General features: G+C 45.4%; 3 protein-coding genes and 1 long non-coding RNA gene across 12 annotated transcripts; 2 read left to right on the plus strand and 2 right to left on the minus strand.

Moving 5' to 3' along the window:
* Positions 1–37,185: 37,185 nt before the first annotated feature.
* FAM43A (family with sequence similarity 43 member A) lies at positions 37,186–40,326 on the minus strand. Its single transcript, XM_010959286.3, has one exon. The coding sequence runs from the start codon at positions 39,384–39,386 to the stop codon at positions 38,106–38,108; it is 1,281 nt and encodes a 426-aa protein (XP_010957588.1). The 5' UTR covers positions 39,387–40,326; the 3' UTR covers positions 37,186–38,105.
* A 10,797-nt stretch (positions 40,327–51,123) lies between these two features.
* On the plus strand, positions 51,124–73,963 carry LSG1 (large 60S subunit nuclear export GTPase 1). Its single transcript, XM_010959282.3, has 15 exons — positions 51,124–51,302; positions 53,196–53,322; positions 56,731–56,851; positions 57,025–57,111; positions 57,982–58,068; positions 60,795–60,855; positions 61,984–62,160; positions 65,815–66,228; positions 66,632–66,733; positions 66,878–67,021; positions 67,440–67,563; positions 69,181–69,260; positions 70,607–70,780; positions 72,255–72,455; positions 72,757–73,963. Exons 1-14 carry the CDS (start codon positions 51,204–51,206, stop codon positions 72,432–72,434), a joined length of 1,977 nt encoding a protein of 658 aa, XP_010957584.1. The 5' UTR covers positions 51,124–51,203; the 3' UTR covers positions 72,435–72,455; positions 72,757–73,963.
* LOC123618116 (uncharacterized) lies at positions 59,238–82,107 on the minus strand. Of its 3 annotated transcripts, none has more exons than XR_006726502.2 (6): positions 81,551–82,107; positions 77,695–77,868; positions 67,615–70,678; positions 66,541–67,077; positions 63,496–66,108; positions 59,238–60,031 (listed from the first exon to the last, which is right to left on the minus strand). It is a non-coding gene; the product is annotated as an uncharacterized LOC123618116 (long non-coding RNA). The 3 variants fall into 3 exon arrangements; XR_006726503.2 differs by lacking the exon at positions 59,238–60,031 and having other exon boundaries at positions 63,368–65,338; positions 65,472–66,108; XR_006726504.2 differs by lacking the exons at positions 59,238–60,031; positions 77,695–77,868 and having other exon boundaries at positions 65,971–66,108.
* Positions 80,889–115,764, plus strand: TMEM44 (transmembrane protein 44). 7 transcript variants are annotated; one of them, XM_074365662.1, is made up of 11 exons: positions 80,913–81,639; positions 84,097–84,223; positions 86,407–86,500; positions 87,620–87,786; positions 87,978–88,064; positions 89,866–90,036; positions 91,479–91,619; positions 92,561–92,665; positions 96,937–97,095; positions 114,562–114,659; positions 115,152–115,764. In XM_074365662.1, exons 1-11 carry the CDS (start codon positions 81,497–81,499, stop codon positions 115,153–115,155), a joined length of 1,296 nt encoding a protein of 431 aa, XP_074221763.1. In that variant the 5' UTR covers positions 80,913–81,496; the 3' UTR covers positions 115,156–115,764. The 7 variants fall into 7 exon arrangements, with proteins under 7 accessions (XP_074221785.1, XP_074221763.1, XP_010957587.1 ...); XM_074365684.1 differs by lacking the exons at positions 114,562–114,659; positions 115,152–115,764 and adding an exon at positions 106,378–108,652 and having other exon boundaries at positions 80,889–81,639; positions 91,479–91,607; positions 96,941–97,095; XM_010959285.3 differs by lacking the exons at positions 114,562–114,659; positions 115,152–115,764 and adding an exon at positions 108,684–109,903 and having other exon boundaries at positions 80,917–81,639; positions 91,479–91,607.
* Positions 115,765–136,041: the final 20,277 nt, after the last annotated feature.

A 136,041-nucleotide genomic window follows, 5' to 3' on the forward strand; every position in this document is an offset into this window, starting at 1 on the left:
CCTTCAGACACTGGAGGGTGAGGTTGAGGGGAGGAGAGAGAGCGCAGCTCGCCAGTATCCCTCCAATGGCCTCCATCCTCTGCAGGGATTGCTCCTTCCAGGAAGGAGGTAGAGAAAGGGTCTCTCACCTGCGCCTTTGCATGTGTGCGTGTGTGTGCGTGTGTGTGTGTGTGTGTGTGTGTGAGAGAGAGAGAGAGAGAGAGAGCTGGGATGGGGAAAGTTGGAGAATGGAATCTGTCACAAGGGGAAATTCAAATGATACCAAGAGTTGGGGGAAAATGGAAAATAGGAGGTGATAATGAAAGGACAGAAAGGAAATTCTTTGGACTTGTCAGTGCAAGGAAGCTTCCTAGGTCTGGTGAATTGGAAAATGGTCTGGTGACTTGGTGATGCATTTCTCTCTGTAGTATCCAACAAGGTGCTGGGCATGGAGGAAAGGGATTCGCAGGCAGCACACTGTGATGCTTGGAGCCCTGGCTTAGCAACCAGCCTGCCTCTCCGAGCATCAGTCTCAGCATTTGTAAGAAGGTCCCTCCCTCCCCTCAGAGTCACTATAAGTAAATGGCTTAGAGCAGTACCTGGCAGATATAATGTGCTCAGTAACTCCTAGTTATTATGTTATTAAAGCAAGCATATAATAAATGCCGACTAATTGACTGATTAGAAATTATATTAAAAACTGGGCAATACTAACTACTACATGTAAAATGGATAAACAAGGTCCTACTGTGTAGTACAGGGAATTATATTCAATATCTTGTAATAGCCTATAATGAACAAGGATACGAAAAGGAATATACTAATATATGTATAAGTGAATCGCTATGTTGTACACCAGAAACTAACACAACATTGTAAAACAACTATACTTCAATAAAAAATTTTTTTAAATTTTTAATTAAGAAAAAACCCTGAATGGGCAGCAAAAATTCTCTGGAGCAGGTCAAAGTATTTCAGGAGTGAGGGGCCATCCTCCTTCAGCACGATGGAAATGAGGGACTGTGACCATTTTCTCAAACCAGTCTTGTCTTTGAGTCCTATTTACTTCGGGTGGAATGACCACCACCAGTGACCTTGTATCCACTTGAGTTGCCTCCAAGTTTGAAATTACACTCAAAATCAACGACTTTTCAAGTCACTTAATGGCAGGCCAAGTTGTCCGGCCCGCCCCTTCCCATGCTGGAGCATCTTTGCAAAATGCTTTAAGAACTACAGATAAAAGAAATTGTTACGGGGTACGAGGATCAAGGTTCTGGGGCTTCTCTGAGTGAGAAAGGAAGGAGGCCTGACTTCCGTGCGTTGATGCCACTGTGATTCACAAGATCCCTCCACTCCCCTTCCCTGGCCTGGCCAGGTTTCCAAATCAACTTTTCTTTCATATGTTGAAATATCCGTTAGCCATGATGGTCAGCCAGGGAGACACCTTCTCTCAAATCTGTCCTTTCCTCTCCATGTCCACCCCTACCACCCTGGCCCAAGCTTACTGCTATGGCTCTTCTAGAACCCAGTGATCTTGAGAGTCTCAGACCCACAGTCACCAGAGAGTATTTTTTTTTTTTGAGATATAGTTGATTCATAATACTATATTAACTTCAGATGTACAACATAGTGATTCTATATTTTTATAGATTATACTCCATTTAAAGTTATTATAAAATATTGGCTACATTCCTTGTGCCGAACAATATATCTTTATAGCTTATTTTTCTATACATACTAGTTTCTTTTAATCCCTTATCCATCTCTTACCCCCCCCCCCATTTTTCCTTTCTCCACTGGTGACTACTGGTTTGATCTCTTTATCTGTGAGTCTGTTTTGTTATATACAGTTGTTTGTTTAATTTTTTAGATTCCTTGTGTAAGTGATAACATAATTTGTCTTTCACTATCTGACTTCACTAAGCATAATATACTCCACATCCATCCATCCTGTTGCAAATGGCAGAATTTCATTCTCTTTCATGGCTGAGTAATATTCCATTGTGTTTGTATGCATCACATCTTCTTTATCCATTCGTCTGTTGAGCACTTAGATTGCCTCCATATCTTGACCATTTCAAAAATTGCTGCTCTGAACATTGGGGTGCACGTGTGTTTTCAAGTTGGCATTTTTATCTTTTGCTGATGTATGGTGCAGCCACTATGGAAAACAGTACAGAGGTTCTGCAAAAAACTAACAATAGACCTACCATATGATACAACACTCCCACTCTTGGGTATATATCCAGAGAGATCTTTTTTAAATGCAAATATGATGGCATTTTAACCCCGCTCCTTTCCAATCAACTTATGACTTTGGGCAAATCCCTTCCTGCCTTGGGACGAGAAGTCCTTAGAATAATAATGAGGAGGCGGGGCTATTTAGTTTCCCAAGAGCCTCCCCGTAGACCCTCGGTCTATGGTTTTCTGTTGCTAAGGGTACTGATTTCAGACCCCTCCTCCCTCAAACAGACTTTGGAACTAGGAGGGATGTGGTAAAAGAGAAGGTGAGGATAAATATCCCTAAAGAGACAAATTTCTCCTGCTCCCTCTGTGGTTGGAGCATTTGTACTTCAAAGTAACTTTCACAACCAGAGCCAAAGGAGTGCTTTGTCATCTGCAGTTTAATTCTGGGCTCCGTTACTTAAACCAGTGACTTAAACTTTCCATTTCCTCTCAGGATAGCCAGAAGGTGGGCATGACCCACCACAGCAGGTTCCCACGGCATGCTGTGTAGTCTGTAGGTTAACAGTTTAACATAGGCAGGTCTTTCAAATAAAATCATTTATGATTGTTGATGTGGTGTTAAAGAATAAATGAAGACACCTTGGACACATCAACTTTGGGGATCCCCTTTCTGCCCTAGGATATATTTCTTCTCCATTTAATTTTCATTCCTTCTAACTTCCATTCTTAGACCTCTAGAATTAGAATATGTAACCTTCTTTTGCTTAGAACACAAAGTAATAATTATTCCCACTTTGTTTCCACAGCGGCAGCCTGTGTCTCATATTTGCATACTTTATCCCCAAACATCATTTAAATGCAGTCAAGAGAAAATAGAGCAATTCAAGAGGATCAGATAGGAACCTGATTCCAGTTGCTCCCTGAACGAGACATTTTCTCTCAACAATTCGGAGGCTCTTGAAATTTGCACTTTGCCGCACAACACGTTGCACATACCAACAGAATGGGCTCTTGTTGGGAATTAATGCATAGGCACTGACTCTTGAATCTACCCTCCAAGAAGCCTGGCAGACTGCTTGGGACCTCAGCTTCTGGGGCTGACCCTCAGAGTCAAGGGCTTCTTAGTGACACAGAATCTGAGAACCTGACATTGAAATTTCTCTTTGCTGCGAGAACAACATGAGAATCCATTGCAGTACAGACCAAGTTACATGTGGATGACAGTCTTCTAGTGATGTCACCCCATTGTCATTTCAAAGGCATATTCTTTTTTTTTTTTTTTTTTTTTTTGGTGGAGGTGGTAATTAGGTTTATTTATTTATTTACTTACTTACTTACTTAATGGAAGTATTGAGATGGAACCCAGGACCTTGTGCATGCTAAGCACACGCTCTACCACTGAGCTATACCTACCCCCCACCCCCGCGACAAGGGCACATTCTTAGCATTGGTGCACATCAAATAAGCTTGAGAGTAGGATCACAGCCCCCCAGCTAAATTGTGAGCACCCTTGAAGGCCTGAATTGAACATAGCTCCTGTCTTGTAATAATCTATACTTCAAAGAATCACCCCCCACCTCATCTAGAGATCCTCGGGCATTTTGAGATGAGTCCCATCTTATTAGGCTCATAAAAGCTCTTCTAACTGAATTAATTTGCTCCAGGTAACTTGGGTAGAAAGCCTGAACACAAAAGAAAATTAAAACAGCCCCAAAGCGGTGGTGATCTCCATATTATCGCGAAAGTGATAGCCATTTAGATTCTAATCAGAGGAATAACTGAAATTCTCAACATCTCCACTGTGCACCAGGGAAAACTGAGAATAGTTTCTCATCTGAACAGATTGGAAATCTCTGTTGCAAAATTTCTATAGGATCACTGTGGGGATGACAATAAACCTGTGATGTTGCAAAACCTAGTCTCCTCCCAGCACAGCCCAAACACTGACAACCTTCATCTCTCAAGTCTGAATAGTCCCTGACGCATACAAATGGCTTTGACATATGCAGACACTAAGATACAGCCGGGTTAAGTAACATAGGCCAGGTCATGCCTTTAATTAGTGTGTTGGCTCTTGGCTGCCATCTGAGGTTACTCCATTACCAACTTGATTGATATTCATGCCCCAGTGGTAAAATGAGATTTTCAGAGGGAAAAGAAGCACAAAACAATTTGAAAGAAAGAAAGAAAGAAAGAAAGAAAGAAAGAAAGAAAGAAAGAAAGAAAGAAAGAAAGAAAGAAAGAAAGAAAGAAAGAAAGAAAGAAAGAAAGAAAGAAAGAAAGAAAGGGCTTAAGTGTTTGTTCCCAGGCTTATCTCTTTGGACGTGGCTTTGGGAAATGGCTTAGTCAGTAGTTTTCCTTCCAAAAGATTTTTTTTTCCCTACCACTACCATGTCAGGTGTTGGCAAGAATCAGAGGGAATTTTAAAAGACTGGAAGTTCTTTGCTGTGTGTTATAGCCTACCTTGGAACAGAAAGCCCCAGTATAGTCTTGTTTTCCCTCCCTCTCCCCTCCCCTCCCTCTCTCTCCCCTCTCCCTCCTACTTTCCCTTTTCTTCTTCTTCTTTTTCCTTCTTCTCATTCTTCCTCTTTTTGTTCTCTCTCTCTCTCCCTCTCTCCCTCTACATACATGCACAAGATCATTAGTTAGTGGAGGGAGTTTGGGAGAAGAGAGAGAAGCCAGCAGACTTTTAGGTGCCTTTCCAATTCCCCATTCAGTGAACTTGGGTAAAACAGCCGTCTTCCTCAGCATATGGCCCAGAGAGTCACCTGCTAATTCTGCGGACCTAGGATCTAGCAGCGGCTCTTTAGTTAACGCCAAGTACAGAGAGGCTAGAAAGAGCAGGAAATCTGAATTCCCACAGAGATGGCTCACTTGGTGATACACTGAATTTCCATCTGTAAAGTGGAGAAGACAAACACTAAAAACCTTAAGCGTTCTTCTGATAAAATTTGTCCTTTTTATAAAATAATAACCAAACAGAAAAATGAAGAGCTATATCCTACCAACATGTGTAATTTCAAAATAGCGCAAATCCTTTCAATGTTTTTCAAAAATTCTAAAAGTAATAGTCCACAAAAAACATTTAAAATTAAAAAATAAAATGATCCACAAACACACTGACCCCACCCGCCTGCTGCCATGAAGCCCTATCAACTGAAAAGAAGCTGGAGGAAGGTCAAAGACGATGCAGCGAGGGCAGTTAGAAGCCAAACCAAACCCCATGGCTGCTTGGTACTGTCCACGCTCCCAACTCCAGTGCCCTCCACACCCAGATTCTCCCTGAAATGCTCTCCCTGTCCCACCCTTCTCTTTCTTAGCTAAATAGATTATTTAAGCTGATTTCAGTAAGAAAAGGAAATCCTACCTCTTTCCAAGGTGGAAGGTAGGGGAGAACTGTCCTCACAAATACAGGATTTACTTTATTAGCTTGTGGTGGTTGTGATAAGACTGTAAACATTCCCAGAAAATGGTTAAAAAAACCAAAAACAAGAAAACAACAACAAAACCCTAAATCAAAGCGCAGTATCAATCAGTAAGCAAGCATTCTTTGGTGCATCCATGCATCAGGCCAGCCAAAGGGAGCAGAGCCAGCTGCTGTGCAGGCAGGTGGGGAAGCCCAGCTCATTCACATACCGTGTGCCGTCAGGTAAGTTACTTCACCTTTCTAAGCATCCATTTCTTCATTTGTAAAACGGGGATAATAACTGTCTACCTCAAAATGTTATTGGGAGGACTAAATGAAGTCATTCATGTAAGAGCAATCAGTCAGTACATGGCACAATATATACCTAATGATGATGATTATCATCTATCTTCTTGGGGGTATCCTATAGGGTAAGGGACGGAGCGGGAAGGGGATATCCACAAAGATTCTGGGAATAACGAAGCCTGTGTTCTAGCTCCTCCAAAATGAGTTCAGTTAGCTTCTGAACAGCAAGTTCACTGTCCTAGAAGCTTCTGGGAACAGCTGGAGGAGCATGGGCTCACCCCCACTGCAACTTTCAAATAGAGGCGTTTACATCACAATGGCTAGAGGCCATCACTCACAGGGAAAGCTGCGTTTATATGAAGTGCACGCCTTGTTGAGCGGCCTTCTTTTAGTCACGTGGTCTGTGATACAAAATTGGACTATCTATTCTTGGGAGAGGCCCTAGGGCCTGAGGGGAAGAAAGTGTTTCCCTGCATCCAAACAATCGCTTCAGAAGAGATTCTGGCTCCTCTGTCTCCCAAGGAGTTACAAGCAGAGTGCAAATTCCACCTCTGCCACTTCCTGTGGAAACGTGAGCAAGTTAGTCATCCTCTCTGAGCTCATTTTCCCATCGGAAAAGCAGAGTTGACATTACCTGTCTTGAAGTGTTGTCATAAGGATTAGGGATACTACATAACACAAACATATGATGCATGTAAACATACGACACCATGTGCCGCACTTTACAGACACTTAATAAACAATCGTGTTTCTTGGACCAATTGGAGTGGCTTGTGGTCATTCCTGGATGAGAGAGGAGTGTTCCCTCACGTGAACACTAAGAGGTATATGACCAACACTTAGTGTAGATTCATACTGGTCCGGAAATGAGGAGACCTGGGGCAAGTCACACTCAAAACCTGAGTCTCAGGCTTCTTGTATGAAAATGAAGGGGCTGGACAGAGGCCACGTTGCACAGACTCGGATTGTGTGGTTCCGGCGTCTAGACCTCTGTTCCTGGGCTTGCTGAGTAATGAGAACATACAGACCATTTATAGCACTTGAGTATATAACCCAGCCATCCCGCTCTCGGGTTTATATCCAGCAAAGGAATGTGAATGTGTTCAAGAACATTCATTGTGGGGCTATTTGTAAAAGCCAGAAACAGCCCAATGTCCAATAACAGGAGAATGGATAAATAATTGTGGGATATTCACACAATGGAACACTATGCAGCCATGAGAATCAACAGTTACTGTTACACACACACAGTGGATGGCTCACAGAAATAAAATGTTAAGTAAAACAAGTCAGACATAAAAGAGTACACACTGATTCCATTTATATGAAGTTCAAAAACAGGCAAAATTAATCCATGATGTTAGAAGTCAAGATAGTGGTTACCCCCGGGTGATGACTGAAGAAGGTGTAAGAGAAGTTTCTGGGGTGCTGGTAAGGCTCTGTTTACTGATGAAGGTAGATCTGCTTTGAAAACACACAGAGCTGAACACTTATTTGTGTGTGTCCTTATCTGTATATGTGTTATGGTTCAATAAAAAGTTTATATAAAAAGTATGCAATAGAACCCTTTTCAGTCTCCAGGATCTCTAATTTTTATTTCTTCCTCTGTGTCAGACACTGTCCTGGCGACGGCATACGGAGACAAATAAGACAAAGCATCTACTGTCAAGGAGGTCACAGCTTGGAGGGAAGACAGATGGGTAAACACACAATGACAGTGTAATAAAGGGCTATGATGCAGATTCAAGCTGATAAATTGGAAACCCAGAGAGACAGAGGAGGCAACATTTGAACTGGGTCTTGAAGAGCACTCTAGGCAGAGACAACCACATGTGTAAGTAGAGACTAGAGAGCGGGGTTAAGAAGGGTCAAGAGTTGATGAGGAGAGACATATAACCTGTATCCCAGGCGGAGCTTGATGGACTGTGGTGTAGTACAACAGGGAGCCACTGAAGGGTCTTTAAGCAGTTGAGATCTTGCAAAAGCACCTCCCATCACATCAACCTTTTATCTTCCAGTCATGTGGATGAAACGTCCTCTCCTAGAAAAGACCAGCTCCTCCATGCCTATACACAATGCCATCCCTTCTTATCTGTTCGAGAACATGGCTCCATCAATGCCCCCTCTCTCCCCTGCATCACCAACTTTTTCTTCCTATTGGGTCTTTCATGTTAACACACAGACGTGCAATTATTTCTCCCATCCTAAAAACAGAGAGAGAGAGAAAGAGAGAGAGAGAGAGATGCTCTTGACCTCATTTCCCCTTCCAGCTATCATTTCACTTCGTTCTCTTTTTGGCAAAACTCCTAAAAACATTGTTAATGCTTGCAGCTTCCACCTTCTATCCTCCCATTATCTATTAAACACACTTCAACTGAGTCTTCACTTCCAGAACCCCATCAAAACAATGATGCCCACATTGCTATGCCCAAAGGTCAGTTCTCCAGTCTTCGCCTTACTTGGTGTATCTGTAGCATTTGACTAGTTAATGACTCCTTGTCCTCGAAACACTTTCTTTACTTGACTACCAGGGCACACTGCTGGCTTTCGTCCTACTTTATACCCTGCTCTTTCTCAATCTTCCCTGATTCCTCCTCATCTCTGGACCTCTTTATCTTGAAGTTACCCCAAAGCTCAGTCTTTGGATCTCTTTTTTATCTAAAAGCATTATCCTGGTGATCTCATTCAGTTTCATGTTTTAAATTATATCAATAAGCTGATTACTCTCAGAACTATATCTGTGTGTGGCCCATATTTCCCCCTCTGGATTTTCAGACACATCCATCCAACTGCCCACTTGACAACTCCACTTGGATATTTGATAGGCATCCAAATCTCACACGTCTAAAACTGAACTCACATTCCTGAAACCTGCTCCTCCTATAGTCATCCTCATCTTGGGATGGGCAACTCCATCCTTCCAGTTCCTCAGGTCAAAATGGTCATCTGATTCTTCTCTTACATAATGAGCCCAAACTGTCAGCATCACGATGCTGAACGGTGGGAATTAACAGGGGATGGAGCAGTAATGTCACGTGCAGCTGTCTAACGGACTGCTGAGTGCAAGCCTGAACATCAAGTTTGGGCATTGACCATTGTCCTTTAAACAGAGTGTGGCCGCTTGTACTATATTCTTAAACACCTCACAAACAGCAAAGTTCTTTATTATGAATGAATGAAAAATAGAATAATGAGTAGTAGAGAGCAATTATTCGGCCTTAGTTGGAAAGCATTGTGCAGAATTTAGTTGGTCTCAAACTAAATGCCTCACCTTATTAGGGAAATTCTCTGCTGGGACTCATAGCCAAAGGTCAACCACCAACTTTATACCCCACACTGAATTTCCAACGTGGGCATATAGTTGATTAGAAAATAAGCAGGACTTCCTGTGACTAGTACAAAGCCCACTGGCTAACCAAGGGCTCTTGTCTTTCAAAAAAAAGGATCTAAGACGATCACTGCAAATGCTTGGCATTCATGCCTCCATTCCCTCGTCTTGTGTGCTCGAAGACATTGCTAATCAATCTTGGTACTCTTTACCTCTGGACGTGGGATTAGCTTCAGAATCATTTTTAATCTGGTAGCCCAAGCAGTACCAATTGAGTAGTACCAAGCACTACCAACTGAGCTATCAGTTTTGGCAAACAACTTTAAGCCTAATTGGCCTCCCTCGTCTGGTCCTTGCTAAGTATTGGCAGTGAATAAATCACAAAGATGATCAACAACACATCATACAAAGTTATCCAACAATAGCCTCCTATGATTAATTAAAGTGTGAAACTTTGAAGTCCCTTAAAATGGTTCTAAGTATGTATATGGATTAGTCAGTGTTTATAAAGTGCTCACGTATCATGTAAGAACAGCCAGCTCTCCTGAATTACCAGTTTAATCCAACTAAAATGAATATAGGAACTTCAGTAAATGGTAATTAACTTTTTAATTGAAAGAATTGGGTTTGCCTTCTTAGGAATTAAGAAGGCTTTGGGGGATAATTTGGATGATCCAGATTTCTTTAGAGAAGAAAAGAAGCTGCCAAGGGAAATCTGAACTGTGGCCTTCTCTTTTCCTTAAAGAGATGACATTGGCCAATGTTTCTTGAGGCCTGCTCTATGCCAGGCATTGTGCTGAGGGCTCCAGCAAGCAAAATGATTCAGACTCATTCCACTGACCTCAGAGCTGCACTTGTGGGCTCATTCTTTACAAAATAATTGTTGCATTGCTTAAATATTTGAGGACTTTACTACAGAGTTTGATTGCATCCTAGCTGTTGCCTTTTTGGTTTTCTTTTTTCCTCTCTTTCTCTCTTTAATATATATTTTAGTGTTTTTACTAATTTGCTTTAATTTACTGTAATCATTGGAAAGTTCTGCCCCAATGGCTGGAATCTACAGGTACTTCTGCCAGGATTTCTCAACCTTAACTGCACTTCAGAGTCACCCAGGGGAGCTTTTAAAAACTCTGATGCCCAACGACACCCCAGACTAGTGAAATCAGAATCTCTGGGATGGGACCCAGGCATCAGTATTTTTAAAGTCTCCAAGTACTCCTAATGTGCTTAGGTCAAACAGCATGTTGGACTCTCTTCCCTAAATGGAAGTAGGCAGGTATCCCTCCTTGTCACTCAAAAAATACTTGCTCATGCCTGAAGCAGACCACCCAATGCTACTGGATTTAGTCAGCTCAGTTCTCTAGGAAGAGCATTTGTTTCTCTGGTCTCCAGTTATCATACAGTAATCAGGTAGTTACAAAAAAGCCTTTGTAAACGTTACCTATTCTTGACCTCCAGAAACTGTCACTTTTGGTTTGGTTTCCTTCTTCTCACCACTTGATGAAATGGGAGACTGTATGGAGAAGACTTTACCCACATCAAGGCCTTAATCTAAGGGTCTCTGAGAAAGAAAGTTTGGAATGAATGTCAGTCTAAATTCCATCCCAAATTCCCTTGTTTATTACTTTTATAGGACTGCTGTGACAAAACTAGGTGGCTTAAACCAACAGAAATTTATTCTCTCACACTTGTAGGGGCCAGAAGTCCAAAATCAAGGGGTCAGCAGGGACATGCTTTCCCTGAAGGCTCTGGGGAAGAATCCTTCTTTGCCTCTTCCTACCTTCCAGTTACCAGCAGTCCTTGGCATTCCTTGGCTCACATCTGCACCACCCCAGTCTCTGCCTCAGTTACCACCTGGCCTTCTTCCCTGTGTCTCTCTCTGCTTATAAGGACACTGGTTATTGGATGTATGACCCACCTTCATCCAGTGTGACCTCATCTTAACTTGATTACATCTGCAAAGATTCTACTTTCAAATTCGATCACATTCACAGGTTCCAGGACACAAATTTGAGGGGACACCACTGAGCCCAGCACAGCTCATATACTACTTGTGGGTATTCTTTTTCTTCATCCCTAGAATGCGGGCAGTAAAAACATCATAGTCCACTTGTAAGTCTAATTAGATACTTAATATTTCTCTAGAATATTGAAAGAAAGCCATCTGCCTATAGTCAAAAGAAAACAATTTGGCTTATTAGGTTGACCTTTTAAATGTTTTTAAGACAGAGGGATGAAAAAGGCAGGTATCATGCTTGTGTTTTTTTCAGATTTTATTCCACATTTTTAGCCATTTCGCTGTCATCTTGCCCATTTAGAAATAGGAAATGTCTAATACTTGAAGTGTAATCAACTCATTTTTTTTCCTAATGAAGCTTGACAAATATGTAACAAATGAATACCCACAAAGGAACTGAACTGCAAACTCATTTTATCATTCAAATTTAATGTCGTAACTATTCATTTAGATGGCCCCACGAAGCTCAAAGGGGAGCCCAGGTTAATAGTCCAGACTTGGTAGGAATTCCTATGAGAAAATTATTTAACACCAGTTGCTTCTATTTCATCAGCAACTTTCTTTTACGAAACTTGAGGCAGGTTTGAGCTAGATCTATTGTTTACATTGCTCATCTGCCCCATGCCCAGGTGTATTTGCAAAATTAAATTGTGCTAGCTTTGAGGAATGAGAAGAGGCATTTAGAAAATCCCCAATGTCCCCAAGGTTCCTGAGCTGACCTAGAGGTCTGGGTTTGGGAATTCACTAGTCCCTCTTCCATTTCTTCCTGTCATTTGAGCTGTCACCTTGAAGATGTCACAGCACACATGTACTTCCTTCTGTGAAATGAAGCCCATGATCATTGGCTATGAAACATCGAGGGAGCTGACAGAGCAGCCAGGAGTTGTTAATTTTTTCTCACTGGCAAGTTGCACCAGCTCTGTGCTCAGAAAGGGAGCAGGCAGTAGCAGCTCAGGGATGCAGACTCCAGAGGTGGACTGGCTGGGTTCAAATCTTAGATCCACTTGGGGGGAGGAGGGGCAAGATACTTAACTTCTCTAAGCCTATTTGCTCATCTGCAAAAGGAGGATCATGACAGTGCCTGCATCATGGAGTTGTGTGGAAGTAACGTGACAGTGACTGTAGCATAGTGCCCAGCACATAATAAGCCCTTAGTGAATTCTAGCTCTTATTAACTTGAGCACCAATTTTACTGAATGTTCATAGACGCCTGGATCAGAATCTTGAGAGGTTATGTTCAGGCTTCATGGGAAGGAATGACCTGGTAAATTAGTCTAGATGTCTGCCCTGGGTACAGAAAAGAAGAGTGGGTTTACTGGAGCCACACATTTGCCTTTCCTATAGGAAAACGTCAAATTCATCTCTGTCTTCCCATGAACCTTTCCAGGACCCTCCATGTGACACAGCAAATGTGCAGAGAAATAATTACTTGGTTAGTTCTTCTTGCCATAGTGGTGTGAGGCAGGAAGAGGAGTAGGATTCAGAGCCTGAGACAAAATCTCTCTCTCCAAGATAGTTTTTGACATCTCCCTTCTGTGAGTCAGGCGATCACCGAGACTACACAGAGTCTTACCAACAGGTAAATCCTTGCTTTGAGATGGACCGGGGGCTGGTGTGCAGTGGTGAAGTAAAAACCTAAACAACCAGAGGCAGGATGCTATAGAGGAAGGAACCACGGCCGATCCCAGCTCCTCTGACAACCCAGCCCACAGCCAGGGCCTCTCTGGTCCTCCGTTCCCTTATCTACAAAACAAAGATGATAATCTCAACCGGGGTGTTGTGAGGCTCAAATGGCATAAGCCATAAAGACAGGCTCTACAAAAGGAGTTATAGGAGTCGGGAGTAAAGTGTGAAATTTCACCTATCCATCAAGAGCCTAACTAAGCATCAAAAACTGTATAGTCATCTGCATTCAACCTATCGGCCTTTCCCCTCAGTTTCACTCCTTGGTACTTCCTGTCACCCTCTCTGTCTATCCCCATCCTGGTATAAGTATTAAAGTCTGATTGAGCCTCCACCTTGCCTCTCACAGCAAGTTCTTATTGTTTATTTATTTATTATTTTTCTTTGCAGGGGGAGGGGTGTTATTGATTTACTTAATTTTTTTTTAATGGCAGTACTGGGGATTGAACCCAGGATCTCGTGCATGCTAAGCACGTGCTCTACCACCGAGCTATACCCTCCCCCCTTTACAGCAAGTTCTTAGCCAAGGCCTGTGGAGCCTTCTGGGATGGGGTGGGGGATGGTCACCACCTTATTTGGCTAGAAGATAGACTTTAATCATGCTGCTCATTCAAAGCTAAATGCTGCTGATGAAAGTATGTGGCTCCAGAGGCAACATCCCAACCCAAGCCTCTGGACAAATAAGAAACAAAGCCAAGAATTCCAAGCACTGGCCCACCAACCACCCCATTTTCAATTGCTGTGGCCACATACAGCCGTGATCTTGGGTAAGTCCCATACACTCTCCAGGCTTCATTCCCTCTGTTCATCTGAGATCTGTGCCTGGAGTTGGAGAAGCAGCCAAGGAGAGAACCAGAGCCTCCCAGTCCTGCTGCATCACTCAAGGCTGGGAATTCCAATAAGCTAGAAGGAGCCATGGAGGGAAGGACATGGGCTAAGGCGGAAGATTCCAGAAGGACCCTCAAGCCCACAATGCCTGCAAGGGCCAAACACCAGGGCTGCTCAGAGTTATGAGCCACCATGGAGCATCAGTGTCTTAGGATGAGATGAACCAAAAATAAGCAGGAAACATCGCTTGAATACAGTCTTCCCGGTGGGGCTTGACTTAGCTAGGTTCAATGTTGGCTGTTTATTTCAGATCTGTGGCAAAGGAAAAGTGAGCTCTGTGTGCAGACTAGTAGCTGGGTCCCAGGACAAGCAGAACAGAAGTACACATCAGCTCTGGAAGGAAAAGCCAATTCGCCCTTCAGGGCGGCCTGGGGGCTGTTTCTGTTCTGCCTACCCTACAAGTTACCCAAGGTAAAAGTTAAGGGAAAACTTCATGAAGAATCTGTAAATTATTAAATGTTTTTCAAGAAAGAGTTTGGGAAATGGAAAAAAATGAAGATGTGGTGGTTTTTTTCCCACTGTTATGATGCCAGGGGAGCAGCCCAAGGAGGGAAGGGGCCCAAAAGGATGTTGTGGTACTTGCAGGGATCAGAGTCTTAAATGGACATTAGGATCACAGGCCACAGTGTGGGTGGGGAGGAAAAGAAAATACAATGCTTGCCCCCTACCCCCAGCCCAGACCAAGTGAGTCATGTTCTCTAGGGGTGGAGCTAGGGCTTGGAGGGGAGCTGGTTATTGCTGTGTTGTTTGGGGTTTTTTAGCACCCTAGAGGGTTCTAAGGTTCTGCAAGGTGGAGAACTACTGTTGGAAAGTCTTCTCCAGAGCTGGAGGCTGGGGCTCAGGCTGTCCCATGGGAGCATGAGCACCCAGAGTTAACTGGAGGAAATTGGGGTTGAGAGAGGGGAGGGGCAGAAGGACGAGGGGGAAGTAGCCTGGTAGGAAGAAGAACGATCAGAACCTGAAAGGCCTGCCAACATTAATTGCTAAATTTGACCCTAGGAAAAGTTAAATTAATGTGTTGTGTCTTGTGCAGACACTGTGCTCGGAGCCTTGACAAGTGAGACATTATGCAATCATGACATCATGCCAACCCAGTGAGGCCAGCATCCATGCCCCAGTTACTAGAGGAAGAAAGAGAGGTCCAGAGAGGTGACGTGGTTTGCCTAAAGTCATCTGGCTGCTTGCTGGCTGAGCTGGGATTCCAGAACAGGTCTACTGATTCTAAGACCAGATGGGAGCACGAGTGAGGAGGCCCAGACTGAATTTTCTAGGAATGTTGGCACTGACTTGGACTGAACTTATTTTTATGAAGAAAAAAGAAGATGAGACAGATAGATTAATAAGTGCATGATACCAGGACATGAGAGCCACGCATTATCTGAGCACCTGGGAAAGCCTGAGGGAGATGCAACAATCAGGATTTCCAGGCCTCAAGATTCCCCTGCCCCTTGGCAGGAGGTGGGTGTGAACTTGTGCTGTTCTTACCCAAGCCCCAGGGGGACAAAGGCTGGAGTCCCGCAAGTAATTCCACGCCGGCAGGAAGTACACCACTGCAAAGGTAGTCAGGGGCTGAACCTTGGTGCTGAGACTTGGTGTGATTCCCAGCAGTCAGCAGATCGGAGAGCAGCTGCCAGATGGGACATGAAACAGGAAGGGGAAGGAGGCACCGCACGTGTGGGTGGGTGCGTGGGAGCACGCACCACGCGCAGGGCGGCATCCGGGGCCCTCCCAGCCTGGTATCATCACATCCAGCGCTTGCGAGCCCATTTCTTCCCTGGTCACCTCTGCCTGTCTCATGCTCAGAACATCCTGGGTTGGTGCCCTACTTTCTCCTGTAACTCTATTTTTTATTATTATTATTATTATGAAATAGTTCCAAAAGGCAAGAGAATTTAAAGAATGATGTAACTCGTAAACATCACCAGGCTGTGTCAAATACTAACATTCTTTTCCGTATTTGCTTCAGACATACAGTCTTAAAGACAGAACTTCACAGATGTCCTTGAAGCTTCCATATACCACTCCCTGCTTTTTCCTTTTTCTATTCCCAGGAGAAAACTACTCTCTGGAATTTAATGTTTATTATTCTCATGCATGACTTTACTTTCTCTATATATGGACGTCCATGGATTGTGGTATTTTCACGTATTTTTAACTTAATCTTAATGGAATCATAAAAGTAAATGGTATAAATTAATATAGTGTTATTAAATTATAATAATGTATTTTATATAATAAATATATAAAATATGATAGTCAACAAATAAATACGGTATTACTATGGATGAAATGAAACAGCTACTTGCTTTGTTTTTTGCTGACACTCTGGATTTGGGATTCATCTATGTTAATGCTAATTTACTTACTTTGATGCTGAATAGGATCTCATTGTATGAAAATATTCTAATTTATATCCATCCTCTTTTTGATGGAAAGCAATTTATCCACTTTTTCTCCCCCATTGCTCCAATTTTTCACTATTGCAAACAACGGCGTAATGTTTTCCTGCGCATGCGTGGGCTGTCCCGGCTGTACACCCAGGAGTGGCGTTGCTGGGCTGGGGGAATGCACATCCTTCGTCGTACGCTCGAATCTCTTTTGCGCCTCTTTGCCGAAACCTTGTTATCATGGGTATTTCCCCAGACAGGAGCATTCCTGGAACCGAGGACAAGATGAGGAAATGCTACCCACAGGAACAGAAACTGCTGATCATAAGGTCTCGGTTGATACCTGAGCGTCCACTCTGAGCTGGGCTGTGTGTGCTTGTCAGTGAGTCAAGGCCTGGAGCCCAGATGCTCTCCAAGAGCTAAGAAACTTGAACTGCCTGACTGGGACCTGAAGCCCACAGTGACCCGAGCAGCAACGTTTTGGGACCCAACCTCAAACACACAGCTGCCCTGTCTCTCTTTTTTCTTTTTAAATATTTAACTTCATTTTCCCTTGACTATCAAAGAAATAGGTACTCTTAACATACACTTCATAAAATATATTTTATGTTAATCACCCAAAATATCACTCCTCAGAGACATTTACTAGTAACATTTTAGCCTATTTATCTTCAGTCTTTTTTCTTAGCGTTTTCTCCTTACATATATATTCTATTGTATTCTGATTTTTAACGTCAATTTATAGCATTTTCCGTATTGTTAGATACTCTATACATAATTTTAATGAATTGAAATTAGTCTTTCACTTAGTTTTCTGTTATCTACTTAATCAGATACCTAATTATCTACTTAATCCCCCTCAGTACCCATTGTTGCAGGAGCCCCTGTGTGTACCAAAATCCTGGGATGCTCAAGTCCCTTATATAAAACAGTGGAGTACCAGGAATACAGTTAGCTCTCCATGTCTGTGAGTCCACAAATAAGGAGATCCAACTGTATGTTTATTGAAAAAAAAAATTCGGGTATAAGGGGACCCATGCCGTTCAATACTGTGTTGTTCAAGGGTCAACTGTGTATTGGATATTCAGGTTATTTCCAATTTCTGTTTTTACAGTTAAAACACAGTGTCCGTATTTGGGGATAAATCTTTGATGAACTTTCAGATCCTTAAGAGAGGATCTTAGAAGCATAATTCCTAGAAGGGCAAAGGGCATTTGTAAAGCTTTGGATGTTACCAAACTGTTCTAGAAAGACGACCATGTTATGGGCCCACTAACAAAGTGTTTAGAATGCCTAGATGGCCTCCCTTCACCCACACGAATTGTGAGAGTGCTTTACACTGGGGTTCAGATGTGGAAGGAAAGGGTACCTTTACATGCCAGCGTGCCCAGCCACAGACTGTCAGGTTTGGTGGAGTAGAATGTTTGGCATCCTCCCAAGCAGTGTGTACTAAGCTGCTTTCCTTCCATGAGAACTAACAAGACAGCAAAATGGATGAATCACACTGTGGGAAAGTTAGACTCAAGAACCAGGTCTCATATACAGTAGACAGTCGAAATAGGCCACTGGGACAGATGAGGATGTATTATTTAAATATCCTTAGATTGAAAGCAAAGACAAAAAGACTGGGTAATTCAGGCAAATCAAAAATACTGGGATAAAAAGGCTGTGTCTACTGTTGGGCCGGTTGTATACTGTACAACTCAGGCAGCAGAGAATCATTCATGTTATTGTCTATGTGAATGGCACTTCCTACAGTTGTGCAGTGTACAACCTACACAACCATATATAGCAGCCCTGCTGGAATATCTCATAGGACAGTGTTTATCAAACAATCTGTGCTGAAGGACCAGGTATTTTATTATTGTTATCATTATCTTTTTTAAATCCATTGTAGATCAGTACTTTGGTAAATTAAATAAATATGAATTACTAGAAAAATAAAATGCCACTTGCTGTCTCAGCAATGTCAATTACTATAAAAGTTATTAAACACTCAGTTTCTGAATTTTCCTCACTATGGACCGGTAACGCACAGTTTGGGAAACAGCACTCACTGGTTCACAAACCACACTTGATTACACTGAGTAGTACTGACATAGGTTTTCCAAACTGCACAAAAGTGGGAATGGAACGAGACATCCAGAGCCAGAACCAAGCAGTCAAATACATCTGGACTCTCCATGTCCCATGTTTTTCCTCTGCCAGTTAGTACTATTAAACTCCACCACAGAATAGCTGTCTCCAGATGGGAGAAAACCTAACAACTAACAGCTCTTTACATTTTACGTCTTCCAACCTTAGCCACCAGAGGAAGGATCATTGGTCCCAAGCCCAAAGATTTCAGAAAAGGGGCTTAGTGGCCCAGCCCAGGTCTACTGCTCACTCCTGTGACCAAGAGCTGTGTCCCTTGTGGTCAAGAAAACTTCAGCTCCCTCGGGAACCATGTGAATGGGGCTGGGAGCAGTTCTCTGAAGATGAGTATGGTGTTGCCAGAAATGAGCAACTGTGGATGTGCCATGCAGATAAAACAGTACGTTTCCAGGGGGAAGGGTATAGCTCAGTGATATAGTATGTGCTTAGTGTGCATGAGGTCCTGGGTTCAATACCCAGAACCTCTGCCATAAACAAACAAATAAACAAACAAACAAAAAACAAACAAAATTACCCCCCCCAAAAAAAGAAAGAAAAGGAGGATTTAAAAGCAGTAGGCTTCCAATTATTAGGTCTATGTTTTCCTATATCTATATTCCACTGAATACTTTTTCTGAAATATATTCCCCTCCAAAAAAGGGTTTATTGTCAAATAAATGTGTAAAAACATTTTAGATTTTATCACCCTCATAGAGATTTATAAATCATATTACTATATTAAAGGCTCTGAGAAGTCCTGTAAAAAGGAAACTTATTTAACTGTGTTGAATCCAGTGTTTCCTGACCTCATTTGATCACTGAAACCTTTTTTAACGTAACCTCCTGTAACACCCCCGTGGGATCCGTGTTCCAATAACACGTTTTGAGAAAACCTTGTAGGTGATAGATGTTCTCCAGAAAGATGTGACTCAAATCCGTTAAAAAAGAAAACAAACAAAAATTTTTTAAACCAGAGAGCTGAATATTTATAGAAACTGGTAAATTATTCACAAAGAGTTGCTTTATAGCATATGTTAAACACCATCAAAACTACCAGCTTCTAGGCTCAGAGTTTTTTATGTCCAATCTTTTTAACATAGGACCAGTCTCTGCAACTTCAAACCTCCTTTCCCAGGGCACTCTCTCAGGTTGCTCAGAACTCTTCATGTGATGTCTGGTACCCTGCCCCCTCTGAGGTAAGGTGTATCTTTATACCATTATGTGGTTGGCCACTGCGGTTTGCAAAACCAACTTAATAGCACAGGGCATCTGCTCTACCCTGTGTGCTCACGTAATAAAAAGGCCCACTGGGGTGAGCAACACTTGAGAGCAGTGTTAACAGCACCCTACATCTGAGGAAGCTTGCAGGTGGGGCCAACATTATTAAGTATAATGAAAGCCTTCTCCTCTCGAGAATGAGAGATGAGAACCTTGCACCAGATCTGCCAACTGGATTACAGGCACAGCTAAAGGACAGAGTAAACTGCCTGGACAGTCAGGATCAGACGGCATAATAGAATTGGCCACCACGTCTGGAAACAGGCAAATATATAATAAATGGTTTATGAATATGGCCTTAGAAAGTATGATAAAATAATATCTGTGTTTCCGGACTTTGTGGCCATTCTGTAGCCAAAGCTAGGGTTTATGTCAGGCAGTTACTAACAGTCAGGAGGCACTGTTCTAAATATTTCACCGGAAATAATAGCTAATTTAATTCTCATGACATCCCTTTGAAGCAGGTACTGTCATCATTTCCACAGGAATAGGTGTGGAGATTGTAGCACAGAGGGACTGAGTATCTGGCCCAGGTCACATGGTTGGCAAGTGGCGGAGCCGAGCTTGAGCCCCGGAAGCCTCACTGTGGAGCTCATCCTTGGACCCATCACACTGCAGCTGCCTCCCCAGGGGGCCTAAGTCCCTATGCTTTGCTGAATAACAAGCAGGGATGTAGGGTTCTCTAGCTTGATTTAAAACAAACAAAAAAGTGGCTTAGGAATAATCACTGAAACTAACATCTGTGCTGTTCTTTGCTGTTTGGGCCTCATCACAACCCATTACAGCAAACCAGGCAGGACCAACAGCCCCACTTTATAGACTAGGAAGATGCACCTTTAACGGGATCCCTACCAACCAAGTGGCAGAAACAAGTTCTCTGACTTCAAGAGTCTCCGGGTTTTAACATTTCCTGTGTGGGGATCTGTGCTAACCAACACTTACCATGGCCCCCAGTGATCCCTACCTCTTTGTTATCCTCCCCCACATCGAATAAGACTCCCCTGTGTGACCCCCAGGATATTGCAGAAATGGTGATGGTGACTTCTGCAGCTAAGTCATAAAAGACTTTGGAGCTTCTGCCTTCTCTGGATTGCTCACCCTGAAGGAAGCCAGCTGCCGTGTTATGAGGATGCTCCAGCAGCCCCAGAGAGAGCCCCTCCGCCCCCGTGCACACCTGCACGAATGAGCCAGCCCTGTGAGTGAGCTCATGGAAGCAGCTCCCCCAGCCCCAGTCAGCTGACTGTAGCCCCAGCTGACATCTTGACTGCGATTTCACTAGAGACCCTGAGATGGTTATTTTGCTGGGTCAGTTTGACAGGCTGTGAGGTGTCCCGGTTAAACATTAATTCTGGAAGTGTCTGTGAAGGCGTTTCCGGATGAGATCAGCATTTGGATCTGTGGACTCAGTAAGAATAACTGCCCTCCCCAGTGTGGGTGGGCACCGTGGAATCCACTGAGGGCCTGCGTAGGACCAACGGTAGAGGAAGGAGGAATTCATCCCTCTTCTTCCTGCCTCACCCCTTTGTCTTCACACACACAGTGAACCCCAGGATGCTTCTCTGATGAACCATGATGCTCTTCATGCCCACCTTGATATTCCATCAGCCTAAAATGCCCTGTCCCTAGTCCAGATCCCACTCCTCCCCACTTGTCTCCACATCCCATGTTTTATGGAGAACTCAGTGGGGGAACTTACCATGGAAGCATGGCTAGCTCTGTGCCCCTTCTTTTCTTGCCCCTTACCAAAGCCACAAGCTCCTTGAGGGCAGGACCCTAGAGTGAGTCCTCTATTCTTCAGGGCTGGCACTGTGTCCTGGCCTAATGGGAGAGCCTGGCTGGGCTGGAGAGGGGAGGGTGGTGCTCAGAGACTGTGGGGTGAGGCAGTGGGAATCTGCAGAACCAGGAACCTCTCCCACCCTGAAGCCTAGGAAGGCTCCTGGCAGACAGGGGTACAGGTTACTGTGGTGGGGGAGTGTGGAGGAGGGGAGTGAGGAACAAGAGCCCTTCCAGAACTCTCTGCTATGTCTGAGGCTCCCAGAACTTCACCCTCATTTGTTTTCTCTATCCCTCTTCTGGGACTGCACATCCCACTCTGCAGGGTTAAAATCCCATTTCAGGTTCTGTGTCTGTTATGTTGCTTTAAATTGAGTAATTATGGGCTCAAACAACCACTTAGCCACATGTTAAAAGCTCTGGTCCAGACCCTGACCCCAAGGCTGGAGGACAGCCCTTCCTCTTTACCCAAAAACATTCAAACTCAAGTCTCAGGTCACATGGACAATGTCTTGGATCTCAGAAAGTTTCCTTAAAATAATTGCAAGAAAACAGCCTTGGCAGGTTAGCTCTGCTCCAGTTACTAACAGACTTGGCAAATCTCTTCACTCAGCCCATTTTTCCATCTGAAAAAGGAAGTCAGTGACCAGATGATCACTAAGATTCTAAGCCAAATCCCCATTCTGTGCCTTAATTTTCTCATCTATAAAATGGGAATAATCTCTACCCATCTCTGAAGGCTAGTAAAGATCAAATGAGATAATGTGGGTATAAAAATACTCTTGTGGGGTATAACTATAAAATATTAGTTATCATTATTTGTAAAATTTAATGAATGAGATAAAAGTCTTTGGTAAACATTCTTGGTTGATTTAAATTGATTTTAACATGATTATAGCCATCAGGGCGAAAGTGAATTTAAGAGAAAAGCAAGAGTGCACTAAAGGTGAGACCTCCTAAATGGGGACTCTTCATGTAGTTGGGCAAACTCGTACATCAGACATCTCCTTGGTGAGCTACGAACAGTCACTGCAGGCCAGGCCTGTATCAATAGTCCTCATTATGGCTTTTTTACCCCACAAGGTCTACACAAAGCATTGGCCATTAGAATCCAGGCATGCCTGTTTACTCTAAGGCTTGTCCTGAGTGTTCAGTCAGCCTTTTAACAGATGTGCTGAAGAGAATTAATGTAACTCACGCCTGTTCGGCTTTCCCAGGTGCAGCATAACTAAGTCACTATAGTATTTCAAAATGTCTTTGTTACATCTTTTTTATTATCATTAGTATTATTCAGCCCTTCAAAAACCAGGTCAAGATTTCAGAAGTAAGCCACGTCTCCCTTTGATCTTCAAGATCATGGGCACACACACACACTGCCCAGCAGCCTACATCCCCACGTCTCCACTCACAATAAAAGTAGAATTAGGAAATCTTTATAGTGTCCTTGAAAGTTTCTTCTGTGTAGCACAGGGAACTATGTTCAATATCTTGTAATAACCTTTAATGAAAAATAATATGAAAACGAATATATGTATGTATATGCATGACTGGGACATTGTGCTGTACAGCAGAAATTGACACATTGTAACTGATTGGATTTCAATTAAATACATATATACATACATACATACATACATACATATACACATACGTAAAGTGTCCTTGAGAATCAGGACTCCCAGAGCGATTGAAGCCAGGGACAGCAAGAGGAATCCATGTCGCTCCACAGCTTTTGCCTGAAAGTCATGGTTGATCACTCTTCCAAGCCTCCAACCAAAGACTGACACTCCCTTTAATCTTACTCGGTAGATTAGTGGAGAAGCTCTTGTTGGTAAATAACCACTGACCCCAGCCTCCCTGCGGTACTCCTGCTGTGTCACCTGGCCACCTAGGCCCTCCCTCCGTACACTCCCATCACACACGTGATATTGGGAGTGCCATCTGTGCACTCACTCCAATGGATGCTTAGAATAAAAGGTTGACCAACCAAAAATGGGCGGAAGACCTAAATAGACATCTCTCCAAAGAAGACATCCAGGTGGCCAACAAGCACATGAAAAGATGCTCAACAATCACTAATTGTCAGAGAAATGCAAGTCAAAACTACAATGAGGTATCACCTCACACCAGTCAGAATGGCCATCATTAAAAAATCCACAAATGATAAAGCCTGGAGAGAGTGTGGAGAAAAAGGAACCCTCCTACACTGTTCGTGGGAATGCAGTTTGGTGCAGCCACTATGAAAAACAATATGAAGATTCCTCAAAAAACTAAAAATAGACTTACTCTATGATCCAGCAATCCCACTCCTGGGCATATACTTGAAGGAAAATATAATTCAAAAAGACACATATACCTCAATGTTCACAGCAGCACCATTTACAATAGCCAAGACATGGAAACAACCCAAATGTTTATCAACAGATGACTGGTTAAAGATGTGAGATACACACACACACACACACACACACACACACACACACACACACACACACTGGAATACTACTTAGCCATAATAAAGAATAAAATAATTCCATTTGCAGCAACATGGATGGACCTGGAGACTGTCATTGTAAGTGAAGTAAATTAGAAGGAGAAAGAAAAATAACATATGATATCATAAATACGTGGAACCTAAAAAAAAGGACACAAATGAACTTATCTACAAAACAGAGAACAAACTCATGGTTACCAGGGGATAAAGTGGGTGGGAAGGGATAAACTGGGAATTCAAAATTTGCACCACTTGGGGAGTGAAGGAAATGCTAGCTATCTTAATTATGGTGGTGGTTTCATTGGTGTATACATCTATCAAAATTCATCAAATTGTACATCTGAAATATGTCTAGTTTACTGTACAGGAATCATACCATAATAAAGGTGTTTTTTAAAAAAGGTTGAACCCTAAGCAACTCACTTTTTCATCAATATACAGTTACTTAATCTACAAAGGTAGGCAGACATAGGTGGCCTTTTCCATAGGTGACCATCTGTCTTGCAACAATGTAAAAACCTTGCTGATGGAAGATACTGAGGAAGAAAGAACTTACTCTCCCCATCACCCCAAAAGCAAGAATTAGCCTAGGCCCCCAGTCCACTGACCAGCAAATCAGAAACATCCTCTTGGTATCTGACAGGCAGCCCATTAGAAAACAGGCACAACAGTGTCCAATTGTCTTAACTCTAATTCACTGTCATTGCAGGAGTTTTACTGTATTAGGTGCTCAAAAACTGTTTGTTGAGTGAATGAATAAATGTAATTTGTCTCACTCAAGAAAAAAAAAAGGAAAATAGGCATGAAAGCAAAGCCCTATGGTGCTGTTGTGAAGGGACTGGACATTATTAATAATAACATCAGACAGACACACATTACTGTATATAAAATATAAACAACAGGGACCTACTGTATAGCACAGGCAACTATACTCAATTTCTTTTAATAACATATAATGGAAATGAATCTGAAAGGAAAAAATATATATGTAAATACATGTATAACTGAATCACTTTGCTGTACACCTGAAATTAACATTGTATATCAATACACTTCAATAAAATTCTTTTAAATTAAAAAACTTACAAGAAGAAAACAAAAACAAAATTATAATAATATCATCATTATTATTATTGTAAAATCTTTGATGTTTGTAAATTAATTTACAGATTTTAAAAAGTTCTTTTCCCATCATTGATTTTTCTGCTAGGACAGCCAACTGCTTGGTAAAACACTGAATCATTTCCGTATCTATTGGTAAATAGCCACTGACCTGAGCCTCCCTGCCGTACTGTTTCTTGGGTCACCCAGACCACCAGGCCCTTCCCCTGGACTCCCTCCACCCCGCTCACACACATGTCTGTTTGAGACCCAGCAATCAAAGAGTTAACCCCCAGCCAAACAGGGGACCCCTGGGGACCTATACCAGGGCAGTGCTGTGCCCAGTGTCCATTCAGATGGGTGGGTGAACATGTCATGCTGGCTGTTAACTATTTGAGTACCTCCCTGCCTGTCAGCACTGAGGACTTTGGGATGGAACAGCCTACAGGATTCCTGAACTCTGCACCCCACACTCTGCTCTCTGGGTCTGTGGCAGCCCCATTGTGGGAACACAAGTCAGGTGGCTCCAGAAAGCCATAGGGCAAATGCGAGTGACTGGGCAGGCCTTTCCTTAACTGCCTGGGAGGAGTGGGAAATATCCTCAGTGACTAGCACTTAAATGTGGCCTCCTTCCCTTCGGCTGCACCCCTTAAAAACCAGGTTGGGTGCCTCTTAAAAACCATAAATAATAACATATAACAGCCAAATGGGCAAGTCCCCAACCTGCCGTCTGCATCAATTTCCCTCTGTTCAATCCAATGGAGAGAGATAATAACCTATCTCAGGTTTAATTAACATCTGGGCCCTGCTGCTGGGAGAGTCCCAAACCCATGTCTCCCTGTAATTGCAAACCTTTATTTATTTGGGCACTTTGATGACAGCCACAAAATGGGAGCTACAACCCTGACCCCACCCAGAGCCTCATACTTGCCAGCTGCCAACCTCCCCTCCCCACCCCCACCTGCTCCTCCCTATGACTATCCTGCCTGTCTCCGCAGCCACCCCCTGTATCCCTTGCCCATAATCCCCCTGCCCAAGCCATGCTGTGCTTATAGAGCAGTTGGAATTGGAGACCTGGACTGCAGTCCCAGATCTGCTCATTACTAACTCCACCACTGTGAGATGCACTCACTGGAAATGCCCAGCACTTTGCCTGGCATACACTGGGTGCTAAACTCTTGTGGGGGCGGGGGGGGGGGCTTCTTTTCTACTCCATTGCACTCTTTAACCCCCAGGTCTCTTATCTGAAAATTGAGTTATTGATGCTGCTGCCCTGCCTGGTTATGAGCATCAGAAGAGAAAATGGCTAACAGCATCCTTTGTAAGGTATGAGGTACCACCTACACAGAAGGGTGGTCTCCTCAGACGGAGGGAGGGTTGGAATGCCAGAGGGATCACTGACCAGATGGGCCTCCTGGGGTATTGTTCCTTGGAGGGGCCACCCCAGTCAGGGTCTAGCCTTACTTAATGCAGGTCCTGATAAGTGCTAGGTCTCCAATCCTCAAGAAGTCTGGGGGGAAACAGGATTCCCAGGAAGCAACTAGAGAAGGAAGGATCAAGCAGATGGAGCTGCCACGTGTGCAGAATCTGTCTCGGGCATGCTCGCCACTCTACCTGAGACCTAACCTGAGCCTGCCTTTCAGGTCCTTCCAGGAGGACAGCAAGGATAATTCCTCACATTTGTATCACACTTTCCCACAAAAAGTGGCTTCTATTCATGACTTCTTTTGAATTGCACAATGCCGTAAGTTTGCATAATTATCCCTTTTTACTAACGGGCACCAGACCTCAGAGAATAGCACTTCTTTGTGCAATGTCACACAGGAGTCCTTGTAGAATGGGGTGCAAACTCAGGAATGAGATGCAAACCCAAGAATGGATGCAAACCCAGACTTCTGAGCTGGCATTCTGGGCTGCTTCTTTGGAAGAGACACAGGCTTGTCGCCTTTGTTTTCTTTTCTTTCCCTCCCTTCATTTCTTCTTTTTTTTTTTTTTCTTTCTTGATAATGATACATTTATTTCAACTGTTTGCTGGCTTATCCCTAAACTTATCAAGGAATAATAACTAATATAGTAATGCCATATTCCATTAACACTCATACCAGTAAATTTCCCAGATAATCCTGTTTAAGTACACTAAGCCTTTTTAAAAAATACTGTCTTGAATTAAAATATTTCTAAAATGCACTATACAGCTCTTTACTTTTTAACTAGATTAGCCTATTATAAGTGTAGCGTGCTAAGAAAATAAAAATCCATATAAAGTCTGCCTCTTCCACTCACCCTCTGGTCACAACAAAGATTTAGCTGGTTAACAGAGACATTTCTGATGGGACAGTGGGATCTCTCTCAGACCTCTGGGTGGGTGGTGGCGTTCACTTGGGGCCTTCTCAGAGCGTGCAGTGACCACTCACGCAACTATCCAGGTCTCCCTCTCACTGGGGAAGCAGAGCCATCCTCTCCCCGAGGTGTCCGGGCCCCCAGGTGGGAGGAGCTTCTCTGTAGGAGAGAAGAACGTGGGCATCTCCCTGCAGATGGCTGGGTCTGACCAAGGAAGCGGAGCAGGACTCTCCTGGGAGGGCTTCTGATCAGTCCTGTCTGTATGTCGGGGAAGAGTTATCTCTCTGCAGCCTCACAGATCAATGTGACAAATCTCAGCAGAACTTTTCAAGAATCAGAGCTGGGCTGTCTCAGGGGAAAGAAAGATCTTCCCCAGAGAGGAGACAGTCCCCCTCAAACGTTCCTTCTAGTGCTGGGCTGATGTTTGCAGCATCTGTTTCTGAAAAATTACTTGAGCTCTGGGTCCTGAGCTATTCAAATCATCTCTTCAAACTGAATGATGAATATCTTCACAAACTCTTATAAATGATTTTCTCCTGATCCTCCTAAAGTCTTAGCTCATGTAAACCTGGATCGTGGTCATAAGATGAAGCAGAGGCTCCATATCTCTTCCCCAAGCCAGTGTCCCTTTCCTGCTGCTAGACTTCATTTCTTTGCTGCCCTTGCAGTCACATGCAACCACAAACTGAATTCTGGCCAGTGGAACGTGGTGAGAATTTGTGTGTGTCACTTCTAGGCCTGCCCGTTAAAACCTCCAAATGATCATGCATACTTTTTTTCTGTTTCCTGGAAGACACTCTCTGGCCGGAAGCAGGTGACCCAGAGAGAATTCCCAGGCACTAGGATAAGGGTCAGCAAACTTTTTCTGTAAAGGACCAGATGGTCAGTATTTTCGGCTTGTGGGCTACACAGTCTTTGTTGCAACTACTCAACTCTGTTGTTGTAGTGCAAAGCAGAGAGCGGATGGGTGTGACTGGTTTATCCCTAAACTTATCAAAGAATAATAACTAATAAAGTCATGCCATATTCCATTAACAGCCATACCAGTAAATTTCCCAGCTATATATGAATGGATGAGCACAACTGTGTTCCAATTAAACTTCATGTACAAAACAGCCAGCAGCCCAATTTGCCCATGTTCCTGGCTCTAAAAGACAGTGGAGCCACAATATTATAGAAAGAGCTTGGGTCCCTGAATGACTCCTTGACAATCATGAGTATTCACACTGAGTACTGCATAAGTGAGAAATTAACTCTCCTTATGTTAGGCCAGTAAGAGTATGGAATTTATTAAAGCCGCCAGAACTTTTTACCTTATTTAATTGTAGAATTATAAAATAGAGGAATATTCTATTCCTCTGGTTGCCAAGTTCATGGATCAGGAAATGGACCAATGAGGAAGAAAACCCAAATACTCTTCTGAAATGGCCTTTAGAAGTACAGGGCTGGAGAGAGGTTACAGATTGGAGATTTTCAAAAACTTCCTCCAATCTCCACCTTAAAAAAAAAAAAAAAAGCTCTCCAGAACCTAGATAAGGCAAAATTCTCTAACTCAGAGTCTTTGAGAAGACCACATTGATGGTTGGAAAGGATGATCATCTCCTTTGTGAAGCCCTCTATAACCACTCCTCCCTCCCTTGGTGGGTTGGGGTAGGCTGGCTGCCCCTCCTCTGTGTTCCCTTGACACTTTGCACATAAACTGACCATATCTCTTTTTAGGTTGGACATGTTTTGGTCTCTTCCATCAGATAACATCTCCATGAGAACAAGAACAGCTTCTTGTTTCCCTAGGTCCACCCCATCCCCCATCCCAGGCTCGCCCACCTCACCCCCACAGCCAGCACAGGATTGGCACACAGTAGGTGCATTGTAAATGTTTCTTTAGTGATGCAGAGAGCAGGAATGAGTGAGTGAAGACATGCACAAGTTAAGGTTAAAATTATGTAGGTAATAGGTAGGGAAACATAATTTATCATCCAAACTAGGACACTTTTGGGAGTGAAAGGTGGCTCTGCTATAATTACGGGAGGACATCAGGCACCAACGAGGACTGTCCCAGGATCTGTGGTCATCCTGGCAGAGGCTCCTGTGGATCATGGTCTCCAGCGATGTAGAGCCTGGTGACTTCTATTAGTCTAAGGACCCTTTAAGATGAAAAACAAACAAGAAAGAAAACTCAGAGTACAATGGAAAGGAAAGGGTGATGTGATTTGAAGTTTTACTTGGCAGAAGTCTGGGAGGATCAGCACAGCTCTCTCACAGCGCTGCGAGTTTTCACTGATCATTTCACACTAATGCCAACCCCAACAGCTTGAGTTTACAGTACAGCTCAGCTTCGCCCCAGAGCACAGTCCCAAGCATACACACAGGAACGCGCGTGTGCACACACACACGCACAAACACACACAGAGTTCCGTCAGGACAAGAGGATCCTAAGTATTCCTGTGTGTACTCAATCCACATAGCATGTCTCCAAGGGTAACCCCAGAACTTCCACGTGTCTAGAAAACAGCCTAAAGAATCACTTTTAGAGGATTATGTCCATTTCAGGGACATCTATTTGAGAGGCAAATCAAATCATGATTGTAAATATTTGTGGAAAGTTTAGGGAAGAAGCGTGTATGTGTGTGTGTGTCTGTCTGAGTACAGAAAACTAATCACACTAGAAATACTGATCTGGACTGATCATCACATGCTGACAAAATGAATCCCAGTACAGGGAACAAATAAAACACAGCCGGTTGCCACACTCTCCAGCCACAGCTGATGGAAGAGACTGGGCTGCACATGGAGCCCGAGGCTCAGGTGGATATCCAGAGCTTCAGGTGGAAATTTAGCCCATAATCGTTCCACATAAAACGTGCCATTTAAACACCCACCTACTGTTTTCCTGTACTTAATAGATTACTTCTTCATTTTTGCCTGTTTTCCCTCCTTGGATCCTGGAATATGTCATGAAAAATGTCCCTGCCCGTGTACACATTCGCTCTGTGGAGGAGCCCCACTGAGGCTCACTCATTCCAACTGTGTTATTTCAATCTGAATATTCCAGCAGCCACCACTCCTTTCCTGCACGGTGCTTTACACAGAGCATTTACTCAACCAACATTTGGATTTTGAGCCTCAAAACAACCTGAGAGATAGCTGTTAAACTACCTCCATTTCCCAGAAAGAACTGGCCCCACGAGGAAACTTGCCCAAGGTCTAAGAGCTCATGTGTGGAGAAAACCAAGACTACAACCAGGTTTAAGCCCAGGTCTCTCTCAGTTATACCCACAGCCTTGCCCACAAGAATCCTACCTCCCACCATACCCTAGCCCCACCAATCACACATTTGCCAGGTAACATTGGACATTTGCTAAGACCTGGGTCAAAGGAATGAAGTGGCAGAGATACAATGTAAGACTAAAACCTCTTTTGACTTCATCAGTATGAACGCTTCCAAAAGGGTCTGCCCAGCCACGGGGTCTGCGAGCTTCCTTCATCAGCAACACGGCTACAGATGCGAAAGGAACAGCCCCACGTACCTTGGGGGCACCACACAGCTCATTCGGACAAGCAGTGTGGTTTGGCACAGAAGCACCTGATCACATGGTGCTCTTTTAAAGAGATGAGCTCTTCTCCTGGAAATCAGGTAGTGTGAGTGGTTGTCTCTGGGAATTAAGGACACTGAGGGCAAGTTGGCATGCAAAGGCTAAGAGAAGTTTATCTGCAGAAGAAGCCTTGGGGGAGGACAGACAGCAGCTGTGGAAAAGAACTGCTGATGGTTTTGTAGATCTTTAGGTGGTGCCTGGGAATCGTTTGCAAGCCCAGAACTGGCACACAGAACCAAGAGGGTTGAAACGTTTTATACAGAGACTAGTTAATAACTTAATGGCCGTGTACATAGCAATGTGTATGCAGGTGTATGTCTGTGAGGTATTAATGTTATTAATTTTCATAAAAGCTGGAAAGTAGCGGGTGGGGGCAGGAAATGCTATATCTCTGCAGAACCCAGTGGCCTTACCCATGCTCCCTCCTTGAACTCATGTGACCTTGGAAACATCACTTTCTCTTTGTGTATGAATTCAGACGTAAGAGAAATATGGCTTACGATGCTAGAACACCTGCAACGTTAGAAGAGGTATTCCCTGCACCACAATATTTCTTCCTGCCTTCTCTAGCTTCCTCCCATCGAAGTGACTGAAATTCTCTTATGGCTTGGCCTTTTATATCTCAAAGGCTTTTAATATTCAAGAGTCCCCTATTAAAATGTCAATTCCATGAAAAGGCCATTTAGGTAAGAATTTGGAACTCACTGTAGGCCAAGAAACAATAAATAGCTTGGGAGGCAAAAGTGTGGAAGGGAGGAGGGCCCTGCGATTCACCCACATACAGCCAGCCCACGTCACCAAGGAAATATGGCTCCCAGCGTTACCATTGAGGGTTCCTGAAAGGCAGCAGTGTGGCATCTTGGAAGGAGACTGGGAGGAAGTAGAAGCCTGAGTTCTAATCGTGGCTCTCTTATAAGCTCCTTGCAACACCTGAACAAGTCCTTTCCCTTCTGAGCCTCAGTGTCCTCATTTTAAAAGGAAGGGACTGGTCTAGAAGAGCGCTGAGTTTCCGTCTGAATCTCAGGCTCTCAGGGAAGGTAGACGATCTTGGTGTGAGCTGGTGACCTCTTGAGCCATTCATTGTTGGCTAATCCTGGAACAGAGGGGAGGGAAAATCCCCAACAGGCAGCAAAGAACAAATTCCCCTAGGAGAGGGAGGGATCTGGGATTGGGGAGGGTCCTGGAGCAGGGAGGAGTGAGCGGGGGTAGGGAAGCAAGCCCCAGGATGCCAACTCCCTCTTGTTCCCAGACTTGTTGAAGGTGAGTCCTGGTCTCCATCATTAGGAGAACAAAACACCATGCTGCCAGGTGCCCTCATGGCCTTTGATCAGACATATGGGCTCTGCCACATTTCCTTGGATAGGGGCTGGGTACCAAACTAACTCATCCCAACCCAGAAGATACAGGGAAAAGAGTGTAGGAATTGGAGTCAAGAGACCTGAATTCTGGCCCCAACTTGCTAAGTGATCTTAAGCAAGTTAATGTTCCCTTACCTGGCCCTTAGATTCAGTATCAGTCCACATTTTAGGACACACCATGGCCTCCAAGTTTTGAGGTAGTGAAAGAAATGCTAACAGGCATCTCCTGCTCTGGCTTGGCCAGGGGAACATCACCTCCGCATCAGACTCTGGTGAGGATCCAGGCCACCGTGAGTTCTAAAGATGAGCCCTGTCCCTGGAGCCCCAGACAGTTTCTAGCTTGCAGTCAGAGGTTCCTTCTATTCTTACCCACTAAGGGAACAGAAACACACTTGACCTTAACCTTTGCTCCTTCTTTAATTCAGAACATTAGTTTTGCTGTTATCAAATCCAACCCATCCATTTCACCTATGGGAATCCTGAGGCTAGTGAGGGAAAGTGACTTGACTGGGTCAATGCAGAGTCCAGATCACTTCAAGGCCTGAATCCAAGGCTCTTCCTACAGGCTTTCTGCCATACCACATTATATGAGCCTTCATATGGTGCAAATTACAGGGATTTGGGCAATAACCTTAGTGACTGCAATTCCATTCAAAGCCAAGTCCAAGTAAACCATCTTTCTCCAAACCAGAACCACCCCTCCCTAAGAAAGTCAGGGAAGTGCCAAGGAAAATCTTGAGAATTAATTCTACCTTATGGAGAGTTGAGGAATCAATTGAATACCAATCTTCCCTCCTTTCCAAACGTATAACCTTAAAACCTTGGCCCCTCCATCTGAGTGATGACCTTGAGCTTTATCAAGCTTCTAACCTGGAGAGATACCCCTTTACTCCTTCTTTAACATTTTCTGAGTACCTACTAGGTGCTGGGCTCTGTGCTAAGTGTGGTGAATCAGAGATGCCTGAAGTCGCAGCCTGTCCTCAGAGAACTCAGCCAACCAGAAAGGATACAGATGATTAATAAACATGGTGCAATGGAAAGAGCTCCCCCACCCTCCAACTATACCTGCTCTTCTAGGGCGAGGTCTTACCAGGCCAGATCTCAGGGGTGGAAGCGAGAGGAGACCAAGTTCCTCTGGGGGGTGCCACCCCACCCACTGAGAGCATCCTTGCCAGGAAGACAGACACCTGACCCCTCTACCTCCAGCATCGTGAAGCTAATAGACACTTATGCACACTTGGCGGTGGGAGTGGCATGTTGATGAATGGCATGAAGTTTATCATCCAGCACCCACCATGTATAAAATATAGAGGTACATAAGAAAAGGGGAAAACAGAATAATTCAACTGCCGGTAGCTGCCAGCCCAAAGCTAAAAATCTGGTTTTAAGTCATAGAAACTGGAGGAATGTGAAAAGAGCATGGGTTTAGGAGTTTGGACCCCTGGATCTTGGGGTCTCCAGGTATAACCGTGGGCAGGACATTACCCTCTCTGTGCCTCATTTGTTCATTTCTAAGTTGGGGAGCAGGGCCAGAGCATGCCCTAGAATTGCAGGACTAGTGCTAACAGATGACTGTGTGCTTAGTTTGTTTTTCCCTTCAAGTTTGGGCTTTCTTTTCTTTGATGTGATTAAAGTCTGAGCTAGTTTTGTGGGAAGGAGGAAAAATGAAGCCAGGATCAGGTGGGAAGCTGGGTCATCAGAGAAGCAGGAAGGGAATGATGTGTTACAGGAGGAAGTGGAGTGGGAGAGAGATGAAGAGGACAGGTAGGAAAAGGGGCGGTGGAAAGGGCAGCTCTCCCGGGGGGTTGGAAACAAGGACCTTTGCTGGTGTTACTGAACAGCCCTGGAGAGGTGAAGGAATGGATGCCAAGCTCCAGGGCCACTTAGCTATTCAAACTACCAAAATGATGGTTAGTCAATGCTGTTGAAATTGGGTCACTCCAAAACTGGTGGAAGGGGATGGGGGGAGGGAGAGCGCTGGTCTTAGGCACATTGTGAACATGGATGAGCCAATGAGAGCAGAAAGGACCCCAGGTTACAATAAAGCCAGATCCAGATGCAGCCAAGTGCAAAGAAACCTGGTGCCAAGAGCACAGAGCGCCCTGGCCCCAGTGGCCTCCTGCCCGCCAGAAGCCCTGAGTAGCTTCGCACGTGTCGGACTCTGCTCCCAGCCCCAGCCGTCCGCACACATTGCAAGCTCCATCACACATCACCTACCAGCGGATGCTAGGGCTGCCGACGCGTGCCACACGGAGGAAAGGGTTCTGCTCACTGCATTACTAACTCCTGTTAGAAACGGGGGCAACTGGCTCCTAATAGAATTGTTATGTTTCTCAGGGTCCTGGGTGACTCCAGTGAGGTTTCTTTTTCATCTCCAGTGTGATGCCAGGGGTGGATTCTACCAGCTAGTTCCCTCTCCTTTCAGAAGCAGATCCCTTAAAAGCAGCTCTGTCCCTGGGAAGCCATTGTGCTTTCTTAGTATAACAGAGCCTTTCTAATTTGTTTAAAATCTACTCTTCTGCTGACTGTGGGGCAGTGAGAGGGAGTTCTTCTTTCGGGAGGAGTGTGTGTGTGTGTGTGTGTGTGTGTGTGTGTGTGTGTGTCTGTGTGTGTAGAGCAGGGGTTCTCTGATACTAATAGTTGAGGGGGAATGTAATACTATTGTTTATTTTACACCACCCTACTCCTCCCTCCTTCTCCCGCAACACACACAACAAATTGTACAAATGAACATGTGATGTTTGTGCCGGGAGAGGTTGAGGACTATCTCTGTGGACGCAGGCAGCCAACCTCTGCAACCATCTCTCTTGCCGCCGGAAGTCACTTGTTTCTTCGTGCAGTCAGTGCTGCGTTGTTGGACACAGGGGACAACTTAGGCTGGGGAGGAGTGTGGCAAGGGTCTCACTGCATTTAAAGTACCATCCGGTTGTAAAGGAGAAACACGAGCCTCACCCTGCAAGACGGAAAAGCGGAGTTTGATGAGTAAAGCAGACCTCAGTGCTTTCTGGAATGTGTATTTCATCTACTTCGTTATGCGTTTGTCACACACTCTTTTCCCTCTGAGTGTTAGGAGTAAATTAGCTTTGGGATTTTTTTTTTCATTCAAAACATCTCTCCTTACACTAGTGATATCATCCCTGGAAGACTGAGATGTAAGAAGAGGTGAATCATGTATCACCTTCACCTCTCTTCTAGAGTTACATCAGCCAGAGCCCTGGGGTGCGGTGGGGATAAAAGCCAAAAAGCTGCGGGGAGGTAGGAGGGGAGGGGCGGGCAGCAGGGGGGAGGGAAAGAGGCAGCTAGTTCTTTTGCAGTCTTATTTTCTCCTTCTTTCTTAACCCCTAAACCCCCTTCCCTATTGATCAACCACATAACAGGAAAAATCAGGCTTTAAAGAGACAATTGCCTTATATTTAATGATGGTGTTGGTTTAAATGTCATTTGTCTGAACTTTCTGATCAATCACCATGCCCCCATCAGCCACAGAAGAAAGCCACCGGCATTCTCACTGGACACATCGGTTGGATTAAGAAGGAAGACCTGCAGACCCTGCCTCACCCCCAAGTAGAAGTCAAATAATCTTCACCCTGTTTCACATTCTCATCAATTTCAAGCAACAGAGGAACTTGGCGGGGCGTAGAAACAATTTGAAATGTGGAATCTAATCATGTAAAATAGTGACTGCCCACACAGTCAACCTTCCTGTCCTCTCTCTACCTGGGGGTTTGAAAATGTCATTCAGTAATGTGTATCTACGGTATTCAAGGAAAGAGACAGGGACCCTCAACCAAATCAAAATATAATACAAGATAAATATGAGATGCACCTTGTGCTCATCCCCTTAAGAAGTGACTCCGAATATTTTTTAATTTCCCACCTACCCACCCTTTGCTTTTTAAAGATTATCTTTTGCCTGAACTACTTCTGTTAATTAGGAAGAAAATCTCTCTCCCCACCCCAGCTTGCCCCCGCCCCACTTCCTCTATGGTTCCAGTGAATTCCAGACTCCTTAGGATCTCTGGGTCTAGCTGCTCAGAACATATTTATGATGAAAACAAAGCCAAGCCTCAGGACACCAGGGAAGGCCAGGAGCGCGATCCATTTCTACAACACTGGAAAAGGGGCCCATAAGGGCAAAGGGAAAAAAATCATTTGCAGAAGGCACAGTTTTGGCAGCATCTTATTACAGCTTCCAGCTGATCGGGTGGAGTCTAACTAAAGACATCTGTTTGGAGTTTACAACAGAAACAAACACACAGAAAGCCTGAAAACCCTAAGACACACACACAGACCAAGCTCTAACAGACTTTCTCCGCCTTGACCGCCACACCACGCTCCCACTGGGTCATGCTGGCTTATAGAAGGAAAGGAAATGGACTCTTTCACCCGCACCCCCCACCCCCACCCCACCTGCATCGAGACACGACCGGAACTTCTGACTTTCCTCTCTCCTTGATTTTCCTCCCAGTAGAAACAGAGATCATCTCACTCCTCAGAGAGCCCCACAGGAACTTCCTTTAGGTCTCAAGTTCGTCTTTAAAGCTCCTTGAGCTGTTTGTGAAGGAAAAAGTGAACCACAGAAAGAGGTGGTAAAACCTCAGAAGCCCTTGAAAGTCACCCCTCCTTAAGTAACCTCACAAGTCTGGGAATGAGGCACAGAACTCACCCGGCATCTCCAAGAATTAACTCAAAGAGGCCAGAAAAAGCCCACACTCACACAACTGAAAAAGTGAAGAATACGGGCCCAGCTGAGGACCCAGAGTTGCAAACGACCAGAAAGGCCCCAGACTATGCATAAAGTGAGTCCCCCTTCGCTCATCACCTCCGCAAAGGCCAGAGCCTGTCCTCCCACACCATCCCAGCCATGCTCACACCCTCTCCCCCAGCGCCCCCACAGCCAAGCATTTTCTGACGCAGTTCTAGACGCTCACCTGTTCTGTTCAATTTTCCTCTTTATTCTCTCCCCACTGGCGTGCAAACAGAACCAGAGCAGTGCTACTCTTAAAAAATAACAAAATGTTTTATACACATTTCTGTATATACAACTGAACAGCATTTTACATGTCCCTTTTGCACAGCAAAAGATATAAACATTCAACTCTGAGAACACAGTTATGTACAAAAAAATGTCAAAAATACTTCACAACAGTGCAAAAATATTTTACACAGTATCATGGAGTGAGACCTTTTGAGCAGGAGGAAGGTGTGTGTGTTTCTAAAAGAAAACTCCTTTTTAAGATAATAGATGTCTTTAACTGTAAACAAAATGCAACTTTTTTCTCCCCCTCCCCCCCTAAACAGTTATTTGAGGAATTTGGCAGGAATTTCAGGGGTCTGATTCTGAGGTAAACAACTCAAGCTCTTGCACCAAAAAGATTGGGGGCTAGGAGGTTGGCATTAAAGCCTCAAACATTGTGAGAGCAAATTCTTCTTTCTTTTTTTAAATGACATGTCAATGACAGAGCTAGGCCGCTCCCAGCTGGGGGACGGGGAGGAAGTTAACCCCTCCTCCTCAGGCCCCAGCTGCTCCACAAACAGGAAACTGGCCGGCAGGCACCTCACGCCTGCCGGGCTTTGCTAACACCAGCGGCCCTTCCCTTCCCCCGACCCCAGAGTGCTGCCTCTTTCCCCTTCTTTGTAGGGTTCCCCCGCCCCTGCACATCTCCGCATATTTCCGCGTGCAATCGGGGCCCCGCTTCAAACAGAGCCAAATGTAGAGAGGGGAGGCGGGTGTCTGGGCCTCAAGTGTCCCATTTCCCCTTTCCTGGGGGATGAGGGCGGTAAGGAGGTGGTGGAGAGACGGGTGGGGGTCACGTTGGGGCGCTAGGGGCGCGCACTGGACTTTGGTGGGAGCTCAGCCCGAGTGGAGCTCGTCTAGGCTGGCGCAGTCGTTAGAGCCCGACGGGTCTCCAGCGCTGGCAGTGGTGGCGTCCGGGCCCCCGCCTTCGATGGAGCTCTCGCTGCCGGTACTCTCGCCCGACAGAAGGCGAGTCACCCGCAAGTCGGCCTGTAGGCTGCGCACGTCGTTGCCGAAGCTGAGCTCTCCCAGATCGTTAATAAGCTGCGACAATTCGGCCTTCATGTCGGAGGCGCTACCCAGCAGCAGAGGCGGCGGTCCAGCCTCAGGGCCATGGGAGACCCCTCCGCCCCCCAGCGCCTCCTCGCGGCCACCCTCCAGCGTGTCCAGCAAGTCCCCGCATTCGAAGTGCATGGTCACCACCAGCGCCCGCTGCTCCTCCTCGGCCTCATGCTCAGCCGTGACTCCTTCTCTGGCTCGATCCTTCTCCTCCTCCGGGCAGCCCTCGGTGTGCTCCTCTTCCTCTTCCTCCTGCAGCTCCTGCTCCTGCTCCTGCTGTTCGCCAAGCAGGTCCTCGGTGATGGAGCCGAGCTTGGGCGCGCTGCGGCTGCGCTCCACCGGCGGCTTGTAGCAGCAGGGTCCGTGCAGAAGCAGCTTGCGCAGCGGCACTAGCGGGATGGTGTGCGCGCCCACCAGCTCCTGCTGCTGGTGACGCGCGTCGTCCCGCCGCTTGAGCCGTTTAAACTCCGCTAGAGCATTGGCAGACGTCTGGTAGAGCAGCAGGGCCATAGCCTGCGCCTTCTCGGGCTTGGACACCAGCACCGCGTGGCACCTCAGCATTACCGCCTTGTGCTTGAGCTCGTGCCGGTACACCCAGGCGAAGACCTTGGGCAGCCGCGCGTCCGCCACGCAGTAGGTAACGCGGTGCAGCAGGTAGAGGTGGCCCGGGCGGCGCAGCGCGCGCTCCTCGGCGTGCACCATGCGGATACCCTGCGCACTCACAGTCAGCTTCATCTTGGTGCCCTGACGGCCCGCCTCGCTCTTGCTCCAGATCTTGCCCACCGCTAGGTCGGTGCAGCCGTCGCCGCGCGCCTGGATGGTGGTGGCATTGCCCAAGTAGAGCACAGTGTAAGTGGGGTCCTCACTAGTGATGTGCAGCTTCTTGCGCTTCGAGCGGAACATGCTGCCCACCCGGCTGAGCGCGCCTTCGGGGCACGCCCGCGCCAGCGAGCTGAGCGCGGAGTAGTGCAGGCTCACCGCGTAGCCCTTGGGCTTGGACGCCTGCCGTGGCGGCGCCTCGGCCAACAGCTCGAACTTGTGCTTCTTCCACGGCAGCATCTCCGGAGGGCGCCCCCGCGCAGCTGGGAGGCGGCGGCCGAGGGCCGGGTGCGAACCCGGCTGAGCCACCCGCCCTGGCCGGGCTCGGCCCGGGCAAGACTGAAAAATAAAACTCTGCTGGGAGTGGCCCAGTCGGAGGGAGTAGGGGCGGGGGAGTAAGGGGTGTATAGTGCTCCGGAACCCTGCCGAAAGAGGTAGGGGTAGAATTTTAAAAGAGAAGAAAATATTTAACTGCTAGAGTAGGAGGTGGGAGAAAAGGCGCACATAGATTTACCCCAGCGTGGGCAGGACGAGGGCAAACAAAATGAGAAAGACAGCGCAAGAGTGGAGCGGAAAATATCTTTAGAAAAAGAGATGAGCGCGTGCAAATAAATGAGGGAGCCCCAGCAAAAGCAGCCGGGATGGTGCGAGAATACGCAGGAACTCCTCGGCGAAGATGAAAAGGGCCCTCCTCTCACACTCACACAGTCCCCGGGGATAGGGCCACAAACGGCGGAAACTCAACCGCCGAGTGTGCCCAGGGGCCAATGCTCCCCACCTCCAAGGAGTGCTGGAGGCAGAGAGCCCCTCGGCTGAAAGAGTCCCAGAATCAGCTGCTTGCCCCAAGTGCGCTCAGTTGGTGGGTCCGGCTGGCCGCGGCGGGCCCCGCGCAGCAGTCCCGCCGTGGCTCACTGCATCTTCGCTCCGGCAGGACACCGGGGACTCGGGCTTGGCCGGTTCACGGTCCAGGCTGGCTCGGCCAGGGCAACGCGAGGCTCCGAGGGCCGGGCGCGCGCATGGTCGGCTCCGGGGACTGTCACTACCTCATTTCTTCCCTCTGGAGGGTGTCCGACTCCACTCCCGCGATCCCCTCGCTCCGCTGCCCGCCTTTGCAGCGCGCCCCCTCCGGTGTCGCGAGCGGTAGCCACCTCGCCAGCTTCACATCCTTGCTGTCCGAGAGGAAGATCTCGGGTAAATATAGGCCGGCGCGAACCATTCGCCGAGCGGGGATAGGGGAGGAGTGGAGAAGAGGATCCGTTTCAGGCTCCGACGCCCCACGGATTCTTGGTCTCTTAAAGAGATCAGATTGCAGCCACTGGTCTAGGGAAAGAGGAGACCGATTCAATCTGGCAAATACATCCCAAATTTACCAGCATCTCTTTTATCTACAGAAATCGCCAAGACCTGGGGTTACCCCGCGGGAAAAGCCACTTGAATTCTGATACTCCACCCCCAGGCTGAATTGCAACCTCACTGAATAAATGTATGTCTCTATCGAAACTTCTGGGGGAGGTGGTGGAAGGTGGGATTTAAACTATAATTTAATATGCAAAAAGGTTGGAGAAATAGTGATTCTTTCCGTGTGTGATAGCTTTCTGAGAATAACTGGGTGCTGTTTTTTTTTTCTTTTTCAGAATTTTATTCTATTAAAGAAAATAAAGAAGAGCAAACACACCCCGAGACTTATCTTTCACTACCTTGGAGCCATTTCTCCACAGGTAAAGAGCAGGAAGTGAAAAGAGAAATGAGTGGTAATAAGACGATTGGAGGGAACACTGTAGTATATAGTTGATTTTAAAAAGGTGCTTCCAGCTCCGAACCCCCAGTAGTGTCCCCTTCTTGGGTCAGGTCTCAAGGTAGAGCAGTTTTCTGAGATGTATACAATTTCTAAGTAATGCTTGTGTGTGGTTAGAACTCAGTTTACTTCGCAAGCCAGTCATTCAATTTTATTACAGCATTGTCACATTATGGATAAGAATTCCTAGTAAAAATTCAAATGACATTTTTTTATTTGTGTCAAATAATGCCTAGCCACCCACTACCAGGAATGATTAGCACTAATCATTCTCTTCTCTTGTGTCAGCTGGACAATGTTGCTTTAATCATCTGACCAGCTTGACCTTTGGCTTGTTAACTCATTTCTGGGCTCTTGGAATAACTGGCTTGCCTCTGTGGTCTGCTCAGTCAAAGCAAAAACACTTCAAGCTGGAATGTGTGATATGTCCAGATGAGACCCTACATCAAAGTCTCAGAGTCATGGGTGCTGAGTTTCAATTTAACTAACTTTCCTGAGTACCTTTGGGTACCAGGCCCTGAGCTGGGAGCAGACCCAATTCCTGTCTCCCAGAAGCTCCCATTCCAGTGAAGGATGTAAACTCCACCCAATGCTGGGCTTCCACTGGAATGTAGATTCTATGAGAGCATCCTATATCCCCCAGGGCCTGATACAAATGGGCACTACTTAATTGTTGAATGAATGTATGAAATATGGATGTGAACAAGAAGACAGAGTGGCTAAATGCCCTGAGAAAGACCTAAAGTACTATGAGAAGCTGGAATAAAGGTTCTTTGTGACTAAGAAAATCAGAGCAGTTTCCACAGAAGTGGTGATGTTTGTAGAACGAAGAGGGTTTTGCCAAGCAGGGAAGAATTAAGGGGCTTTCCAGATATAGAGAAGAGAAAGATTATAAAATATAAAAATGGATGCAAATGTGCAGTTGAAGACGGCATTTAATGATTGTAACAATGAAATAAGAAAATTTCCTGATCAAACAAGGAAGTTTCCTGATCAACCTTTCCCCTCTCCTAGTCTCTGAAGGAAAGAATGTCCTTTTGATGGTTGGCTGGCCCCAGAGTGCCATTAGACCAGAGCTATAATGCCTTACTCCTCAGCTGCTGATGGGTTAGTGGAGACACTGTATTGGAATGAGCTGACTAGGACTATAATAGGCCATTTAGACTGAGGTTAATTCTTCTTCTGCTCACATTTCTGGAATATCTTGCAATGGCAATGCAGTAGATGGCATATGCTCCAAACAAACAAACAAAATCTAATAAAAATCACATCAAATTAACCTGTGCTGTGACTTTTAGCTGGTCCATAATCTCAAAGTCTAAACTCTACAAAATTTGACGTCATGTTCAAGCAGTTAATATTTCCAAATTACTTGGAGGTCCAAGGGTCAGAAGGGTTTGGGGAGGAAGAAAGAGGAGGGACCAGGGATGGGAGCTAGGGCTGGTCTCAGCCTCTGCAAGAGGCACGTGCTTGGGCTTCATGCAGTGACAGGTGACAGGGAAACTAGTGGACCACAGCAGCAGGGAAGACTCCACTGGTGGGCCAGGCTTATCAGAGGAGCGAGAGTGTCAGCCCCAGATGCACAGGCCCACAGAGCTGTTCCTGTGGATGGGTTTCTGCCATACCTGGACTACCTTCTTAATAAGACTTCTTTCAACCTGAGGAAGACAGAAGAGTTTAAGCAAATGTGAACACTCCAGTGTGGGAGTTACACTCTGTCCTTGTACTCAAAGACATGAGAATGGTGGCGGGAGGGGGGTGCGTACCAGGCTGTCTCCTGGAGTCCTGGGTCTGGGCCAGCCTCTGGGGCCCACCACACCTTGTGGAGAAGCTGGTCACCCCCTTGGAAAGCACACGTTGCAGCTGAGGCTGCATTCTGTCAACTGGGAAAGCCGGCAGCACCACTGATGAGTCCAGACCACAGATCTGAGATCACAGCAGTTCCAGAATAGACCTCAGTAAAGTTGGCTGGAAAGGGCTTAGAAACTGCATGGGACCGCAGACTGACTGCAGTTGTTTTTTATGACACTGCCCCATCTACTGGTGTCAGGAAGGAATGACACTTGGTGAGATGGTTTCTCGTACAACCAGATAAGCCAGCAGTTACATACACAGTCAGGTCACAGCTGGAAAGAAACCCAGCGTCTAATGTAACATCTGAGAGTCAGCCTTTTAGCTCACAGGCAGCTTTCTTACTGGCTGTCTCCTAACTTATTTCTTGCATAATACCCCTCCCCCTTGGCTCCCCTTCCCCCAACATCCTATTGAATGAACACTGGCTTCAGAGATGACAGATGATGTATCCAGGACCTTTAAAGTCATTCACCAAATATTTGTTGAGCGTCTACTGTGGATGTGATACAGTTGCTGGGGATCCTGTACCAAAGAAGACAGACAGGTCTTTGCCCTCATGGGATTTCTATCCTATGGGGAGGCAGATAATAAGCAAACAAATAACTAATAAAAATCAGACAGTGATAAATCTCTAAAGAAAAGAAAGCAGTGTTGGGAGTGGAAAGTAGCCAATTTAGACAGCATAGTGAGGGAAGGCATCTCCGGGCAGAAACCTGGATGAGATGAAGTCAGCCGGGCAAAGATATGACAGGAGAGCTTTCCAGCCTGTGCCAGCCAACAGGCTAGTCACTGGCCACATGTGTCTAATGAGCACTTGAAATGGACTTGGTCCAAATTGAGATGTGATGCAAGCATGAAATCCATTCCGGATTTTAAAGACTTAGTAAGATTTTAAAAATGTAAAATATCTCAATAATTTTATGGTAAATTGAAAGATAATATTTTGGCTGTATTAAGTTAATAGAATATATTATTAAAATTAATTGTGCCTGTTTCCTTGTCTTTAATGTGGCTACTAAAACATTTCAGACTATACATATGGACAGCTTTGCACTAGGCAAAAGGCACAGCCAATGTGAAGGTCCCAAGGTGGGAATGCCTTCAGCAGATTTGAGGACTCCTTCTAGCCCTCTTCTTTCCTGACTCCTATCACATCAGTTATTTAACCTCCTCAAGACCTCCAGGATCTGCATCAGTATTCCTTACAGAGTAAGGAATCCCACCCCTAAATCAGAATTTCTGGAGTTGGGGGCTGGGAGTCTACATGCCTAAACTCCTCCATGATTGACCAGATAGTAAAGGTAGAGGAGCCCTGCCCTAGCCCGCTTCATTTTTCACACTATCAACTTCTCCCTAGCCTCTTACCCTTGCCCTCCTCCCCATCCAAGACCTTATGGGTGAGCATCAGGTCCACAATTCCTGTGCACCACATCCCCCTCATCCCTGGACCACTACCACAGTCTCTGTGCTCTGCTCCTGGAGCTGGACCACTGAGTATAAGCCTTGACACACTCTGACCCCTCCTATGAGCAGCAGAATTATGACCCCCCAAAATACATTTATATCCTAATCCCAAGAACCTGTGAATATGTTATAGTACCTGGCAAAGGGGAAGGGAGGTTGTAGATGGAATTAAGTTTGCTAAACAGCTGACCTTGAGAAGGGAGAATCTCCTGAATTATCCAGACGGGCTTGATGTAATCACCAGGGTCCTTAAAAGTGAACATGAAGACCTCAAAAACATCACGCTTAAGTGAAAGAGGTAAGACACAAAAGGTCACATACTGTATGAGTCCATGTATATGAACCACCTGGAACGGGTGAATCTATAATGAAGAACACAGGTTGCTGGTTTCCAGGCGCTGGAGGGTTGGAGGAAGAGGGAGCAAGTCCTTAATGGGTATGGGCTTTCCTTCTGGGGTGATGAAAAGGTTTTGGAACTAGATGGAGATGGTGGTTGCACAATATTGTAAACATACTAAATACCACTCAGTTGCTCCCTTTAACAAGGTTACTTTTATGTTATACAAATCTCACGTCAAATTTTTTGTTAATGAAAAGAGGCAGAAGAGAGAGTCAGAGTGGTATAATGTGAGACGGACTCCACTCTCCCTTGCTGACTTTGAAGATGGAGGAAGGGGCCACGGGCCAAAGGATACCGGCAGCCTCCAGAAGCTGGGAAAGGCACAGACAAATTCTCCCCTGGAATTTCTAAACAAATAGGCCCTACCAACACCTTGATTTTTGCTCAGTCGGTCCTGTGGTGGACTTCTAACCTCTAAATTGTAAATTTATGTTGCTTTAAGTCAAGTTTGTGATAATTTGTTACAGCAGGAATACACCTTCCATCCAGCTGTCTGTTCCTCTGCCACTCCCCTCGATGAGCACCCTGAATCCTCACCACTTCCCAAAGCCACCCACTCCCCATCAGAGCCAAGCAGAGGACCTGGTGTTCCCTAAAAAACAAAACAAAACAACAACAAGAAAAAAACTGAGATAGTTAGAAAAACATTAACTGGATGACAACCCCAGTGAACCCAGTCACTTAGCCACATCAACACCCATTCCCACCTCTTTCCTCTGGGCTCAAAAGTGTCTCTCTGCCTGCCCCCCTCAAATCCATTCTCCACACTGTTACCAAACCACAGAGCTGACCTTGTACTTCTTCCCATTGTAACCACATCGTGGCTTCCCATCAACCACAGGTTACAGCCCCAGCTTTGAGTACAACACATGAGATTGTCCGAGTCTGACCGCTGTCCACCTCTGCAGCCTCACTAGTCACCTCTCCTGGCCTCATCATTTATTCTCCAGCGATAGCCTGTGCTTTTCTGTGCTCGTGAGACTATTTCTTGTCTTCTTGTGGTTGTTTGTGTGGTTCCATCTAACTGGAATGGCTTCCTCCTGCCATGTCCCTTGGCTGACCCTGACTCATTTTTAAAGAGCCAGCTCGGGTACCATCCTCTCCAGGAACATGTTCCAAGATCTCTTACTCTTCTCCATTGCCCCTTGTGTGCATCTCCACCTCAGCGCTGTCTTTAACTCTCTGCCTCCCTCACTAGACTCTGAGCAGTGGTTTTATTTAATTCATCTTTCCGTCCTCAGCTCCTAGCACAAGGCTGGCCACTCCATCAGTATACAATAAATGTTTGTGGGATGGTTGTTAACTGTATGTCTGTTTTCATATATGCACAGACCGGCAGACCTGGAAGGGTCCTTCAGGATAATCTAGTCAACCCCTCAGTTTTACAGACAGGAAGTTGAAACCCTCAGAGTACACTCATTTTCCATACAGTTACTTAGGGGCCAAGCCAAGATTAGATTCCATGGGGCCTGACTCTCAATTCAGGCACTTTCCTTCAGCTAAACATAAAGACGAAGGCTTTGCAACACATGAATGTGTGGAACACACATTTTATGTTCTCTCCCTTCGATGAAGGGCTGTGTTTAGGGGCTCAGGGGTTCATTGGGTGGACTGGGCAGAAGCTGCCCTCATCAATCAAACATATGTCTCCTGGTGAGCTGCCACTCACTGGGCCCCTTGATGAAAAGTCCCCTTGTATTGGCTTTCATGCCACCAAAGAGGTTAAAGGCAAGTGTGACTGTCATGGGATCTACACGATGGGATTTTGGTCCCCCTAGTGGTGGAGAGCTCACCCAGGTCCACAAGAGTCTGGTGGCCCACTAGGCTCCTCTGCTCTGCCCAGGAAACCTCGACCTCCCTGGGGTTTTCACTCCCAAAACAAGGAGAGCTGTGACAGTTCTTATTTCTCAGGAAATAGTATAAAGAAGCACAAGTAAAGTCAAAAGTGTGTGGTAATTACTTAGAGATTTTCAAATGGAGGGTAGAGAGGATATGATGCAATGTGCGTTTCAGTTTGTCTCTTGGTTTTGAACTTCTCTGTGGGCACCTGGGCCTGACAAATCTTTAGCTAGGCTGTGCAAAGAGCTGGCAAAGTTATCTGCTGTTCAATCACACACTTTAACTGCGCTGGCCTCTCCCCACTGAGTGCTGGGTGGATGCACATGGTCTCACCCTTCAGGAGGTATAATCCAGTATTCATTGCTTCAGAGGAAGTGCTTCTGGTCTGCTGGAGGGGGTAAAACATAGGGCTAAATGGGTTTGATCTGAGATAGGGGAGGCTGAGCTTAACAAAGTGTTCTGGGGCCGCAGAGGGAAAAAGACGTTCTAGCTGAACAGGGCAAGACCAGGGACCTCTTCCTGGAGGGGGTGGGCTTCAGGCTTTACTGATTGAACCTGGTGGGGGTGTATAGCTCAGTGGCAGAGCCCATGCTCAGCATGCATGAGGTCCTGGGTTCAATCCCCAGTACCTCTATTAAGAGAAAAATGTTTTTTAAAAAGACACTAAAAATATAATTTTTTTAAAAGAGCCTAAAATCAAGACTCTTTAGTTTCTCCCTATTTATTCTAGTTCAGCTTGCCTTGTGTCTACTCAGAACAATCTTCTCTCCTGTCCCCATGGCAGTCTTTCACATAAATAGAAACGGCCCTCCACGCCTTCTCCTGAGACTAGTCACACTTCCTTCACCTTTTCCTCATTCCCTCACCATCCAAGTTGAAATGCTAACATCATTAATGCATTTATTAGAGTGATTTAAGGGGAGGGGCCACAGTTAAGAGACAAAAAGTAAAGTCCCAATGGTCAGAAGGCCCTCCCAGTGGGTTAGAGTCTAACTGGCTGTGTTGTTCACGGGTCCAGCACTGCCTTGAGCTATTCAGCCTTGAACAAATCCCTGTTGCAGGATGATCGATCACTCACTCAGGGGGCAGGGAGTCTGTCCAATGCTGAATCCCCAGAGCCAAGCGATGAATGAATGAATGAGAAAAACCTGGCACTTTCCATCGGCAGATTTCAGAGCTGGTGATTGTTAATTCTCCTTGAAGCCTTCTTTTCTTCCCTGAACTTTATTAGGTCTCAATTTCTGCAACTGAATGTTCAGAAAAGTAACAGTGCCCTTTCTCACTTGACTGTTGTGAGGAAAAAAAAATAATTTCAAAGTCATCTGTGAATCAAAGACCCCAGATATCCCACAAATAACTACAAAATTTGGGGGGGAATGCATAGGTTCAAACACAGCATATGTAGGATCCTGTAGCCTCTACCCCAAAACAAGATGTCCTTGACACGTTTCGTTGCCCACGCAATAACTTACACAAGCAAGTAAGCAAGCAATGTTTGATTGAAGTGACTCAAATTAATCATTTATGATCACCACAGAGAAAGGGCTGCTGAACTGCTGAAACTCGCGTACATGTGCACATCCACCCGCTTCAACAGGGATAAACTGAGAATCGCAGATAATCAAAGGGAGTTTCCCCACTGATTCAGTGACACTGCGGAGACTGCCAGACTTCCATTTTCACAACTCTCAGCCTTGTGCAAACTGCTTTAATGTGGAAGAAGGTGGTGTAGAAAATGGGAGAGAGGGAGGGGCAGGGCTGCAAGCTTACCTTGGAACAATTTTTCTGCCACCCGACACATTGTTGGCCAAGGAGTGAAAAGAAAACCAAAACAGAAACCCACCCACTCACTGTTCTCCCTCCCCAGAGAGACGTGGGGCCCATAGGCATAGCAGTGTGGAGTTGGAGAGCAGAAAACTACTGAAGATTCTTTCCTGGGTGTGGGTTTTTGGGGCTTGAAAAACCATTTGTTGAATCACAGTAAATCAAGTATCATGCAACATCATGAATGAGGAACACTCCGTGTTGCTATTTGGAAGCTGAATATGAGGCTTCCAATCCCCAAATCAGTGCAACCTCCTCCAGCGGTCAGCTATTCAGAGAATCTTGGCTTCAACAGAAGGTCTCAGCTATGTGGGGAATCAGGAGGACCTGACCAGTCTGACAGATACAAGCCTGATGGATAAGCACTTCCACTGTCATGACCAAGAGATGTGGGGAGTTTGGCTGGGTTGTGTTGTTCCCTGAAGTGTGTAGGTGGAACGGCTTCTGCAGTTAGAGGGCGAGGACTGGGCTGACTCATCTTTGCAACCCCCTCACTCGGGGCAAGCAGCCAGCACCTAGCCCCACCCTTCACCACCACCCTCATCACTTGCCCCTCATCTCACTTTGTCCCTCTGAATCTGGATCCCATGATCTTGTCTCATGGGCATCCTCAATCCCCCTTCCTCCTCCTTGCCTTTCTCACTGAGCTAGCCTCATAATCCCTCAAAATGGGCCAAGTGTACATCTGGATTCTCACCTGCATTGTCCAGTTGTTGGGGAAAAAATTGTTCAGTTGTGAAAATGGGTACCCCACAAAGTACTAGGCAATGATCTTGCAGAATTATCTCACTTGCTACCTCTGCAGGACAGGAACTAGTATTATCCACATTAACCAGATAAGAAAACTGAGGCTATCCACATTAACCAGATAAGAAAACTGAGGCTCTGTTAGTTCTTTTTTAATACTAGATTTGAGGAGCATCTTGCGGGAAATAGAATTATTTATGCTTTACTTATTTGTCAGCAAAGAATGTTGCTCCCATTAAAGTTTAATCTTACTTCGTCAGTGTCTTTTTGATGCCCCACCCATCCTGATCAAATTATCACTTTTGATTTGGTCAAGATTTTTTGGAGCCCACAAGAAGAATGACAATAGAAATCCAAAGTGTCTTCCCTAAATCTCTGAAAGTGACAAAATACCTGGAAAAAGAAATGATGGTGAAGTCCTAAGTTTCTGACTGAGCTCTAGGAATGAGATGCCAGGTTTCTTTATATCACTAAAATATAAAATTCATTTAATCTTACTTTATGAGTTAGTTTTATCTTTAACCACTCAGCTCCAAGAAAATGCCAGGAACTGCTGGCTCATTCTCTTTCATGGGTTTTCTCCATTTCTTACATCTAGAGATTATGTTCAGGTTTGGTTTTTTTTTTTAAGATACACTGTTTCTAAGTTGAGAAATGGGGAAAACCATGTTCTGATATATTCCTTGGCTAATCTGTGAGCACTGCCTTCCCAAAGCCTTGCCAACTACTACATGGCTTGTCAGCAATCCTTTGGGTGTTTCCAAAAATTCACTCCAATTCAGTAAGAGTCAGCAGTAGGGTGTAGCACACAGCGTGGCTCTGCAGGGAAACCAGAGCTGGGTGAGTGATAAAGGTCCCAACTCTACCTGACCCAAACTTGCTGTAACTGACTTTTAGCCAGTCCACTCCAATGCCTTCATCTTCACCAGAATAGAGTGGACTTCTCTTGCTACTCAGAGTGGCCTGTGGGCCAGACCAGCATCATCAGCATCACCTAGAAATGTGTTATAAGTACGGAGCGCCAGCCCCACCCTACCTTGTCAATTAGAATCTGCATGTTAGCCAGATTCCCAGAGGCTTGACATGCCCATCCAAGTTGGAGAATAACTGGGTTATAAAATACTTGCCAACAACCCTCATTCTCCCATTTCCGCAGGAACGAATAAAACGGTGAGGACACTTGGGTTTGATGCCTGACTCCGAATATGTTCCATCTCTGACTTGGGCAAGCTAATTCCTTTCTGAGCATCGCAACCTTGAGGTGGTTCTCCTGAATAATGAGAATGGAGGTAAGACGCCCAACACCCACACACCTCTAGCCGACTTTTTATATTCCCATTATAGGGAAACCTAACAATAAAGTGAGGAACAAAAGCCAGGCTGCAGAAAGTGGAGCCCAATCACTGTTTTCTCATTATTTTAATTCACAGGAAATTTAAATACAATTCTAGGTGGAACTTTTAATATTTTTTAATTATTATTTTTTAAAAAGCATTTAAGTCAGATCCCTTTGGCTTTCCTTGCAACCTTGCCAAACTCCTTCCATTCCGAACTCCCATCCTGGCAGGGACTCTTCTCTCCAATTCGCAGCTAGGGAAGACTAAGTAAACAAAAAGCTGTTCAGTTGCTGGGCTTGACAGCCGACAGGCCACACCTCAGAACTCGGGCGGAAAACCTAACGCCAGGAAGCAACGCCCTCTAGCGCAGCGGGAACACCCTTCACCCCGGTCTCCGCCCTCTTCTGGCGAAGGCAGCCAGGAGGCGGGGCTAGGGGCGCGAACAAGGACGGCCACATTTTCCAGGTCACCTAGTACCACCCCGGACGCTAAAGACCGACGCACAAATTTGGAAGGTACCATTCTTTTGATTTGATCACATTATCTAAATTTGAGATATTCTTGGGAATATATACGTAGAAACTACCTTCCCAGACCATTTTACATTTCTTTTCTATAGTAGTGGCAAATGTGAGATATATAAGTGGAAATTTGAGGCAAATCTTTCTGTTTCCCTTCAACTTCGGGCCTTTACTACTTGGGCTCGCTCATACGTCACTTCCGAAGATCGTGCTCTTAAAAAGACCGAAAACAAGCGTGGGTCTGGCAGAGACATTTTGTGGGCAGGTTTTGCAGGAATGGGTCGCAGGAGAGCGCCGGAGGCAAGGTCCCTCGGCCGGGCTCTCATCCGCCAGCAAGTTCAGCGGAGCCGTAGCCACCGTCACACCGACTCCTGGGTAAGACAAACTTTGTCATCTTTCCTAACCTTTCTGTCTAGTTATGAGAGTCTGAATGCTGCGAAGTTTGGGGTCAGAGGTCACAGAGAAACTTTCCAGAGGAAATGATGCCAAAATAAAGTTTCGAAGGATGAGTACAGTCGTTTCCCGGTAACCGCGAGGGATCGGTTCCAGGACCCCCGCGAATACCAAAATGCGCGGTAACCGCCAGGGATCGGTTCCAGGAACCCCGCGAATACCAAAATGCGCAGATGCTCAAGTCCCTTGGAGTCGACCAGGCAGATAAGCAAGCCCTCCTAGTAAGGCGCAGGGCCCAGAGGTAGAGGCTAGTGTGGTGAAGAGGTTGGAGTGAGATCTTGAATGCCAAGGTAAAAGTTTGGTGTTTGCCCTAGAAGTATTTGGAAGTTTCTGCACAGGAAAGACACAAAACCACTTACTTCTTTTTGTATTAATTTGTTCAAAAAATTTTTTTGTTTTGTTTGTGGGGTTTTTTGTTTGTTTTGTGGGTTTTTGTTTGTTTTGTTTTGTTTTTAGGTAGGGAGGAAATTAGGTTTATTTACTTACCTAGTTATTTTAATGGAGCCACTGGGGATTGAACCCAAGACCTCATGCGTACAAAGCACCTAGTCTAACCACTGAGCATACCCTCCCCCTGTTCAAAGAACTGACCCTCCCAGAGCCGCTGGTTGGTACCAGAAGTACAGAATAACTCAAATTCCTGCTTCATCCTCTTTATTCCCTTGTGGTTTCACTCAAAGATGAACAACTTATCTCCAAAGTGTGGTGGCCCTAATATTCCCTGAATCTACGAACTATCATGGTTTTAGGATCCTTAAAAAACGGATGAAGTAGTTTGACTTGTGTTTGTCATTTTGACATTCATTCCCCCACATATTTGAGAACTCACTAAGTTCTCAGTAAGAATCTGTGCAAAGTCAAAGGTGTCTCCAGTTATCCGTGTGCACATCACATCACCTAACTTCCATCTATGTAATCTGCAGAGTAAGTAGGATACAGAGCTCATCCATATTCATCAGATCAAAGTTACTCTGGACATTGGGTTGCCAGTAATTTTAATTGATTTTGAAGCAACTTTTTATTAACGGACCCTTTTGGAAGTAGTGGGAAAATTTTGATTATGAATTCTAAATAACAATGCTTCTAATCTTTGTTCTGATTTTTGCTGATTCTGTGACCTTGGGCAAACCATCTAGCCTTTTAACCTTTTTTTTTTTTAATTTATTTGTATCTGTTCAGAGCGTATAGTTTAGGATGGTGTTTATCTTATCAAGACAGTGGGTTGTGTCTAGAATTCAGTTAAGTAGGTCGCAAATAGTCAGGTTTTAACCCAACAGAGTAGAATTCAAGAAAATACCAGTGTATTGCAGGTAATAAGGTAACTTTATTTCAGGATTCTTTGGTTTCTATTTTTACTATACTGAATGGTATACAGTTGTGTCACTAAGTATATCAGCACTTGGGTTACTGTGTGAAATGTATTTCTTACTGTGGGTCTCCATCAAAAAAAATTTGACTAACAGTGGCTGCTAGGACCAGAATATATGGATTCAAATTCTCCCCTCTACCACTTACTAGCTTGCAACTATAGACAAGTAATTATATCTAGTTTAAGCTTGTTTTGTCATCTTTAAAATAGAGATGTAATAAAATTTATCTCAAAAGATTTTGAAAATTAAATGAGATAGCAATTGAAGAGTGCCTATCATGAGGTAAGAAAGTGCTCATTTAAATGTCAACTATTATTAGTATTGTCTCTAAAGAGGCTCGCACCACCCTCAAGACCACAGAATAGTTCCTTGGGAGTTTAGAGTTTGTTTGAATGTCAGGAGCAGAAGACAGCAGCTGTGTTACCACCCTGTGTTTTATTCATAGCTGCACACGAGTGAACTCAATGATGGCTATGATTGGGGTCGTCTTAACCTTCAGTCAGTGACTGAACAGAGCTCCCTTGATGACTTCCTTGCAACTGCAGAACTTGCAGGAACAGAGTTTGTAGCAGGTGAGTTGTTAATTGCAGAACGCATAGGATGCACTTCTGTCTTTGCTGACTAGATACAAATAGGTCTACTTGGGAGTGTTTTGCGGATCCTGCTAAACTTATAAATGACCCATCTTTAACCCAGAGGTGGGTCTCCCAGGATCAGTGCGGGAAGGTCCAGTCGACCTCATCTGTGAGGTACAGAATGTGCCACAGTTTTAAAATTCAGCTCTAAAAAAACAGCAGATTATACATCATCATATCAAGTTCAAGAAACTCAGTCTCTCATAAGGAAAGAGACTAGTCAACATTATGGTGAATAATACCAGCATTTTTCAGAAAACGTTTTCTGAGGACCATTGTTAAAAGCAAAATCCTGGGCCCGCTGCCGTTACTTAGGCAATTCGAATTGTGCTTTAAAGTACTTGTTAACACGTGACAGTGAATTTTCCCATACATACAATTAGTTTTAGTCACTGCTTTCCCTTGTCCTTTTTGTATGTGTCCTCTAAGCACTTAGAAAACTGCTTGGCACAGAAATAGCATTATAAACTATGATTTCCGTTGCTCTTCGATTATTGTTATTATGTTGTTCAGCAAATTCATTGATTTGTTCAAAATGCTTCTGTTGAGTTCTAGCTACTCTCAGGTATTGTACTGACTACTGAAAGTGTGGTGTTGCATAAGACAAGTTTGTTTCTGCAAAATTGTGTTTTAGGTGCTATAAAAGAAGCCTAGCAGAGAATGGGGTCACAAAAGATGTAGTTAGTATTTGTTTCTATCTGAAGGAAAACGAGGGCAGGGTGTGGGGACAAGCTGTGATGACAGACACTGGGAAGGTGGGCAAGGGCCAGATCCTGGAGAGAATGCAGGCTTTAAAGGAGTCTTTAGAGGGGTGTAAGCAAGTCTACATTTTTTGAAAGATCTCTGATGTATTTTGAGGAAGAAGGACCGGTTAGGAGACTATTGCTTTAGTCCAGCAAGAGAATTAGGCCAGAACTGAAATAGTAGTAGAAGAATGGAGAAAGGAACAGCATGAAGGTTGTTAGGGAGCTCGAAGTAACCAGACTTTATGGAGGAGGAGGAGTAAGTGAAGAAGCCTGAGGAGTGTCTTTTTGTGTGCTTATGCTTGTGAGATGGTTGGTGGGTGGGGACCCCTGACTAGCTTCTGGATGGAAGTTGGGCTTCAGACCAGTGTAGGCATAATTAGAAGGTTGGAACTTTCAGCCCCACCCCTGGGGAGGGCAGATGGGCTGGAAATGAAATTAATTACTAATGGCCAATGACTTGCTCAGTCATGCCTACGTAATGAAATCTCCATAAGGCTTTCAAAAATCCATTAAAATTCCTCATTGAAATTAATTTCATACCTTTTTTCCCTTTCCTTTAATACTGTAGAGTTGATAGAATTTTGTCTCAATTCTCTATGGCCTTCAGATAGCGCTTGTCTCCTGGACACACAGGGACAGAGATTTCTTAACCTGGAGGCTACAAGTTTCAGCTGTCTGTGAACCCCTGAGATTGCAGGCAGAATTGTACGCTTGTGTGTGAATGTGTATACACAGTGCATTTTTGGATGGTATGATGGTCCATGGGTTTTAAATAGGTTCTCATATGGGTCTCTGACCTTACAAAGGAGTGCAAAATAATGAGAAATACTAAGTGTTCACTGGAAACTCTTTACTTTTCAAAGATAGGACAGGCAGTCCTCATTCCTTATGTTCAACAAACAAGAGGAAAGTGTGATATTTGATACAATAAAAAATACATTTATATTTGGTCTTCATCTCTGGTTCCTTGATACAAGAGCTTCTAAAGCCCTTGTAATTTCTTGAGTGATGGGGGTGAGATGAGTGTCTTTTGTTATTCATAATGAGCCATCTTCAACTTCACCTGAGTTTATGCTGATGAGGTGACTTGTGGGCCCCGGGGTAATTTCTACATGATTAGAGGGTTCGGATTTTCAGAAACCCCTCTAATAACCCTTGGGAATGGGACATGTCCTGGAGATTGAACTAATCACCAATGGCCAATGATTTAATAAAAACCCACTCAGAGATTTGGCATCTGAAGTAGGGCAGGACAGAATTGAATTGTAGCACACCCAGTTGGTATCTGGAGAGTTGGAGAGCTATTGGCATGGGTTTTCCTACGTTTGGTGTGAGGACCGTTGGTTGGTGGTAAAACAGTTAGGAGACAGGTGGCTTCGTTACTGTGTGATTACCTCCAGCAGCACTCCTACCCAGCGCTACTGAAATGAGAACGAGGATGGCTAGACAGTTGGCTCTGCCTAAGGTTAGAGATTTGAGAGTGGATGCAGCAGGTTAAGGAATTTGATGTTTGATCAGAGAGGGATGGCATGGATGTACCATGTTGTTTTAGCCATAGAGGGAAAGAGGTGAAGCTCCGAGCTGGGTGGTGGAGTGGGAGAAGAGGAAAGAATCCAGGGGCTTAGGCATTTATAGTGGCTGGACAAAGCAAAGTGGGAACACTGGCTGGGAGATCACCATTGGGAGGAGAAATTAATGTGAAAGACTTACCAGGTATGGACTAAAGTGTGTGTATTCTGACTGTTGGTTGAGGATGACATGAATGAGAATGCTGACTGGATTGACTGTACTCTAGGTGACTGGACTGTGCAGTCTTGGTGGTCTGATGAGGGTACAGACTGCTATCTTTGCTTAAAGGCCAAGAGGAACATTGCTGAAGATGTCCTGTTATCCTTGAATAAGACCTCCCCTTGGCATTTTGGAAAGAAGCTTAGCTGGCTTCTCAGGGGGCATCACCTGCCGGAGACTGAAGATGGCTGTGAGGGGTGAGAGAGGCCTGGAGCAACTTGGGGGGCTAGAGCCCTGGAGAAGAGGTCTCTGTAGTTTGTACATAGCCTAGGTGCTTTTTTGTATTCCTTTGAATTCTTACACAGCATTAATCACGGGTGTTCGTCATAAACAGCTTATATAAATTGTAGCCGTGTGTTGGTTCACCAGTTCTGACTGGAGTGAGTCTCCTTGCTGAGTATTTGCTTCCCCACTCACTCCCACTGGCTTGCAGTTATTCTCCGTATGTAAAATGAGGAGATCGGTTGTAATGAATGTTTACATTCCCTTCCCACTCCTGTTGTTTCTGCCTCCACGAAATGCGTTCAGCGTGTGGAGTTTTATAAAATCATTACTTGAAAAAGTGGTTGACCTTTGGAAAGTTTTAGTAAAGATCTTTTCTTGTATTCTCTCTCTTTTTTTTTTTTTTTTTTTTTGGTAGAACACTTCTTTTGGAAATTATAATTTATTTAAGGCTAGGAGAATCTATCTAAATCAGGAAAGTTTAAATTCTGATTTAGGTGCTCAGTTAGTTTCCTAAGTAATAACCAGCATTCACCATCTGTATTGCCTCTTAAGTAACAGTACTTTTTTTTTTCCTTCTATAAAATAGAGAAGCTTAATATTAAGTTTGTGCCTCCTGAGGCTAGAACTGGACTACTGTCTTTTGAGGAAAATGAGAGAATTAAGAAACTCCATGAAGAAAACAAACAGTTCTTGTGTATACCAAGGAGGTGAGTTGAACAAGAATTTGGGACATTACAAGGCATAACAAGGTGACTAAGTATAAGATTTTTTGTTTGGTGTTCACTTTTTTCTACTTTCTTTTCCCAGCTGTCATTATTAAATCCAAATCTCCTGATGTATTTTGGTAACTCATGTGGAATTTTTTTCCTTTATGACTCAGACCAAAGTGGGACCAAAATACTAGCCCAGAAGAACTCAAACAGGCAGAGAAAGATAGCTTTCTAGAATGGAGACGTCAGCTTGCCCGGTGAGTGTTAGTCCACGTGAAGATTGCCTTGAAATTCTCAGTTAGGCATTTTGGTGTGCTCACAATGCTATTTACATTTTTTAATGAATTTTTAAAAAATTTTTGGGAGGAAGGAGGCAATTCTTTTTTGTTTCTGTTTTTGTAATGGAGGTACTGGGGATCAAACCCAGGACCTCGTTTGTCACTGAGCTATACTCTCCCCTCAGAATGCACCTTATTAGTGTGTTTGACTTTGTGCAGTCACAAAGAGAGAAAGGTGGTTGGTTTGTTGGGTTTTTTGTTTGTTTGTTTTAGGGATTTGGGGGGGTGGATAATTAGGTTTATTTATTTATATATACACTTATTTTTAACGGAGGCACTGGGGATTGAACCCAGGACCTTGTGTCCGCTAAGCATGGTACTCTACCACTGAGCTATACCCTCCCCGCATTTTGAAGGCTTCTTTTAAAAGGGAAGTGGTAGATTTCACTTTATAAATGCAAACTGGTGTGTGTGCACACAGCATTGCTGGGTGCATATGCGTCCTTGCACAAAGATGGTGAATTGATTGCTCCATTCCTGGCCTTTTCTCCTTTTCATAGCCATTCATCACCCTGGAGTTGATCACTTAGCTTCTAGAGCATTCTTCCAGGAAGAGATGTTTGGGAGAAATGTTACTTTGTGTGATAGATAAACTTCTGGAATTTAAAAAGCTCAAGTATAAAATCTGAATTTGATTTGCATATTGGCTCAGCAGAAAGCATATAAAAAATTATTTGACAGTTAATATTTGTATACTTATTGTTTAATGCAATGAATTTGGGTGTTTACACTACTTGAAACCTACTGTTACAATCTGGTAGAGGTATAAATTTCTCTTTATAAAACCAGGTTGGAAGAGGAACAAAAGCTGATACTGACTCCATTTGAGAGGAATTTGGACTTTTGGCGCCAGCTCTGGAGGGTGATTGAGAGAAGGTAGGTTACCAGTTTCTTTTTGTGTAAGGACAGTGTTGTGTTGTTACATTAGCTTTGGATGTTGTATGTGTTCATGGGTCCAGGGAGGGGTTGGGGGCACAAGATCAAGTTACGTAAAGGGCTGCTGAGAATTATTGTAAAAACTGGAAATATGATAACATATTTCTTTTAAAATACAGGGGTTTTTGTTATGAGATAAACACATTGATAAGCTTATGAGAATGGTGACTATTTTCTGTAAGATGAGTTCTGAAGCACCTATAGTTATTTCAGCAATTGTATATGAATTCCTGTTGGTAATGGGGAAAATATGGTGTGAAAAAGGGTAGGTGTCTGCCTGCAGAGAGCAAATATGTGATGCCAGGAGGCAAAGCAAAGCACCAAGCACCAGGGACACACAGATGAAACGCAATTCTTACACTCAGGTGACTCAGTGCTTAGTAAAATACAAAGTGGAGTGTGGTTCCTGCTGTGTTACAGATAGGAAGGTGATGGGCCCAGTCAGACTCAGCGAGGAAGAGCGGTTAATAGGATTGGGGGAAAGTAAGGAGTGATTTGTCTTAATTGGGCTTTGAAAAGGAAAATGACCTGGATAAGCTGAGAATGGGAGATAACGTTGATAAATCAGCTTTCTCCAGTGTCACCTTTGGCTGGGGTGTGGTCGCCTGGCGGCATGGAACAGGGGAGGGAACCTCCTGGCTCCCTTTTCAGAAGGATGTCAGTCCTATACCTCACTCTTGCCTCCAAAGCTAGATCTGATGCTTCTAATCCTGAGCTCTCTCTCGGAGCTCTGGGGCACGAACAGGCTTGTTTCTCATTGGGCTGACATTTCTTAGTTGTTCCTTCTTTCTCCCTGTCCTGATGAGTTCCAGCCTTTACTTTCATTTTTTATAGGTTTTGAGAGGAAACAAGAGTAATCATATGTGTTCTTCCAATGTTTTATAGGATGGTCCTTCCTTTGCTTTTTATGCCTCTAATTTGTCTAGAGTGAGCCTGTACTTGAAACTTCTAGCTTCAACTGGATTACAGCATTACTTGCTCTGTTATTTCTATTATGTGAAATTTCTCTATTTTTATGAGGGAGAACATGTTTCTGACTCGAATACAGTTTATATCACATGGAAGTGGATCTGAGTTACATAGAAATATCAGTAAAGTGACTACTGCCATGTCTTTTAACAGGAAATATTTATTGATATGTTCTGTACAGCAGATGTCCCCTGTTTGGTAACAGACTAGCTACGCCATCTGCCTCTTTAATTTCAAGAGTAGTTATCAGAAAAGATTTGATGTGTAACATGTCATTGAAATGCAGGGAGCTGCCAAGGCACTGAGGGAGGAACGCTGTGTTCCAGTAAAATATGGCACTTCCATTGTACAACCTCGACCCTTCCCTGTACATAGTTAGCTCTTTGCTCTGCATCCTAATTCAGCACACGAAGCAAGCTGTCTTACACGTGTCTGCTTTTCCTTCTGGTGTTTCTAACCAATTCTTCTCTCTGTGTGTTTGGTAGGGAGCCATAATGTCTGTGGACCTTGTAGTTTTAGTTCGTTAGGCTTTGTCCCTTTTTCTGCAGTCATTTTTGTATTTACTGTTAAATCCTCATAGTTTGAAAGTGGTAGATATTAAAGGAGGAAATACCAGGACCCACTTAACTAGAGAACCTAAAAGCAATTTGTTGTAAATTAGCAAGTCTGTGAGTTCCTTTGAATCACAAGATTATGCTGGAGATTAAATTATTCTAAAGGAAAATGCATGTTGTCAAATGCCCTGCGCTAAATGGTAACCTTGGTTTAATACGTTTCCTTGGCGTTCAGCATAGTTGCATAGGACTTACCTTGGGAAGAGCTAACAGATACCAGTTCGGGGTAGACTGCTGTAAGGTAGCGGTACGCCTGCAGCTTACTTCCCTCCAGTGGCAGTCACAGCTGGCCCTTAAAGCATCTTTCCTAACTGCAGGGGCTGAAGGAAGAGAGGGAGAAGTGGAGTATTTATTCTCACAGTGCTGCTGTGTACTCACTACATTCGTGAGGGATTCGTGTGGCTTGCTCTGCCAGCCACAGAAAGTTTTCCTATTGCTACATCTTACTTATGATGGAAGCACTTGGACTCATCCTTCCTGCTTCATTGTGGCAACTTAAGTTGATATTTTGCTGTTTTGTATTTTTGCCATTCAAACACATTCTTGGAACTAGTGGATGATAATTTGCTAGATGTATGCTTTCTCTTGTCAGCCCCAGGTTTAAGTGAGTTACAGCTGTCAGCAGGTGATCCATTAGGGGTTTTTTGAGGCCTTACTTAACATAGGTATAGACTAGGTACTGAATACATACATAGACCTCACCTTGGATTAAAGTATTTGGAATACTCTGTCAGCTCTCCAAGAGAGTTTACTAGAAGATCCAGTTAAGGGTTTTAGCAGCAAAACATCATCAGTCTCTCTAGGCCACGTTAAGAGTAGGGAAATGTTATGATTATGAGCGTGGCCTTGGGTCCAGGGTGCTTGAGTTCCCATTCCCACTGCGTCACCTAGTAGCTGGTGACCTTGAACAAGCCAGTTACCTGTTCTAAGCTTCAGTTTCTTCATATGTAAGCTGGGGATGAATGTACCTTAAAAAGTTAAGTATGTCAGTGCTTAAAATATGGGAGGTGTTTACTACTGTTATCACATGGCCACTGTTTGCTTCCACTTCCCAGTAATTGGAGTATCTCATTTACTTTTCAGTGATATCGTGGTCCAGATAGTAGATGCTCGAAATCCGCTCCTGTTTAGATGTGAGGATTTGGTAAGTAAGATGTGACAAGACTGAAACCTAACGTCCTGAGGGCAGCAGCGGGAGGAATGCGTCCCTCATGGCAGTGACTCTAGCAGGCACGCTGGACCTCCTCTGGCTTTGCCTAATCAGGCCTCCTGCCTCTCCCAAGGGCAGGAGCTTTTCTCTTCTCAAACAATGGTTTCCATCTGCAGGAAGGCACAGACACATGAACTTTTCTTGCTTTTCGTTTAGAAGCCACTCCATTAATAGACATTTACCAGTGTTTCTCATATTTTAAGAGACGCTGGTCGAAATAGCATTTTGCTTACTTAGCATATTCCTGGTCCCTTCACTTCTTATCCATTCCGTGAAATTTTTTCTTCTCACCCCTTAGTTATTATTTTCTGCAGTATTTTACAAATGAATTAAGTTTATAAAGCACCCCAGGGGTAGTGATTATGAGGTGTGAGGATCCCATGAAATAATGTAATACAGGCTTTCAATTAATAAGACACTACACACATGAAGCATTCCTATTTCTGTTTGAGGGCCATGGTAGAAATAATACTGATAATTTTTAAATCCACTGGTGAATAACAAAAATCTTAATGGGGAAACTCTTATTAATTGAGTTTTCATACTTCTGGTGGGTTTCCTAACGGGGAGCTATACTTGAGAATTAATTTAATTACTGAGTCTCGTTTTTCTTTTAGACTTCAAAAATCTCTTTTACATTAAAGATTAGATTATTATCGGATATCATCACTTGGCTGAAAAATAGTCCCTGCTGGCCGATAATTCTGTTAGTTATGCAATTCCTTAACTTTGTTTAAAAGAAACAATTCGACATCATGGAAGAGAGGAGCTACATAATTTAAAGAAGTTTTAAGAACCTGTTATATTTCAACAGGGCAGGAAAGCGTTTGCTTTTACCCTTCCCAGTTTTTCATGTGAAGAATACTTCTAAGCGTATGTGACCTAACTTCTTTTCAAAGCTTGCTGACGGGATCTGTAGAATGTACCATGATTACAAATCTTTAGGAATGATTTAGAGCTGGGGGCAGTAAAACTTTTGGTGGTAGCTGGGGGCCTTCAGTTTATTTAGCCTAATTTTTACCTGTTTGGAGAGGCCTTTCCAAATATCTTTGTCTTGCCCAGGAATGTTACGTGAAAACAATGGACGAGGACAAGGAGAATGTGATTCTGATAAATAAGGCAGACTTGCTGACTGCTGAGCAGCGGGGTACCTGGGCCACGTTCTTTGAAAAGGAGAACGTCAAGGTCATTTTCTGGTCTGCTTTGGCTGAAGCCATTCACCTGATTGGTGACACCAAGGTAACCTGGGAGACTTTTTCAGGCTGGGTTTTAAGAAGGAGGATTTCGGTTTCTGATAAGTGTGCTTTTGTTTGTTTGTTTTTACTTATTGTTGACTTGTGGTGTTTTGTTTGTTTTTTCCCAAGTGCTGTGATGGGAGAAGGACCTATAGAACTCCCTGTGGTTGTCAAATAGTCTGCCATCCCCAGGGCTCTGTTACACGCCAGTATTAGCTCTAATTTCTAATTTCTTTTAAATTTTAGATGGAAAGTTTTATAGCAGATTTCATAATGACCTTATAATTGCTTTTAAGAGAAATCAGAACAGAAAGTCAGATACAACTGAATGTAGTAACTTCTCTGGACTTGATTAGAATCTCTTTTGACTTTGTTTTGAAAACAAAGAAATGAAGTAATCCTTAATTAAGATATATATACCATGTTATTTTCTATGTCTTTAAACCAGATTTTACAGAAACATTTTGGGGGTTATTTTCTAGTAGAAATCATTGATAACCAACTGTGAAAAGAAATTCGGAATAGAATCTTAGAATGGGAAGAGACATACAGTACTGTCTTGTCCTGTCCACTTTTTTTTCCTTTTCTATTTATCAACCATTTGCTGACTAGTTAGTGTGCTGAGCTAGGTGCTGTGAATACAACACCCTCCCTTTGGTGAGCTCACAGGTTAGTGAACTCTAATTCTGTAATGGAATTCTTTTCTCTGCCTCCCTGGCAAACAGTCCCATAATCTCTCTGTGACTGCTTTAAATGGCAGAGACCAGGTGTCTCATTCCTTCTGTCTCCGAGATCAGAGAGTTCTTTGGGGGAGGATGTATCTCAGTGGTAGAGTGCATGCTTAGCACGCGTGAGGTCCTGGGTTCCATTGCCAGTACCTCCATTAGAATAAATAAATGAACCTAATGACCTCCCCTTGCAAAAATATTTTTTTAAAAAATTAGAAAAAGAATAAAAAGAAAGTTCTTCAGTCTGGTGAAGCTAAGTCAGCTTCCCTAACTTTGCTCTAAGGCGTCTTCCTTTGTCCCCGTGTTCTCTGTTCTGCAGAAGGTACATTTTCTGCTTTCCTGTTGCTCATAGACATGATCTCCCGAGCACTCATTGTCCTGAGGGCCTGTCTGCGCATCTCAGGATAACACCTAAAAAGGGTGGCAGCTGATGGGGTGCATTATTCCAGGTGTGGTTTGCCCAGGACTTGTACAGAAGGACTCTTATTTCTTGTCATCAAGATACTCCCAGCATTTTTGTTAATTCACCCCCTTTCAAAGGAGCTTATGCTTTTGGCTCATTGAACCCATGAACAACCACCTCCCTCCAATATTTAAAAGAAAAGACTTACTAAGCAGATCTCATCCCATCTTTACATGTGGACAAAGTTTTCCATTTTGTCTTTAGCTCCGCTTAGGACAGTACTGTTCCTCTTAAATATTAGTGATTTGGGAACAAGGTATGGTTCATTTTGGGTGTATTATCTGCTTTTCTCTTCTTCTAGCTTTGAAACATCTGCAGATTTCCTGTTTCTTTGTCCATATATTCTTTCCAGTCATTGAAAACGTTGAATAGATTAGGATTGAGGATAGAGCTTTGTGATCTTTTGTGGATTTACTAAGGGCTCAGTACCAAGCATTTCAGTGTGACGAATCCAGATACATTTGAAAGGATATAACAGTAACTATTCTGTTACTACTGTTGTTAATAAAGCTAACCCACAGAAAACTTGTTCTCTGCAGGCACCGCTTTCTGAGCACTTCCTTTGTTTTCTTCATTTAGTTTTCTCAGCAGCAGGTATAAGTGCTTATATCCTCAGCCAGTCTGGCTTCATCATTTGTCCTTTTCACCATTGTTTCACGTCTCTCCTGGAAGTCAGTGTCTTGCTGAAGTTTTTGAATATTTATCACTCTGTCGCTCAGCCCTGAGGCACCAGCTTGGTAGCGCAGTCAATCAGAAATGAAACAAGGATTCGTTTCCACATCTGTGGTATTCCCTGAACTGTCAACCAAGCAGTAGATTCCATCGGGAAATGGGACTTGTTTGCATGATCTGTTCTCAGGGAACCCTTGTTGCCTCATGTTGCTGACTGTCTTCTTTTTCAGGCTCACCAGCTAACTTGTGGAATTGTTTCTCTGTCAGATTCTGGGTTAACTGTGTGGTTTATGGAAGATATTCTTTCTTCCTTTTTCAAAGTTGAACCCCATTTATTCCTCCCAAGTCTTCTGAAATCTCTGTTACACATGATTTCCTAAATCATACCAGCTACTATTGTGATGTCGTATCTGTCATCTCATCTGTCACTTGAGTATCAAACATGAACTTGTTAAAAGAAGTTTGACAGTCACTGTTTCTCACCTATCTGAAGTTTGGTTCTTCCTCTACAATTGTGTGACATTTCTTATTTTAAAAAATAGGACACTTTTTTGAGTTGAGTACCTTAGTTTTCTCTTGGCCATCTGTTGAATTGCATCGTGTTTCCCAAAGATTGACTTTTCTGTTCTTTCTATTTTTGACAAAACTACTACAAATCCTTTTGTTGCCTTTGGCTTTTGTCCTGAAGCTAAACTGTGTCCAGCCTTCGTTCTCCTAATACACATCCCCGTTCAGTTCACATTCCTGGGTTCTGCCTCTTCCATATTTTTAAATGATACAGAAGAGCACACAGTGACTTCTTTACATTTGTTGCTCATTTATCATAGAAATTGCTTCTAATTCCATGTTTGTTTTCGAGTTGCCAAGCATGATAATGAAATTCTCTCTCTCTTCCCTGACATTTTAAGAAAAATACCTCCTTCCTAAAATGTAGGATTCCTGTTCAGCTGAGTTCCTCCTGTCCTCTTCTGTGGTGGCTACTCACTCTAACATTAGATTATTTGGAAATGATCCAAGGTTTGTATCACTTATAAATCCAAACCAGTTAACCCTTGTTGATACGAATTGGTGATACTGTAAATTGCCTAATTTCTACTTTGTTATCAGTACGAATTCAGAAGGATTGACACACCATGATTTTTACCTTTCTCTTCCCGAAGGAAATTGTTGGTTGGTGAACAGATTCCACACACGGAGTTGAGTTTTGTTGCTCTCAGTTTTCACACACAGGGACCTGTGCTCCACGGTGCTGTGATTTATTAAAGGCAGTTGTAAAAGAATAGCAGTTTCCTTAACTATGCAAACCACTGTCTTTAAAGCTGCAAATATAAAATGAAGCTCACATTACAAATTATACCCTTCTTGCTTTGTGCAGAGAAGAAAATGTTAAATGTTCTACTGTTAATGAGAACTGTTGTGTTTTACTGTACAGCCTATTGCAAAATAACGTACCGTCAAGGAATTCAGCTTGGCACAGGCTTTTTGAAACCCTTGCTTTCTTTTAATGGATAGAAGAGTTATCTGTTAGAAAATACATGTTATTTGTGCAAAGTTCAAATAATATAAAAATGTATAAAATGAAGGTCCACCACTCCAGAGGGCATCACTGTTGATAGTTTGGTTGTGTCCTTGGGCTTATGTGATCTCCTCCCTCTGTTCACCTTTTCCATTCTCCTTCATAGCTTTTCTTGCCCTTTGTTCGTCTCAGATAACCAGCTCTGAGTGTTTTCACCAGAGTGAAGAGTGCAGTTGTTAACACGCTTCTGGACTTTTGTGATTTCTGTTATTTCATCAGGACGAAGTAAACGGAGACACTGGAGAAGCCATCACAGCTGAGTCTGAAAACTCCAGTTGCGACGAGGCTGAAATTCCACATGATGAGACTGAACATCTCCAAGGCAGGGGTTCTGTCTCACTCAGTGAAGTTGCCAGCAGTGATGAAGAGGACAGTGTGTATGAGGACTGTCGCGAGGAGGAGGAAGATTGGCAGACGTGTTCGGAAGAGGGCAGCAACCCTGATGAGGAGGCCTGTGGCCAGAACTGGAATGAAAGTTGGACTGTGGATTCTGAGGCTCAAGGAAGGAAGACCCTGCAGAAGAGGCAAATACACAATTTTAGCCACCTGGTGTCAAAGCGGGAATTATTGGAGATCTTTAAGCAGCTACACTCTGGAAAGAAGGTGAAGGAGGGACAACTTACTGTTGGACTGGTAAGATGAACTATGTCGTAGAATTGTTACATGAGGGTCTTTATCCCCCATCCCTTGGTAGCCACACTGGAACCTGAGACCAGTCAGGCTCTGGCATCACAGGGGACATGGAGGGCCTCCTGTTACGCACAAGCAGAGCCCAGCTCCAAGAGTGACCTTTCTCAAGGCTCATACTGGTCACACCCTTGTTTATATTCATAATCCTCTGCAGTCTCCTTCCGGTTCAGCCCTACCTATCACATGACTTACCAGAGCTACTAGAATGAGAGGGCTTTTAAGGCTGTCCTCAGACTTCGGGTCCGATGTTCTTACCTTTGGATAGGCTTTTTAGATGAGGTCGGCTTTTGGCATCCTGTGATCCTTGCCAACTTACGCTGTAAACATTCCTTTGACTCTCTTCTAGGTGGGCTACCCGAATGTTGGTAAGAGTTCAACAATCAACACCATCATGGGCAACAAGAAAGTATCTGTGTCTGCCACACCTGGTCACACCAAGCACTTCCAGGTACTTCTGCAGCACCGGCCTCGTATTTCCTTCTCAGTCAGCTCCCCCCTCTGGGTATTTCCTGAAGTTCTTTGCCTCTTGTGTGCTGCTCTTCTTTCCCTTCCTGTGCCGTATGCCCAGCATGCACCTCTTCCTGTCTTTCAGACTCTCTATGTGGAACCTGGCCTCTGCTTATGTGACTGCCCAGGCCTGGTGATGCCGTCCTTCGTCTCTACCAAAGCCGAGATGATCTGCAGTGGAATCCTCCCGATTGACCAGATGAGAGACCACGTCCCACCTGTATCACTAATATCCTTGGTGCTGTGCTGATTTATTCTTACTTGTATAGCGGGGCTTGAGAAAACCTGAGTAATTAGACAGGGGAGGAAAAAAAGATCACTCCTTGCATAGTTATAAGGATTAGAAACAAAGACTGTGTGCTTCCTCTGCGAATTAGGATCATGTCAGAAATCTGCGGTGTGTGCATAGAGACAGGTGTGTCCTCTTTAAGGTCTATTTCAGAGATAATATTTTAAAAAGATTCATTTGGAAGTGATTATTGGTGCATAAGGCTTTGTTTTAAATTAAATGAGTAATTTTACTTCTCTGGAGAGGTGGAAAAATTTTGTCACAGAAGTGCTGAAAGACCGTGTTTTAAAAAGCATGTGTCAGACACCATGGGGAGGAGGGGGTCAGTTCAGAGGAATGGGTTCCTTGACCAGCTTACGTTTGCCAGAATATTCCGAGACATGTTTTAGAAGCTACCTATGGCATTGACATCATAAAGCCGAGAGAGGATGAAGATCCCCATCGACCTCCCACGTCAGAAGAACTGTTGACAGCTTATGGATGTGAGTTGTGACTTATTTTAAAACATGAACAAAAAATAACAGTATACTTACTGAGAGAAATACTCTGCAGAGATACAAATTCAAAACTTTTCCTTAGCAATTGTCATGTCATCTTCCAGGGCTGATATTTTTGTTGTCCTGTTGGTCTTGCCCACAAAGTGGCCTCCAGGTAGCTGACGTGATGGTGCTTTCAGGGTCCAACAGTAAAGGCAGCCAACTGCTACCCAAGTGATGTTTTACTTCAGTGTTAAGTACTTTTGAGAGTTAGAGCAGGAGATTCTCTCTGTCCCTTGCCTCTTCCCCAGGTCTGCCCATTCCTAACCTTCATCCCAGGAATCAGTGCTGAGAGAGACACATCTTCCCAGGCTCTCCTGGTCTCAGGCCCTTTCCTGTAGGAAGCCTAGCTGTGGGCAGTGATGAAAACTCCCACAGGGATCACAGGGTCTGTCCGGTTTCTAAAGAGAAAGCCCTTAGGACACTGACTGCTTTGATGGTACCCAAGTGTAGGCACGAGGGTTCTGCTCTGAGGCTATGTTGGCCTTTTCTGAAGTCTTTTTCCCTTAAAGGAAGAAAGGGGTTGTTCGGAAGAAAATGAATATACGTACCAGAGTGGGACAGGAGAGTTACAAGGGGGAATCAGAAGGGATAGGTGTCAGAGATTGGGGCAGAGCAGAGCTTGCTTCCCCTTCCAACAGTCCTGTGGGCCTTGTTTGACATTAAAATGAGGCCACAGCTCTCCCACCTGTTTTATCCCAATTCTACAGGGCAGTTATCTTTGCCTATCATTTGTCCAATTGATTGTGATTTACTTACCCTAAACACAAACTTTAAAGGTAATCTGGAGGTACTTGTATCTATCTAAAGAAATAGCGATGTTAACATTTCTATGCGTGTGTGGCTTGCCTTTAAAGAAGGTGCCCCCAGCTTGGAGGTCAGGTTGTTTGAGCATTTACTTCCAGAGAAAGCTTATTTGATATAAGCTTATTTGAAGAGGACAAATATTAAGTACTTACGGTAACACTTGCTATAGTCACAAAATCATAGGACAAGAAGAGGCCTTAAAGATTACCCCACATCTCATCCCCCTTTTCTTAAAACAAGTAACCTGAAGTCAGAGCACGAAATGACTTGCCCAGGGTGGTGCCTGGTCAGTGGCACAGCCTCAGTGAGAACCCAGATTTCCTAATCCAGACTTCTCCCCAGTGTGCTAGCCTGATGTATCACTGAATAAGAAAGCTTGCTCTATTGCTTTTGGTTTTGCCAGTAATATTGACAACATAGCATTCTGCAAGTCGCCTCCTTGAATAAATGTTCAGGTTCAAGAGATGGGAGAGGTAACTGGAGTAGAGAAAGATGTGTCTGTCACAGCATGGTGCTAGGTGGCTGCCAAGAGCTCAGAGGTAACAATATAGTCTGTTCTTCTGGATTATCAGATGTTTTATCATGCTAACCAAAATATTTTCTACATTGTTAACTGATTTTTTATTTTAAGGTATTTAAGATAAGAATTAAGTATGCATAGTGTGGTCATAGAAAAGGCTAGATTTCCATCACCTCAGTTGTCGCTGTTGGGATGTCTTCCAACTTAGGTTTTGCAAAATTCTTTTCTCCTCACAGATATGCGAGGGTTCATGACCGCCCATGGACAGCCTGACCAGCCCCGATCTGCACGCTACATCCTGAAGGACTACGTCAGCGTAAGCGAACCCTGCTTCTCGTTGGCTCTTGACTAAGCGACTTCTTTCTCCCCTCTTAGAGTGTGTGTTTAGGTAACAGCAGCCTGCTGGGTTGTAAAGGAGGTATTTTCTTGGTGATCCTGTGTTATAACTGGGGGTATATTCTTGATCCAGGGGAGCCAGCAGCATATAAATCATGGAAGTGACTGACATACTATGAAAGAGATGAAGGTCTCTTGAACACCTGTCGTCAGTGAGCATGACACAGTTCTGTCTCCGGCTCTTCCATCTCCTGCAGCCCTTGTCTCTCTTGCCGCTGTGTCACAGTACTCCTTGTGGTGCAGCTGTTCACACGCCCGTTCCCAGCGCTTGTCCAGTAACAGGAATAGCAATAGCTGACATGTATGTACTCAGAGCTAGCCCTGCTAGGAATAGTTCTAAACGCTTTACATTTGTCATCTCATTAAAAATACGTAAGTCTATACGGTATTATTGTCCTATTGTAAATGAGGACGTGCTAAACTTTGGGTTTTCCTCATCAGTAAAACAATTAATGGTACCTATCTCATGAGATCATTATGGGAAATAAATGAGAACAATGTGTGTGGAGACATACACACATACCACTAAGCTCAGAGCCTGGCGCATAATTAGCCAGTAATTTTTATGTATTATTAAAATGCATAATAATACTTCTTGCCACAAATAAGCGTTACAGGGCCCTAGTAATAGCTGGTTGTGAAGATTTCACTTTATTCCCTCCTCTTCTCAGTATGTCATCAGTGGCGCTCTGGGAGCATAAAAGTAAAAGAGCAGCCGTATCCTCTCTTTTTGAATTCAGGAAGGAAATAGTTAATAGAATATTCATATGGATAAAGTACTTACTCATTTACCATTTGTAAAGCTGTGGAGGATGGGGGAGATGAGTTACAAACCACCACAACGCTGAGAGTGTTTACGTTGGAACGAGGCAAACTTGCACCCAGTGAACAGCTGCCCCAGGCCCAGTGTCCCCATTAGTACAGTCACACTGTCCAGCTGTGTCCTGGCTTTTGTTTTGGAAAATATTCATCTTAAGTATAATCATATATGTGTACTGAAATAGACATTAAACAAGGTAGAACAGAGAAGTACCAGTTTCTTTCTAGTGTGGGGGCTGTGGGAAGAGCCAGGCTCTAGAACACTAAGGGTCAGCCTCAGGGTGTTAGTTAGGACTCTCAGTTGCAGTTTACCAAAACCCAACCCGGCTAGCTTAATCAAAAGGCAGAAAGTTCCGTCAGGGTGTGCCCAGCGGAGAGGCCTCCCCGGAGGGCTTTGATACAGATGGCCTTGAGGGTGCACTGTGATCACTTGGGTTGTGTTTGCAGGGGAAGCTCCTGTACTGTCACCCTCCCCCTGGAAGAGATCCCATGACCTTTCAGCATCAGCACCAGCGACTCCTAGAGAACAAAGCAAATGGTGGTGAAATTAAAATGCAGCTGAGCGGAAATAAAAGAGCAAATCAGATTGAAAATGTAGTGGACAAAACTTTTTTCCATCGAGTAAGTTTTAAAGTTTTTCTTTAACTTCTGATCCAACACATTTTGTATAACAGCTTTATCCAAATATTCACATACCATAAAATCCACCCTTTTAAAAAGTACACAATTCAGTTTATGGTATATTCTCAGAGTTGTGTGACCATCACCACTGTCTAACTTTAGAATGTTTTTATCACTCCTAAAAGAAACCCTGTACCAGTTAGCATTCACACCCCATTCCCCCAGCCCCTGCCAACTACTGATCTACTTTCTCTGTAAAGGGATTTGTCTCTTCTGGTTGTTTCATATAAATGGAGTCATACAATATGTGGTCCTTTGTGACTGGCTTCTTTAACAGCCTAAGGGCTTCAAGGTTCATCCATGTATCAGTACTTTCTTTCTTTTTATTGCCAAGTAACAGTACATTGAGCGGCTATACCACGTTTATCCTTTTATTAGTTGATGGACATCTGGATTGTTTTTACTTTTTGTCTATTATGAATAATGCTGTTTTTGTATGGACATGTATTTCATTTCTCTTGGGTATATACTTAGGAGTGGGGTTGCTGGGTCATGTGGAAACTCTATGTTTAACAGTTGAGGTCCTGCCAAACTTTCCAAAGTGGCTACGTCATTTACATCCCCCCCAGCAATGGACGAAGGTCCTAATTTCTCCTCATCCTTGCCACACTACAGAAAGGAAGTAATATTTAAGCTGGACTTTGAGGAACAAATAAAAATGTGCCAGTTGGAGGAAGTGGTGAGGGCCAGATTTCCAGGCAGAAGGAGTAACATGATCAAAGGCAAAAAGATATGGGAGTATAGGTTTTATCAGTAAAGAGCCCGTGTCGTAGGTGGCCTTGTGTGCCACGTGAGGGAATATGACCTTGATTCCCCAGGCTACAGGGGACCATCAAGATCTGTGAGGGCAGGACTGGAAGGATACATGACCAGAGAGCTCTGAGATGTTCTGCTATGAATGTGGATGCTGGATCCGAGGAGTCTTGCAGTGGTGCAGTGACAGCTGATGAACACCTAGGGTGGAGCAGTGCAGGTGGAGAGGAGGGGAAAGATGTACAAATTTCTAGGGGCTGGAATCCACAGAACTTACTGTGCATGTCAGATAAGGAAGACAGAGTGTGTACCATCTTGGAGGCTGGCCAGATTTTTATACCACTGCCAAGCAATAGAGAGTCAATTTCTAACTGGGTTGTGGCAGGTTGAATTTTGATAACAAGTTAGAGGTTTCCCAAGAAGAGCTGATATTACGAATCTAGTCATAGATGGTGTTTGAAGCTCTGGGACTAACAGAGTTAAGGACAGAGAGACTAAACTGAAGACAAAACTCTGAGAAACTTACCATTTAAGGAATGGGGAGAGAAAGAGGACCGGGGAGAGATGGAAGTCCACTGTCTCGGAGTTCTCCATAGACAGCACTGTGCGTATCCTCTAAAGGAGACTGCTGACACTGCAAATAATTTCTCTTATTTCCTAGGAAAATGTGAGAGCTTTGACCAAAGGAGTCCAGGCTGTGATGGGCTACAAGCCTGGGAGTGGCCTGGTGACAGCAGCTACTGTGAGCTCTGAGAGAGGGCCTGGGAAGCCCTGGAAAAAACATGGCAACAGAAATAAAAAAGAGAAAAGTCGTAGACTCTACAAGCACCTGGATACGTGAACTTGGGCTGCAACAGAAATGGTATCTGCATTGTGCATCTGTGGTGCTGTAGGGGGGGCCTGCCCTGGGGATGCGCACCCACACCCAACAGCCAGTGTCGAGACCAGGGGCTCCTCGGAGGACCGGCTCTGACAGTTAGTCATCTCGGAGCCGCAGAAACCTGCTCCTCCAGAAGGCTGGACTTAAGATGAGGGAATGAATGGTGTATATTTACTTATGAAAACTTGTATGCAAATACGTAGTCATTTGTAAATTGGGAGTTTTTTGAAAAGACATTAAAATTAAATTGTCACTTAATGGATTTTTTTTTTGGTTCTTGTAGATACATTGCTGTTTGGACATTTCACATTCTTTAAATGATTTTAATTTGCCAAAACGTGGCTGGGACTTCAGGTGGGTTTTTTGAGTGCGTTATTAGATTTGTGATTCTCAGCCTCACACACCTCACACACACCCAGCACACACCCCGGATATGGCAGAAGGCATATCGGATCTTGGAATAAGGGCTGGCATGGGTAATTTTTAAAAGCCACTGGAGACCGTGAGCCTCTATTGAAAATGATCGTCAGCTTCCCAAATGAGGATGCCTCAAAAAGGGAATTTCTATTTTCCCCTTTGCTTCTGCCCAGAATGTGTCTTGTTCAGCATCCTTGCAATTGTTGTAAGTGTCCCCACCCTTGTTGTACGGGTTAGTACTTTAGACTTACCAGGTACAGTCATCAGCATTCTCATTTTCTTGTTTTGAAATTTTTCCCAGTATTTTGTTACAAGAAATATACCTAGTCATATTTTGTTACAAGAAATATACCTAGTCACGGTAGAACCTGCTATACATCTGTCACTTGTTTACTCTTCAGGCAATAAGAAAGAGGTTGAGGTTTTTCTCAAGAAGCCAATAGTGACGCATGTTTTCTTTGATGGGTAAACAGGAAAATTTGGCAGCAGGTCAGAAATCTACTCCGTGCCACCTTGTTTTACCAGCCCTTTCCCCTCTTCAGTCTCTGCAGACAAGTGAGGAAATCAGTTAAAATGTCCATGCTCAATAGTCATTTGTTACCTTCTGTGTTCAACATACCACATACCAGTTGAGGGGGAGAGACCGTACAGGAAGGGAAGGTCTTGCTTTCCTGAGACTCCAGTATAAAGAAGAAATGACAACCATTTTGAGCATTTAAAAGCAAAGGGCCTTGTGTTAGCAAAAAGTGTCCCCACAGAGTAGACCCTGAATACAATGTTTGAATGTTTCACTGGAGTGTATATGTGTACAGAAAGTGCACTATCCTAAGTATACAGACAGCTGAATTCTCACAAATGACCCACCGATGCAACCAGCACACTGATCGAGGCCCAGAGCGTGGCCAGCACCCCACCTAACCCTCTCCAGGGTATCTGCTATTTTGCCCTTTTCAGTTGATTTTCTACTACATGTGAACAGAACGCAGTACTTTTAAGTATCAGCCCTCTTTAATCAAATACTGTGAGAGGCATCCGTATTCTCACATATCAGAAACAATAAATTGTTCATTCTCGTTGCCGTATATTAGTATATGGTGTGAATACATCACAGTTTATCTGTTCGAACATTGATGCACATGTGGATGTTTTGCAGGTTTGGGGTTTTTGATAACTGTCTAATTAATAAACTTTACCCTTTAGACCAGTTTTAGGCTCACAGCAAAATTAACGGCAGAGTACAGAGAGTTCCCGTGTACCCCTGTCCCACATGTGCACGGCCTCCCCTGCTGTCAGCATCCCGCATCACAGTGGTTCACTTGTTCTAACGGATGGACCTACACTGACACATCCTTATCACCCAGTGGGTTTTGGTTTTTGAAAATAGTGTTGCCATGCACTGTGATACAGTGCTGTTCAATAGAGCTTTGCTCTGAAGGAAATGTTCTATAATCTGTGCTGTCCACTAGGTACATCCAGCCATATGTGACTATTAAGCACCGAGTATGTGGCTGGTGACATCTTCAGACGTTAACCACTAAAGGTTAACTGCTAACTCCTGCCTGACCCAACAATCAAAGGTCGGAATGGTGAGATTCTTTTCAGGGTCGGGAAGAGAACAGCAGTGGATTTCACATTTATGATGAATTATAAAATGAATTCTAAAACATTGAATTTTTTAAGGGATTCTTGAGTCCACAATAATATTCATAAAAGGAAAAGGAAGGGAAACTTTTTTACAAAAAACAACAACACAGTGAAAAAATGTAGATGGAATGTTAGAATTTTGTAACCATCAACAAAATCATGGATTCAGGCAAAGATCACCAGTGGCTGCTGAAAGCACTAAGTGAAAGGACCCTGTGGAACTATACAGTCACATCCTTTTAAGACTCACCCACCCCTTACTTATTAAATTCAAAGGGAAAGTGTTTTCTACAGTGGAGCGATCTGGCAGATACCACCTTAACCAAGTGATCAAACTCAGCCTCACCAGCGGAACGCCAGCCTGGCGTTCTGTACCTCCCGATGCAGTGTTAGGGAGCACACAGCAGCACCTTGTATTGCTTTTGCAGAAGCATTTACCCTCAGTCTAACCACGAAGAAACAACTAGGTGATTCTAAATCTGAGACAAGGGACCTGGACTAAGAGACACACAACTAAATGAATGAATCCTGAATTGAAAACAACAACACTATACTGGACATTATTGGGACAATTGAGTAAATTTTAATATGGATTACATTTTTTTTCTTCCAGTTTTACTGAGATATGACTGACATACAGCACTGTATAAATTTAAGGTATACAGCATAATGATTTGATTTACATATGTCTTGAAGTGATTATCACAATAAGTTTAATGAATATCATCTCATACAGGTAAAAAATTAAAGAAACAGAAAAACTTCTTGTGATGAGAATTCTTAGGACTTACTCTCATAACAACTTTCACACATAAGATAAAACAGTGTTAATTATATTTATCCTGTGTACATTACATCCCTAGTACTTATCTATCTTACATCTGGAAGCTTGTACTTTTTGTCGACTGTCATCCATTTCCCCCTCCTCCACCCTGGGATTACACATTAGATAAGAATATTTTATCAGCGTAATAAAAGTGTGTTATGTTGGAGAATATCCTTGGAGACACATGCTGATGCATTTTGGGGTAAAATACCTGCAGTTTCAAATGGTTCTGAGTGGAGTGAGAGAGAACAAATCCGCAAAATGTTAACACCTGGTGAACCTAGGTGGGTATTCTTTCACTCTTTTGTGGTTTTGAAATTTTTCAAAATAAAAAATTAGGGCTTGAGGTGTCATAAGAGTAGACAGTTAAGGGCCCAGGAGCCGTTCAGAAGCCCGGATAGAATTGTACCGAAAGACAGTAGAATCAGTTATTACAATTAACAGGACCATGCAGAACTCCTGTCTTTTTTGGCTTTTGGGAAGTGGGGTTATCCAGCTCCCTCCCATATTGGCACATAGGAACTTGGCAGGATGCTGGTTTCTCTCTGAATGGCAAACTGCAGTGAGAACTTACATTTCTCTTTAATTATTTCAATGCAAATATTCAAGTACTGAATTCGATTTAGTTGGCTCTTTACTTATTTTTTTAACAGAGATAGTGGGGATTGAACTCAGGACCTCGTGCATGCTAAGCATGCACTCTACTACTGAGCTATACCCACCCTGACAGTTGGCTCTTTAAAAGGTGAGCTGCTTTGTTTTAAAGCCCCTTTAAAGAAGGACTTTCCTTGCTGTAACATTTCAACATCTGTCAGTTTGATTAACGCTTGCCCAGCTCCTGAGCATCTTAAAGTGACTTTCGGCAACCAGATGTTATTAATAAGGAACTTGAGGGGGAAAAAGTAAAGAAATCTTCACAAGATCATACAGCGTGTTGACAAGAGTTTTAAATAGAACCCAAGATCCCAGCAGTCCTACCACCTGCTTCTGTCACGACACCCCAACATGTCCACAATGGGACTGATGAAGATTTGGAAAGGCCAGTATTTCAAAATGCATTCTCTTAGAATTAACTTCTCTGTATTTATAGCGGGTAAATCAAGCTGACAGTAGAGCTCTTTGTGTGTGTGTGTGTGTGTGTGTGTGTGTGTGATTGTTTGAGGAGTAGCCACAAGCCCTTCCTCTGAATAATGCACTTTATGAGAACACTGGCAGGAGGCAATGTGTTCTCACGAGAGAAAAGCTGTTGAGTGAGCTGCAGGTCTGTTCTCCAACCACCCTCTCCCACCCCACCCCCACCCACGCCATCCCTGCCCCAGGCAGCTGGGATTTATGGCCCGATTGGCTGCCAGCTCCTGCAGGACCGCCCAGCCCGCGGAGGCCCTTTCCTTCTTCAGGACAATGCCCGTGGAGCTTCTGCCAACAGGAGACGCTTAGGAGCTGTGGAGGGAGGGTGTGTGTTATAGTACTCTTGTTAGTTTTTCTTTCCGGCAAACTCGGGACCATGGCCAAAAAACATTAGTTTCTGGGCCTCAGAGGAGCCTGATAAAGGAACTGATTCACTTTCTGAATGTGGAGAGCCCTATGGAAGGTACTGGGAGAATTGGCGGGGGAGGGGGGGTCCTATTGGCCCGGAGGGAGTTGATTAGAATGCATCATCCCCCGACAGGATGAAGTCCTGGTTCCCTTCCGACAGACCAGGCGGAGACCAGGCGGAGACTGCGTCTCTAGCCCACCTCGTATCTGCACTGCAGCACCCCTGCTATTGCCTGCACCCCCAGGCCGCGCTCTTCCCACCTCCAGGAGCACCTTTGCAGGACTGGTGCCATGGCCTCATCACCAAAAGCAAACTTACCCTCCAAAGCCCAGTTCATGCATTTCTTGAAAGCCTTCCCGAACATACCCACACACCCAATGTTATACATCATCAAAGCATTTTCAATATGCTCTAACATACATATCACATTTTCACAGCCTGTTAAAAACCAATATTTTCATCAGTAAATATTTTCCTTACTATGTGCCAGGCACTGAGCTGGGGAGACAGATAAGAACTAAACAACCCTGGCTGCAAGGCGCTCACAGCCTGGTAGAAAGACAACACTCATTGCGTTTGAGAGGTGCCCTAACGGAGGAAAAGGGCAGTTGCCCGGCTGTCCCCACACCTCCACCCCTTGGACCAGGATGCCCAATCACCTGTGTAGGGAAGACCACCAAGGAGCAGCTTTGAGAGGGAAAATTGCCAGTTTGGTTTTAGACCTGTTCAGTTAAGACATGCAAGTGAAAATGTCACATAGGCAGTTACATATGTGTCTAAAGTTTGGGATCTCTGACCTGCAGATAGCTCATTCGGGAGGCACGGCAGAGACAGGGATCGTAGTTAAAGCCCGAAGACAGATGCTCCTGGCACGTGGTGGAGAGAAGAGAGCTCTGTGTCTCCCTCCAGGAGGTGACCTTCCTCTTCACATTTTCTCTGGACCATTTTTTGTAGTGCAGCTGAGGCTCTCCCTGGGAAAGATGGTAACAATAATAATTGCCACTGTTGACACGTGCCAGATGCTTTATCTGCAGGGTTTCTAATAACCACAGTGACTCTAAGGCAGGTACTCATTCTTAGTTTACAGGTAAGAATACTCATGTGCAGAGAGGGTCAGGGCTTTGTCCCAATCACAGCTGTACGGAAGCAGAGTGTGAATTCCACTCCAAGATTTTCCAAAACCCCCATCTGCCCATTGCATTGTCCTAGGAGCCAAAATATCCAGTGTCAAGGAACAGCTCTCCCCTCAGCTTCTCCACCCCCCACTGAGGGCCATCTCATAAGCTAGTGATCCTCGTAAGACTTTCCCTAGCAGCTTGTGAAAAGCAATTGCAGTTGACTAAATAATGGCCCCGAAAGATATCAAGTCCTGATCCTTGGAACCTGTAAGTGCTACCTTATATGGAAAAAAGGTCTTTGCAGGTGTGATTAAGTTAAGGATCTCGAGCCAGGAAGATTATCGTGGATTATCTGAGTAGGCTACAAATGCAATCACAGTGTCTTGATAGAAGGCAGAGGGAGATTTAACACGGAGAAGAGCAGGAGGCAATGAAGCCAGAGAGGCAGAGACTAATCAGAGTGATGCAGCCATAAGGCAAGGAGCACGGCCGCCACCAGAAGCCCGAAGAGTCAGGACAAGAAACAGCTGCTCCGCCAGAGCCCCCCGGGAGAGGCCGCCCTGCCAATGCCTTGATTTCGGTCCAGTGAAACTGCTGTCAGGCTCCTGGCCTCCAGAACTGTCAGGGAATACATTTCTGTTGTTTTAAATCACTAAATTTTGGATGACTTATCTCAACAGCCCTAGGAAACGAATCCATGAAGATGCCAAGAACATACACCCAGAGAGGTGGACTCGGTAGGTCTGCTTTTTGACAGGCAGCCAGAGTGATTCTGACACCGACAATCCATGGACCACACAACCCCAACTGCTCGGGCAGGGGGCTTGTAGGACTTACACCCTTAAACTGGGGGTTTGTAGTCTGGAGTCTATTCTGCCATGGAATCCATAGATGAATTTCAGGGGTTCCATAAATTCTTCAAGGTTATGCAAGAAATTGTGTGGGTGGGCTTACAAGTTTGTGTTCTTCAGGGATAAGATTTTCTTCAGATTCTCAGAGGAGTCACAGAAAAGGTGGAGAATTTACTGCTCTAAGAAAAAGACATCAAGGTCTGTCAACCTGGTTCAGGGTAGGTGAGGAGGACTGAGCAATTTTTAAATGAGGCCCACCTCCCCAGGGTTATGCTGAGGGAGAGGGGAGCTGTAATAAAGACTGAATCAAGCTAAGTAGTGGTATCTTCAAGGCGAAACAAAACTGAGAGTATCAGGCAACCTTAGGGCCTGGTGAGAGAGTGACACAAGACTGCATGGGGCGTGTCCTCACTTTATTGAGATAATTAGTGGAATAGATTATCTTTAGAGAGATAAACCTTTGGGAGCAATTGGTAGGCAGTGTCCAGAGGAACCGAAGATCTGGGCAGTACCAGTCAGCATCCACTGGGGATCATGGTAGAGGTGACCATTTGTAAGCACAGAGGACATCCACCAAAAAAGCCCTCAAAGAACCAAAAGGCAGAGCTTTCAGACTAGGGGTATTTATTGTTTACAGACTATGAGAAACGTGGGTTACATATATTTTTCCTTTTAATTTAACCCTTTAATCTTGTCTTAGTTGGCATTCATTTTATATTTCTCCATCTTAATCATTTTATTATTTGAATTTTGGTCCCTTTTTTAAAAAACTTTTTTTTTTGTATTTTTTGTTTGTTTGTTTTTTGTCTGGGGGGGGGAATTAGGTTTATTATTTATTTTTAATGGAGGCACAGGGGATTGAACCAAGGACCTCATGCATACTAGGCATGCACTCTACCATTGAGCTATATACCCTCTCCCTAATAACATATTTTAATTTTACTTTTATTTAATCAATTTATTGTTTAATATCTCTTTATTCTACTGCACTGTAAGCTCCTCGAAAGTAGGGACCATATCTGTTTTTCTCAACAATGTGTCCCCAGCTCCCAGCACAATGCCTGACACATAGTGTTTCATTTCTCCTGTGAGTGGTCATAACTTTTTAAAATGAACAAACCAGTAAAATAGCACAGCCACTTTGGAAAACAGTCCAGTAGTTCCTCAAAACCTGAAACACAGAGGTCACCATGGGACCCAGCAATTCCACTCCTAGGTATATGCCCAAGAAAATTGAAAACCTATGTCCACACAAACACTTGTACACAAATGTTCATAGCAGCAGTATTCATAATAGCAAAAAAATAAAAACAACCCAAATGTCCATTAACTGATGGATGGATAATTAAAATGTGATACATCGACACAATGGATTATTTTTCAGCCATGAAAAGAAATGACATACTGATACATGCTACAACATGGATGAACCTTAAAAACATGCTAAGTGAAAGAAGTTAGTCACAAAAGGTCACCTCCTGGATGATTCCATTTATAAGGAATGTCCAGCATAGGCAAATCCGGAGAGACAGAGGTAGATGTGTGGTTGCTCATGGTTGGGAGTGCTTGAGGCGGATGGAGAGTAATTGCTAATGGGTACTAGATTTGGGGGTAGGTAATGAAGATGTTCTAAAATTAGATAATGGTGGTGGTTGCACAACTCTGGATATACTAAAAACCTTTGAATTGTACACTTAAAAAGGTGAATTTTGTGCTATATGAATGAGAGCTCAGTAAAACTATTTTTAGATAAAAAAGAAACGATAGTCAAGTCCTTCTTTAAGAAAAGTTATTAAAATCAACAAGGAAAACTTGAAATTAGTTTGTTTTCAAGAAAAACAGCTCCGTGTACTTGAATTGAATGGCAGTGTGGCTGGATGGGAGGGGACAGATTGCAAAAATCACGGGGCTCCCTCGCTGCGGGGGGTCGCCGTCTAGGATGACTTCCAGAGCCCAGCTTGGACAGCTGAGCCAGGGCAGAGGGTGCAGCTACAGCCTCGGAAAAAAGGGTGAGAGAGGATGTAGCGGGGTGCGTTTGATCCCTCCTTCCCGGCCTCCCATTGCACCCTTTGTATGGTGCCATTTTAACCATCAGGAACCAGGCCCCGCTCATCTTGGGATCCCCAGGGCCCAAGCGGCTCCCCAGGCGTGAAGTATATACTGTTTGGTTCAGAAAATGTGGTGGATTAATGAACAAAGTGCCTCACAGAGAGCCGGCAGGTCACTGCATTCCGCTCCGACCGCCAGGTTTGGGGAGTGGTGACAGCCAAGGGGTCCGCGGGAGCCGCGCCGCCGCTGTCCCGGGGCGGGGGCCGCAGTCTTTGTGCAGAGGTTGCTCACGGCTCCCGCCGCTGGGGGGCGGCCTCCCGCCCGCCGACCCCCGACAATAGCGCGAGGGGTGGGGAGCCGCGCGGGCCCGGAAACTTTTCCCTGGTGTCTTGGTCGCCGCCCGTCCGGGCCCCGGAGCGCCCATCTCCCGCCAGCGCTCCGTGCGCTCGGCCGGGGCCGCCGCGGCGGGACGCAACCAAAGAAGGGGGCGCGGGGCTGCAGGGCCCGGGGCTGCGGACAGCTCGGGAGGTCTCCGGTCACGCGGAGGCGCGGGCACGGGACCGGGCGGAGCCGAGCCAGCCATGGAGGAGGCGCCCAGCCCCGCGCCCGAGCCCGCGCTCTGGTACTGGGACTACCTGGACCGCTGCTTCGCTCGCCACCGCGTCTGCATCTCCTTCGGCCTGTGGATCTGCGCCTCCTCGTGCTGGATCGCCGCCCACGCGCTGTAATGGGGACCGAGACCGTGCGGCGCCGGGGAGGGGGCCGGGTCGGCCGCGGGGGGCCAGGGGCGCTGCCGCCTGCTAACTCCCTCTTGGAAACCTATGGGGAAGAGGGCAGGAAGGGAGGAGGCAGCACAATTCTAGGATAGGAAGGAACATTTTGCTGTCGACTGAAATCAGATATTTCTTTCCGGATTCCACGCACGGGGAGGCTGGGCGGGGAGGCAGCAGGAGGATGCTGGGTGGTGCAGAGGACGGGGCCGTGGACTGAAAGCCACCAGACCCGGGTTCTATTGTCAGCCTTTCCCCATTGACTGGCCGTGTCAGCTGGGCAAGCTATGAAATCCCTGGGCCTCCTTTTCCTCACGTAAACTCCGGCTGGCTGGGAGGATCAAATGCGTTAGTACTGGTAAAGCTCTTTAAGCACTATTATTATTGCTCCAGCTCTGCCACCAACGCTTGGCAGCGGGTGAGGACATCCGACAAGTCTCTCGATGTTTCTGGCCTCAATTTACCCAAAGACCTCATAGCTGGGAAGTAGGGAGGCGATTATCTGACTCTGACCAGACTTTGCGCTGGGCTGTCCAATACCTGGAGTGGTTTGGCCACGTGGTCACCACAGCCTGGGTTATAAGGGTGAAATCTGCCTAAAGGTGGTCTTCTGCTACCCTGTCCCAGGCTGGGAAGCATGGTGCCGCCCCCGTACTCCCTGGCAGGGGAGAAGGACCAGCACCCTGGTGGAGGCTGGCACCAACTCACCTTCATACCCAATAGATGGTCCCCTCAGGTGTTTGATGTTACAGAGATTCTGCAGCCCCATGGCCCAGGCCATGGAATGTGGGGGAAAAAAGACACTTAGAAAATTTACTGAGGGCCCAGTACTGTGTTCATTAACTCACTAATCCCTGCCACAGCCCAATGAGGTAGGGACTGTCACTGACCCATTTAGATGAGGAAGCTGGGGGTTCTGACAGGTTAACTGACTTGCCTGCATGAATGGGAAAAACCGAAACTGAACCTACTAGAAAGGGGCAGGCTCGTGAGGTCAACCACCCAATCAGAGGGTGGGGCTAACGAGGCACTTTACTTGCATTATCTCACTTGTCCCTCAGGCCACCCTCTGAGGCTGTTATTATTAGCTGTCTTACCCATCTGGAAACCAAGGCTGGAGAGGTTTAAGGACATCCCTCGTGAATGCCCACCGTCCAGTCTGAGAGCAGAGCCTCTGCCTTTTCGCCTTGCCTCAGCTCTGCGTGGGCTGAGTCAGGGTCAGCCCGCGACCCCTGACCACTGAGAGCTGGGAACATGGGGACATGGCACAGAGCAGAGCCTCCACACATAAAGCAGAAGGCCCACTGTTACCACCTTTCATCAGAGGCCTCAGTTTCCTTCTCTCTCAAATGGGAGGGTTAAAATGAATTATTTCTAATTTGGGTCCAACTCAAGAGAGTCTCTACTGTAGTCTTCACTCTGAGGCCTTGAATTGGTTTCCAGAACTCTGGGGCCCAAATTAAAGGTTGATGTTCCCATTGTGAGCTTTGAGCTTCATCTGGCCAGTGGGGAAATGTTTGGGAGCCCCATAAACTTCCATCCTTATCCACTATTCCCAAGGGCTATTGTTCAGAACAGGCCCGTCAGTCCTAACAACATGGAGTGAGTATCACTCTGTCAAAGGAAATGAACACCAGAGCTGTGGTTGTGCCTCAGTTTCTGCAAAGAAATGCAGCAGGGAAACAGAGAGAGCAAAGCATTTCCAAGATCCCATGTGATGCTGATGGAGAGACTTCTGGCCTCTTCCAGGCTGTCCCGCCTTCCCGTGCTTGTTCCTGGGTGTATATGGGGGTGGGAAGAGGGCAGTAAGGGAGAGAAGCCAGCAGTGGGGGACGCTGAGGGAGTTCAGCCCAAAGTGCCGTGGCATCTTCGAGGAGTTTTACTCACCCAAGTGTGTGACAAGCACGCACCCCAAGTGAAATCAGGCTGGATGTGCAGGCTGGCAGAAGCCAGGCCACCTCACTGCACAGGTGGATGAGAAGGATTTCATTTTCATTTCAAAGAAACAAATTGCCTTTTTAATTTAGGCCATTAACTCTGCTCTGCAGTTAAACTACAGTGACTGGGCTGCTTTTATAACTGTCCTGTTTCCTTTCAAAAGATAAAAGCTGACAGCTAGTTTGGCAGCATTGAGTGGTAGGTCATGAACTTGAGGGGGCCAGATTTGTAGGAAGGAAGACATGCCTCATTTCATGAGGTCCTGCCATGGGTCTTTTGGCCAGAGGCTTGGAGTCTTTCCCTCCTTTTCCCATCTGTACACTAACATCGAAGGTCAAAAACACCTGCTGAACACCTGGGGAAGGAAGTGATTTGTAAGGACACAAAGTCACAGTTGCCCTTTTCAGACACCTGCTTTGGGAGCCCAAACTCACATCTCCGTGTTCTGGTCACACCCTTGTCTGTCCCCGCAGGCTTCTCTATCTGAGATGTGGGAAGAAATCTGGACGGGACCAGTCAGCGCTGTGTGCCGCATGCTGCCTCCTGACCAGCCTATGTGACACAGTTGGGGCGATTCTGGCCAAACAGCTCACAATCCAGGTGTGTTGGACCCACAGGTGACAGTGGCAGGCGAGGCCCATGTTCGCCTCAGGGACTGTGTCCAGGCTGGTCTTTCTGCTTCTCCAGTATCCTCCTGGCTCACTGCTTGCCTCCTTCAAGTCTTTGCTCAAAAGTCATCTCAGAGCAGGGAGGGTAGAGCTCAGTGGTACAGCGTGTGCTTAGCATGCATGAGGTCCTGGGTTCAATCCCCAGCACCTCCATTAAAACAAATAAATAAAAACCTAATCCTCCAACCCCATAGAAGACATTTTTTTTAAAGCCACCTCAATAAGATCTCCCTTGATCTCCTGTTTAAAACTGTGCCCTACCCCTACCACAGGCACTCCAGACCCCCTGTCTTGCTCTGTCTGTTTTCCCCCTAATACACCATCTACTTTACTATGTTTATCCCTTATTGTATGTTAATCCCTACGAGAATGTCAGCTCCTTAAGGGCAAAGGTTTTGGGTCTTTTTATACAAATCAACTTACATTTATTCCCTTGTGGTCAGTTGAAACCTACACCCCGGTAGACGTGATGTGCTTTCCCATGTACGCATTTGTAACCTCTGACAACTAATTAACAGCATACAAAACTGCCAGGTATCAAGGAAGACCGTGACTTCCCTCCCCGCAGCCAGCTGTGCTGTGATACCTTCGCTTGGTGCTGGCAGCCTCCTCTTCCCTCCTCTCATTCCGACACAATGCCTGCAGGCCTGTCTAAGTAATGTAATCTACTGCGGTGGGATTCCCCTGATAGCCTGTGCAGCACCTGGTGACAGGAGTATTCATACTCCCCAGTGTTGTGGCCTGACACCGATCTATCAGCCCAAAGGCTTTTATTCACTACCGTTTCCCATCCCTCCAAACAGCAGCTGACACACAGAGGGCGTTCAGTAAGAAGGGACTGTTGCTGTTACTGTGTGTAGAGCCCAGCTCATGCAGGTGTGTCTGGATCTTTTCCCAGGTGGACATGGGCTTTGGAGCAAGTGAGAAGCCATTTTAAGTTTTTCCAAAGTCGAGGCCCTCAAATAAATCTGTGTAGAATATCCCATACGAGAACATATCCCAAGGAGGACCCGTGGGCCCCAGGTCACGGGGCTGGTCCTGGCCTGTGCCACCCGGAGAGACATGAAAGGGGGCAGCCTAGTGTTGGACACAGATTTGGAGAGTTCTAGACCCTGCTTTGAGCATCATCCTATCAGAAACAAATCACCTTTCGTTTTGGAAGCCCATTCTCAATAGCTGATAGAATATAACGAAGCTCAGCTCAAGTCCAATAGTCATAGCTGGTGTTTATTAAGTATTTAACTATGTACTTGCCCCTCAGGGCTTTTTATGTATTAATTCAGTTAATCCTCAAATCATGGGCACTCTCATTATCCCTGTTTCACACACATGGAAACTGAGGCATAGAGAAGTTAAATAACCTCTCTAGAGTCACCCTCTAGTAAGTAGCAGTGTCAGGATTCAAACTCCAGAACGCGTGCTCTTAAGCACTAACTATAATGGACCTTTGAACAATATGCGTTTGAACCGTGTGGGTCCACTTAGACGGATTTTTTCCTACAAATACGCACTGCAGCACTATGCGATCCTTGATTGGGTGAATCCAGGGATGTGGAACCTCGGATACAGAGGGCTGACTATAAAGTTATCCACAGAATTTCAACAGCAAAGGAGTCGGCACCCCATGCCCTGCGTTGTTCAAGGGTCCACTATACTGTCAGCGGCTAGTGCATTTGTGGATGGTTCATTTTACTTCCCCCCCCACCCCCAGTCGCTGGTCAAAGCACTTCCCACGTGTCAGCTCATGTAATCTACTCAACAGTGTGGGAGGCACTGTTATTACCCCTGTTTTACAGATGAGGAAACTGAGGCCCGGGGAAGTCCAGTGGCTGGGCCCAAGTTGCATAGCAGCGGCTATGCTATACAGTGGAAAATGTGGCGGGCCGTGTTCTTGTCCCATCTCTGTGATAACCATCTGCATGATGGGATTGATCACTTAAGCACCCCATCTCCTTGTCAGTCAAAGGGAGAAGATAACCCACCCTCTGTTGGGGTGGGAGGTGTCCCTGGGAGCCCTACGTCAGGGGAACACGTGGTGGAGGAGATAGAAAATGAGAGGTGCTACAGTTGCTGAAAGATGTTTGAACACCCAGACTCTATTTCCTTTGCTCCCAGGTCTTCACTGGTGCCTACCTAGCAGCTATTGACCTGGTGAGCTTTGTGTCCATTCTCTTCCCAGTCTGTGGCTCCAAATTCAAGTCTAATTCAGGTGAGTGAGCTGCCATCTGTTCCTCCCTTCATCCATCCACTCATTTCACCCATCAGCGTGCTGAGTGCCTCTCCTTGTCACTCCCAAGCTGGGCCCCTGCCGGGCACAGACGAATGGGCGAGCTCCCTGGCCTCAGCCAGACAGGGGAGCCAGGGCCCTAAATGGTAGTTAGCGCTGCATGTGAGGGGCTGTAGGCACACAGTGGGCATCTAGAGGAGGGGAAGGGCTGCACGTGTCAGGGAAGGATGTGATGTCAGAACTGGGACCACAGGGAAGGGCATTCCAGGTGGAAGAGCAGCACGGGCAAAAGCCAGGAAGAGGGAGGGTGCAGGGCTTTGGGCGTGAACAGTGATGTCTCAGTGCGCCAGTCCAGAGGCTCCAAGCGAAGCCCCACCACTTCTGGAAATAGATGCCAGGAATGGGCTGGAGCCACCTCAGGCAGAGCGTGGGCTGGAAGTGACTGAGATGGGATGAGTAGCCTTGAGTCTGTGGGACCAGGACATTCCTGAGAAGAGACAGCAGTGTTCTTGGAGCATCGTCTGAAAAGTGCTTGCATCAGTGGGTGCTATAAGATGCCCTTTGCTCGATGCTGCCCCAAGGAGGAATGTTCTTGTTAGAATTGTTCAGAGGAGGCTCTGTCTTCTATTTCAAGGATGCTTCTATTTCAAAGATGATGCTTGTCTACTCCTGGTTTTGGTGCCCCGGCACCCGTGTGCCCACTTATGGGTGCGTTCACTAAGCTTGTACTGGTTCCGCTCTGTGCAGATGATAGAACTGCCAGGGCACAGTGCCTGCCCTCAGGGGACTCCTGTCTAGGACAGGCGACACTGTACACGCAGATGCATGTGATCAAGGATAACATCGCCCTGCCTTGAAACATAAAACACTATGAGAGGCGGAGGAAGGGGAACACTGCCAGTCATCTGAGGGTTGGGGGGGCGGTGCAGGAGGAACTGGGCACAGCCACAGGCCCTTGCGGGGTGGGGAGGGTCTGGCCTATGGGACAGCGTGGGAGCCTGTCGTGGCCTCAGGGCCGGGGTCGACCCCAGTTCTTCCCACGCAGCTGTCTGTCGAGTTCCAGATCCCGGGAGACCTGCAGGATCTTGGTGTCTGTTGCAGGTCGGAGCTCCCAGGAGAGGAAGAAGAGGCAGCGGCTGAAGGCCAGCGTATTTGCCCTGGCCCTGCCGCTGAGCCTGGGCCCAGGCTGGGCTCTGTGGACCGCTGTCCCAAAGGCTTCAGGCCCCATCCGAGGGCCGCAGCGGAGGCTGCTGGGAAGCCTGCTACAGGTGAGACTGCCCAGGAGGACAGGAGGTGGGGGAATGCAGGTCCCTCTCCTCCCTACGGTCCTAGCAAATGCCCTGGGGGGTGGGGGACAGGGTTAGGCCTTGTTGGGAAGAACCTCCTAAAAGCAGAAAAGGAGGGGCCTAGGGTGCGTGAGCATCTTCTTGGGGTGCTGAGTGTGTCACTGTCCCCACAGGACAATACTGAAATCTTCGGCTACCTGCTGGGCAGTATCGCAGCCTTCGGCTCCTGGGCGTCCCGGATCCCCCCACTCTCCAGAATCGTGAGGCTGGGGTTGGGACTGTGGGTCACCCTGGCAGGTCTTAGGGCATCTGGGAGCATCCTCCCAGCTTGAGGCCACCGGGGTGGAGAGGTGGCATGTGTGTACGCGTGTTTGTGGGCATGTGTGCATTTGTCTATGTGCGCAGGCAGTGGGCAGCCGGCCCCAGGCCTCAGGGAAGCCCCGAGGCTCACAGGGAGAGCGCACCTGTGTTCTCTCCATTTCTCTAGCAAATGAAAAGCATACGCCATAGGCACAATACTATGAATTTCTGAGGCACCACCCAGCAAGGATTTGCCAGGCGGCCACCAGGCAGTCGTCTTCCCAGCCTCTGTACTGACCTGCTAGACTCACGAGTGCTGGAGAAATTCCTGCCACGCCTCGGATCACCAAGCCAATTCTAATCTTCAAGCAATTATAGAGCACCTACTGTGTGCCCAGCATCTCAGGCAAACAGAACCCTCTAGGTCCTAGTACCAACCCTGAAAAAAGCTTCAGTTTTGAGTCAGTGGGTGCAGGGAAAGTGTGGCAGGGGAGCGAGTGCAGGGGGTTCCCCTAGCTCTGGCTCATCCAGAGCGGCAGCAAGAGCAAGGCCCAGGGCCAGTGGCCCAGGTCCCAGCCGGGCTCTGCAAGTCACCACCCTTCTCTGGCCATCAGTGTCCTCTGTAAAATGGGGGTGGGTGGGCTAGAGGACCCTCCCAAAGGCTTCTCACCATAGTGGTGTTGCCTGGGCTGTGTGAGGTGGGAAGCAGTGTCTCCACCTGCAGCCTTTGGGGCCAGCAGGCCAGGGGCCACCCTCCTTGGTGGGGTGCTGCCTATTCTGGGGGTAGCGGGCCAGAAACAGGGCAGCCTGGGAACAAAACTAGAAAAAATGCTGAGGGAGATGGAAAAGTCTTTTTGAGAGTTAAAATTAAAATGGAGAAAATCAGACAACACATGCTTTTTCTCTTGAATATTTTCCATTCCTTAGCCAAGGCTTGTATTCTTTAAATATAGTCATCTAATGAGCAAACTAAGTTATGTATGATATAATTTATATTTATGTATTTAAATATCCATGCAATTGCATATAATTGGAAATACATAGTATTTGTGTATTTAGCGTGAGTTTCTACCTGTAAAGGCTACTTATATATATATATAAATAGTACATGTTTCCTTTTTAAAAAACCAATACTTCCATTACTCATTCTCCAAAAATATCTTCTTGGCTTCAAAATTTCCAGAATGTTATGTGTAATTTTCCTGACTTTCCCATCTGTCCTGGTTTACCATTGGTGGTCGCAGGAAGAGAAGGGTCAGACCTTGGCTCTCCATAATTCAGTCTTCCCCATGCTCTCCCTGCTGACATTCACAAGCCCCTGTCCAGTGCTGGGGACCAGGGCACTGAGAGGGTGAGGATCTCAGCCCTGCCCTCAGGAGCCCTCTGTCTGTTGAGCAGACAGATGTGTGAGGAGCTAAGTCATGATCAGGGATAAAGGCACTCCAATAGAGGGGTATGTCAGGTGTGAGGGACCCAGAAGAGGGAGTTACTTGTTCCCTTTAGGGTAGAGGTAGTAAGGGATGGTTTCCCAGAGCTGAGTTCAAGCCAGGTTCTGAGGGATGACCAGGCATTCATTGGGCAAAAGAAGCAGCTTGAACAAAAGCTGGAAGCCCAACAGAAGTAGCACCCTTGGGGAATAGCCATGGGCAGAGGGCTTGCCCTCCAACCCCCAGGGGCCTGGGTCTTAGAATCGGCTCTAAGGGAGCTGGGGTGGGGGGTGACAGTGTCCCTCCCAGCCCACCCTTTGCTCTCTTTGCCCAGTGCCGGGGTAAGACATTTCCCTCCATCCACCTGTGGACCCGGCTCCTGTCAGCACTGGCTGGCCTCCTCTATGCCTCGGCCATCGTGGCCCATGACCGGCGGCCTGAGTACCTGCTGCGGGCCACGCCCTGGTTCCTGACCTCCCTTGGCCGTGCGGCGCTGGACCTTGCTGTATCCACCCCAGACCCGGGGGGCTTGACTGCCTGTGTCTCATCTCCTCCTACCCTGTTGCTAGAAGGAATTCTTCCCCAGTGGCCAGGGTGGTGGTTTAAAGCCCGGGGCAGGCAGACACAATTGCAATGTGCAATTTTGTGTTTTGTTTCTTTCTTTCTTTTTTTTTTTTTTTTTTTTTTTAGTAAGAACTCTCTGTGAAACAGCAGAGGAGGGTGAGAAGCTTCCTGGCCCCGGGATCAGAAGAGCCACACTCTACTGCTGCTCCCTACCTGGGCTGGTCCCCGCCCTCTGTGAACCTGTTTTCCTCATCTTTGCCTTGTCTTTCTCACGGGCTGGGAAGGGCTGTGATCATCCACTCTCTGTCCACTTTGGTACTCGAGCCCCCAGTGAGGAAGCAGGGAGAGGAGCTGACAGTGGCTGCCCTGCGTCAGTGTTTGCTGTTGCCTGATGTGCTGACGCCCCAGTGACCTTGGTGTGAGGACCTCAAGGGCAAGCTAAGCTCAGACAGGGGCAAGTGGAGATGCCGGCAGTGGGTAATGGGTCTGCTATTAGTGGGAGGGCTGAAAAACCTGTGGATTTAGCATAAATAGTTCAGAAACATTTTCTCATTTCCTGGTTTTTGTTTATTTTTAGTTTTTTGTTGTTTTTTTCTTTTTTTTTCTTATTTCTTTTCTGTTTGTTTTCTTTGCATGCGTGTGTGTGTTTTCTCATGTACTATTTGAGTTTTCAAGGGCTGCCGATTCACTGCCACAAGCTTAATGGTTTAAACAACAGGAATTTATTCTCTCAGCTGTGGGGGCCAGAAGCCCGCAATCCAGGCGGGGCCGTTCTCTCCCCAGGGGTTCTAGGGAGAATCTTTCCTTTCCTCTTCCAGCTTCTGCTGGCTCCCGGTGTCCCTTGGCTCCTGGCAGCATCATTTTAATTTCTGCCTCCATCTTCACGTGGCCTTCTTCCCTTTGTGTATCTCTGCATGTCTTCTCTTATGAGGTTCCTGTCGTGGGACTTACCTTATCCACCCTAATCCTGGAACCTCATTTGAACTAATTATATCAGTAAAGACTTTGTTTCCAAAGGAGGTCCCATTCTGAGGTTCCAGGTGGGCATGAATTTTGGGAGGACCCTGGTCAGCCCTCTACATGTCCTGTCCCTGCAAGCCAAGGAAGATGCTTTTCACAGTCCTTTTGTTTAACAGGTATTTACTACGTGCTTGTGACAGGCTGCGTCTGGCTGGGTGCTGGGCCCTCAGGGGACAGGAACTAGAGAGAGTCAGATCTGGCTGTGTCCTCAGATGAGCTTGTGTCTGTTCTGGGACCGACCTTGGCAGGGTGATCCGGGATGGAGGGAGCCAGCCCAGGGTGGAGCCCGTGGGGTGCAGGGGTGAAGGCACCACCCTGTGGCTGAAGTTCTCTGTTTCCACGGACCTTAACTCCGCTTCTCAGATCATTTTTCTTTCCTGGGTGATGAAAAGCAAGATGAGGCAGGCCTTGGGATTTGCCTCTGAAGCCAGAGGGAACCCCGACAGGCAAGCCCTTCTGACCTGTGTGGAGAAGGAGGAAGAAAGCCAGGAGGCAAGGACTGAGGCAAGGTCTCAGCTGGACGAGGGCGGGGCCCACCAGAGCTTGTGTGCGGCGGGGGCGGGGGCAGTGAGCCCTGCCAGAGCCCGGCCCAGGGTCCACTTCTTCAGATGTTCTGGGTTTAACAGTGTAATCTGACTGAGTTAATGAAACAGATGATCGTGTGAGTGTGACCAAGGTAAAGGGGGTATATATAGCTCCTTGGACCGAAGATCCGAGTTCCTAGGAAGGGTCTAATAGGAAGTTATTTTCATTTCATTCTAGAAACTGATGAGATTATATTCCAGAAGGAAGCTAAAATATTAAGAGATCCCTGAGTGTTTAGTACTCAGAAGGGAGGAAGCAAGCCTTTACCATCTCTTCAGCAGTCTTTACAGCAATGGTTCTCTAAGTGTGGTCCCTGGACCAGCATCTCCTGGGAACTTGTTAGAAATGCAAATACTAGGGCTCTACCCAACTCTACCAAATCTTAAGCTCTGTGTATTTTAATAAGCTTAATAAGTTTTAATTCTGATGCACGATAATGTTTGAGAGCCGCTGCTTTACACAAGCATTTAGTTAGCACACACAGCAGTGGTTCCGAAACTTTGCCATATTTTAGAATCATCTGGGGTGGCGCTTTTAAACTCTGTATATCACATCCGTACCAATGAAATCATATTATCTGTGTGGGTAGGGGACAGGGAGTGAGAGCGAAACTTCAAATGTTTTGTTTAAGAAGCCAAGGTGATTCCACTGTTCAGCAAAGTTTGGGAACCACTCACCTATAGTGACCTCAAAGAGACAAATAAAGATACATCTTACAGAAAGCAGAAAGTGAAATGTGCTATAAAAGAACAGAAAAAATACTCTAGGGGTTCTTTTGAAGAAAATGAGATCTTGTTTTTAGAAAAACATCTCTTGATTTTAAGAACTCCTCTTTTTGTCTCCCTGTCTCTGCTTGAAAGAATTCGGACTGGATGCCTCTCATTGCACTGCCGCACTGCAAGCCACTCAAGAGGATGGCAGCCATTAGTCGTTACATGGAGCTGACCATAGAGCCAGTGCAACAGGTAAGTGGCTGTGGGCCACAGCCAGGTGTCCAGAAGGGTGGAGGTAGTCATGGAAGGCTTTCTGGAGGAGGTGACACTTTAGATGCAGTGGGGGCAGAATGAGTCAGGGAAGCATGTAAAAAGAGAAAAGAGCTCTTGAAGGACTTGGGTGGATGGGGGGAGCAGAGGGAAAGGAGTTCGGGAGATGAAAGGGTGGACACAATGCTGAAGCTGACCATCATCCTGAGGATGATGGGAGTCCAGAGGACATCAGGACTAGAGACTCAGGGGCAGATGTGTATCTTAGAGACGTCACTCAAGCAGTGTCGGGGGCAGACTAGGGAGAGGAGACTGGAAGTGAGGGGGTCAGTAAGGCGCAGACGTTAAGTCCAGGAAAGAGGTGATGTGGCCTGAACCAAAGCTGGAGCAATGGGGACAGTGAGGATGTAGGAGTAAGGGAGACCTCAGGCTCCAGAAGACCCCCAGGGTCCAGGCCTGCACGTGAGGTCCTCAGGAGGAAGAGGTTGGAGAGAAGAGGGAAAGAGGTGACCAGAAGTCCACTCCATGTCCCACACCCCACTAAGGCTGCTCCTGTCAAGGCTACAGTGATCCCCAGGAGCTAAATCCCATTTCTGTTCTGGTTGAGTTTCAGCTCGTTTGGCCACTAGCTTCTTCTGATTTCTGGGGCCCTTCCTGTTCTGGTTTCTCTGCCACCCTCATAGGTCTTTCTTCCCCATCACTTCTTCTGGCTCCTCCTGCTGAACTCGACTTCCAGGTTGCAGTCCCCCAAGCTCCACCCCAGGAGGGCTCCCTCTCTGGTCCCATAGCCCAGTGTGCCAGGTCGTGCTGATTTCCTCAGCCAGCCTGTGTCTCCATCCTTTTCCTCTCCCTCAGTTCCAGTCTTGGCTGCCCGGCTACCTCTTCATTGTCACCACGTGGCATCACACACATGCTGTGTCCAAAACGGAATCCTGGGTTTCCATGCCCGGACGGGCCCCTCTGCCCGTCTTCCTCTTTTCAGTAAGCAACACAACTGCCCTCAGAGCGGGTCAAATCCAGAATTCTAGTCTTCCCCTCACTATGCGCCACTGTCCATCCAGTCCATGTGTGAGTCTTGTAGATACTCCTTTGAAAGTATATGCAGCAGCTTCCCAACTGGTTTTCCTCCCACTGCTGTTTTTGTCCCACCCCTCCATCTGCAGCTAGCAACTGGAGGGTCTCTTACAAATGTAAATGACATCTCGTCCCTCCTCGGTTTAAAACCCTCCTCTGGCCTGCCATTTCATGCAGAATAAAATCTAATCTCCTAACACAGACTTGTAAGACCCTCCCAGCCCCGTGCTCGCCCCTCCCTGACTGCCTCCTACTCTCCCCTTCTTCAGTCCTCTGGCTGCACAGAATTTCTCTCCATTCCTCTGCCTACATGCTCTTCCTCCTGACTTTTTTACGTGGCTGCCTCTTTCTTGTCTTTCAAAATTCAGTTAAAATGTCACCTTCCCCCACCAGCCATTCAAAAGTAGCCTCCACCCCTCTGCTGTACCGTTTTATTTTATTACCTTTTTAAATGCTCTGCATAGCACTTATCACAGTCGTTTTCTTTCATTTGTTTTCTGTTTCCTGCTGGGATATAAACTTTGTCTCCTGTTTTGTTTGCCTACATCCTGGTACATCAGGTAGGGAGCTTTTGGTACAGGTGTGTTTGGAACCTGGAGTTCAGTGGTAGCAGCCCCCACTGAACTGTCTGCGGGACATGCCGGTGCTCAGAGAGAGCTGGGCCTGAGAGATAGGTTTTACTCTTTGTTGTTCCTTGGAAAATAGGCGCAAATACCCTGTAGGTGATGTAAGTGAAGTTCAGAGAGATTCAGAGCATGCTTTCATAACTGAGAGCCCACTTCAGCCATTAAGCTCCTCTTCCCATGGGAAGGTGGGTTGGTGAGTGGGTGGGTGATGAGAAGCCCTGGGTAAAGCACAGGCGCTGGGCCAGAGCTTTGCACTAGAAATTTAAAAATCACGGAACTTCTGAAAAATAATAGTTCAAAAGTTGCGTTCACTTGAACCCTTCCAGTACCTGAATCTTGAGTGGCTGCCCACTGGGGAACACACTGCTTAAAAGAAAACTGTGCTCCTCCTTCGCTGTCTTCCGCGGAGGCCTGGCAGTACATTTTTGAGCAAGTACTTCCACTTGGCCTCTTCCTTCTGTGACCACCAGAGGGCGAGAGGTGTCTCCAAGACAGCTTCCCACAGGGAGCTTGGAGCCCCAACGTCCAGCCAGGGACTGAGGCTGGCTCTGGGCTCTAGGACCACCATTCCCATGGTAGTCTGTTTATTGAGGGCTGACTACTTGCCAGGCTCTGGGTAAATAACAACAGCCAACATTTCCATGATGTTTATTGTACTGGTCATAGTGCTTAGACTACTAATCTAAGTGCTTTACATACTACTAATCTAAGTGCTTTTCATTTAATCTGAACAGCCAAGTCTCGAGGTATTATTCTCATTTTACAGATATGGAAAATGGGGGCACAGAGAGGTTAAGCAACTTGGTTAAGGGCACACAGTTTGCCGATGGTAGAAGCGGGCAGGATTCAGAGCTTTCTCCACCTGATTCTGTGCCCTTGACCACAATACTACACAGCTTCTTACCTGGTAAAATGGCTGAGTAAGCATCAAGGAAGCGCTTGACAAATGGTTGTTTTTTAAATTATTATTAACACAGATCCTTATAACAATCTGAAGTAGATACTATTATTATTTCTATCCTTGTTATTTACTAATCACTAATAATTTTATTATTTTAAAATGAGGCACACAGAGACAGGGTTAACTCACTTGCCCAAGATCCTATAGTTAGAAAATCACAGAAATAGGTTTCAGACTGAGCCTGTCTGGTTCTGGGACCTGAGCTTTCACAGAGAGGACATGCTCTCTATGCTGCCATCTCATGCCTGCTATGTGAGCAAGTTTTCTCTTTTTTTTTCCCCCATGAGGATGTCCCGATGGTCATGTGATGCCATGTGCCTTGACACATCCTGTTTGGCCTGCCATCTGGAAGCGGGTGAAAGAGCCAGGGCAGTGCTCACCCGTCCCAGCATCCCCTCCTGAGCACTGGTCCTAGGAGAGCTTTTCCAGGAGATGCAGATCCAAGCTGAGCCTGAGGGCCCGGGGTGTGCGGTCCCAGGAATCAACAGCTTGGAGCACTGGAAAATGCCATTTTATTTGTTGACTCAGGTGTGGTCAGGCCTGGGGAATTTATAGACTTTTTCAGTGTTGCCTGGGAGGCCTCTGCTGCTCCACCTCTGCCACCTGCCTGCGCTGCCCAGAAAGCTGCCTTCGTCTCCTTGGTGGACTTTCATCCCTTCCAGCCCACTCTCACAGGGAGCTATGCACTTGACGCATGCAGGGCTTCAGAGGAAGCAAGACAGGAATTACCACTCCTTCTGTGGGTTAGGAAACTGAGACTCAGGGGGATAAATATTTGACCCAGATCACACGGTTAGTTGGTGGAAGACATGGGTCCAGAAGGCAGGTTGTCCCCACCATGGTGTGTCTGTGGGATTGACTGCCTGGCTCTGAAACCCCAGCCCAAGGGCTTTGACGATCTCCGAGAAAGCCCCTGTGGGAGGAGGCTCTCTTCTGAGATAGATAGGTAGGCAGGTAAACAGATACAGAATCTCACAAGTTGCTTTCTCCCTTAAACTTTCCCAACTCACTTCCATATGCTGCTGGTGGATGCGCTGGTTAAGCCTCTGTGGAGTGCACTTTTGGCAACAGCTATCCAAATTACAAGTGCACATACCCTCTGATGCAGCAATTCCGCTCCTAGGAATTTATCCTTTAAATACCCTGAAGTTTTGAATGTACAATATAATTTACCGCAGTCAGTATTGATTGTAAAAGCAAACAGAAGTGCCCTAGACATCCATCAGCAGGGAGATGATTAAATAGATCGTGAACACCTACAGCTACGGGGGGGAAAATATGCTATAGAACTATTTCTAAGGCATGTTGTTAAGTGAAAAAAAAGCAAGGTACCTAAGCGAGTGTAGAGTGTGCTACCATTTGCGGAAATGGGGGAAATATGCATGCACTTGCTCATGAGTTCACAGAACATTAAACTGAGCGCCAGTTGCCTCTGGGGAGAGCTGGGTAGCTGCAGCAGGAGGTGGAGGCGGTGCTACGTGCTACATACACCCCTTGGTACCTTTTGAATCCTGGAGGATGTGAATGCTCTGACAGTGCAAAAATTAAGCAGCAAACAAGCCCCCGCCTGCCCTTTTCCACACACCTTGCAGGCAGGCTGCAGTGCCACCAGGCTGCCGGGCGACGGACAGACGAGCGCAGGAGTCGCGTCCCTGCAGGAGCCCCCGTCGTACCCTCCGGTTCAGGTCATCCGGGCCCGCGTCTCCTCCAGCAGCTCCTCCCAGGCCTCCTCCATCAACTCCGACCTCGAGGTACGGCTGTGTCCGCCGGCGGGTGCTCGGCGTCCGCCTTCACCCGCACTAGCCGGCGTCCCCGCGGTGGCGGCACCGCTCTCCTCTCACCCGCCCGCGCCGACCTCGCCAACCTCGCCAACCTCGCCACCTCGCGGCCGCTAAGTAGTAAATAAGCTTCTGCCTGAGGACTTCCCCACGCCGTCCGCCCTAAGAAGAGCTTCCCGCGGTCAAATGAGTCAGGGAAACACTGCGCACTGAATCACTTGGCCCAGTCAAGTCTTACAGAAATAAATGCTGAATAACGAACTTTTTAAAAAATTGAAGTGTAGTTGATTTACAATGTGTTAGTTTCAGGTGCACAGCAAAGTGATTCGGTTATACTTATGTATATCATTTTCAGATTCTTTTCCATTATAGCTCATCATAAGATATTGAATATAGTTCCCTACACTCTACAGTAGGACCTTTAATAACAAGCTTTTTAAGAGTCTCCGAGTTTCCCAAACCCATTTGACCATGGAAGCCTTTCTTTCCCCACGAGGAGCACCAGAATTTTTGGATTTGTGAACAAAACACCGCCAATGGGTGTAACTCTCTTCCCCACAGCTGTGGCTCTCAACCCTGTTCAGAAGGAAGCTTCCCTTTGTCTATGACGAGTGAGAACAAAGTGGTGGACGTGGGGTGTCAGCAAGGGGAGGGTCCTTCTTTCGGGTTCTGTGTTCTCCCACTGTTTTTGGTGTTTAAATGCCCTTTTATGAAGTGATTTTAATAGGAGGTAGTATTTGGTGTTGAGGTTTTGGTTTTGGTCTTAATGACTTTTTTTGGCAGTCATCAATCAGCTGTCCTGAGTCTGTCCCGCAAATTTGTTCAACTCATAGTGAACCCTGAAATCCAAAGACTCAGAGCTACACGTCTGTGGGGTGGAGTCAGATCCCTCAGTGTCGGGTCCAGGCCGTGCCCACCTGCCCTAGCCTCGTGCCCCTCCGCTGCTCTCACCCGCAGGCCCACCTCAGCTGTGGACTGTCCCCTCGTCCCCAGGACTCTGGGCCTTTCCCCCTGGGATTTTCTCTGGCCCAGTTTCCATGTGTCAGAATCCAACCCAGATGCCTCCTGCCGTGTGAACTTACCCCCCCCCCCCCGCCAACACACACACAACAGAGGTTAAAGGCTCCTTCCCTTGGTGCCAGGGTATATGCCTCTCTCACATCCCTTCCGTTGTTTGTCAGGTAGCCTGGTGAACGGTAGGGGCCTGTGTCCCCCACCAGACTGTGCACTGGGGCCTGGGCAGCCCTCATCTCGATCTCTCGATCCTGGAGAAAACACAGCTGGTCATTGAGGACTGGGTTTTGAGTGAGGAATTTTGTACCAGACCAAGGACAATTTAGGGTCCGTGTATCCCTGTGTCATTCATTCGCTGTTGTTTATTTCTTGGATCCGGTCTCAGAATGTGTAGGACACTCAAGGCCTGTGGCTTGGCTGCCCGGAGTCAGCAGGCTGGGCAGAGTCTAAGGCTAAAGGGAGTGAGGGAGCCTGACGGCAAAGTGTCTTCATGAGGAGAAGGGACATTTGAGTTGGTGAGATTGGGGTGGGTTGGGGGGCACATTGGAAGCAACACTCACTCTGTGGAAGCCCTCAACTGGGGGAAGGATTGAACAGTGACCTTGAAAAATGTAGCAATTTGTCTTCGTGGCTGGTTTGGGCCATTTCTGTGTTTCACAGCCCTTTTTCCTCCTCTGCTCTATTTTCCTTCTTTTTAGACGTTTATTTTCTTAACTCTATGAATCCAAGGGGACAGGGCCACACTCTCAAATAAGGCAAATGGAAATGAATGCTTTGTACTTGTTAAACAAAGAATGTATTTTTAGAAGCTCAGCTCCCCGACCCAGCCCCGTAACCATACCCCCCACCCCAGCACAGTCCTCCTGCTTTGTTCCCTAAAACATCCGTACACTATACAGGACAGAGCTACCGAGCCCTGAACAGAAATAACTTAGAATCTCACTAAACATAGACACTGACAGGTCAACGGGCCTGCAAAACTCCCAGTAGAGATTGTTTAATGTATGACCAGGCGTCAGTGCTGCTTGTCAGGGATGTGATCCACCAGGCCTTTTGGTAGTCTGTTTTCTTAAAAGTAGTGCATGTTTATTGTAGAAAACTTGAAAAATGTAAAGAAGAAAATTAAAATTAACCCACAAACCTATCAACCAGCGTCTGCCTCAGGGTGGTGGGATTGCACGGGCTTGACAGCCTCCCCAGGTTTTCGGAGCAGGATTCCCCAGAGGTCCAGTTCCCGATGGCTGAAGGGAGCAGGAGGGGGTCTTTTATCTGACATGTGTGACATCACACTTCACCTACCTGTTTGGTCACTCATGCAGCAAACATGTTCTGAGGCAGGGGGATTTGAAAGAAGAAAACATAGGGACATGTGGGCTGGCCCAGGGTGGGAGGTACTTGGTAGACAGGTCACAGTCTGACCGTCGCCTGGCTCCTCCAGACCACAGCTCCCAGGGACTGAAGCCTGCAGTTGGAGGCCAGGCCCCCGGCCATCACCTCCTCTGGTTTGTGATTTCTTTTGCTCCCAGAATTGCACAGTTCAAATGCATCATAACACTGGACTGAAACACCTGGGGCGTCTGTCCCCACTTTCTGGCTACGATGGGCATCTGTGCTCTCGAGTTGTCTGCGTCTGTTGCCAACCAGCTGGGCTCTGCTTGGCCCATAAGGGAACACCTGCATCCTCCCACTGTGGCGGCCTGGGAGCCACTGTGTGTCTGGAGTGGGGAGGGGGAGGCAGGAGCCAGGGGCGTGAGAATGGAGCCAAACACCAGATTGCTGTCTGAAGAGGCTCAGGTCCTTGGCCACTGTGTCCTGCTAATTCTGTGCCTAAGGCTCTTGACAACCAGGACTGCTTGTTCTCTCTCCAAAGCCTGCTTCCAGCACCAGCAGACCAGGACAGATTCCCTTGGTTGTTTGTCCTTCTTAAAGCCAAATTATTCTTTTAAGGTTAAAATTAGTTAATAAAAAGAATATATATATGTATATATACACACACACATCTACACACTGACTCTAAAAGTACTAATTTTATTTTATTTTTTTAATTGAAGTATATTTGATTTACAACGTTATGCAAGTTTCTGATGTATAACATAATGATTCAGTTATACATATGTATCCAGATATACATATACATGTATATATATTCTTTTTCATTATAGGTTATTACAAACTATTGGATATAGTTCTCTGTGCTATACAGTAGGACTTGTTGTTTATCTATTTTATATATAGTAGTTTGTATTTGCTAAGCCAGACTCCCAATTTATCCCTCCCCTCCTTTCGCCTTTGGTGACTGTAAGTTTGTTTTCTGTCTGTGAGTCTGTTTCTGTTTTGTAAGTAAGTTCATTTGTGTCATTTTTTTAGATTCCACATATAAGTAATATCATATGATATTTGTCTTTCTCCATCTGACTGACTTCTCTTAGTATGATAATCTCTAGGTACGTCTGTGTTGCTGTAAATGGCATTATTTCATTCTTTTTTTATGGCTGAGTTGTATGCTATTGTATATATGTATGTATATACCACATCTTCTTTATCCAGTCATCTGTTGATAGATACCTAAGATGCTTCCATATCTTGGCAATTATAAATTGTGCTGCTATTGAACATTGGGGTGCATGTATCTAAAAGTGTTAATTTTAGAAGAAAATATATGTAAGTACAAAGAAAGAGGCCATAGCATTCCAGTAGGTACCAAAGGCCAAAAGTGGAGTTCAGGACATAGATTCTGCCTTGCACAGATCTGTGTGCTTCCTAGGGAAGTGGCAGTGAGAGACAGTACATCTCAAAGTATGTGAGCCATCAGCTGGTTCCCCCCTGGGTGAGGAAAGACTCCCCTGGGCCCCCAAGGGCAACAGGGATGCACAGGAGAGAGAGCACTGACCGGGAGTCGGGTGGACACAGAGGTTTGTCTGGGTCTCGAGGTCCGGCCAGGTGGCCTGGGTCCTGCACTGGAATTCTTGAGTTTCAGTGTCTCCCTCTGTAAATGGAAATCATTAAGACCTGCCCTACCTGTATTACAGAGTGATTATGAGGATCAAACGGGGGTGCTGCCGAGGCTCAGCAAGACTACCAGTGGTGTGAGGTGTAGAGCAGGGGACAATGAGTGGAAAGTGTGCCAGGGCCCCCACGCTGCCCTGAGAGCCGTTGAACCAGTCGATGCCATTCACTTCTCTGGACTTGCTCTGAAAGTGGAGCTAATGAGCTCAGGGAGCTAGCGAGGCTCTGACAAGGTCGGAGTGTGGAAGGGCTGCGATGCAGTAGAACATTCCCACAGATGCTCAGCTTCGGACTGGGCCATCATGAAGGTCCCACTTAGCAAGTGACCCTAAGTGCAGAAGTGTATTGTCGGAGGAGGTAACTGGAGGTTAATTACACTGTCAGTTCTTAGAGGCGGAAAGGCTTCCATCAGGAAGAGAACAGGGTCAACCATCAGCAAAACGGGCTGCTGCATCTGCCTAAATGTCACTCAGAAAATGTCCTCTGGCCTCTTCTACAAGCATGTCCATCACACAGATCCAAGGGAGAGCCTTTTTGCTTCCACCTGGACCAGTGCCAGCGCGCCAGCCTGAGCTCCTGCCTCCATCTCCCCTCCTTTCATTGCTGTCCTACCCAGGATCTTCTTAACACTCCACCAGCCCCACAGCCTCCCTGCTCTCAGGCTTTCTGTGGCTTCTTCCTGATTAACCTTTTACGTCCAGACCCCTTATCCTGACCTCCAGGACTCTTCACTGTCTGGCCCTGGGCCGACTCTCCAGGCTTTTCCCAGCACCTCCAACCGGTTCTCTTCTCTGCATTCCTTTGTTCATCTCTGTCTTCTCCTCCTGCCCTTCAAGGCCCTGGTTAAATCCTGCTTCCTCCAAGAAGCCTTCCCTGCAATCCTGAGTAAGGCTGCTAGACTTAACAGGGGAAAAATACAGGACTGCCCGTGAGGTTGAATTTCAGATAAACATATCTATACTAGAACATACTTTGTTATCTGAAATTCAGATTTCACTAGGTGTCCTGTGTTTTACCTGCAGCCCTGCTCCTGAATCAGACCTGGCATGCCCACTTCCAGCCCTTCCCAGGACTACTTCTTCAGTTCTCTGGAGCAGCATATGAACAACAAAATTTCTTCCCACCAGATCAGGAACATACAGTATTATATGTCAATTATATCTCATGTTTTATTGGGAAAGAAATTAATTTAAAAAGCAGGAACAGGCGCCAAGGTTGCCAAGGCCTTTCCCACAGGTGGGCCTGGGATTTGACCTAAACACAGTGTTTGTATCCCTTGTGACTGGAGTTCAGCGGTGCTTGCTCCCAACCCCTGCTGCCCACCATTTTAATACACATGGCTTCTCCATCTCGGCCCTTTTGTCCCAACCTTGGGATGTCCCTGCAGTGAAATAGTGTCATCTTTATAAAGGAAACCGACCCACTGGGGGTCAGAACTTCTCTCACTGATCCAGTTCACCATGGACCTTGCATACAGCACTTCCCAGCCTGTGTCCCGTTTTCCCATCTCACACTGCATTTTCCCCACAGCTGCCGGGAAGGAAGAGCGAAGTGGGGAGGTTGTTCTGTTAGAAAGAAAGGGTGGGCATTGAAACCGTGCTTGATCCAGAGTAAGTGCTATGGAACTGCTGAATTAACTAAAGAAATAGAAAGGAGGAGATTCAGAAGCACAGGGTGTAATGTTGAAAAGCCTGTGAGGTACTAGGTCAAAAGGAAATCTCCTTAATGAAAGCTAAGACGGAACTGTAGCTGGTGTGTATCTGGCCAGTCTCAAAACTTTATGTTCAGGAGAAACAAAAGAGCTTTATCATCAGTCCTGAGTCCAGTACCATTTCACCTCCCCAATCTTGGGGAAGTCACTTCTCCCCAGACGTAAGGGGAGGGAGTGAATGATGCCTGAGGGCCCATCCAGCTCCCAAGCCTGGGAAGTGACCCTGTTTCCTCAATGGCTGAGACACACCTCAAAGTCTTCAGGAACAAAGGAGAAGTTTCCATGTGCCTGTGGACCGGGGCTACAGGATGCATCTCCGTTCCAAAAGCACAAAAAAGTGTGCCTTTAGAATTGAGGTGTGTTGAAATACTACATGCTGTGGTTCACAGAGGTGATGGAATCATGATCCTAAAGACAATCTAAGGATATTTGGAAATGCTCATGATATGTTGAGGAAAAAGCCATTTGCATTATTTGGGGTGTGTGTGTGTGTGTGTGTGTGTGTGCGTGTGCGTGCGCGCGCGTGTGTGTGTGTGTATCTGTTTCAGAGGACTATTCAATACAGGTAAACAGAGGTTCTCGTTTAAGGATAGAATTATGGGTGATCTTTATTTTTGTTTTCGAGAAAAATTTCTACGCAAAAATGAATACATTTTCTCTTGAAATGGGGAAAAGACTATAAAAATGTTATTTACTTTTACTTTTTGAGGGGATCTAAAGACAGTGTAGTTACAAAGTTTTGGGTTAATTGTACTCCCTAGGCATATTGGTTTAAAAAGTAATTTAAAAAAAGAAATCTCAGCTATTATTTCCACTAGAGGGCACTCTTCTGAAATTTTAGACTTGATGCTGAAGTTTTTGGAAAGGAAGTTTCGAGGTTTCATTTCAAATCCAGTTGGCGGACTTTTTTTTTTTTTAATTGAAGTATAGTCAGTTTACAATGTTGTGTCAGTTTCTGGTGTATAGCATAATGCTTCAGTCACACACACACACACACACATACACACATATTCCTTTTCATATTCTTTTTCATTAAAGGTTACACAAGATATTGTATATAGTTCCCTGTGCTATGCGGTATAAACTTGTTTACCTAACCGAGCAGTTAACACTAGTACATTAGAATTAACTAAAGTGCAGACTTTATTTGGATTTGACCAGTTTTTCCTTTAATGTTCTTATTCTGTTCCAGGATACAATCCAGTATATCACATTGTATTTAGTAATTTTTTTTTCTAACAAAACACTCACTCATTGTGGTAACCACAGATTACCAATTATATTTTAAATGAACATCTATATTTTCTAAAGAAAGGTGAAGATTAGCATTTTTTTCTGTTATCTCTTTTTTTTAATTCCATTACATTTGCAAAGGTTGTTTAACTTTTCCGATCTCTATGTTAGCATCAATATTTTTATCTTTTGCAGTGTGTGTGGAACCATCATCTTTAGTAACTTTGTGTCTTCTCCAATTAATTTTTTTTTCAGTTTATGTTTCCTCCAGCAAGATGGCATTAAAAGATGAATGCTATGGAATTACCACAGTTTGTTAGGTGTAATAATGGCACTGTGCTTAGGAGTTTTTAAAAGTCATCTACGAGATACATACTGAAGTATTTACAGATGAAATTATTTGCTTTAAAATACTTCAGCACATAAAAACTTGGGAGAATTAGAGCAAATGAAAGGATGTGTTCATGGAGAGTCATCAGATTATTCTTTTACTTTTGGATATGGCTGAAGAATCTTACAATTAAGAAGTTAATCAAAAGGAAAAGGCGTGGTATACAGCTGAAGTCAGTGGTGACTGGAGTTGGCCATGTCTAATATGTCCTATTGCGGAAAGGGGGAAAGAGTTCATTGGTGCCCAGCTGGAAGCACGTGACCTGGAGGGGCGGATGGGAGGGGGAGGGAAGAAGGGAAGAACTGGGGAGACAAATGTTGGGCTGCGTTTCAGCTGCCCCCCACCCCATATAATGCCCACCCTCCTGCAGGGCACCACATCCTGCCCGTGGTGGGGGGTGGGGCAGGGAACGCATGTGAGGGGCACTGAGCGAGGACCCAGCTTTGGCACACCTGCCCTGCCCTCCTCGCTTCCAGAGTGGGACCTCTGCCCTTTGCCCCAGGGCTACCAGTTGGCCAGGCACTGAGCTTGGGGCACGGCTCTGCCAGCACAGCCTTGGACACCTCTCTGCTCTGCCCACTCCATCCCCACCTCCAGCTCTGGCCCAGAGTGGCACTTGTGTGGGCTCCAGAGCAGAGCCCCATCTCTGGGCTAGCAGTTATCAATGGACAAATAGAGGTATTCAGTAAAGATTTTACAATTTTAACTCAGATACACAGCTACACACACACACAGCAGACATTTGCTGAGTGCACTCCACACCAGCTGAGTGTACTCCAGGCCCTGAAGGCTCAACGTTGAGTTAAACTGGGGCCCTCAAAAAGCTCAGAAAGACAAAACAAAAGCAAACAAACAGGAGTTGTTCAAAATGAAAATTTAAAAGAATTGAACAGTAGGGGCTTTGTTTTAGTGTGACAATAATGCCAAATCCTGTGTACTGTTCAGATTGGCAGCTATTCAATGTAATAGACATTCACAGAACAGTGTAACAGACACTTGCAGATTCATAGTTCTGTGTCTCTCTCTCTCACACACACACACACACACACACACACACACACGCACGCATCTCCCAGGCACTGCAGGAGGCACTGGAGGAATGGGAGCAGACGGCGATGCCACACTTCAGGAACCTGAGTCAGACATATTTGAGGCTTGGGGTGGAACCAGCCATGCAATAAAGGCTGATTAAAAATGAATCTTGGCTGATAGCACATACCCCTTATTTTCAAGTGAGGGTTTCACTTGCGTCTCTCTTTCTTAGTTTTATGGGTTTGAGCTGACTCATCTCAGCCATGTGGTTAGTAATGGATTTATTATTATTATTATTATTATTATTATGCCTAATAGTAATAATTTCTAATAATAGTAATTTAAAAATCTGTATAGATAATCATTTTTTCAAGGACCTGTAGCCCTTCATAATTATCACAATTATCCCATTGACCATTTAAGTAAATTGTCACCGCTTGTAGCTGCTGCCTTTTTGCTTGCTGAAGTCAGCTGTTCCTTTGCCTCCAGACCAGTGGAGGGACTGCCTCCTGGCTCACTGAGCAGACAGGGGCTGGCGCCAAGCTCTGCTCTGCTCTGTGATGGTGGCAAAATCTATTCAACACTTTTTTTTTTTTAATCTTTCTTTTTATTCTGTAGCAGAAGTATTGGGAAGCCCTAAACCTGGAGCAGGTATGAACAGTCATGCTCTCTCTTTATTCCACACGGGACTTCCTGTGGCTTGATTTCAGTTCCTGTTTCTGTGAGCCCCACTTGGATGGCTGGGCCCATGCCAGATTCCTTTAGGAGAAAAAAAAATGTGAAAATGAAAGGAGAGTCTGAGGGTCAGGGTATTTTCTGGGCTCTCTCAGTTGAGAGTTCTTTCTGTTTGGTCCAATCCATCATGTAGGGACTCAGAGAAGATGTGTAATCCAGGGGAAAAACGTGGCTTGGAACAAAAGTCTCTGAAGAAGCAGAAGAAAGGCAGGTTGCTAATGGTAGTGGTGCCGGGAGTGCCCTCGGCAGTTGAGATCAACACTCCCCCGCGTCGTCATTGTGAGACCTTGGCAGCTGCTGCTCCCTCCATGCTATCCTCGCCTCCACGTGATGAATGAGCACGCTTCACAACAGCCACCTGTGCCTGTCATCTCCAGGACTTTTTTCTACTAAGGGAGTAGATTATCTTTTGCTCAAATTCTCTGAATGCCTGGATTCCAGCAGTGTTTTTATTACTTAAAATGACATTTTAAAACACATTATTCTGGGAGTTCAGAAGGAAGAGACAAAATGTTTTCAAAGGCTTAACCCACTTCCAGGAGTGCACCTGATCAAAGTAGCGGGCTGTTGCTGTTTGCCCGGAGCTGAATTGGTCAGGAGTAGCAAGAATAACTCTTAAGAAGCCATTTTAGGAGCTGAAGCAGTGGTTATGAAATATCAGCTAAGAGTCACCCTAGGAGCTTGTTCAAATGCCAAGCCTTAGGTCCCAACCCATGCATAGGGTCTAGGGTGGGTCCCCGGCATCAACCTTTTTAATGAGGGCCCTCTGGTGAGGTTGGTCGAGAACCGAGAGATCTAGAATGGAGGTCTCAGCTTGAAAACAGAATTCATCCAAAAGTACACTGTCCATGCTCAGAGGACAGAACAGGTCCCCACTCCCACCCTTGGGCATCTGGGCCACAGAGAATGAGGGGCCAGGGAGCTCTTTCACTTGGGAGATCTGATAACGTCCAGAAGGAATCTGCTTAGAGGTGTGTCCCCCCAAGCCTGCAACCACAAACATATGAGAAGTTGGCACTGGGAGTGCCTGGCACAGCCCCAGACAGGTACGTGGGGCTAAGCTGCACCAACCAAATCAGCTTAGTCCCTGGCCTGCAGGGTTACTGGGTCTTTTAAATGTGATGCTTTTCTTGACGACCAAGTAGTAGAACTTAATTCGGTTATTATCAGTAAATCACTAATCAAATTGCGCTTGTTCAAAATAAAACTACAATGTGTGTTTTAAAACTGGCAGCATGTGGGCATTATCTGTTAGTGGCCCAGGGAGCCTCTAAGACCTTGTCCTGGCCCTCTAAGGACTAGACTCTTTGATTCCACTCAGGTTTCAGTGGCTGGTAGAGCATTTTTCTTTGGGTCCATGTCCATGCCTGGCCCTATTTTCTTGCCCAAATAGACTGGCCTGGGCTGACACATCCTTCATGTCCTTTGCTTGTTTCCTGGGCCTTTTGTTACTATCAAATGCAACCTTATGACTCAGAATCATCAGTCATAGAAACTCAGAAATAAGAGATCGTGTTATCTAGTTGCCAATTCAGCCTCCCAATGTACACATGGAGGAATCAAGATCAAAAGAAAAGCAAGCCAGCTAGTGGCAGAAGGAGGGCTTAAGCCTGACGCCCCATTTGCCCCTGTGGCTGGAATCACTAAGGATTCCCTTGCTTTTGGCCCACATGCAAAGTCCTCTCTCATCTGTTAAGAACAACAGGAGGACTTTGCAAACAGCCAATCAATGCTTGTGTGCCCACCTGCCCACTCCTACCCCTGCAAATTTCAATTTCCCATACTTGTCTGACTCAGAGTGATGAAATATTCACTAGCAGTGACAACTCTGAATTAAGTTTTAAGTGTTTGTTTTTGACAAGTCTGCTAACCTCAGAAGGAAACACCGTGTGGGGGCAAGGGCAGACCAGTGCCCTGCCCTACGTGAGAGGACAAGGCAGTACCCAGAGACAGGGCATGGCTGTGTGTCGCTTAGCTGCAAACCAGTGGTACAGACAGTACAAAGAGAGAAGTGGGTGAGAGCTCAGTGGGGGAAGCAATCCTCTTCTTGGAAGAGGAGGAACTTACCTGAGCCCTGAAGAATGGTTTGAGTTTGCCTGGTCTTTTCCAGGAACGAGTTAGGCATGGAGGTAGGAGTTCTCAGGATAATGGGAATATGACTCAGTCTCACTAGAGAAGGACTTGGTGAAAACAAGGGGAAAAAAGAGTGGGAGGGGAAGTAGGTCTGGTCTGTTCAGGGTGGCTGTCCATTAATTCCTTGATTTAAGTTTTACTTGTCCTGTTAGGTCCTAGAAACACAGGCCTGGTTAACCTATCTTTATCTGTTTGTTCATCTGGGCCTGGGCCGTGAGAACCAGGATTGGAGCTCTTGTTGGGGGAATCATAAGAGATGAAAAGGGTCTATTCCATCAAGGTACCTCTTGTATCTTTTCTCCACAGTGGGACCCTGAAGATGTAAACCTTGAAAGGAACAAAGATAACATGCAGATGCTCAGATCCCAGGTGCACAAGTGGTCTGTGAAGCCAGTGGACTTGACCTCTGATGAGTAACACTTTCTGGAGACAGCTCAACAGCTCCGAGCTGTCAAGCATTTGTCAGGATCTGAGCAGGGATCAACCTGCAGTGACACCCATGACTGGAATTTAAGCTTCTGCCGAGGCTGCCCATGAAAATGAGGAACAAGGAGCTGTCACAGAGCTTGGCTGGTCGGCACCATGGCTCAGAATGGAGCTAAGACTTGGGGTCCTCTGGACAGGCCCCAAGTTTGTTCTGAAGATTAGAAGTTCACAAACCACTCTTGCTTTGAGATACAATCTAAAGGACTTTGGACCTTCTTTTCCCTTTCCCTTTAGATTCGCCTGTACTCTGACTATCTGCTAGGTGCCAGGAACGAGTTCATCAAACAAACAGCTGATATGTTTGGATCTCCATAAAGCTCTATTCTGCCAGAACTGACTAAGCCTAGGAGAGGACTGGGCCAATGTTCTGGGGGTCTGGGATGCGATCACAGGTACTGATGGGAACTGACTCCTGCCCTCCAGTCACCCACTTGAGTTTTCTGCTGGAAGTTAGGAGAGGACTGTTTGATGAACCAGGTGTTTGCAAGATCATTGGTATTGCAAGGGCAAGCAAAGCAAATTGCTCTAGGTACCAGGACTTGCTCCAACCTGGCAAGGTGTGTGCTGGGGCAGGGTTTGCAGGTGAAGGGGACTATCTGCTTCAGGAGGTACCTGAAAGCACACAAAGGGTAAGAGGCATGATGGGAGGTGTTCAATTTAAGCACTGAAATCCCATTTCAGGATTTTTTTGGAGCGAGGGTGGGGGGAACACCTGAATGAATAAATCCTGATTGAGTGAACTAAAGTATCTCACCATGGAGCACAGAGATATGTCTGAATCCCAGCACAGCCACAGAAGCCTGCCATGAGAGGATCTGGGGGAAATGTCAAGAAACACAGTCCTGTTCCTGGCTGTCCCCTAGCAGCCTGTGTGACTCAGCTGCAGCTGCCCAATTGCTCCTAAGGGGTAGTTCAAGTTGCAGCAGCATGAAAGGGGTGCCTCACGGAAGCAGGTTGGTTTCACAGGTCTCTGCAGGGATTCCAATCCCCAGTGTGACCTCTGAACTAGAAGTGAACTTAAAGCCACCCTATTTACCCAACTGCTTTGGACCGTGCTTGTCTTGTAATAGAGTTTGCTAAAGTCAGTTTTGCTCTGTGATCTTAATCACCAAAGCTGTACTTTGAGGGAAGATGAAACTTTGAATTGAGGTGCAGGGGTTGGGAGAGTGTTCTGGCAGAGGAAACCACACAGGATTAGAAGCAGGGAAGAGAGGAATCTAGCCAAGGAAAGAGGAATCTGATGTGACCAGAATGGGTGTAGGGAGTGGGTGAAGGGGCTGAAAAGGAACCTGGGAGCTGGTACTTAATTCTGTGGGTGACTGGTAGCTATTGCAAGATCCCAGAGTAGGAAAATGGCATGCCTTAGAGAGACCACAGCTGACTGGTGAGTTTTACATCCCTATGGCCACAACTTTTCAGGAAGCAGAAATGTAGTCAAGGATACAGTACAGACTTGGGGAACGTGTTTCATCTGATTGGTAACAGCAGGGCAGGAAGAGGGCTCATCTTGGGAAACGCAGAAGGCGTGGTAGTAGGATGACATCCCTGGAGTTCGCCTTTAGCACATTCCCCTCTCTCCCAAGGGGAGGCTGGCTCATGCTCTGTGGGGCACCCGAAACTGGTTGGCTCCTGATAGAAATGGCCATTCACTCAAGAACATCAAATGATCTTGCTGACTTTGAGCAGCACAAACTACTTGAGCTCCAGATGTTGACCATTTCTCTGGACCCCATCGTCCCAGCCTCTTCCTTCACAAACTAGTATTTAGTGTTGTCCAAGCTTGTCTCAAAATTGAATCCCAAGTCTCTTCATCCAGAGTGAACCTTTAAACTGAGCAATTTTGGAAGCAAAGTGTGGCCTCATTGTTCAATGGGAATCTGCCTGTTATGCAAAGCTCTGGAACTCTGGGGCCTTCATGAAGAGGTGCCAATCAAAATGCCTTTCTCCTAGCAGGCATCCTTCTAGCTGCCTTGGGCCTCCATTGCAGCTTCATCCCTCACTGTTAGTCTGACTAGGAGGATAATGGGAGTTACTTGTCCTGAAGACTCACTGAACAGTGCAAGACGCTGCCTACACTGGGGAGAAGCTGGGGAACAAATTGTGTGATCATCTGCCCAATCACCTGGAGATGAAAGATGGTGTAACAGTTGCACCTACTGTCTGCATGGCTTGGAGCTTGTTACCCAACCTTTGCGAACTCATGGGTAAACTGAGAATAACACCTACTTAGAAAGCTCGTTGTGAAGATTAAGTAAATGAACATATATGAATGCAAAACACTATGTGACTCAAAGTAGACATTAAAGAGGGATTAGTTTCCTTCCTCCCTACAATTCCTGGCTACATATGCCCTGAAAACCAGTTAGTGACCAAGAATCAGATCCACAGATGGAAGGAGCTTCAGAGGACTGAATCCCCTTGACTACAACCCCAGTAAGTGATTATCCAACCAACCAAGTAGTTTAAACTACTCCAAAAAAAAAAAAAAAAAAAAAGAAAGAAAGAAAGAAAGAAAGAGAAAGAAAAAGAAGAAAAGGATTTCACCCATTTTAATCTCCCAAAGAAGCCTGGGTGATTTAGGGAGAGCTCTATCACTAAGATTTTCTTAAAATCCTCTGTAGATCCTGAAGAACCAATCCCTGTATCTCCCCCAGTACTTCCGTATGATGAAGAGATTTGTGAGCCAAACTCATATTGTGTTTGTTACAATGGGGTAAGAGCTCCTCCAGAGCAAGGAGAGGAACTGGGCCAAGGAGCACGGCTGGACTCCAGTTTCGAGGTCTGATTCAGTTTGATCCTTGTCAAGTCATTTCCCTTTCTCATCACATTTTCCTCATCTGTAAAATGAAAGGACTGGTTTCTTTTCTTTTTTTCCTTTTATGAATGTGTCAGTGAATTTTTATTTCCTACATAAGACTGGCATCTTCATAAACTCTCAAGAAAGAAACATTATAATATTATTTCAGATACACTTTAAACATAGGTTTCATTGTATAATATATACTTCTCTCTCTTTGGATTTTATTATCCATTTACAATAAAATTCTCCTTCTGTGAAGAACCCAGGCTTTGCTGTAATATGACAAGATCACAGCATTTGACATTTAAAATTTTTGCAGTTTCCTTCCAGTACTGAAAATCAAAAAATACGATATATGACTATTTTTTATGGTGACAGAAAAAGAATTCTGTATCAATCATTAAGAAAAAGAAGAGAGATGTCTTAGGCGTGTTTCAAGACTAATTTTGCAACATTTCCAAGATTCTCTCCACTTCTTTTTCTGTCCCTTCTTGATCATCCTCCTCTACATCTTCCAACTGTGAGGGTTCTACTCTCTTCCACTTTTGTTTTTTTTCTGACGTTCAAGTCAATACTTTGGCAGAGAAGGCTCTGCCTTGAAGAACAAGAGATTTGGTGCCATGGTGACTAAAATCTCTTAAAGATGTTTACCAGTCCTGTCCGGTATTATTCCAAAAGTTATCATCAGGTGAGAGGGACAATCTTAGACAAGACAGAACTTCAAGGAATGGTGCTAAATCAAGTGACTTAGAGCACATCTGATTTGCTTTTACTTTACCTAACTCTGAAAGCCAAACGAGGCGCTGGGCATCCAGGACCGCTTCTTTTGGACCGGACACTTCATTCAACAGCGTATTAACTTCAAGTGTCTCAGTTAATCTGGAGAACTCAGCATACCCACCCAATTCCATTATAAAATTCCCACTCGCTGTTGGTATCGGTGGCAGAGGGCAGCGCTCTCCTCTTCCTGGTCCTCGGAGTCTTCAGCTCTGATTGCAGCAGGGCTTAGTCCCTGTCGGGGGTCAGGGGCGCTCCCCCAGTCCTCACCCTCCACTGGGCTCCTCACGACCGTCCTGGTGGGGCAGTAAGTGGTCTCCTCAAGCTGCAGCGGGGAAGGAGGCCTCTGTTCGCACTGGCAGAATTGAATCCCGGCTCCTACTGGCTATCTCTCCGGGGGAAAAGCCGCCAAACCGCAGCAGCTTGCCATTCACTAAAACCATTGCCTGGGGACTTCCGGGAAGGGAGGAAATGCGCGGCTTGGTGCGTTCGCACTGCGCAGCCTCCGACTCCGCGAGTCCCGCGCCGCCGCCGCCGCCGCCGCCGCCGCCGCCGCCGCCGCCGCCGCCGCCGCCGCCGCCGCCGCCGCCGCCGCCGCCGCCGCCGCGCGCGCGCGGGTCCCGGCCCCGCCGCCCCGCCGCCTTCGCGCCCAGGCCTCGAGGGAACTGCCGAGGGCGGCTCCTAGTATGCGTTTGACACCAATGGTTTTTTAAGGTGATAATTATAAGATTATTTTACCGTTCCTGTTGTATTTGAGTTCGTTCAGCATCCTTTGTGGTGTACTGTAAAGCATTCTCTTCTTTGTTTTAAAACTTATTTAAAATGTTTTTTTTAAATATAGTGCAGTTACACTTTTTTTTTTAAAGTGAACAGATTGTAACAAGGTTTATGAAGGAAAGCAGCAGTGTCCTGCTTTCACGCATTTTTTTTTTTTTTTGAGGCCACCGGCTTTAACTGTTTTTGTTTGTTCTAGGAATTTTCTCCTTTAGGTTTGATTTCAAATATGCTTTCCAGCTGTACTTTTCAAAGATTATACTTTTTTTTTCCTTAGCTAGATTATCTGCAACTTGCATTAAGTAGACTAATGAGACAGCACAGCTAGGACTGGGCAACTGGTGTATTAAGAACTGTTTGTGAAAACTGTATTTGCATCCTTCGAGTTGCTATGGAATCCGTGCCAGGGCACCTTCGAACGCCGCTGTTCCTGAGCTAGCTTTCAACTTCTGAGTCCAGCCCCCGCCAGCTGATGTCTGCTTTCAGGGTAATTGGAGAGGCCCACTCCCCTGGTCTGAACTTGACCTTGACTTTCATCAGGGTGTCCTAGTACTTGGAGCGTCTCCAGTGCAAGTCTGTGGGATTTTCTAAACCGGCAGCTGGAACAAGGGGTCTCCTCCAGTGCAGCCATTGCAGTCTTTCCCAAAGCAGCCTGATCACGTATGAAAAGAGCTATCCCATAGGGCTTTCCTTCTAACCAGCAATGCACTTTGGAATAAGTATGTCCTAAAGCTCTGTGGGTGATATCTATTCAAATAGATCTGGGCAGGGCCTGGGAATCTTTAACAAGCTCAGTTGATTTCTGAGAACACTGCGCTAAGGAAATTACTTTTAAAGCTGATCTATTTGTATGAGATGTTCTCATAAAACTATTTACAGTAGCACACACAAACACACACAACATGATAAGGACCCAAAACTCTACTTGTTGGGAAAGATTAAACATTATACTTTTATGAAGAAATACTATTTTGCCATTAAACCTAAAAGATCATAGACCCAGAGACTGAAGAACAGAATGGAATTACCTGGAAATTATCTAGTTGGTGCCTGAATGGCTTGCTTATTCTCACAACATGAATTGCCAGTTCTAATTTTGTAAGAAAAATCTGCGAGAGACAATGTTAAGTAACAAAAGTAGAATACAAGAGAGTGTGTGCCACTGTTAGGAATTGTATTTAAAACATTGTTTACTAATATCAGATGAGTCTTAAAAGTCATGATGAGATTTCCTGTGTAGTAAAGGGATTATGTTGGTTCTTGTAGTAGTGGTTTCTTGACTGTGGAAGCAGTTAAATACATTCCCCAATTTAAAAAGATCTCCCCCTGAATTCCCTTTCCTTACAGGTTTGCAGTATAAATCTCTGGTTCCAAGAGAAACCCCTTGGCTCAAGCGGCTGTAGTTCCAGTTCATTGCCAGTCACATTCCCCAAGACCAAAGAAAGGTAAAGGGAGACCAAATAGCAACGACTCCCAAACCAGGGGAAATAGGCAGGACCGAGCCCCTGAGAAGACATGACATCCAAGTTGCTATTTAAAAGCAAGGCAGGAAAATTAAAAGGAAAGAATTTTTTTTAAAGAGTTCTTAGTATGAGTAAGAAAAAAGGCATATATATATAAGTAACTCTGTCAGGGATATATTTATCAATATTATGCTTTTTAATAGTTTTTGGTGCTTTATAAACTTTTTCAATTGATATATCTATTATATAATCAGACAAAATAAGCTTAAGAAATTTTATAAAGAAAAGATTATAAATACATACATGTTTCCCTCAAATAACATTCACATAAACATTAGAAAGGGGAAGTTTGTAACTATACTGTGTATTGTGCATGGATTTTTCATCTTGCTCTCTGTGTGTATGTAGAAATTATATTTCCTTTATACTTTTCAGTATTTTATACCTTGTCTGTAATGAGTATTTCTTTCTTAGGTAAAAACAAAGTGACCCACCATAATAATAATTGATCAGCAAGGACCTCAGTAGTTGCTAAAAGCATGTGAAAGATTATTGGGAATAAGATATTAACAGAGCGTCAAAATACCAATGACAAAAATTGAATTAACAAGCTAGGAAGAAAAAAAAAGGGAAATTTTTGGAGCCAGTCTGAGGACTATAATCCAGGAAACAGACTCTCAGAAAGTTCTGAGAATGTTCTACCTGTTAGAAGTCAAAGGCACAGTCATATACATTTTCAAGACAAATGATCGTACATCAGAATGACATACTGATATTTTACGTAAAGGTCACCAAGGTTACACAGTCCAGGTAAGCACGTACAAAGCAAGCCGCAAGTCACCATGACCCCGACAGCGTTGCGGAAGAATGCTGTTCTTTGAAAAAGTTACATTACTAGCGTCAGAAGAAAGAGGAAAAAAAAAGATCTTTACAGTTGAGCAGGCACTCCCATCTTTGAGAGGTTCTGGTTAATGTGTAATGCAGATGCACACAGGGAGGGAAGGAGAGGCCCAAATGGACACAGAGAGAGAATTTTATGTTTAAATTTTCTTATCCTGCCTTAAAATACAAATTTTATTTCATCACACCCACAAATCACTTTGTTGATTACAAATGGAAATGGATGTCTTTACAATGGTGAACTCTGGATGTCACCATGAGGGGAGTACGAGGCTATCACCTTGGCCAAGTCATCAAAGTCTTGTGACGGGACAAACTGACATCGTGTGCCTCCTGTTGTGATATCCTGATCAGGATATGACATCATCTGTGAAATACTCTTGCTGGATATTTTAGTTGGGAATCTATTTTTGAGGAAATAATCAGACAAATCCAAATTGTGGGACATTCTGTAGAACAACTACCTTGGATTTTTTTAAAATGTCAATGTTGTGAAAAAGAAAAAACTAAAGGACTGGAGAACTGTACTGGTAAGAACGGCCTAAAGGGAGGTGAGGGAAGCTATCTGGGATTATTGGGACAATTGAGGATGTTAGAATATGTACAGTGTATTAGCTAACATTATCATTTCATTTTCTTGAGAGTGATAATAGTATTATGTTTGTATAGGAGAACACCCTATTCTTAGGGTATATACGCCAACTATTTAGGAGAGAATCATCATGATTTGGCAACTTTAAAATGATCGGACAGGGAAAAACAGTTTATATTTTTCAGGTATATACGTATATGGAGAGAAAGAAATAAAACAAATGTGACGAGATGGGAACAACAGATGAATCCAGGTGAAGAATATAAGCATATTCATTATATTATTCTTGCAACTTTTCTGTAGGTTTGACGTTTTTCAGAGGAAAAGTTGAGAGAGAAAGTACAGGAGTGAAGACTCACAGTCAGCTTTACCAAGAGGTGGGTCTCCATCACCCTTGCCTGGAGAGGACCCTGAAATCCGGGGGCTTTGTGAAAGGAAACAGCTGGATTGCTAGGGACTGTTTTTCAAGCCGCTTCCCTGAGCAGCTGGCTTGTGAGCCGGCTAATTGTGGGCCGATGTCAGGCCACAAAGGGTGGACAGATTCCAGGTTGTCTGGTACTGAGAGAAAAATAGGCCCTCTATCTTAGACAGCCCTGATAAGGCGCCTCCATGGATATGAGTAATGGTCAGACCCAGGGGATGAACCGTGGCTGAGAAAGCTGGACAATGGAGAGCCGGGAGCACCGTGACAAGGAAATTCTTCCCCTGAATTGCCTTTTCCTATTGAGATAAGATAGTCCTCAATAAAGCGCCAGGCTCAGAAGTGCTGCCACCAGTCCCAGTGGGAGCGGCCGGCACTCAGCCCTGAGCTGCAGCACGTGAGTGCCTGGTGCTGTCAGCACCTGGGTGGTGTCTCAAGGACTTAGTCTGCCCTGTCGCATAAGGGGCAAGGTCAGTGAACTCAGGCCCAGATGACCTGGTAGCCGGTCCTGATCCCACCACTCAGCAGCTCTGAGACTGATCCTGTTATTCTCGTTCACAAAACAGATGTTTAGTTCCCTCCTACCTGACTTACTGATGGGCTGCGAAAACTGAAAACATCCCACGAAAGGGTTCTTCAACTCCCAAAGGCCATCGAGATTTCAGTTTTTATCATTACTTCCTAGGCAAGAAGAAATTCATTTTGTAGCTTTCCCTCTTTCCAGGCCCAACTCAACCTGGATGTCTTTGAGGCCCTGAGTACATTTCTGTTACGAGGTTGTATGAGTAAAACCCCTCAACCTTCTGAGGAGATAGGATGGAGATGTTTTGAGATGCTCCACTTTCTCCTGAACAGCCAGAGGGTGGCTGAGGATGTTCCCCCTTTGATATATCCTAGCCGGAAAATAGATCCCCGCAAGCAAGCGGTGACTTACCCACGCTGTCCCGAGTCAGTGAGTCAGTGCTCCGGCTGAGTGAGCTGCCAGAGTGCTGCGAGGAAGGGGAATCAGGGCCTTGACTCAGTCCGGGATGTCTGTCTTGGCGTCTCAGGGGTGGTAGAGCAGAGCCGACAGAGTGGAAAGGGAGCAGTGCCTTTGGCTGGTCTTCAGAAGGAGAGGATTGAGCTAGTGGGTATGTGCTACAGAGCAGGAGTGTAACTCCGTGCAAGGGAGAACTTTCCTTTGGCCCTGTCCCAGCTGCAGTGATTGCAGGGGGTTCCCTGGTACTAAAGTTATTCCACACAGCTCCATCACCCCTCCCCTAAGCTGTTTTGGGGAAGACATACCATTGACCACAGTTGGATCAGATGATGTTCCAGGGCTCTTCCAGCCTTAAGAATCTGAGCTCCTTTTGTCTAGCAGTGACTCTAGATTAACCCATCTGCTTCCTAGTCATGTGACCTTGGACATGTTTATTTGCTTTTTGATCCTTAGTTTCCTCAGATGTAAAATTAGATTATTAACACCTACCCTACTTATCTCACAGGGGTGTTACAAGCATGAGCACAGATAAGAAATGATGCCTGGAGAAACTGAAACATTCTCCCCTGTCTCTCAGTCCTCTGCCCACAGTTCCTGGGTGACCAGGTGAGTGCCTGGATCCCATGGGTCAGAGCAAAGGTCACAAGTTCTCAAGGGGTCAGCACTAAATCAGATTTCACTGGCCATCCTCTGTCCCTAGTTTGCCCTTTGCCCTTTCTGGCTTCTTCATCTGTCTTTACACGCCTGTCTTCCTTTGCCTTATGCTCATTCTACTAGCGCTTACTGAGAGTTACTATGTCCCTGACACTCTGCTGGGCCAGAGAGCTTGGAAATAACACTGGTCCTGCCAGCGTTTCTTGCTTGGTGGGAGGAGAACACAAGGGAGGGAAAAGGTTGGCTGTGCTCTGGGGGAGGTTGGTGCTGGGGCTCACAGGGTGCAGGCCTTTGGGGACAGGGAGGCTGGGGAGGGCAGGTTGGACAGGGGAAGTCTTCACCAAGAATAAGAGGTTTGAGCCTGACTTTAAGCAGATAATTTTCCAAGTAAAGAAAGCAAGGGGGCGGCTTAAACAAAGAGCTCGTGGATGTGAGTCCTGGGCCATGTGTTCTTGGCTTCTCTGTCCCCGTGCTGAACCAGCTCCTTCCCTCTGGTTGGCTCCCACAGGCAGCTTCCTTCTAAGCAGAAGGATTTGGAAACTGGGAATAGTTCCTGGAAACACTGCTGCCTCGTGGTTGGGGGCTGTGAAATATTACTACGAATAAAGGCAGTAATTCTCAGTGCTGTGTGCCAGGATCAACTGGGGTTAGTTTAGGGTTTTGTTTTAAATTCACATTTCCGGGCCCCATCCTTCATGTCCTTTCATTCAGTAAATCTGGGATGGGACCCCTGAAGTTGGTGTGGTTGGCTTTCACAAAATTGAAAGTAGAAATATCGTCCCATCTTTGTTTTTCTAGTTCCTCACTAAAGATTGCACTTGCTTTATTGCCGGAAGCTCAGTATCCCCCAGTCAAGAGTCCCACCTAGCTTCAATTTTCTGGGAACCCTAAAAGCTTGGAAGTTCCAAAAAGGGAAGGAGCTGTGGTAGGATTAGGTGGGATGAGTCCGGCCTCTGTTTCCAGAGGGGAGAGGGTGGATGGTGAGCAGTCCACTGCTTATCTTCCTGGCGTCTCACTTTCCTCATCTGTGAAATGGGAATAAAAACAGTTCCCACCTCATCAGATAGTAGTGAAGGCTAAAAGAACACAGAGAACACATGAGCACGTAGTAAGCGCCCAGGAAACAATGGCTATTGTTATAGAGGCAGCAAGGCCTGCCCGGGAGTTAGGGGTGTGGGCTCTGGAGCCAGACAGCCTGGTTCACAGCCTGCCAGCTACTCTCCCTATAAGCTCTGTGCCTCAGTTTCCTTTTCTGTACAAAAGAGGTGACAATAACTCCCTCACAGCACTGTTATTAAATGAATGAATAGATGGATGCTGGGCAAACCACACCAAAGAAATACTAGCATGTATCAGGACTTCTGCTGTGACCTCTTGCTGCCTGGTAGTGTCACTGTTAGAATCTGGTCCTACCCCCTCCCCATCCTCAGCTGGTGCCCACCGGTGCACCCAGCAGCTTTTCTGGTCCAGCGCTGGCCCTGGGAGAAAGGGCCATTGCCTACCTCCTTTCCTAACCATATCCAGGGGAGACATGGTCTCCTAATACAGCAGTTCACCGACGTAGCCTCCTCCCAGGTCACCAGCTGGCCCGCGATGCTGAGTCAGACCCACTTCCAGCCCCACCATCTGGTGGAGCCAGAATCTCCTCTCCCACCTTCTTCCCAGTAGAGATCCACACTAGGGTTCAAGCTTACTTTTACTTTGGGGCCTAAAGCATCTGAGTACATCCCTTACCCCAGGGAGGCCTCTCTTTTAAAGGAAGCTACCAGGGTAAGCCATGGGGTCCCCATACCCCACTTTGTTCAGAAGGCTGTCTGTCTTCTGTTGCACTAAGCAGTTGGCCCTCATTAGAGAGTTAGCCAGGAGATTACCAGGTGCCAACACATACCCATCTGGTGGCACCACTGCTAGGGTTTCTAAAGCACTTTTTTGCTTGTTAGAGAAGAGAGGAGAAATCCCACACATCTAATCTCTGCTTGGAAAACACATTATATGTAAATTAGAAAAAAAAAAACCCACGCATTATTCTAACATGCAGCGAGTATAGAATCACTAAAGTAAGAAGACGGAGACTTGTGGTTATTAAAACTCACCTGTGCCAGTAGGAGGGAGGCTGTGGGCTTATTCCTTGGAGGCTGCCATGCCTCAGAACATTTTGATCCTACAATATCGGAGCTAAACCTGTCCCTAGAGATCAGCTGGCTCAATGAGTCCCAAACTCAGTGTGCAGCAGAATCACTGGGGTGGTCTGCCTATTATACAGATTCTCAAGTCTTGCTGATTCTGGAGGAGTGGAGAGGAATCCCAAATCCTAGTGAGATGCCACAGGAAGGGACCCTTGAGGAGGGTGCAGGCAAAGCAGGTTGCCCACACAGTGATCCCTAAGCAGGGGGTTATGAGAGGCAAAGGGCTTCTCAGGGAGGCTCAGACAGGAGGGACTTGTCATCAGTGCAGTTCTCAAAGTCAGAGCTCACATCTCTTGCCAAATAACACACCCCCTATCTGCCTATGGAGGCAAATTTCCAGTGGAAGAAAATGTATGACCCAGGTGAGAATCCCAATATCAGAACCCTCCGTGGGAGCGGAGGTGAACCCTTGGGAATGCAAGGCGGGAACACAATTGCTACTAGTGGTCAGCGAGGAAAGCCTTGGGCTCCGATGACCTCATGGCTCTTTTCTGTCGCCGGTGACTGGACACACCCTTCCCCTCTGCCCACCTCCACCCACAGGCATATCAGACAGATGACCACATGAGCACAGGGGAAAAGTGTTCCCCATCGATAACACACATTCTCACGTGCCCCTGCTGCCACCGCCTCATCTCTCAAATGCCCCGAGACATCGGGCTACGCAAGCCAGGGTGAAGTCAGCGGGAGCGCTCTCTCCCTGGAGGCTCAGGAAGTTTGGAGAAGTTGTATAAAGGCAAAAGCCTGATGGTGCCTTGAATTTTTTGTGTGAAACCTTTAGCTCTGACAGCTCAAGTCACATCTGCCCCCTGGCTCCCTGTGCCAGTTTTTGTTTTTCTGAGGAGCACTCATTGTAAGAGGTAAAAGAATATTTTACCCTATTTCCCCGGAGGGGTCAGCAAGGCAGCCTGTCCAGCCATGGAGCAGGCAATTGCTGAAACAAACTAGGCTCAGATGCTGTGGACTCCAAAGCCCACCCCTCCGAAGGCATCTCTCCCCTGCTCTCTGCATTCCAGCAGTGACCCCAGGGTGTGTCTCCTTACCCCCTGAGAATGCAGTTAGTGATAGAGAACTCAAATCAAAGGGCCAGAGCCTCCTGGTATCGCCATTCCCATCAACATGCCAGAGGATCACCCAAAAATGTCCTTTTCCCACCCTGTCAAGCTCTCAAACCTCTGACCGCTCCCCAAGCTTCCCCGGCCTCCTCCTTGGCTAAATATTTGGGAGCTGAAACAATAGCCTTACTGGAGCACTGGGGGGCAGTTACTGGAAAGTCATGTGATTATCCGAATTGCACCAATTTGTCAAAGACCATTTTCCTTTCACTCAGCACCTCCCCCATGATAAGATAGGGTCCCCAGAGCACAATAATCCTTTCCTGAGATACAATGTAGAGGCTCCTGGGAAAAGAAACAAAAGGGAGGCTAATTTTGGCTTTTCTGGGACTAAAGAAAAGCCGGCAGGCAGGCCCCATCCAGCTCAAGGAAACCAGGGTGGGCCTGGTTGCAATGCTCCGGGGTATCTGCTGGGGTCCCCGGGGGATTTGGAGAACAATGCAAGGGGGAAGGGCGATGGGAACAGAGCCCTGGCCTTGGACATGGTGGTGACCAAAGCCTTGTCCAGGCTCTGAAGAGGTCTCTAAAATGACAGCCCATGGCTTCAGACTTGAATTTTTTAAAACTGTAAACTCCTCACCACTCCTCCCCAGCTAAATTATTAAGGAAAAAGATTTGGACGCCGCAGTGGTCTTCATGCTCTCCAGGGCTCTGTGAAGCCCCTACAGTTGTAGACAAATGTTGGTAATCATCCCACTTTTTTCCGGGGCAAGAGTCCTTGGCGTTCCTCTGGTTCTCAGGGATCTGCCATCCAAAAAATGATGTGCCCCTCTAGGCAGGGGCTCCCTGCCCAGGCAGAGCTTCTGTTCTTTGTGGCAATGCTGGTCGAATTTCCATGCACATTAGAATTAGCTGGGTGTCTAGTTAAAATGTAGATTCTGATTCCTTAGGAGCCTGTGTTTCTGACGAGCTCTAGCTGGTGTGCAGAGGCTGCTGGTCCCAGGACCACAGTTTCTTTTTTTGATGGCAAGCAGTGATTCTCTCACCCAAGCCTGGATCATGGTCCCAGTCTTCTAATGGATCTCTAGTCTCCCCTTCCCTAGGGCCACGGGACCTCAATGCACATTTCTAGTCATATTCTTCCCCTCCTTAAAATCTTCTGTGTGCTCCCCCACCTCTATGTTAAATGAAGACATGTCAGAATCCATCAGCAAGGTGTCATCTTCCTATATTTTCTCTCATTGTATCACTTCTTGGGTATAATTCCATCCGTGCTAGATTCCAAAAGAGCAAGGACTTGGGAGGTAGGGGGTCAGACCAATGTCTGAATCCTGTTCCTGCCATTGGTAGCTTGCTGACCATCTGAATTCCAGTTTCTTCATATGTAGAATGGGAATGAAAATACCTACCTCATTGAGTTATCATTAGGAGCAAATTAGATCATGTACATAAAAACATTTAGCACAGTGCCCGCACAGCAAATGCTCAACAGCGGTAGCTGTTGTGACTTAATCATAATGTGCCCAGCGTTTCGTTTGTCACGTGATTCCCTGCTTGGGTTATTCTCCCAGTTCCCCTTCTGTGCCCATATCAAATGCCACCTCTTCCTTAAGTCCTTCCTGACCCTTTCTAATCACCATTCAATCCTTCACCTCAATTGTAATACTGTGGGTGATTTCTTTCTGCCTACAGCAAATCCCCACCTGGTTTTGGGCACATATTAATAACAGTCTCTGGGGAGTGGGAGAGGGTATAGCTCAGTGGTAGAGTGCGTGCTTAGCATGCGCGAGATCCTGAGTTCGATCCCCAGTACCTCCATTAAAAATAAATAAATAATAGTAACTAGTAAAGTTTTATGAAGCTGAATTACTTTCACATTTCTTTTTCTTGTGTATGTACAATACCTGTAATACACCTTATGTAATACACCTTATTATGTAATAGCTACAGTGAATATATATAGTATGTATTATCCTATAATTGGAGAGGTTTGCTTATTTCTTTTTCCCCCTGATTAGTTTAATCCTCAGTAATATTTATTACTTCTGCCCTGACAAGTTGCAGATCTCAAGAGAGTATGGGGTCAGCATGGGCATTACCTTATACTGGATTCAGTTCACTCAACAGATATTTATGGGCATCTTCAGTGAACCAGGCACCATAAGTGACTGTAGTGAAGATCACTGCATTTCCTTGGCAACAACACAAGTGCAGGTAGCCCTCCTTATAGAGGCGTTGGCTCTGGAACAGCTTCTGCCACCCAGGAGAGAAGAGGGTCTATGCTGCGGCCTTCCTCTGTAAGTCCCTTGTATGCCCTCGGGGAGCCCATAACTGCCAGGGATGCTCCACTGTAGATTTAGGCAAGGATCCCTTGAAGCTATTTCCCAACTCCAAAGTGGTTTGGGCTAATTCTCTGAAAAATCATTTCTTTTGAGTATTTGTATGCCCATCCAAGCTCCAATTCCCTAATTATAAAGGCCCTCATTTAAACAATCTTTACAGTTTACAAAGGTCTTTCACATACACTAATGAGATTGTTCTTTGTCATAATCCTGAGAGGTAAGCAGGGCAGGCTTCTAGGTTCCTGTTCTGAAGCTGAGGTGCCAAAAACTCAGAGGAATTAAGAAATTGACCCAAGGTCTTGGAGCAAGTAAATGAAACACCCAAAACCCATATTCAGACCTGCTGACTATAGAGCCAGAAATTCCGACTAGGACAGGATCCTGGGTCTCTTAGCTAGGAAAAGATGAAGGAGGATAGCAAAACAACCCCTCTGCTACTTACTCTCAGTGCATTTCCTGAAAGGGAGGTCTTGCGGTTGTGGGAGTGTGGGAGATCCAGGTTTGGAGGGACGGTAGCCCTTCCAAGTGTCAATTACCAGGAGAGGAAGCCTGAACTTAGCAGACAGACCTTAGACTGCTTCCTGGCTTTTCTCCCTTGCTCTGAACTTTACAGATCACTGTCAGGACTGATGGAACCTCCTGGTCTGCTGGGAAAGAGGATGGTCTTGGCCACATGGGCCCAGGCAGGGAGGCAACCGATAGACATCCCTCTTGAAACTAAGCAGGACCCTGTGGGGCCCTCCTCGGCACAAAAGCCTCATCATGTCCCCCATTTCTTGTCTGTAGCAAAAGGTTTTAGTCTCCTAGGCCTTCCCTGAATTCAAAAGACCAGGCACAAACAGTTAGTAATTAGGGAAGTAAAAGAATGCAGGAATAAAGGAAAAGTAGTCAAACAAGAAAGGTAGTGGCAATAGTGCAAAGATAAAGCAGAGTCTGAGTTCTCCTCAAGGGAAATTCAGAACAATCTGCCACATATCTTTGAGTTGTTGTGCAGGATCTAAGACATACCCTGCACCCCACCCCCCCACCTGGTGGAAGATGGCGTCTTCATGCTGAGTATACAGACCCCAGACTGGTTGGAACCAGAAGGTTGATTAAGATTCCCCAAACATCACCCTGTTACCTTACCACCAACCAATCAGAAAAAAGTCATGTCTTCTGCAGCCTTTACTCCAAATAATCCTTTAAAAATCCTTCCCTGAAAGCCACTGGGAAGTTTGGGTCTTTTGAATATTAGGCACCCATACTCCTTGCTTGGCACCCTGCAAATAAATGCTGTGTATTCCTTCACCCCAACCCGGTATCAGTAAACTGGCTTTGCTGCGCAATGGGTGAGCGACACCAAGTTTGGTTTGGTGACACTTTCAGAACTCAAATGAGTGAAAGCGGGAACAGATTTTCTTAGTAGATGTGACTTTCTGTGACCACTTACCATCAGTTGTCCCTCAACTTTTAGCAAAGCTGTATTTAGCTGGGAATTAGGGGTCTTCTGTGCAACTTGAGAGCAGTGCCTGTGATTAGTGAGCTCGCTAAGGAGAAGGTGACTTTCAGTCACTCTCGGTGTGTGGTCCCCAACTGCCCTCCCCGTGTGGATGAGGATGCCCCTCCAAGGCTATCTTCAGGACTGGGGATGATTTTTATCGAGGAAATCCAAGACGTTCCATAGATGGGGAAGGGAGAGGTTTTCAGAAATCACTTCTAGGTTCTTTTCAAGGATTAAGGGTTACAAGCTTTGAGGTCCAGGCCTGGCTCTGCTGCCAACTAACAGGGTGTCCAGGTCAGCACCGAACCTGAGCTGCTTTCCTTTGAAAGCTGCAAATCATTTGAAAACACATTCAAATCACCTGGGGAACTTTTAAAAAAATACCTAAACAGGGTCCCACCCTCAGATTTTTTTTTTATTCAATTGGTCTGACTGAGGCTGGGGGAGTGGTATTTTTTACAGTTTCCTCCAAGTGATCTATTATGTGGTGAAGGTGAAGAGATGAGGTGGGTTAATTTCTGAGCTGCCCAGAAGAGCTAGGCAAGAACTCAGGTGTCCATTTGTCCCACAGTCCACGATGCACCATGTGGCCACTCCAGCCTCTAGACGCAAGGCCATGAAAGATCAGAGCAGACAGTGCTATACAGAGGCCCCCGGTCAGGTAGGTCCCCTGGGGAGTCATGTGTTCCAGGTACACAGCAAGGCAGAGCAATCAGTGTTCAGGCATCTAGCCCCTAAGCCAGTGGCCCTGTCTGTTGCCACAGGGCTCTGAAAGAAGCCAGTGGAATTACTGGAAAGCAAATAACACTTTTGCCCATAGTTCTCCCCATAAGCCTTTTACCTAGTGGTGTTTTGGAGTTCGGGAATATCTCCCCATTTCTCCTGCACTTAATGACTTAGTGGTCCAAGTCCTGGAGAAGTGGGTTATAATCATCCACAGATGAAAAAACTATAGATGGAAAGGTTGAGCCTTGCCCTGGTCACCCAGCACAACAGCAGAGGCTGCGTAACGGAAACAGAAGCCCTTGTTGTCCTGGAGGAAAAATCCCTTCCTTTTCACCATGACTTAGCTTTTCAGAAGCAGCAAGTCTTGGCTACAGCAGCTCCGGGCGGATCAGGGGCACACCTGCCGGAGGTGTCCCAGCAAGGAGAGAGAGCACACCCCAGGCAACACTCCTCTAGTGGGACTGCTCTGCAGCTGTGGTTTTGGCACTTCAGTATCTCTCATGTGTTTATCAAGCCCTTTCACATTTTGTCCACCGGTTTTCCCTGTGCTTGTGTTCAGGCACGAGCAATCTTGACTGTCCCCAGAGGTCCCCTCTGCATCATTCCATCCGGAAAGGCAAAATGATAGGAAAGCTTCCACCAGGGGGTGGAGGAGGTGATGAGAAGGAAAAGCGTTAGGCTTTCAGTTGTTCTGTGGTCAGTAGAGCAGCTGCTGAGTTGGTCCTGCGTGAAACCACACTGTGTCAAAGTGGAAACTCTGCCGGCTCCTACAGAGTGCTGCCCATTACCACACATACATATTTATGGCGTTCTGTTTACCAAGAGTGAGAAGACTGTTGTCATCTAAATCCACTTGCCATGTAGATTTCTTTTTAGCTTGCTTGGTGAAGAATCATTGCTGAAGCCCTTCTGTTGTTTCACTATCTTTCCACCCAACCACTTTGGGCTCCGCATGCCTCTTTATTAACAGGCAAAGAAGGGGGTTACTGTCCTGGGCAAAGGATGTGAATGTTCCTAAAGAAACCTGATACATAAAGGCATATTGTCTATCAGTTCTTCTTATAAGAAATTGAAAAAAGAAGTCAACATATTTCATTTTCCTTGGAACTTCCCAAATTCCAAGCTAGATATTTGAGGGAAGTGATGGTCTTTTTAATGCGTCAACTTGGCTAGACTGTAGTCCCCAATTATTCAGTCAAACACTGATTTAGATATTGCTGTGAAGGGTTTGTAAATGTGATTAAAGTCCTTAATCAGTTGACTTTAAGTAAGGGAGATTAACCTAAATAATCTATTGGCTCAATCCATTGGAAGATCTTAAGAACTTCTTCCGTGGAGAATCCACCTGAGAGTTCAGCCTGTCTTTCCAGGTGGTCTCCCCTGTGGATTTCTGACTTACCTAGCCAGCACCCACAATTGCATAAGCCAATTCCTTGTAATTAATCTCTTAGTATATTGATAATATTTCTCCTACTTGTTCTTCCCTGGTTGAATCCTGACTGATAGAGACATTAGAAACCCTCTCTTTAAAGCCCCTCCCATTTCCCACCTTCCCATTCAATGGAGAAACCTAAGAATTAGGCAAGGCCATGTGGGCTATTTTTCTCAAGTTAATGGGAGTGCACATTGTAATGAACACATAGGATTGGGAAGGCCACAGGACCTTTGTTCCTCTACCAAGTGAAAGACTTAAGGTATATTGACAAAAGGAATGTGAAGTACTTACATAGCCCCAATGAAGCTTAACTGATCTTTTCGTTTCTTTCTGTTTTTTTTAATTGAGATATAATTGATATATGACATTGTGTAAGTTTAAGTTGTGCAGGTGTTGCTTTGATGCATTTGTTGCAATATGACTAACATCATAGTGTTAGCTAACACCTCTATCAGGTCACATAATTATTATTTCCCTTTGTAGAACAGTGGAGATCTAGTCTCTTAGCAACTTTGAAGTTTATAATACAGTGTTGTTGACCGTAACCACTATGTTGTGCATAGATCTCCATGACATATTTATTTCTACTAGTTGCAAGTTTGTAATCCTTGACGTGCAAGATGTATCTGATTTTTTTTCTAATATATTTGGGGGATAGTAAACTGCACTTGAAAAAGGGAATCCCCTTTGTTCTGAATGTTCTTTGTTTCCATTGTTGGATCTCAGAACCACCTCTTCTCCACTCCCAGTGGCAGAAAGTGGAGAGCGGAGAAAGAGATGCTGGAGGCTATACAATTTAGACCCAGGATGGGACTTGGACCTGGAGGTTTCTGACTAAGAGTGTTGGTAACTCAAGAAAATGGAGTAGGGAGATGCAGGGACTCCAGGGAGCTTTTAAAAGTAGGGGAGTTCTGGAATATGAGGAGGGAAAGAAGGGCCGATGTCAGGAAAGGAAGGGACATCCACATGGCTGTTGGTCAGGGCAGTAAGACTCCAGACTTTTGTTCAGGGCAAAAGGACAAAGTTTGAGAAAAGAGACTCAATGCCTGACTCCCCATACTCCTGATGCAATACTCATCACATTCATCCCTGGAGCTTTGAGTAAAGGACTTCTTACCCTTGTTTGGATTCTGAGGTCTAAAATAGGAATTGGGGAGCTCCCTTCTCCAAGACCAGTGTCGGGAATTAGAAACACCTTCACTGAAGCTGTGAATAGCGCAGTAAAGGGGACGAAATTACAGTGCCTTTCTCATTGCCCTTTTACTAAGTGACTCAGAGTGTAGAACATTGGGTGGAAGTTACAGAGTGTCAGATTGCATTTCTGGTAAAAAAAATAAACACCTTTCAGTGTTCTTTCGACTAAAGGAAAATGAGCTGCCTTGGAAGGAGGTGAGCTGCTTGCCCCTGGAGGTGTCTGTAGATACGGGTGACCACCTAGTAGGGGTGGTGTGGGAGGGGTCCAAGCAGAGGATTCTGTTGAATTATATTCAACAGTATAATTCTACGGTTATTGAAAGATGTAGATACTGAAATAACTTTAATACTGTTTGCGAGCAGGGCCATGAGATATTCTTTTCTAATCTCAGAGTTAGAACTCATCACAGAGGGTCAGAGGTGGACAGAATCTTTAAAATCATCTTGTCTAACTTCCCTCCTCTCCCCACTTTTATATAAATAAAAAACTTAAGGCCCAGAGAGAAACGACTAACTCAAGGTCACACAGCTAAAAATTGGAAGATCTGGGCTAGAACTTGTAGGCCTGTTTCATCTCTCAACATCTTTGCTGGTCTCATTTTCGCATCTGCCCAGCAATATCTGGAAACTGACTAGGAGAAAAATAATGGAAACAATTAAACCTTGACAAATGTCAGCTTCTTCAGTTATTGGTTAAACACAAAGAAATACATGCAACTCAACTGCCGAAACTCCTTGATAACATCAAGGAAAAGGAGTCATTTCACATAAATCTCAGAGATGATGTCATCTAAACATACAAGCAGTGAGTGGAAGTTCCAATTCATTATGAAGGAAATGATTCTTATAAATAGTTTTGATCTAGAGATACTGTTTGGCGTCTTCAAATCATAGATTCTTGAAATAGGAAGACCTAGCAGAGAGGTCATCTGATCCAGGGCATCCGGAGCTTGCAAATACTAGGCAGGGTTCATGCCTTTCTCAACTCCGTTGCATGGTACCTTGTACCAGCCACTACTTCAGTATTTTGGACATTAAAGGAGACCCAATTTTTTCTTCCAATCTGAAAATAGTTTTCTTTTTCTAATAAAACTAACACGCTCATTGTAAAGTTTCAAGTAATACAGAGAAGTATAAAAAAACTTACCAGAAATCTCACCACCTAGAGATAACTGTTATTAGCATTTTGATGTTATTTAATTATTTTTCCATGCACATGTATTTACACTTTCGTATTCATAGTTTTGTAAAATTGGGACCAAGTATAAGCGCAGTGTGCAGTATTGTCACATTCTTTTCAATTAACTAACTGTATAGATCTACATTTTTACCTTAATGAGTCGTGATAAATCTTAATATGGTGAGCCAGGCCCTGACTGATGGATTAGTTGTTCCCAGTTTTGGGTTTTTTATTTTAACTGACTTGGGGGTTTTATTTATTTCCTACTTCAGGGAGAGAGGTCGTCTTGGCCACCCTTGGGAGGGTGAATCATCTCTGGAAACTAAAAGTAGCTTGCTCCTCCAAAGTGGTGATGGGGGTGATTGTAGGGCTGAGGCTTCCCGGAAAGTGAGTGTGTGAGGGAGAGGCACTGCTGTCTCCCCTGGGAAAGGGCGTTTCAAGCAGCCTTTGGTTTGCTGGAGAGGCTGCCTCACTTCATGGGGAGGCCTCTAGGAGTGGTCAGTGACTGGAATGCACCTGACGTCACTGACTTCCAGGTCAGCTTGCAAACCTGCCCCTGCAATGCCTGCAGCAATGGCCAGAATTGAGGACTAAACAAGCCTCTGGTCCAGGACTCAGCTCACCCAGGCCAGCTGCTGCTCTGTGACTAGGGCTTCACTCCTGGAACAAGAGACATAGCCACCTAATTTCTTGGTTACTAGGTGAAGCCAAAGCTTCATTCACTTCTGGGCTTTGGGTATAGATTACTCTTCCCCTCACACTTATAGTATGAGATACCACTGTCAATTAATTCCCATGGATGCTGTATGAGATGGGGGTTGCGGGGAGGGGGTGGGGTTCTAGGATCCATACACACTCTGGGGACAGAATGGGCTACAAAAGTACCACCACCACCACCTCCAGCTGAGGAAGAGAGAAGATGACAGTGCAATAATATGCACTTTTCTACATATGTTTTTATGTATTTATCCAATTACCTTCTTAATATAAACTCCTCTAAGTTGCTGGGTTTGTGGGAAAATGCAAAACAAATCTTGCAGTGATGCTGGGTGGCGCCTGGGAAGGACCAGCTGGCCAACTGCTGAGAACCTTCTCAGGGCAGCAACATATTACAGAGATAGCCACTGTCCGGGGTCTGGCTTTGAAGGTTCAGAAACTTGATCCCATCAGGGCCCAAAAGTTAGTTGGTCTCAGAAAGCTGACTCATTCAGAGGAGACTGGAGAGGATAAAGGAGAATGCCAAATAATTTATAATGAGATGTATAAATGCCAGGTGAGGCGGGCTTTTGGGTCAGCCTGAGCAGCCTGTTCTTTCTCGCTGTAGGAAGTCAGTGTGGGAAGCCAAATCACAATCAAAGGCTGACGGTGGCCCTAGAATGGAGGAAGGAGCGTTAGTTTGGTGTGATCTGAATGGTGATCTGATGTGTCCACTTCCCTACTAAGGTGAAGGTGACATACACTCCTTGGGTGATGGCTGTTGCAAAGGAAAGTCAGATGAGTTATAAGTACAGAAACTGCTCTGTGGCTAAGGTGACCCCAAGCCATTCTCCTTACAGACTCCCATCTTCTAGTGAGTTATAAGTACAGAAACTGCTCTGTGGCTAAGGTGACCCCAAGCCATTCTCCTTACAGACTCCCATCTTTTGGAGAGATGATAACTGAAAATTTCCCCAACTTGGGAAAGGAAACAGTCACCCAAGTCCAGGAAATGCAGAGAGTCTCACATAGGATCAACCCAAACAGGAACACAGCAAGGCACATAGTAAGCAAATTGACAAAAATTAAGGATAAGGAGAAAACATAAGCAAGAGAAAAGCAACAAATAACATACAAGGGAACTCCCATAAGGTTATCAGCTGATTTTTCAGCAGAAACTCTACAGGCCAGAAGGGAGTGGCACAATATATTTAAAGTGATGAAAGGGGAAAACTTAGAACCAAGAATACTCTATCCAGCAAGGCTCTCATTCAGATTTGATGGAGAAATCAAAAGCTTCACAGATAAACAAAAGCTAAAAGAATTCAGCACCACCAAACCAGCTTTACAACAAATGTTAAAGGAACTTCTCTAGTCATCAAACCGTAAGAAAAGAGAACAAAAAGAAGAAAGAGAAGGAAAAAAAAAAGACCTACAAAAGATTGCTTTGGCAGTTCAGGGTCTTTTATGTTTCCATGTAAATTTTGGAATTGTTTGTTCTAGTTCTGTGAAGAATGTTGTGAGTGTTTTGACAGGGGTTGCATTCGATCTGTAGATTGCTTTGGGTAGTACAGCCATCTTGATAATGTTGATTCTTCCGATCCAAGAGAACAAGATATCTTTCCATTTCTTTGTATCATCTTCAATTTCATTCATTAGTGTTTTACAGTTTTCAGAGTATAGGTAACCTCCTTGGTTAAATTTATTTCTAGGTATTTTTTTGTTTTTGATACAATGGAAATGTTTATGCCAGTTACAAAATTCTGGTTTTTGAAGTGAAAGAAAAGTGAATGAAGGGCCGCAAATGGCAAGATATCCTTCTTTCTCATGGGTGAGTTGTATTCCATTATGTACATTTGCTGCATCTTCTTCATCCATTCATCTATTGATGCGCACTTAGGATGCTTCCATATCTTGGCTATTATAAGTAATGTTGCTGTTAATAGTGGGATGTATGTATCTTTTTGAATTAATTCTTATTTTGTGGTTGGCTTTATTCCTTTGATAAGTTTAAAAAGCTAAAGTTCTAAACATTCTTAGAAACAATGGACAGTTCATATACGTAAATTTAAAAAATACATGCAGTATATTGTGTGTATGTATTTACATGCAATGTATTTTATATATGCAGTCAAATTGTTAACAATTCTACCTAGTGAAACTGAAAACTGAAAAAAAGAGGAAAAATTCCATGTTCAGTTTACACCAAGAAATAAAGACTGAAAAATATATATTAAAAACATTAAATTTTATTCTAAATGATGTGGGAAGCCACCAAAGGGTCAAACTCACCTTTTATAAGGAGTCTGGTTACTGAGTAGTGAATTACTTGATTATTCTAATGTGTCAAAATTGAGCCACTGAACATCAGGAAAGGGCTCTTGGAGCTCAAGACTCCTGCTATACGAAAGGTGGACTGTGGACCAGAACTGCATCACCTGGAGCTTGTTAGACATGAATAGCCTTGGACCCCATCCCAGACCTCCTGAAGTGGAATCTGCATTTCACAAGATGCCCCCAGTGATCTATGTCCACATGGAGGTGTGAGAAGCACCCGCCTAGTCCAACCTCCTCATTTTATAAGTGATAAAACCTAGTGACTTGCTTACAATCACATGGTTGAGTTCATAACAGGGCTCAGGCTGGGGCCTAGGTCTCCTGATTCTGGCAAGCCCACTTTGCATGGCCTCCCATGGTCATGAGGATAATAAATCATAATATCCATTCATTCAGTCAATAATTCACCCACTCACTCACCACTAAGGCATCATCCCATAATCATATACAATCATCGCAAATAAAGATTTTTAACCTTTAAGAGCTCAAGAGCAAGAGAAATTGATGGCTAGGCTAATCAAACTTAATTGACCACCTACAGTGATTTAAAAAAAAAACAACCTACTGTGAGTAATATAGGCCTCAGCTATAATATTTTTCTCTGCCCACCTCTTTGTCTGCTGAGATTGGCTGGAAATGCCCAGGATGTTTAGGTGTGGTATCCCCTGAAATGTTTGTTTCTTCCTCCAGAAGGGTGGGAAAAAGCATCAATTTCATTGTCTTCTCAGCAGAAAAATCCCCTATGGCCTGAAGTAATTAAAAAAAATCTCTACGTGAGTACCACCCCAGGATCTTGGAGATTAGGCATAGAAACCCAGGTCATGTCCCAAAAGGGAAGAGTCAAAATAGGAAGGATTCTATTTTAAGGGATTGATAGGGTGAATGGCTGGAAGTTTCTACAATGGGAAAAAAGGGCATGTTATCATCTCTTGTCATTGCTATTATTGTTGTTGTTATCAAAAACTTGTAAATAGAGCTCTTAAATTATTGTCTCTTTTAAACAATATAGGAGATAATGGAGACTTCTAAGTGTATTTGCAAACCCAAAGGGAATATTGCTACTTGCTAGCAGCCTTGCTATCAGAAAATTGGACCAGTAATGACTGTTGCAATCCAGGCAATTCCAGGGGCAGGCCTAGGTGTGTTGCTTGAGGACTGAAGAGGGTCTAAGGGCCCTTAAAGAAACGGTGCTGGCAGACTGGGCAGGGCACTTCAAAGGGAAGAAGACCCATTCTCTAGGAGGCTATTTGATTTTTTAATTTTACATTAAAATCTATTTTTATTTTTAATTGAAATGTAGTCAGTTTACAATGTTGTGTTAGTTTCTGGTGTACAGCATAGTGATTCAGTTATACACTATATATATGTATGTTTATATTTGTTTTCATACTTTTTTCCATTAGAGATTATTACAAGATATTGAATATAGTTCCCTATGCTATATGGTAGGACCTTATTGTTCATCTATTTTATATATAGTAATTAGTATCCGCAAATCCCAAAGTCCCAATTTATCCCTTCCCACCCCTATTCCCCTCTGGTAACCCTAAGTTTGTTTTCTATGTCTGTGAGTCCATTCTGTCGTAAATAAGTTCTCTTGTGTCATTTTTGTTTTTAGATTCCACATATGTGGTATCATTTGATATTTGTCTTTGTCTGACTTACTTCACTTAGTATGATAATCTCTAGATCCATCCATGTTGCTGCAAGTAGCATTATCTCATTCTTTTTTATGGCTGAGTAGTATTCTGTAACATATATTTACCACGTCTTCTTTATTCAATCATCTGTCTGTGGACATTTAGGTTGCTTAAGAGGCTATTTGAGCTGATGAAGTGGTAGGTGGCAGGAGAGAGGGTGAAGGAAGGAGGGGAGGGGTAGATGGGAGACATTTCGGAATTAAACACCTCCTCCACTCCTCATCTCTGCGTTCAGCATGCCAGAAGGCTCATTTATTTCTCACTCCTACAGTATGATATGGGGGCGGTAGGGGGTGGTGCTCCCACATAGCTGTCTTCTAGAGACAGAGGCATCCTGGCTGGGCCCATCTGGTAACTGCACCATCTTGGAATCCTTTGTTTCCAGCCAGATGGGCAGAAGGGAAAGTAAAGTATTTCTTCACTACTGTGAACTAGCGATGACCTATAATTTTCACTAGCTTCTGTGGGTGAGGATTAGTCATACGTCTGCCTAGACAGCAGGGGCTGGGAAACCTCCTTTAGCCTGTGGGCCCAGGAAGTGAGCCTGGCTAGGGAACACAGTCAACTCTGGGCTGCAGGGCTGACTCACAGGAGCAGGGGCACCTGTGCCGCTCACACCTTGTGTGACTTTCATAGGCTGGCCCACTGGCAGGGGGCTGCCCTGTTAGGAGGGAGGAGCTGTTGGTGACCCCAGTAGAAGGGAGTTTCCTTTGGTGCCTCCTCACCCCAAATCACATCCTGCTGCCCTGTCTGGGCTGTCCCTGGTGCGGGTTGGCTGGGAAGTGACCAAGGCAATTCCTCTTGTAAATGGCAGAGCCCTGTACTTTGTGTGTATTGTGGTCAGGCTTTTCCAGGCTGTACACCTGTAATGCTCCTTCCAACACTGGGATTTGATGAATATTCAGGAGCTTTGGGTTCTCACCCTGCCTCTACAAATACTTTATCCTCTGATCTCAGCGGAGCCCTTTCTGGGTCTTCATGTCCCTAACTGCAAAGGGGGAGCGTTGGCCTGGATGACAATGTTCTTTCTGGGACTGAGAGTCTACTTCCTCTTAGGGACTAGCTGGAATCAGCCCACTTCTACCTCTCCTTAGCCCTTGGAATGGAATGAGGAGTTCTGGCTGTGTCTTTGGCCCCACCTGATCCTGCCCCAAATTGCTTAACAAACCCAGGGACTATTGCAGCTGAACAGCTGCTGGCATTCTGTTGCTGGCAACTATCCCAAAAAAACAATGGGTAGAGGGAGAGACCCAAGGGTGTGTGTGCCAGGGCCAGAGGTCAGATTTCAAGGCAGCAAAACGTTCTGCCTGCTGCGACCTTTGTGAGATCCAGGTTGTGAGCAAGGCCTAGAGCACCCCTAGATGTGAGATCATGTACAACAGTCAGGGTCCCAGCAGGCAACAGGTGCCTACTCAAAAGTGTTTAACGGCAGTTGGGGAGGAGAAGAAGAGCTTAATGAAGGGACTGTGTACAAAGGTGTATCC

This window comes from Camelus bactrianus, chromosome 1 (assembly GCF_048773025.1).
Source record: "Camelus bactrianus isolate YW-2024 breed Bactrian camel chromosome 1, ASM4877302v1, whole genome shotgun sequence".
Taxonomy (NCBI): Eukaryota; Metazoa; Chordata; class Mammalia; order Artiodactyla; family Camelidae; genus Camelus; species Camelus bactrianus.

Bases quoted from the DNA above. Each gene is read 5' to 3' on its own strand.
- TMEM44 (XM_074365684.1), top strand. From the start codon at position 81,497: ATGGAGGAGGCGCCCAGCCCCGCGCCCGAGCCCGCGCTCTGGTACTGG. The intron at 84,224-86,406 runs GTGTGTTGGACC...CTTTGCTCCCAG, and splicing joins CCAAACAGCTCACAATCCAG to GTCTTCACTGGTGCCTACCT. The intron at 87,787-87,977 runs GTGAGACTGCCC...CTGTCCCCACAG, and splicing joins TGCTGGGAAGCCTGCTACAG to GACAATACTGAAATCTTCGG.
- FAM43A (XM_010959286.3), bottom strand. From the start codon at position 39,386: ATGCTGCCGTGGAAGAAGCACAAGTTCGAGCTGTTGGCCGAGGCGCCG.
- LSG1 (XM_010959282.3), top strand. From the start codon at position 51,204: ATGGGTCGCAGGAGAGCGCCGGAGGCAAGGTCCCTCGGCCGGGCTCTC. The intron at 56,852-57,024 runs GTGAGTTGAACA...TTTATGACTCAG, and splicing joins TTCTTGTGTATACCAAGGAG to ACCAAAGTGGGACCAAAATA. The intron at 67,564-69,180 runs GTGAGTTGTGAC...TTCTCCTCACAG, and splicing joins ACTGTTGACAGCTTATGGAT to ATATGCGAGGGTTCATGACC.